Below are 144179 nucleotides of genomic sequence, written 5' to 3'. Positions count from 1 at the left end.
GTGCTGTCAGTTTTCTTGCCTTGTGGGCTTGAGGTGCAACGTGTATTTGAGATGTGAAAGACAGTTTATATCTACATGAGTGCTCTTGGAGGGCGATGTTTGATTTTTTTTTTCTGTCTGTTTGGAGTATTAGTCATATTTGGTGGAGCTCATAGGTAAAGTTTCACCCAAATGTTGACACCTGTCTTTTTTTTTTTTTTTTCCTATGCAACAGTGAGTCACACAGAGCAGTAAGAGAGCTCGTGGGTAAGATGTCATCAAAAGGTTGCCTGTCCTCTCAAGGCGTGCCATCACCTTTACAGCTGTCATGGATTTGTCTGCAGGCCACTGACTTCTGGCATTAGGCTGGAGGTAACCCACTGACTGGCCAAACACAACATCTGCAAACAGGAAGATGAATAAAAAGGTTACTGGTATGCTAAAAGTAATCCAAAACACACACATCTGTGTGACATGCCAGCAGAATAGGTTCGCTGTAAGTACAACAGCAGAAATTGTAGGTAACTAATTGTTCCTTGTAACATAAACTGTCCATTTTGAAGGCTCTCATTTGTCTTTTGCTTTGTTTTTCCACCTGGAAAATGAACTGACTTGAACTGAAAACCTTTGATACTCCTTCACATCAAAAGTCAGATGAACTTTGGCTCCATTTTTCAGAATTATCTAATGGAAACAACATACTGTCTACAGAAGTACAGCACATTGTGTAAATGTCCACCTTCCCACTGTCTGATCCAACAACCCTCTATCCATCCAAGAACATGTGGTACAACCCCCCCTGTTCACAGGACAACATGAGACCCAGAAGGAGTGGACCGGCGCAGGTCCAAGTCACAGAAAACGTCTTCCCACATCTGAGCTTTCTGCCAATGAATGAGGCTTTGTCTGCAGAGGAATGAGATCCATATCTCCCATTTGGCATCGCTCATGTCGTCACTAATCAGAAGCAGATGAGCAGACAAGTTGCGCTTTGCGCTGGGAGTGTGTGCGTTAGGGACTGTGTGCATGTGTGCATGTGTGTGTAGAGCTTAGATGGGTTTTACTGCTGAGCTATGGAACATGACTGGGGTTAAAAACATGGTTTATGCAGAGATCAGAACATACTGATGTAAAACATGCACTCTGTTCTGTACCACATTTTACGACCACTGTCAGCATGTTATTGACAATTTCAGGCATAAGTGGTTGCAGCATGTCGTTACTACTTGTACTCATAATGACAACAGTCAAAATTAGGAGTTTGTGTTGTGAGATGTGCCGAGTTTGAAAGGCATCGATGTATGTGTGAACTGTGAATGAGTGAGTCTGAATAAGAAAGGAGGAACAGTGTGTGGTGCACTGTATAAACAATATAGTAGTACCAGTGTAACGGTTACTTTTTATCTCTTGTTATTATTAGCAATGCCCACAAATGGTTCCATTGAATTAAAATACATGAAAAAATAAAACTAAAGATATCTCGTGGGAGATATTTCCTCTTCAGTGCATCGTAGGCAGCTCTATATGTGAAAAACACAATTACATAAAACAGAGAGTTGTAACAGTTACTATTAACTCAAAACCCAAGGGGTTTATATTCCAGTAAGCAATACTAATGTAAAAAGGTCCAACAAAAGAAGTGCAATAAAAGAGGTCCAAGACGAATGTTCAATGAAAAAGTCCATTAATAGCTCCACTGGGATACATTTACAAAAGCGCACATTAGAGAGGCTGCAAAGCACACTGACCACAAAGCAACCTGTTTGAGCGCCAGCATTCAAGCTAGATGTCAATCAGCCACACCACAGTGTGCTATGAGCTGGCTGGAATTCACTGCATTGCTCGAGGGCACTGCAGTAGGGCTGACGCTCGGAGACACAGGGTCTGAACAACAGAGGAAAAACTGTATCGCCACAAACTCAAGCAAACATATCTCAAATGAGAAAAGTGACGGTAAAGCTAACCTCATCACTCAAAGTGCATTTTCTGGTCGAGTTTACACGCATTAGGCGTGCGCAGTAGTTGTGGCATGGCACATCTGACTCGATCTGTCAAAGGCAAGGTAACAGACATATGGCCAACCTCAAGCTCCTCTGTTGAAAGTAGATGGTTTCCTACCAAAGGGCCTTTTTAAAAGCAACTTTGTGATGTTTCTCAAACCATGCCATTCCCAAACTTCTCATGGCCACATTCACTCTGTACAAAGGATCTCTGTTCGCTCTGGCCTCTCTCAGTATCCCTTTGTGAACTTAGTCGGCAAGTCCTCTGCACTGGAATGCTTGTTCTCAGGGTTAGGAGGTAAAACGCACACAGTGGGACACACAAACACATATGCATACACTTTCCCACATATTTTTCCAAAGGCACCCACATTGGGACATAACTGAAAGCCAAAGACAGGTCACTCTGCTTCCCAAAATGAGAATGTGCCCCCCCCCCCAATTGAGACATGTGGCCCTTGTTGTCATCCTGGTTAACCACGGCTTATAATGTTTCATGATTATTTGAGTCTCGTGGACCTGAATGGAAGAACATTCACTACAGTAACAGGGAGTTTGAGAGAAGGAGGGAATATCTGAGCGAATGACAGGGGATGCAGAAGGAGAGAGAGGAGGCAGAAAAGAGTGAGAGCTTGGGAGCTTCAGACGACCTCTTCACCAGTAGAGACTGTATGAGGGGGATGAATGTAGTCCTTTGTGCTGGGCAGACTGTGGGCTCCAATGTATGTGTGTGTGTGTGTGTGTGTGTGTGTGTGTGTGTGTGTGTGTGTGTGTGTGTGTGTGTGTGTGTGTGTGTGTGTGTGTGTGTGTGTGTGTGTGTGTGTGTGTGCGAAAAAGAAAGAGAGAGCTAGGCGGCCCAGGCTCAGGGCCTACAGATGTCTGGAGCTGCGCCGCTCACCCCCGGCCTCCACAGGCAGCAAGCAGCTGTTGTCAGAGAGAGACAGGCCGCCCCGGAGAGACTGGGAGGGGGCCAATGGGCAGAAAACAAGAAAGAGCCTCTTTCACAGCCTGGTATGTCCTTCTGGATCCCCACACAATGTATCCTTTGAGGACCCAGAAGAATAACATTTAGATTTAAAGTTTTCTCATCCTGGGAAGTTTGGGTCAGCTCGCCCAGTCCTCCCGCTCTCTAAACTGTTGAAGGTTTGGTGCTGAGGTTAGAGTTGAGGCTTGGGGAAGCCTGGCTGGGGTTAGGACCAGAGCTGTGGCTGCAGTCATCAGGCCACGGACTCTGGCAGATACCTCAAGCACCCCTTGACTAATATATACACAGAAATGTCAAAAATGTTGGGAAAAATTCAAGAATTTTGATGATTCAGTGTTGGTCAAGCAAAATGTTCTCAAAATCAAAGTCTCGACCTCATGGTGAGAGAGTAGATGATGGTCCAGACTGTCTTTTGCTAACTGAAATCCACATTAATACAGTCCAGCGTCGATCACTCAGGAGTCCACACACTCTAAACTCCCAGCAGGTGTTTCAGAAATGTGCTCCCAGCACCTGCGGAGTGGAGGGAACTGAGCCACTCTGTGTTTCCACGGCCCTGGAGTCACACAGGGCACAGCACATTACTTACTGTAGTACAGAATGTGCCTTGGCAGTATTGGAGGCAAGTTTGTCGAGATGTTTCCACAGAAGACTAAAGGAAGTAAAATACTGAGGGTAACCAGGGACGAAAGGTTTCCTCTGTGGTCTGCTTTGTCAGCTGGAAGGGAAAGGAAGGAAGGAAGGAAGGAAGGAAGGAAGGAAGGAAGGAAGGAAGGAAGGAAGGAAGGAAGGAAGGAAGGAAGGAAGGAAGGAAGGAAGGAAGGAAGGAAGGAAGGAAGGAAGGAACTTTTTTTTTTCCAGCTGAACTCTGTTCATAAAAATCCACGCCTGTCATAATATTGGAAGTGCTTTAAAATACACAGATTTCACTCACCCGTCCTTGGCGAGGAATGTCTATGTATTGTAATGTGTCTATAAGAATCACAGCAGAAACGCTCCAAATGAATGAGCTGAGCTTGCTCAATTTTATTTATAAAGGCAATATTAATGCTCAGAATTCTCATTTGTAGCTGTATGCAGTCTAGATTTCATCAATTTGATTGTTTTAATGTCAGCTTTGACCCCACTCCGGACCCCCTTTGCAACCCAGTCTAACCATTCTAGTAGAGAAAAGCTCTGAGGAGAGAAATGGGAACCAGCTAAAGGAGGTAATAGCCCAAGTTAAACATATTCATTATGTTCTAAGCAATATTATTATGCATGCAGTCAGACCACTTTATTGTAATGACAGAATTACACAGGCAGCACAGAGGTTAGTGTAGGCAAGTAAAGTCTGTCATAAAGAAACAAAGAAGTTTTAACAAACAGGAAGACAGGGCTGCTCTGACTTTACATCCATCCAAGACGACTTGCCTGTTCCCTGTCCTACATTATTTTTTGTTTAGCATTTAGGGCAGCTGGGCATGGCTGACGTGGCGTAATAGGAAAGGGCAGGGTGGCAAAATAGATCATACAGAGAGCGATGCTCTGCCAAAACAAACATAGGGGAGAGTCGGGAAGTAACGAGGCTGCCTGCCATATATGCCCAGGCCTGACCAAAACATTGGCATGCTGAGGCAGGAGTTAAACCCCATAGATTAAGTTAAATCCAAGTTTGGCTGTAAAGGAGACAAAACTAATTAAGTCTGTCAGACAGAGTTCCAGAAAGTGGGATATGAATGGTAAACTCTGATAAAAATCATTTGATTAGATCTGGCCATTGCAAACGTTATATTCTATGAATGTTAAACAACCATATATCAACCTGTAACACTTCTACAATCCCATCTTGCATGCGAGCAGCATGGTATGACTGAAGACAGGTACCCTTTGGCAAACTGTACTGATTCTGAATTTCAAAATGCAGAATTCATTGCAGAAAATTATATATTTTATTAAAAGAAACTTGAAGTGTCTCATGTTTATTTGCCTAATGATAAGAGTTCAACAGTTACATTAAGCATACAGCAGTCCCCGAGAGAAAAAATACCTGATGTTGCCACACTGCATACGTGACTAATGCCACCCACTGAACAATAAAGATATATATCAGGTGAGTTGAAAAGCCAGAGTAAGAAAATACTATTTGAAGTATGTGTGTGAATAATACTCAAACAAGTATTGTGACTCAGCCCGCTGGTTCTGAGTCACTGTCTCATCAAATTTCAGGGAAATAAGCAGAAGTGGAAGATCTTTATTCAAGTAAAGGTAGCAACAACACACGTAAACAATTTATCTACATAGTATGTAAATCAAGTAAAAGTCCTGCATTCAACTACCTGCATGTACTTCAGTAAGAGTAGTGCAAGCAATACAATTAAATCTAAAAAGTAAAAGAAGTCATGAGTATTTCCTCTTTCATTGCGCTAACAGGTTGATGCTCTAACGTTTAATGTTTAATGCAACTTTAGATTTTGTTCAATCTAACAAAATGCTTTGACTTTGATGCACTTCATCATAACTGAAGTCACAGCTGAGGCACCTCATGTATATATGTACAAATATCAAATGCTTAGACTGAAATAACATCATGAACATGGCAGCTTTTGTGACTTAATAACTTAATACTTACACACATAGTGAAATAACTGCATCTGTCATACAGTGTAGAAATGAGAAAACATTATGCTAAGCTACAAATGCATACAGGAACTCTGATCACACAAGTTACTTAGTAATTATGTGTCTATTTACATTTCTATAACCACACCTCAGTCTGACAAAACAGTGTTGTTACAACTGTGGTGATGCTACAATTCTTCCATGAAACCACTGACCCTGCGCGCTCCATAATGACTGCTTTCCGTGTGAAGTTTGAGGAACTACATGTCATCACATTTGCACAGTCGGCCATGTTTTCTCAGTACTGAACTCAACTGGATTTTAAGATGTATGCAATTTATTCATCCAAATCCAAATGCCTTATCTCGCAATGTTAACGCAAGTGAAAAATTATTTGTGTGACCGCCTTGTGACTCAGGCGCTTCCTTGGCCCATGCTACACCTTTTCACCAAGTTTCACAAAAATCGGACCAACGGTTTTTCCAAAATCCTGCTGACAAACAGACAAAAAAAGCCGACAAACAAACAAGGAGGTAACTAGTGAGATAAGTGGAGAAAATGGAAGAACAATTTTGGTATTTTCCTCTAAAATGTGGGCGATTTCAAAACAGATACACTCAAGTAAAGAACAGGTACCTGAAGCTATTTGACTACTTGATCTAAGTGCATGAAGTTAAGTTCCACCAGTGGAATTAATTCAGGATGGCGTTCATCAACAGCAATCACATCGTACAAATCATCCATCTCACACTTACTGCAGTACTACGTGTCTGCTCACAAGTACAACATGCAACCAGTGAAATAAAGATGGCATAGCAACCATCATATCATGACTCAACAAACATAAGAGTTAAATACCAGTTGTTCACACCCAGTTTCAAACTGGTAATGACAGACACTGGATTCAGGAAGAGGAAAATGTAGAGCAGGAATCACATCAGCAGTGAAAGAGTTATTTTAGGAGGTGAAAGCCAGGGGTGCGCACTACTTTCATTATTTATTTACCTTAATTTGCTGTAGCTATGCTTTCACTGTGCACTTAAAATAGCATTTTATGTAATCTAACCATTTTAGATTAAACATTAAATTCCTGCTTTTGCGTATTTGATGGAGAGTTTTTCTTCCACGCCAAATTCAAAAGTAAGTGTTTTTAACTTCTGACTACACATTGAAGTATTTAAGTAATACAGTTCAGGGGCCCCCCATCACCTTGGGGCCCTGGGTAGTCAGTACCCCTATTTCACTCCATCAATAGACTCTAAATGAAGTCAACCATAGATAAAGTGTGTTAGACAGGCGGCATACATCCCAATCCAAGACGAATGCAAACTTTTTAATTGAACAAATATTGAAGAAAATGTTCTCGGCCTGTACTATCTTCTGTCGGTGAGAAGAGAGGAGTGGTGGACAGAGACGAGAAGGCAAACAGGGAAGAGAAGGAGAGAAGGAAGGAGGAAGAAAGGCTGGAAAATGTGCGAGAGAGACAACAGGAGTGGAACATGGGAAACTAGAATAGCTCAACCGCAAGTAGGCTCTTTGCCTGAAAGAATGTATAAACACACGGCTGAGTTTCTTGGGAAGTCTGGCTGTCCTATGAATGGATTGTTTGTTTGTCAGCCGCTGAAACGATGCGGGGAGCAGCACACGAGAGAGACATTTACAGAGACAGCAAAAACCCAGAGCTTATTGCGGATGAAAGAAGAGCTGCTTCTTACTGCAAAAGCCAAAAACTCCCTCTGGGCTTATAGCACACTGTGCAACACAACCTCTGGCATCCCAAGTGGTCATATCAAAATTGAGCGCGTCACTTAACGTATAGTATTTCTCCCTCTGAAACAAAGGATGGGAGCTTAGAGGAAGGAAAGAAGGGACAGAGAGCGAATGGGCGATGTGGCAGCGGAAAATCCTTCTTCCACAAACCACTGACCAGGCTGGCAGCAGAGCCCAAGGCCCCGTGAGGTAATCAAGGCTGCTCGGGAAAGTAGCTGCCAATAGGGACACTGTTTTTAGACCATGAGAACGAAGACATTTCTGGAACGTGAGACTACTCTGGCTGATCCTCTCTTCTTCAAAATATTACTGGGACGTAAACAAACACAAATACATGATTTGAATATGAACAGATGAAAAAAAAAAACATGAACGTTTTCGCAGTAATCGCAGTGCAACATGAAACCTGACTGATGCTTCACGAGTGTTATTTTCATCCGGCACTTTGCTTGACTTGACAGTAAGCTGGAACTGATGGGCTGAAGCTAGGGACCGTCTCAAAAGTGCACGCAAATGGGCCGAGGGGCCCTGTCCCAATTCTATTTCATCAACATTTCCATCTGGATTCCTTCTCATTACAGTTATGCAATATGATCTGACGAGCTATTATGACCCTGCTTTGTGATTAGTTTTTTTGGTATTTCTTATATAAACTCAGTGGCCACTTTATTAGGCACACCTGTGCAATCTAATGCAACAGCCCAACCATTGCAAAGCTCATCATGTTCAATTTTTGGTGACATTTTCAGAAACGTGTGAACCCAATTATACGTCTATTGTTGAGGTCAATTCAATTCTGTTCTAATTTTCTGTCCTGCCCACACATGAAAGGGTCAGATCGTTAGAAACCTCACAATATAATGCAGTCCAGTATAACACCATCACTGATTCTAATCTGAATGCTATAATTTGATTAACTTCCATGACAGTGTCAACAAAAACTGAACATTGCAGGCGTCATAAAAACAGATTTAATGCAGAACAGTTGTACTGGATTGCATCGCAAGTGTACCTAATAAAGTGTAATGCACTTTATTAGAATTACTGCATTACACCCCTACAAATAACTGTAACTGACCTGAGGGTCCAGACTAGGCTTTAAGGTTACAGTTAGGTTCAGGGTTGAGATTAAGCATTTAATTGCGATGGTTTAAGTTGGGGGCTAGGGAATTAATTGGACCAATGACGGTCAATGTGTGTGTGTGCATGACTGGTGGGAAACACAGCATTTGACAAGTACTTGCAAGTGTCTCCAGGTGTGTGTGCATCTGTGTGTAGTATGTGAGACTAATGTTCCCATTAGGACTCAAATGAAGATGGAATGAGGAATCCAGGCGAGAGGAGGTGGAGGGAGGGAGGTGGAGGGAAGGGAAAGGACCCCTATGGGCTTACCAAACAGCCCAGGAATGCGGTGGTAAAAATGAGTTGGGCTCTCTGGCACAAGATGGCCCGTGTGACTGGGTTTAGATGATGGCCATGACAAAGACTCCTTTCTTGCTGACTTTAATAAGTACAATGCACCATGGAGCCACACACAAGCAACCACTTGTAATAGAAGCAACGGATACACACTGGCATGCACACACATAAGGAACAGACCAAATTTCAATTAAAATACACTTTGACCTTTTCTATATGGGAAGATGACACTGCCTTCAGGTCAATACACAAGATGGTTTAATTCATCTTTCCTCTTTAGGACTCCTCTGAGCACTGTCAGAGTACTGTAGTGAACTGTTAAAGCAGACTGCTCTGGAAAACATAAAACAGAAACAAGTCATCACAGCTCATCACTGCTTAAAAGCAGCCTATCGATGCTTTTCTCACAGAAGAGCAAGACCAGGAGGCAGAAATGATGGATCATGGATGGACAACAGGCCTGAAACTCACAAATAACACATAATGTACATTGGACATGATCATTCTCATATACTGGACCGTGGATCCACCTGACAACATTTAGTCATTCTAAGAAAAGCAATAATGGAAATCTACAGTAACAAAGAGCAAAATCTTTGCTTAATATTATATATTTCCCAGATGTAATTTAGGGTAAGCTCAAAATATATATCTCAAACATAATTAATGATTCGGCCTTTAATTTGGCCATATGAGTGTATTAGTGTCTTACTCTGACACTGTTATCAACATTTGGTGTATAAAATGAATGAATGAATTCAATACTTGATATAGCTTTACATATAACATTGACTTTGTGCAGATACTGCAATTTCAATGTTCTGATTTTGTCTATATGGCTTCCTAGAATTCATAATCAAATTAATGTGTTAGGTTGCGTTTTTTTGCTTACTGACTGACCATTTACTCTTATCTTTGTAAATCTTGTGTGTGCATGCATGAAGCTGCATGCAAAACAGAGATTTTGCTCATTGTTACTGTAGTTTTCTGCTGCCCTGATACTCTTCAATGGATTCCAACTATGATATAACTGCAGCATATGTTACAGAGTCGCTGCCAGACCTAAAATAAGCAAGAATCGGGACCAAGTCATCTGCACCCTAAAAGCTCCTAATGCAAAACATTTTGTCATGATTTTTTGCAGTGGACTGCACTCCCCAGATCAGACCAGATGGTCAAATTCAATATTGTACAAGTCCCCCTCCCCTGGCCAAATCAGCACCACTACCGCACCCATCCCACACCAGTATCCCATATCCCCCACCCTGTCTTGCCACTCCACATCTGGACAGTGGTTTCCGGTGCATTCCACGGGGTCCCATGCCTCTCAATCGCTCTATTCACATCCCCTCACTGCCCTGCGTGACATGCACCTTACATATGTGTGAAAAAAACTCCCAGCCCTCCAAATGTTGTTCCATGTTTTGAAGAGAAAAAGATCTGAAACTCTCAGCAGCTGGCCACCTAATGCACAGGGCACAGACCTGCTATAAGGAGGCTAAAATAGCTTGGTGTACATGACCGGGCGTACTCCCTAATGCGTCCCATCTGGACTGGAAATAAAGTAATACTATTCACTCTTCATAAAGTTCCTACCTGGATCTGTTACAGCTGATTCTGGTGGAGCAGCTGTGGGAGCCTCAGGGTTTTCAGAAGTTTTAAAGAGTTTCTTATTTGAAAAATATGACTATGCAGTGATGTTGGAAACAGTACTCTATTCAGAAAAGCTCTCAGATCTGAACATGTCGAAACTTCAGGCTCTCCATGAGAACTTGGTTCTGCTGGCAGCTTGTGAAGGTTTACAGCCACAATATTTCAGGAATCTTTGAGTCGTTGTAAGTTTTCCTCAGGCAAACTTGTGTAAAAAGGCAAGGAAATGAGATTAGACTGTTATTTCTTGCCTCAGATAGTATGGATGATTTCATGTTTAACTATAAAGAGAACACAACTTGGCTCTTGTTCAAACCATAAAAGTCAGATCTTAATTTCTAAATACAGTGCATACAACAATGAAGTCCTTAGCGTGCCTAAAATCCTGATGGCCTGCTATGATACTGAGGTATCATCAGCTCTGGACAGTTTTCTTCTGCTGCCCATTCAAGACAATAAGATCACATGCTTCTGGACATCGGCCAGAATTGTTCCTTGGCCGGAGATGAGCCACTTCCCATCTCCATCTGATCAGCTTTCACCTCTGCTACCAGTTCAGGTGTTACTCTCTACAATAGTCATCTTGTCCAAACTGTCACCCTTCACATTCCTACACCCGTGTAATCCCAGCTCCACTACATCATAGTGTTACCACAGGTGACGAATATCTCCAGCAGACAGAGTGCTCTTTGTTCCTCGTGTTTGGTTTTCCTTCTTAAAAACATGGGATAGCCAAGAATGGACACAGATGCTGGTGAACTACACGGGGTGGGATTCATTTGGAATTTGAGTCTAAGACAGGTGTACGCTCTTGAGACTGACACCCAGCACCTGTTGAGCACACACTTATCAGCTCATCAGGCTTTGAGATGAAATCCAGTTTGCCAGCAAATGCATTCATCCTTGCGTCATATAAAGAAAACAATCCATACATAATCCATACACCAAAAACAGAGATACGTGCCTGGATCACATTCTACAGGGTGTGGTTTAGAAATCTGTAGGTTATTGTGTCTTTATCATGAGTCCGGAGAGGCGGCTGCAGGAGGGAAAGTGCTATAAATCACTCCAACAAAGGAGTGCTTTGTTCAGCGTATAAGAGACAACCCATCTAGAGTAAATACAGTGTAGACCTCTGAGGCTGAACAACCAATACGTGCACGACTCAGGAGCCTTGTTCCATATTTTAGAGTCTCGTTGATAAGAGACGTGCACACCACTGAGTTTCATACTCTGATCAGAAAATAATGCATGGCCAAGATTTGGCCAGTAGGTGGCATCACCACACAACAGAGGGGGGCTTACAGTTTGTACACGCACACACAGACACACACTCAAAAACACAGAGAGAGAGAGAGAGAGAGAGAGAGAGAGAGAGAGAGAGAGAGAGAGAGAGAGAGAGAGAGAGAGAGAGAGAGAGAGAGAGAGAGGACTTTTCAAATGAGCAGTCATATAAATGCTGCATATTTAGCAACAGGTTGTATTTGTGTTTCTTACACACATTTACTTACACGTGCATCAGCATCACTGTCTCTACCTGAGATTACACTGAGACTTGATAGTTTTAATTGGTTGTATGGAGCAGGAATTAAGGTAAATCAGTAATCTGAATCACTGTGCAGGTAAAGTCAAAGCGTTTATTGTCACATGGATGGTTAAAAACCCTGTACAGTGCAACTCCACCTTTGCTTCCACGCTGAATTCCTTTGAGGTTTGAAAGTGGAAAATATAAAAAAGGAGAAAATAAATGAATAGCAGAAGAGATAAAGACAAAAAAAAGTTTCCAAAGAACACTACAATACAAGTACAATATATAACAGACACATTGAGCATCAGTGGTAAGTTGCCATCAATAGTTTCAGATAGCAGACAGGAAAAATATGTAATAGCCCTTTCACTCTGTCTGAACTGAGTCCTAATCTGTGCCTCTTTAATCATACAACTTCGATCCCTCTTTAGAGACTTCCATCTCTCTCTTGGATGGTGCTCTAATGACTTCTTCAGGTCTGTGTCATCGGAGTCACTGCACCATTGTGCTCTGATAAATCACCCATGGCTGTGCGAGCTCTGAAGCCCCATGCCAGCATCCTGCTTCATTCATGAGCAATTACTCCCTGCAGACCATGCCTCACAACAATGCAGGCCCGGCTCCTCTGAAAGACAGCTGTTGAGAAAGTCCTTATATCTGCAGGTAGGAGAGGCTTCAAAAAGAGAGCGGCTCTGTTCTCAATGCTGGATGTTGAGTTTGGACAACACAAGAGGTACGCTGTCTATAGTGCCCCCTGCTGTGATCTATTGAAAATGTATTTCTTGCTACAGCAGTGCACACTTACATTTGCTATTCTTGCAAATGTCTTGCAGCTGAACATTTAGTTTTATGTCACAATTATTGCTGTCATTCTGCTTGCAAAAGAGACATTTACAGCATCTCCTTTACAAAGATGACTCTGTACGTATCATATCAGTGTTACACCAACCTCAACCAAATAAACTCTCAAGGAAACCCACCAACATTAAATTCAAAGCCATGGTCAGTTAGTTGCTCCCTCCTAACCTCACCTTGTTCTGCACTCCACCTCTGCACCGATGCCTGGTAGAACAGCAGCACCACCACCCATCTGTGCCTTCCTGCTTCACACTTGCCTGCCAAGCCCCAAATCACCAAATTGCTATGTAATTTTCTCAGTGCATATTTGTCGAGTCCCCGTTCAGAAACAGAATGTGACTTCAGAACAAATGTGTGGAGGGTGTCTAAATCATTCCACCTAGTCTGCTTTCAGTTGCGTGAAAAGCAGTTCAGATCCTTTGCAGGCTGCAGACTGACGTAGGTGTGTGAGAGATCATCCCACGTTCATGGGGGCTTCACCGGATCAGTTGGAGATCACAGGCGTCCAACTAGCCTTGCAAAAACATCCCACTCTCCTCTGATGCAGTACCGGAGCTTAAAAACAGACGGGGACCAGTTTGTTGATAATCTTGTAAATCTTTTAGGGCACACTGTGAGCTCTGCGCCCCCAGATACAACAAATCTCCTGGATAGATCTTCAGGCCGTCTGCTGGAAGAAAGGACCAAAAAAATGGACTGAAAGGTGTTACTTGTAATCTTTTACACCTGAAATCAATACTGCCACATCTCGACATGACTAGGGGATATTGCTGTGCTTATCATCAGAGTTACTCCACCTAATAGAGATGGTATCTAGGGAAGAGTTGTTGTGTCATAACCACTTATTTGCGGGTTTATCGACTGACACAACTCGAGCACCAGATGGTAGAAGGTAGAGTAAATGCAGATAGTGGCATTTTGATGGAAGTGTTGTTGTTGTGTGGGCGCTAATCACACATCCCTGCATGTGCAGCCAAACCACATTGATGGTCCATCACTTCTGACATTAGCAAAGTGTAGTCCACAACACGTATGAGATCTCAGATGAACACCTCTTAGATATGAGAAGGGCTGCAGGGAGTCCTTGTCTTCTGTATGACGCAGAGCTCAGCAAATCGCAGAATCACACGGTGCTTCTGACTGCACATGACAATCTATGTGAGAGACAGCTGCATTTGTTCAGCAATAGTGTCTGTGTCTGCTTCTGTGTCTGATTATCCACACTGAATTTGCAAACTTGAAAGAAAGGAAACAACTTTCAGAAGGAGCATACTTCAACAAGATGTAATTGATGTAGGCTTGTGCCATTACAGCCTTGGCAGTCCTCTGAGGATTGATCCAAGTAACTATCCTGAAGCCAAAACCACCATCTGCCTTTCCCCCTTCACATTCCCGTCTCCTATTTGCTTCATTGATCTTAACAATAAAGCCTGGAACACCAAGTGAGACATGTTGATTTTCGAGCAGTCAATTTTTTCAAATTACTCCACAGTCCATTTTGCAGACTTTGTTTTTCAGTGAAACACAAAAGCTAAAGACTGCAGTTAGTGAAGACAGGACTTCATATAATAGCAAGGCACCCACGAGACTTCGCGGCAGGATGGGCTCTTCTGGCTCCATGGGGTGCTCCCACATGGATTTTACATTTTTGTATGTTGAAGCAGGTCTGGAAGAAGAAGTGACTGTAGGAGTGAATGTACAGTAAGTGTGAACTGTGTACATGTGTTAGTACTTTGCGACCTGTCCAAACCAGCCTCTCACCCAGAGCATGCTGGGATTGGTTCCAGCCATTCGCAACCCTGAGCACGATCAGCAAGCACAGAAAATGCAAGTTTTCATTGTATTTTGCATTAGAAACGTGGCTCTATGGATGGCCATGTTGGACTGCCTGCTAGTCCACCACTTTGATCCAGACTTTTAGATGGATTGTCCTTACATTTTGTACAGACATTCATGGTGTCCTATACTGATTTTGGTGATCTAATGAATTTTCCTAGTGTCACGATGAGGTTGACAGTTTGTCTTAACACCTATTGGATGCATTGTCGAAAAACGTTCTTGGGTCTTTTCTTGGGACAAATTTCTTATTTGTCCAATACTTTCTTACTACCCCACCTCACCCAAATCTGTACTTTGTCTTCAGTGCCAATTGGTTAGCACTGGAACACTAAACTACAAAGATTGTCATCAACACACCAGCATTTAAGCATTGTCACTGTGAGTGTGTTTGCATGCCGATGTCAGCATTTAGCAGAGCGCACCATTGTGCCTCAGTGCAGCTCCACTGAGCCGCTAGCATGACTGTAGACTCTTTGTCTTGTTTATCATCCACAGGAAGAATAAAGAGCAGCAGAGGTCAGACCTGTGGTATTCAAAGGAAGTTAACGAGTAGTGTTTCATTTTAATGACCTGTCTTTATATGGCTTCCCTTCTTGCCTGGCATTTGAGTTTAGAGCTAGCCAGGTAATTGCAAAGCTGTCACATACCCACAGACAGAGCACACATTGTCATAGCCATAGCTGGTAGTCACAGTCTCTCCTTTTGTCTTTTATAATGGAATACTCACAATGTATTAAAAATCATCTGGATGAGCATAAAGGTTAAGTCCCGCAGGAACATATCTGAGGGGAATTCATTTGTTCATATCATGGCTGAGAGACTCGCAGTGAAACTAAATGTGATAAGCATGATCCCCAAACAATGTTCCTTCCACTGAGGGAATGTGTGTTATACAGAGATTGCAGGAAAATTACATCTCCGGTCTCACTCCCTGACACCCTCAAGCCCCCTCCCATACTGGACAGATTGCCCAGCATGGCGTCCATTGATAAGACTTACCTGCAGCTCAGCATACAGTAGAGCTCTCTCCTCTCTTTTTAACAGTTTCACTTTCGCAACAGTGCTGGAAAAACAAGTGCATGTTTGAAAGATCTCATTAAAAGAGAATTATCTGCCAAGAATATGAAAAGTTCCTTTGTTTGTTTCTTCAATCCCTTAACCCCTAGCTTATTAGCTTCCTTTACCTTTAAACTGCGAACGCAGGTGCCATATCCCATCTCCCAACAGTACAGAAACAAAGACTACTGCTCGACTCATTTGAGTAAGAGGAAAAGGTGAAATTATATCCAAAGTCAGGGGTATGTGATGCTGCACCAGTTAGACACACGGTTGAACACTGAATCCTCAAACCTGGATTTTAGGTGTTGCAATAATATGTGGCTATGTGGCAGCCCAGTCACTCTGACTCTCCATACATTAATGCATGTATAAAGACCTTGTTATTGTAAAATTATGCATAAAGGGATTAGTATGCCTTCTTATTTTTCCTTTGTATTCCTTGGCTAGTATATAATAATAACACTGAATCCTTATGAGCTGAATAGAAAAATAAATTAAACTTTGTGTTTTACATCAGGTCTGCCTGTACCTGATTACTTCTAGACAGAAACTAGGCTCAGAATATTTGCAACAGATTACGTCAATACGCACAAATGCGTTACAGGAAACAAACTCAGCTCCATTTCACCTCCTCCACCCCCTGCCCACACGCTTCATCACCGAGTAATTATCAGGAAAGCTGGCAAAAAGACATTATACCATGAAGAGGTGAGGATGTCGTTGGCTGGCTGCTATGGAGAGGTAAGGTGACATCCTGGTTCAACTTCAACCTGTTTTATTTGAGTCTCAGCTGAAAAGCATTACACATTATGCTCCTTGTTAGGATGTACAATCATTGCAGATTAATTTGAGCTAGAGGCAAAACATCTGCTGCTGTTAAATAACCAAAAAGTGATGCCCAGAATGAGAGAAAATTCTGATTAAAACAAACAATCATTGTGAATCTGCCTCTGAGCCAGAGGAAGTAACATGCAGAGGAACTGCTATGACTAATTATGATAAACAGAGGCAGTAAGTCAGGATGTTGCACCTCGGCATCTACTCGCTGACACCAGGAAACAACCTCAAAGGTTTCCCCAAAGGAAATTTTACTGACAATATGCATGAACAGGTTTCAAATTCAGCACATTAAAGGCATAAAACATTTGTCATATGCGAGTCTGTGCCTCGAGGGGAACCTGGTCCATGGTGGTTGTCACGTATGATGAATTCATCAGGTTGATTAGATTTTCCTCCAGTATTGCTTTATCTGTTGTCCGCCAATACAGTGTCACCTCTCCGCTGATCATTTTTACTCTACTTCAGGCAATAAAACTCAAGCAAGATTCATTAGGTTGTGGAAGTAGCAGATGACCCGCTCAGGCGATAGAGGGGAAATGCATTTCTGTTTGAAAACCCCCAAAAACAGGTCGACAAGCGCGGTGGCAAGCTGTCTGTGTGGATCTTCCTCCGCTCCTCTCCTCATCTCATATTTGAGCCTGCCATCTATCTATGGTGCGGCCCATTTCACACCAGGCTGGTTTCTTTGCTAAAATTACTTCAAAAACTGAAGAAAAAACAGCAGGCAGCACCTACACTTACACTTCAAATACTTTCACATGTAAAACTGTGGTTTAGTGTACCATCTTCTGATATGTGATGACCCTCTGGCATGGAGAGAAAAAAGTAAAAACAAGACTCACAAAACATCTACAGCCACGCTAGCAGCTCTGTGTGACTGGAGAGTTGTGCTCTGAGCAAAATGTACACTATGCTGAACATTCTCACAGTAACGACTGAAGATAAGATTAAAATCTTTGTTAATCTGACGCCGAGGAAATGAAGTTGTTGCAGCCAGCAAAGTATCAAAAGATAGACAAAAGCAGTAGGATAGAAGGATCAAGATAAAAAAAAAAATAGGATAAAAAAAATCAACTATGTACATTTTGTAGTGTTTGTACTACTGCAAGGTTGAAAAAATAAACAACACCGTAAAAATTGCGCCAGATGTAAAGGATGTGAGCATATATTAGCGTAAGTAACAGTCAGTGGATCAATAAAGTTCTTACAATTGATCTTAAGTAGAGCATGATTGTGTGTGGGAATCCATTTGACACTAATAGAGTCTGGGGATCACGGAAATCCATAGAATTGATCCTCTGAGGACTATGAATGTCCATTAATAGCTAATAGCCATTAGCTAAACCCACATTTAATATGAGAGTTTGTTGAATCAACAGCAAAATTCATGGGCGTATGTGAAAGAATGAGAGGCGTTGAAAGTCAAAGGTCATGGAGGGGGGTCATGACAGACCTCTACCACAAAAGTCAACATGTCCAGATATAGACTGAGATATGATTGATTACCATGCATAAACGCTGATGGCCGGACAAGCATTCCTGCAGGACTTTCTTCTTACAAATGTTCTGAAATTTCCATCACGTCAGCAAGCATGTCCTTTGTTTCTGCTTGGACATCACAAACGTACAATTGCTTCGGGCTGAGTAAAACAAAAAGCAATTACTCCGAAACACTTGGAGGGGAGGCCTGTTGGGAACGTGAGGTCGCAGTGAGGGTGGTACCAAAGAGCATAACATCTATAATGTAACATCTGAGCATACATCTGCTCCCAAGGTGGCAGTCAGTCTGAGCGACTAGCCAGAATTGTGTGTGTGTGAGTGAGTGTGCCGAAAAATGAGTCATTGTTTGCACTTGAGAAAAGCCAGCCAGGGTCTGACATCAAGACATACAAAACATCCTTGGTCCATTGTTAACAAATTCAGATCAATAGGACCAGAAAGTAGAGGCGAGCTGGAGCAAGCGGACAGAGCAGACAAGCCTTCTGACTGTTCTGTGTTTTTTCTTTCTTTTGAAAAAGGAGCCATTAGAGCCTTATTATTGGACGCGGACACAAAGAGTGACTGGCTGAAATACTGCTGGGTTATTATTTTTACTTTTAGTACCTTTTTTTTTCTATGTGTGGTACAGACTGTGCACAATCACATCAGTTAATAGTTTCTCAGACACAGAAAGAAAATGTAAAAAAAAAAAAGAAGAAAGAAATCACCTAATTGGAAGGGAGAAGACAGTCAAAAGGACTATTGTAATGCATTCAAAATGTAAATGTGGTCAATTTTTGCAATTTATTGAAGCAATGGCTTTTAATGGATTTAAAGACTACAGTTAGACACAGCGGCTGCATCGCTCCATGCTTCATGTGGCAGCTTGTGCGGCCCTGTTGCTCTATGACTGACTTGGGTACAGCTCAGTATGTCTACCCCGAGAGGCAGCTGGCTTGACAGGGAGAGAGGGAGGTGAGAAGATTCTGTCGCTCGCCAACTGGTCCGACGTCCTTGTAAAAGAAGCCGACTAATATTGAGTTCTTGAATGTCACGTATGTTGTTGAGTTACCATGGTGATGACCCTGTGATGCCAGGAGACTGCTGAAAGTATGCATGCAGACATTTGCGGTGAAACAGTGTGAAGGCTGGCAGAGAAGCTGGAGGGATACAATGGTGCATCCTGGTGGCTCAGATGGTTAAGACACAGAGTGCAGCAGATCCGTCCATCCAGTGCTTTTCACGGCACACGCTGCTCTCTGCTTCTGCCAGTCCTGCAGTTTACAGCACAACCATCCAGAGACTGTGGCACATCCATTGCATCTGCAATATCAGATCTTGTGTCCCATGACCTTGTGGAAAATAGACTTTCATTTGCTCTTCTGGTAACCAAGTGGAAAAAATGCACAAAGCAGACTTTGTTCCATTATGAATATGACTGACTCCAAATGAAGAAATGTGACTCACTCTTTGAAAATATTGATTTTTCTCTGCTCTCTGATGAGACAGCTCACTTGCCATCAAGCTGTCTTTCAGTCAGGGTTACTGCTGAGAAATGCAGCGTGAGATCTGTGGCTGAGGATTTACTGGCCACAAAGGGAGACTGACAGATGTGTCACCGAGGCTGTTTATGAAAAATAAATGGGGTTGCGCCACAAGCACCTCCGGGCACACCTACAGAAAATGTAATTGGATGGAATTAGTGCTTTAGTTTAGCACAGCAAGAGATTAATAAAGATGCATGAGCTCCATCCATGATGAACATTTATGTAATTACATTAACCGAGCTTTTGGAGCAACCTGCCTGATGAGATGAAGCTCGCAGAATCGGTGACTTTTTAAATCACCTTTACAACCTATTTTAACAGACTTGCTTTAATGTGATGCCGTCTTTTTATTGCTTTTATTCTTTTTACTTGCACTTATTTATGCTGAAGTTTTGCGTTGTGCATTCTTGCGTCATTTGTTTCGTTGTTATAACTTATCTTAATTTTGGCTTCAGTTTGGCCTTGGTCACTTTCCGTTGTTCTATTACCTTCTGAGGATCCTGCTTTGTCTGTCAAAGCACTTTGGAGGATCCAATACAGTCCCCATGCCTTGACCCGCTTTCTTGATCATAAATTAAATCACCACTTTTACATTTTATCATTGGTATGCATTAAAGGTAAGTGCCATATCACCTGAGGCGAAGCCTGTTAGGAACATTCCAGAGGTAAACAGGTTCATTAACAAGCAAGGATAGGGCGAGGTTCACCAGTCTGTGAACACGTGACTGTATAAAGGACATTACAACATGGGTTCAGGAACACTTTATAAATCTATTGCCAGTAAACGCGGTTTGTTTGCAAATGACTGCATTCTGTTTTTATTTATGTTTCACACAGTGTCCCAACTTTTTACTCCTATGAACAACATCTATCTATGAGGCAATAATGTGCAAAGTCTCACACGCACATGCACAGAACCTATGTTGATGTGAGGAGAATAAAGGCTGATCACTTGCATGGTGCCATTCATATAATATCATACCAATCTGCCTGAGTACAAAGCAGGTATCACAGGATATTACCAGGAAATTGCAGACGAGTATCAAGGCTGCTTCTGAATTTCTCTGCATACATTTTGTTAATCTCTCCTTTGGCTGATTCCAAAACACAACTGAGGTGCATTCATTCATTGACATTTCTATGGGCCAGCTGATATTAAGACTGACGAACGCTGCGAACTGCTGAAATGGATTTGTGGGAATCGTTCTAAAGTGATAATTGCATTTCAGCGAGCGAGATGCAGATTTGTTGCAGATGAGATTGCCCCCCAGCTATTATTTAGCAGTCAGTGTCAGCCTATCATATAATATGTGTTAAATAGAGCGGGTGAATGTGCAACATCTGCAGAGAGGACACAGCAACACACATAACACACGTGTACTCAGGCATGTCTGCGCATACAAAACATCTAAATTACACTTTCTGTTGATAATCACATTTGGCTTTTAATGTGATGCCTCCTGATGGGCAAACAGCATGAGAGACCAATTAGCATCTATCTGTTGATAATCAGGAGCTAAAAGCAGTATGTTGGATGTTTGACTTCATCTAACTTAGCCTAAGAGTTAAAAATAAATCGCTAAATACAAATTTTAGTTGATGAATGGGAGGGGAAAAGTGAAGAAAGGAAAATATCCATCCATCCATCCATCCATCCATCCATTTTCTATGCCGCTTATCCCTTTCGGGGTTGCGGGGGGGCCGGAGCCTATCTTGGCTGTCAACGGACGAGAGGTGGGGTACACCCTGGACCGGTCGCCAGCCGATCGCAGGGCACATACACAAACCATTCACACTCACACTCACACCTAGGGGCAATTTAGAGTCACCAGTCAACCTAATGAGCATGTTTTTGGTCTGTGGGAGGAAGCCGGAGTGCCCGGAGAGAACCCACGCATGCACGGGAAGAACATGCAAACCTCACACAGAAAGGTCCGACCTGGGAATCGAACCTGCGACCTTCTTGCTGTGAGGCACGTGCACTACCTGCTGCACCACCGTGCAGCCGAAAGGAAAATATCTCAGGAGGAATTGTTGGAATAGAAGTCCTGCTATGCGTTCTGTGAACTGTGTTTTTAAACAAAGCTGAATCATAAGAGCCTGTTTCAAGATGCAGATTTACTTGAAGTTACCAGGATCATGTAGAGCTCCTCTAACACTTCTTTTATTACTCCCTCTCACAATGCCACTGGGCTCCTATCTATTCATAGAATTCCTTACTCCCAATCATCCAACTTGTACCTAATACCAACCATTCCTCTGACTTTCCTACAGGAGCCAATCATTAATCACCATCCAGATGTGGTGACTGGTCTAGGACAGGACTGCCTAAAGAGGCGCAACCAGATGTTTTTTGTTTTTTTATGAGGTATGCTCTTTAAATATGTAGGATTCCTAATTATTATTTTTCATAATCTCAGCACAAGTTATGCTTTGCACACAAAGCCAGTCAATTAAGAGAACTTGCTGTCCTCGTGCCATGTTCCATCTTAACAATAGAGCACAATAGGTGCTTGCTTTGGCCCATGGTTCACCATTAAGTGTCAGTTTTTGGCCTCCAAGGGAAAAACACCACAGGTGTAGGAGCTCATATTTCCCAGTATATCCCTAACATGACCCCCAGACAAAGTCTGCACCACAAAACAAACTTCCACAGGTCAGTGTTGTTATGTTGCCTATCAATTCACAGCAATACAGTCGTTTGACACCTCGAAGATTAATGTGATCTCAAGGCGATTCCTCCCATATGGATTACTGGGCAGCAAAAAGTAGCTCATCATTAAAGTCAAGCGCTTTACCGGCTTTTCGATGTGCCAGCACAGGGCTCATCCTGCCACCACAGTGAGCAGGCTGGCTTGTCTTTAAGTACACTTAAAACCTCACGATAGGAGATAACTGATTTAATAAAATATACATTTCAAAGACAATAAATACAGTTAGATAGAACAGTGGCTGTGCTGATAGCAGTGGGAGCTGCTGTATCTAACAGTAGAGCCAAATTGTATCTTCAATCTGCCCGGTAACAACGACGTGCATATTATTAACACAGAAAAAAGGAAGAAAAAATGTATTTAAATAGATATTTGAAACATAAAAAATGAAAGGTATTTGAAAGCAGTGGAAAAGTACTATTGACAAAAACTCTCTGCTATGCATCTGAAACACTATTTATCTGTTTGAAAAAGATAATAATTACAGGTAAAAATGAAAAATCAAAATGGTACAATGCTATCGCTGCCACTTTCAAAATCCCTTATCTCTCGCAGCCTGCAAATCAAAGCCCATTGTTAGACCGCAGGCCAACATGTTTCTGTATTTCTGAGATCTGCTGCTCATAAACTGATTGTGGGGGACACAGCTGACTGGAGGCGCTAATAAAAGTGATTCTCATCAAGCCTTCTATCTGTTCTCATAATGAGTGTCAAGAAACACACCGTTAACCCTTCACCTTTCACACGGAGAAAAGAGAAGCTGTCACCATTTCTCTTGCAAACAAAGCCTCGTCTTTGTCGGTCTGGGGCCCATTCAGCACCCAGAGGACCACCGCTGCTTCGGTTTGGGCAATATCCTTCCTTTCTAATGCTCTATGATCTTTGATGTGTGATAACACATCAGGTGTCGGTGCTTCCCGACGCTCTTGCGTTGCTGTAGTTCCGCCAAACACAGATGGTAATCAGCGACGAGCATGAAGCCAACAGGAGAGCAACCAGAGGGAACAATGTGTTTCTGCTGATATCACCGGAGATAAACCAACAATGTAGAACTTTAATATTGGATGCTCCTTACTATATATACACACCGCTAACAGAATGTGCTCTAATATAAGATTATACTGCATGTTCCAGTTGTAACAAACCAGGGTAACACTTTATGTTAAGGGTCACATATTCACCATAAGGTAGTGCTTTATTATCATCCATACTAGCAGCTCATGGGCTCTTTAATGTAACTATAACAGATATAAATAAATATAAAATTCAGTAAGTGTTACTTCATCTAGATAGATAAGAAACAGCATGAATAACATGAAGCTTGAAAAGAGGATGGTATTAGTTATTAGCTGATCATTTAATTTGCTCTGAATACATTTCAGTATGTGCTGGATGGATATAAAATATGTGGCGGCTTCAGTAGTCTTAAAACCAAAAGCAAAAACAAAGAAAAACTTTGGTCTCGCTGATAAAATCACATAAAATCAATTAGTCTAAAAAAGCAAGCGGCACAAACTGGCAGCATAAAGCACATATGTACTTATTAAGAAGCTCGGCTTGTATATCTCCGTCCAATGGGGAAGCATTATAGATAACCCCCTAAAGCTTCAGAGATTGAGCAGCAGCACAAAACCATTAAGAGGAGCAAAGAAAACTCATTTTGCTGTCCCCAACTTATCACGCTGACACATTGAGCCGCAGCCTACGCCATTAATACCTCAAAGTGCAGCCAGGAATGTTTTCATCAAGAACCGGTTTTTCTCTTTAAAGTCACATTCTTTTTTAACCTCTCGCATGTTGTTAGTTTGCAAATAAGTTAATTTCCTCCGTCTATCAAGTAAATCATAGAATGAGGCAATGGATTAATGGTTTGTATAGCTAAGCCTGAAGGAAAAGACAAAATGGAATAATGATGTTGAGATGAAAAGGGGGAAATGGCACGAGACCAGCAGTGGTCCCGGTTTCATGTCATTCTCAGTGGTTGCCACCTGATTCATCAATGGGCCAATATTGTTTTATGGTAGATTTATCAGCATCAGGATTACAGGAGGATTACATTAATATGTCATAGGTTGCTGCTTTATGTGTATTTGACGGTTGTTTTTCTCACTTAATGTTTCATATATTTTGTCACGTTTGGTTGTATTTATGGTTCACAATTCACAATATCTAATTTCCTCTGATGTTTACTGTTACAAATTATCTCAATGTAGTTATTAGCTTTTTCACATCTTCTTTGCAATACATTTGAGAAATCCTGGACAAAAACAAATATCAGCCAATATACTGTAATGTTATGAGACTTTTTACTCTCAAATGTCATTTGTTTTGCTAATACGGCAACCTACTGGGCTGAAACATGAAGAATATGTGCTGAAAGTGCCAAAAACTGCAATTCCTCAAATGGCCACTGGAGGCTGGCCCCATAGAAATCCCCATAGAAACCCATCTTCAAATGACCAACTTTACAGCAGAAATAAAGACGTTTACAACCTGATACAAAAAAAAGGCTTTTACAGTTTCATCACAGCTGTATGGGAGTGAATTTTATTAAGTCTTAAAGATATGCATAATTATGAGCATGGCTGCTTTGAATGACAGCTAGCTGCGAGGTTTCGACAACCAGGCCTCACTCCCATCTCAACTCCACCCACACTCCACCTCTTTGACCATTATTGGATTAGCCAGTAGACTGGGGAAAGTCTACTGGCCGGACAGCATGCACTCTGCATACTTGTGTATAGATAAGTAGATGGTATAAATTCCTCCAGATACCCACTAAGCCTTTGGACTGAAAGGCACAATGTGACAGACACTTCACATTTCCATCTGTCTGCACCACAGGCACATAGCAGCCCAGAGTGCAGTAAGAACAAGCAGTTAGCAACAGAACAAATCTGACCACTATACAAATGTCCCATTTGGGCTCTAATGATTTCAGTCTTTCTCAACAGGTACGTTCCGGATGAGCCCTCTGGCTCCTATTTTCAACTAAACTACAACTGGGGCAGCAGGAGATATTGAGTTTGGTCACACAGAGCACTGAATGAAAAACATCTGCTTGAAATATAGAATTTATCAGGCCATTTGAAAGATGGTAATGAGAATTATAATGGACTCTAGTGAAGACAAGACGTTTGTGTCTAGAAGTGCACTCAAAGTGGGTTTAATTTAGCGAGTTTTATAGCGCTGTGCTTCACATCAAGAGCTAACATTAAATATACTTTTCAATAGACCAAAACTCTATTCCTATTAGACTGCAGAGTCCACGGTGAGTTGTTAAAGCTATAAAATTAAAAGGCTGTCTGCTGACTAAATAGTTTTTTGTTCTACTCGTCTATTACAGATAAGAGGGTGATCAACGGCATATACCGGTTTTGCTGCTTGCACTTCAGTCCAATTGCAAAATGTGACACAATAAAAACCAGAAGACTCTTCATCAAAGAGATCATGATGATGATGATGATTAAAATACATATACACATGTACCATGTTGAGTTTTGACCACTATGCATTCCCATGAGTAACATGGTAATATGTCTGCCATCTGCTGTAACGTGCTGCAAGGTGGAAATGCTCCAAAAAAAAAAAAAAAAAGAGAAAAAGGAGGACGGCAAGGTGATATATACACCTGGTACAGTGAGCAGGAATAAATAAATAATGCAGTCTGAGTCCTTTCTTCTTGTCAGACTAATGAATGTCCCCTTCTATCTTAATTATCTGAAACATCGATCACTGATGGTATACATTAAGTTCCTCTCCCCTGAGGCTCGGCCTGTTTCTGTTTTCTGACGCCGTAATAAACCTCAACACAAACATGGACACAAGCACACTCACACACATGCACAAAATAAATATTTAATAAAAAGGAAGTCTCAGTGAGATTTTTCTCCTGGCAGGGGCAACCTAATTGGAAATAACAATAGTGAGAATTGTCGAGAGATGCCACCGTGGAGGTCACTCAGAATTTCACACAATTCTGCAAAGTAGAGCATCTGTCTGGAGTCTCTTTAACTCTCAAAGCACATAACAGGTTGTGGATGAGTGTGTGATTAAGTTAATATCACCTTAATATGCTTTCAACATGCGCGAGGATGACATTTTTCACCGGCCAAACAGCAATAACGTCAAACTAATGAACTCAATTTTAGTGCCGACCAGCCACTGCAGAATAAACCCCAACCTCAACCACATCTCTTTTCATGCCTAATAAAGCACCGATAAAAAGCAAAACAAAAATATTAAGCAACATTCAGAAGAATTTACCGCTGCTTTTCACCTCAATTCATGTAGATCTGAGGTGGTTTTAGTGTTCTGTGTACAAAGAGAGGTAGAAGCAATCACTTTTCTTTTCAAATGCATCTGAATGGGTCATTGGGTTAATATGAAAACCTCACAGTGTTTGGATTCTTGTTGAAAAGATCAGCAACTGCACATGAAGCCTGGGCTTGGCGGGGGGCAGATCCATTCTGAACGCTACAATCGAGGGGCAGCACAATTTCTGCTCAACGGATAAAAGCGTGAATGGGGCTGTTGCTCTTGTTGTTGAGGGGTAATTGGGATCAGCGGCAGTGGAAGGTCACATAATGAGAGGTTTCATGGAAGCAAGCTTGATTACAAGAACAGGCAGCAGTGGGAAACCAAATGAAACTGGTTTTTGAAGCAGTCATGTTGTGCATAGGTGCTTGCTGTGCTGGCAGCAGCTTCCTGTAATATTTGTTGGCACATTAGCCTTATGCTTTGTAGAACAGCACAGCATGTGTTTTATCTATTTTCAAGCACAAAGAGCAGCAGCTGAGAGACAAACAAAGGCAACCACACAAAGATACGGACGAATCTGTTAGTGCCACTTTCTAATAAGACGCCTCTTATAAAGGGCTTAGTTGTAACTTGTTAATTGCTAAGAAATCATTAGTTAATGCTTTTTAACTCACTTATAAACCATAAACAATGGAAAAATTGGATTGCCAGGTTGTGAGTCTACAGCTATGAATGTCAACAAGTCATTCATCAAGGCTTTCATCTTCAAGTCTGCAGTTGGGCTAATAAGTTGTTAATGGTTTGGGTAACAAACGTTTGCAGCCTTTTTCTACAAATAAGGGGTTTTCACAGCCTGGTAACAACCAAGTTGATCTTATTAATGCCTTATTCCTGATACATACAGCATTAGTAAAGCTATATGTTACAACTAAGAAAATCATTCAGGTGCCTTTTACAAAGAAGTTTGCAGTCAGTGAAGAAAGGAAAAGCAAGAAACCCTTTAAGAAAGACAACCGTGAGTCACAGGAGTTGTGTATTTAGTCAAGTCTAGCCAAGTTTGTATGGAACATAATGAGCACATAGATGGATGGATAATTAAGAAACTTGTAATGATGTGGTTTGAGAAGCTTCTGTGAACATCTTGATATTTATCGTCTAATGTGAAAACTGAGCAAACTTGAATCCACTGTTAATGACAAAAACTCCTCATTTGGGGTGGAGTATTACTTGAGGTGAGCACATCATTAACGCCCCTGGCTATATTTGATTACGCTTCTGACCTTAATGATGAGCCATCTCTGCTATTTATCACCAGCGATTCATCACCCCTGGAGCTCTCCTCCAGCCAGGCTGTGCAAGGACACATTGTGCTAAAAAGTAATAACTAATACCAATATCAGTAACAAAATCAAAGTGGGGTGGGGCGGCATGGTGGAACAGCAGGTAGTGCGCGTGCCTCACAGCAAGAAGGTCGCCGGTTCGATCCCTGGGTCGGACGGGGGCCTTTCTGTGTGAAGTTAGCATGTCCTTCCCATGCATGCGTGGGTTCTCTCCGGGCACCCCGGCTTCCTCCCACAGACCAAAAACATGCTCATAAGGTTAACTGGTAACTCTAAATTGCCCTTAGGTGTGAGTGTGTATGGTTGTATGTCTATATGTGTTGCCCTGCAATCGACTGGCGATTGCCCCCCCCCCCCCCCCCCCCCCCCCCCGCAACCCCAAAAGGGATGGTCGGGTACAGACAGTGGATGGATGGATGGAAAATAAAAGTGGCGTTGTGTTTTTCCCCAAAACATATTTGCTAATGAAAAATAGTTTCACATAGGGAGCTGGAGACATGATCCCCCACAACAGTGCATTTTCATCAAAACTGTGACCACGCCAATTTCAAATACCCATCAATGCCACCGGAGTGCATAACTACATTCAATTAGATAGCACAAAGTAAAATTGATTGTTTCACTGGTGCTGGCTGTGGAGGAAGAATTTCATCATGCTCCAATTTGAGAATGAATTTGCATTCCAAAAAACATGAAGGTCCTCGTCTGACACAAGTCAGTATTTGCTGTAAATTAGTGACCCCTACAGGCAAGATGCAGGAGGAGAATTGTGTGCCACATGAACCTTATGGCACCAATATTAGATTTCTTTTTTTTTTTTTTTTAAGCTGGGAAGCTACATGTGAATAAAATCAGAATGCAATCATTTGCAAATGAACCGTGTTTAATGACAATGGTTTTGCAAGTTTAAGTGTTCCCAGGCTCATGTTATAATTTCCTTTCTACAATCATGCGTTTCACAAAGAAGGGCAGAATCAGTCCTGTTCTTTGCACGACTCTCAGTCCCTTCATCCCATCATGCTATCCCTTGTCTCTCTGAGCCTCTAACAGACTCCATCTTGACCTCCTACTAAAGCATTAGATGCACACAAACCCTTGCAAACCTTCACCACAGCAACTCTCTTGGCCATAAAACAATTTCAATTCCACCGTGAAAATGGTGGGGGGTGATGTCATGCCTGCTGTGACATCTGCAACCCATCAAAATATCAATATATATTTTCTCCTCAGCAGATTTATTCATCTCACTTTGCACGATCTGCCCTGCGCATAAGCTTGCACTCTGGTAAGACACAAAATCCCAGCAATGTTCGTCAGTTTTGTTTTTGTCTTGCACAGCCATATGGCTCGGTGATGACTGCAGTCACTCACCTCCATGTCGCAGCTTTATGGGTCTCATTTACAAAAAAGATTCACGCCACCGCTCAGAGGGTTCAGAGCTGCTGCGATCCACTTATCATCAGGTGCGTTCGGGTACTTTGCTGAAAGTCAGGATCTTTGGAGAAATGACAAGGGTGGGTACACTGAGTCCTAAATTACACTTCAAACCTGCTGTGATTAGTAGTTGCACTGATGTCAAGTCCACACTGACACAGGTAAATGACCCAGTTCTCGGACATTAACCACAAAATCCACGCAACGTGCATGAGAGTTACGCAACACAACCTGCACAACTACAGATGTATTTTTGAAGGTGTACCTCAAGAGCATCATGACCATCTTTGCTCCTGTCAAATAGCTTTCCAGATACTTGCATTGGAGCAGTGAACAGCTGCATTTTTCCAGATACATTCAATGCAAACTGAAATGATCTAAATGGTTGCATGTGAAAAAACATGGCAAAAATTATTTTAGGATTGTCATGACTGGGAGATAAATCCTCCATCTATTCATTGTGGAAGAATCCCAAATCAACCCATTTGAGTTGCATGTTATATACACAACTACAGCGGAGCAATCAAACAAAAGATTAACCACAGGGGATGGAGGGGATGACCTCAACTGTAATCCAAAGGAGCATATTAGGATGAAATGCAGGACAGTATCAAGCTTGTAATGGATATTCTTGGCTTATAAAAAGTAATAGTTTCTGACCTTGGTTAGAGCATGAAAGTTCAGCTACAGTATTTCAAAATTTGCAGAGCATCCTTTGCATTTATCATGACGTGCAGCTTTAAAACAGAATAACAGAGGATGTCATCTCCGCTTCCTCAAGCTGAATATCACAACACTCCTGACAGACACCACCGGACACCGTTTACTCCGGAGACACCGAGGGCTTCTGCACTGTGGCAGACCTAATGAATCTAACAGAGTCACATCTGCTCTCCTCTCTCACTTCACTCTCGTAAGGCCCATCCATCCACATCAGTCCACCTCCACAGAGGCAGGTATGACTGTCACAGAGAGTTAGCTGCAACATAAGCAATGAGCTGCAGATTCTTGCTCTCAGTAGCGTAATGTGACAGTGATTTGAAAGGATGCTTATTGGGTAGCATTTGGTGTGAAAAAAGGAGTGGGCAGACCACTCTCTCATGGATTGTTTTTAGACAGTGTGAGCCACAAAGCAGTCACCACCACACCATACATCTCAGTTTCCTGTGTGGATTTGTCACTATTTGCTCACATTCATGCAAAGCTGTTAGTCACATGCTGCAGCAGCGCTACAGAGATGATTGCAGCGCGCTATATTGTATTTTAATGAGTCATAATTCAGGTGAAAGTAAACAGCATTGTACACTAAACACCATTAGCTATAATGGCTGACAGCTTACAGTCTGTAATCTGTTTTGTTTAATGTAATTCTGGGCTATTTATATTTCATTACTGCACCGTTAACAAATCTCCACCTCAATTACACGGCCTAAAGCCCATGGCATGTTCCAATAGCAACAATGCTCTTGGTTTGTTCACTATTAAAGTTTCATTAAGAGGCAGGAGATGTATTATTGAAACAGGGTTTGTTGCTGCAGCCGGAGGCAGCTGAGCTCTCAATCTCTGACTCTGAGCGTGTATGACAACACCTCTGCTGCTACAGGAAAGCAGCCCTCGCTTTCTTTCTCGCGCTCCCTCTCTCCGTTCGCCATGTTTCTGGCCATCTGTCACAAGCCTTGTGTGTTTTGCGATCTGTGTTGCTAAGCAAACATCAGGGCTCATGGATACAGATTTCAAAAGCCTGAATCCGAAGCTGTTACTGAGCATGTAAATAAACAAATAATTACTTCCTTTAAGAAGTAAACACAGACAAACAGCAATTCCAAGTAAATGAATAAATGAAATTCAGCTGCAGCCTTGATGTGCCAATAAAGGATACATGAAACTCCCACCAGCGAGGTACACGCGAGGCAACGGGTTCATTTCAGTGTTTTCAAGGGAAAAAAGCAAAACAAAGGACACCTCTGCTGGGCCGCCAGAGTGTGCGCACAGCAGAAATGACACCAATTTGGCTGCTGCACATGCACACACAGAAATCCCAAAACAAATATTTAAAGAGCAGGAAAATACTTGCAAAACAGCGAGAACAAGCAGGAGAGACAGACTTTAAAAAGTCTGAGTAAAACGTTACAATACGGCACATGAAAAGGGAAGGCAACGGTCAGATAATGAAGTAAAGATGGCATTTTAGTGTCAGAATATTCAGAAGGAAATGCTGAACATTTAAAGCACTTGGCTGAGGTTGGTTTGTCGCCAAAAGCAAAATGCGACAAATGGAAGCAGACAGATATAGAAGCATGTGACTTCGAGCCTCTGCTTCAGCAATGGTGGCAGGCGAAAACCTGAGGTCCGCGTGGCCCGATGAGACCTTCCTCTAATGAACACATGAAACAAGCATAAATGTCATATTTCTATCATGTATCATCTAATAATGCCAATCATCACGTGCCGATTCATTAATATCGTATCTCCCAGTCTGTTCTGTAGTAACTCATCCTTTATCTACTATACAGTCAAGTCATGTACCTCCAGCAAAACCAGCTGCAGTAACGACTGTTTGGCAGAGCAGCCACGTGTGATGGATTCAGCCATATCTCCCAACAAGGCTAACACCTACTCAGAGGTGACCGTTCTTATATAAAGGAGAAAAGGTTTGCGTGTGTGTGTGTGTTTGAGAGACTGTGGCATTTATGAAGGATGAATATGCACATCCATGGAACTGGAGATAATCCCCGCAGGGCCACAGGACGCACACTGTAAGCACGAATAAAGCCAGTGTTGAAAACAACCCGTCCCAGGGAAACGGACAGACACATGGACAGACAGAGGACAGCAGGTTACTTTTTATTTAATTCTATTAAGCCAGACACTGAAATAAGCCTTCTGCTGTGCTGACTTACTCCTAAGCTCTGCATGTGTATGTGAAACACAATCTACCGAGTTATTATGTGCTTGTGTAACATCAGTGAGGTGCTGTAAGTGACAACAAAGACGGCACCAGCGCCTTTTAATCGGGCCGTTTTCGAGTTAAGAGACCACAATGAAACATAGGGACAAGGCTTTGAGACACTGACAAAGGTAGAATTTCACCCTGATCACGGCCAATTAGGTTTAGAGAGAGACCTGTCCTTTTTTTTTCCATGATGAATCAAGCTGCTGAATGCCTGATGAGTTCAAACCACAGAAGGGACATAAAAGGCTTCACCCAAAATGGTCTGAATCATTACACAACGCAGAAAAGCTAAGAAGCAGCGAGAAAAGAGGGTTTCATTTAAGCGGCAAAATAAAGGCACTTTCAGAAGAGGTGCAGGACGTACGAAATATCCGTCGCTGGTCATTACATCAGGCTGTGCTGAATCTTAGTAAAATTAAATGTGTACAAAACTGTGAGCTGTTTCCTTCACCTGTTTGTGCGTCTCTGTAGCTGAACTGCTTTCACGCAGTTTCACTGAAGCTGATGTGGACGTCATTCCGAGACTGAAGTGCCAATAGGCAGGTTGCATGACAAGTGGAAGAGGCTCGATTCATTCATCAACAGCTGGAGCGAGATGAGGAGAGAAAGACGAGATTTAAGTTGAATTGGTGCTTCAAACACTCTTGACCTACTTCATATGTAATGTCGTACCAGCTACATTGAACTGTTGCCTGAATACCGGTCGTCACATTTCAGAACCGACAGAGAAGCACAAGGCTTCGCAATGGCTGCTGTTGTGCAGGATACACAACACTCAAAGATGGAGCAAATGGATGAATATCATAAAAATATCAGACTGAAGTCCATTTAAAGCTTCTTACAGAGGAAAGAAAGGAGTTTCATGGACCCTGGAAGCACGAGCCTCCACATGAACTCCTCTCTGTGTTTCCTACAAAAATCAGCTTTCACCTCTTCCATTAGTGGCCCTGACTGTTCACGGTGTCTGCATAAAGATGGTGATTTAATACACTCATAAGTAACATTTTCTTTGCAGTTGAGCCAGCTGTGTGTATATGGCCAAAGATGCTGCAACATGAAGCTGAAACATGCAAACATGCCACGCTGCTATTAGCCGGTGAAGCCGACTGGATTAATTAGCTCACACGTTTTAATGAATTTCTTTAATTACAGTATTAAGTTAGGTTTAGAGAAACGCACAGTTGGCCAATCAGATGAGGGCTTTAATCCACAAACACATTTACACACATGCCAAATCAAGATAACACACAAAAAGAGCGCGTCTTGCGTTTATCTAAGCCCACTGGCAGATAGCTTTTAAATGCTAACACGCCTTCATCAAGCATGTGAAATAAATTACAATCAGATGCCCGGAGAGCCACGATGTGATAGTCACTGTTACGACTGCTTTAAGTTAGAATTAACTTCTACAAGCGATCTGAGCGGTGGCAGGTGTTTCAGTTGTAGCTGGTAGATGTGAGGTCTGCGTCGCGCAGATGGCGGCGCATTCTGTTTACACCTCTCCTCGAGAACAGTGCCGCAGCCAGATCCGCCTCCCCTGCCCCAGTCTGAATGCTAATACATTAAGTGTACCACAGCCTCCTTCTCACACACATAAACTACAATACAGATGGCCCTCTGAAGAAAATAGTTCACATAATCTTAAAAAGTCTTTTTTTAAGATTATTTTTACAAATATCTCTGAACCCTGTTGCCTGCTGTTGGTTTGCAATTTTACATCAGTTTATTATGCCATGTGCTCCTCCATCTACATGATATGTATAGATCATACATCACAGCAATCCCATTCTGAGGCTGCATCAGTGATGAATCTATTATTACAATATAATTATTGATTTTGCTATTTAAGCTCAATGGAATTAGTACTGTTATAAAATGATCAGATCTCTAAGCTACAGCCTATGCTTTTGAAAGTAAGGGATGACAACATGAAACTTTATCATGGTTGCTCCACTAGAAGGGCACCCTGAACTTTCCTGTACATTGGGCCACTTTATAACGATCTATCCACCACAGGGGCATTCAAGAGGACGCATTAGCTGCTCTCCACCATAGGGGCAGATTAATCAAGATTTCTTGTCACCACATGACCAGTCTGGTGTCATCAATTTGTTGCTTTAATAATATTTAGCTCTCATGGGCGGAGTTTTGATGTATCGAGGACGCAGGAACAGAAGCGGGGCAGTTCCATATTACTCACTCATTCATTTCCGTGCCACCCGAGGACGATTTATAAATAAAATGCACTCACTTCTTCATTTTCAGCCCAGCAACAGGTGTATTTTTTTAAAGCGGCACACGACATGTTAGTTAGAACAGGATCTTGAAAAGGTCTTTGATTTGTGAGACAATTGTGTGTCAGTCTTAAATGCGTATTCTTTTGCAACTGTAGCATAGTCTGTTTGGGATGTGGATGACGAAGGTGCAGCCGCAGTGCACACATAATGTGATGTTTGGACTCAGCGGAGCTGGAGATCTAAAACAACAAGTGAAATAAACACTATGAACAAAGAGGCTTTTTTTTATCTGCAATCAGTGTTGATTATAAGATTCTGAGTCCTGACGGGGGGCGTATGTTTCCAGACACTACACGGTGAGTCACACACGACCAAGCGAGGTGGATGGTGCCACTCGGGCGGAGACGACCTGAGAAATCTGACCTGACGCCTGCCTCCCTCCATGAGCTATATTATCTATCATCTCCGGGCCTCTGAAAAGAAGAGTGAAAACCAATTTTATTTCGGTTTCATGGGATTAGAAAGCCACACACAGTGGCCAGCAGCTCCACGACTCTATCTTCACTTCACGTGCGACTGTGAAGCAGAAAAGCGTGGCTGCGAGGGGAAAAAAAAGGCTCACCCATAGAATGCAAAGTCAATCCATGATGGAGAACGGGTACACGGAAATGTGGGTTACTGCTCACATGTTTGATGCACATCTTCATATTGCATGATCTGAAGATTCATTCACGCCACGTGTGAGGAAGGGTCTTGAGTTTAGAGGCCTGGAGAAATGAAATGAATTCTGCTGTGAGCTAAAAGGCTGCAGTGCAACATCCTGAAAATGACTTTTTCAATTTTTGATGACTTTCTTTTTACAATACTGCAAAGCAAACAGGTGTTTTCAGGGCATTCCACTCTGTATGTCATTTGTGTTGTTAGCATAAAGGCTGGAAACAAATGGGGGGAGTCACGGAAATTTGTTTATTTCATCTGTACTAAACCAAAGTGCGACAGCAACAACTAAAAGTACAATATTTGCCAATGAAATAAAGCAATATGAAATAAAAAGTACTTCAAATATGTACTTCAGTACAGTAGTTAGTTACTTTAGTGATTCAGTTACTACATTGCTGCTACTGGTTTAAAAGAAACAAACTATTCAAAAGCAAAATCTGTAGCCAAAACAGGAAAAAATGTACAAAAGTTATGATGAATAGTTCATACAAATCATACTCTTTCCATATTTTATTGATGCAAACAAGAAGTTTGCGGTTCACCAGAAATAGAAAGTGGTTATTGTCATGTCTCAGCCACAAGCAGCCATTAATCCTCGAAAGGGGCCGTGAGTCGGACAATGTCACAGCTGAGTGTGAGAAATTTATGCAACTCTGACTGAAGGTTGGCATGAAAAGTGGATGAAATCAATATACTCTACAGCAAGAGGAAAAGAAAATGAGTACTTTAAGGAAAAACAGGCTCACATTCAGTGCTCCATACTGTCACTAACCCTGAAGACATCCTGCAGTAAAGACCCTGAGCTGTCAACCCACGTACATCTAAAGGTTGTGAGCCGGCTGCCAAGCTCAGACGTGGCACTGATCATTAAGTCTGAAAATAGTACTGAGTATTCAAAGGCTTCATTTGCATTTTAATTACTATGTTCTGCTGGAAATAAAATATGTGTATGCATAACCAAAAGGAAAATGAAATTAACATGAAACAAAAAGAAAAAGGCAAAGTGCCAAAACAGACATACGGAGTCCACAAGGCACCAAACAGCACAATAAACAGCCATGCTGTGTAATGCCTCGAGAATAGATGCGATGAAAGAGATTGACTGCCTGCGACTGTTCCAAAAAGGGGAATTAAAGAGAGTTTTGTATTGAACCTGAGAGCTTTAAGAAAGCTTGTGGCACAATCTGCAGCAAACACAATCAATCACACCTAACAGCCTTGAAGCGAGCGGCTCTTTGGCTCTCTGGCAATAGCAAAAAAAAGTGAGCAGCAGCTGTTTTGTCTGCCAGAGAGCAGGTTACCACCGCACCAGGAACTGACCAGCTGTCAGCTATTACACACAAACAGGTGACAAGAGGCGTAAATTCATCTCTCTGCACTCCTAAAGCTGGAGCGAGGGACTTTTACAGAGACAGACAGGTTCACACAATGCTGATTCAGCCTATCACCACCAGGTAAATCTCTTTTTTTAAATCCCGTGTCTGTGGCGACATTCCCGCACTGGTGCACCGGTATAGCCTATGAGCACATCGGCAGTGTTTCTGTAATTACTCTCATTGCCACACGGGGGTGACAAAAGTTCTGCCCAGCAGGTTTAAGTGTTTCTGTTGTGACGATTACATCTGAGCTGCAGCTAAAACTCTCAGGTTAATCGAGGCTGTAGTTTGGGGCGCATGCACATAAATGGCATTTGTGGACCTTTTAAAAACAAAGTAGCATGTATCCACCTTTTTATGATGGTTTACTCTCTTGTCGCTGTAATTTCTAAAGGTTTCAAAATCATCTTAATGAGCATTAAATACCAGCTCAGACCATACCCTCACCTTACCGCTCCTCTAAAGCATTGCCTGGCACACACACCCGCCTCTCCCTTCTCGCCTTCTCCTCAGCGGACAGCATAGCCTCGACGCTCGCAGGCTAATGAAAGTGGTTGCTTATTTATCAATATCAAGTCAGTTTCTCTCATCTCAGAGAAATCTCTCTGGTTTTCATTTTTAGTGTACCCACTTATTTTTATGACTACAGCCCTGATGTTAACGCTTTGTGCATATGGCTACAAACATACCTGTAATGCAGTTTCTGCACTTGCAACGTCATATCTGGAAAATAACAGAAAAACTAAGCTACCTGCCAATGTTTAATTTAATCCACAGACAACATTAATACTGCCAATTAGCCATTTAGCAGTTCTCACAACACGGAAAACACACAGGTAAAAATTTGTACTTCCTCCAACACTCCTTTTGCTACAGTATTCAACTTTACCCACAAATTCAATCACAAAGTCATTTATAATCCAATTTTAGATGAAGCTGTACAACCACAGGGATTAAAGTGTAATTAATTTGGATTTCACACGCAGCTTTGTCAAATGTCACGGGTACGTCTATTGCTGGAAATGTGGAATTAGTTATTAGTATTTACATTCTCTATTAAGACCCCTGATTTGCAGTTAATCTAAACTGATTCTTCATCATTATTCAGACTGTTCGGTCCCAGTTTGGCTACGACCTGCAGTTTCACATCTGCACCTGCTAGAAAGATGAACAGCACAGTATCATACCTGCGGTTCATGAAACCTCAGGGACCTGGCCTAAATGTCACACTCACAGGAACCAGGAGTTCATTTGAGCTCCGTTTCTTTCAGGAATCAACCATGTTCCCAGCACATCTCACACCTACAGGGGTGTGCAAAACAAAAACAGCCACAAAACAAGTGACAGTGACAAGACAATGAGCAAGGTTTTACCAAAAATATCTTAATACAAGGTCCACTCTGCAGCTTTTTGCACAGCATTTAACTGCATCTCACGGTCTTCATTAGATAAGTGGAGACGGCTCAGTTGTCACCAGTGTGGAACTTTGGTCACGTGATGGGAAAGTGGTGGAATATGAGGAGCTGATCGCAACTGCTGCCTGTGTTCAAGGATGGTATTCCTCATCGAAAGAGAAAGAGAATGGACAGAATACTGGTGAAAAAAAAACAAACTAGTAAGTGGACTTCAAATTAATTTCCCAAACCTCTATGGTTGATGATGGACTTTCACGCCAAGGTCAGCTAAATTAGGCTATCATAGATGGAAGGTAGAAATCTTTAGTAATACAGAATATTCATCATGAATCAGTGAACAGCGACTTGACAAAAACTGCATCATGTGAATGTTTTGAGTGACCAGAGTAGTTTGAGTCACAATCTGAGAAGCAAGCAAAGCAAAAATAAAATATATGAGTCAAATGAGATATGAGCAATATCTTAGCAGCACATTCACTGAGCATAAGAGGCCAGTCCCATGAGGCATATTTCTGCCTCTCTTAGTGTGGCTTCTTCAACAGCGACTGGCAAAACATCAACAGTCGACATCCTCCACAATCCCCCGGTCACCACAACATATGGCTGAGTCTCCTAGGACCTGGAGTTAGCCTCAGCGGGCTTTATCACCGCAGCCAGACTCATTTTACGTAAATAAACAGCGATGTGTGAGGAGCGCACACACAGCCGACTGAAAGTCGGCTCAGGCTTCTGACTGTTTTTACTTGATAAGACTCAAAATGAGTGAAGAGCAGCAGAACTGTTGATTGTTGTTTGTGAACTGTGGCCACAGAATAAACACACTTCGGACCGGCTGACAAATTGATATCGAATATTAGACCGTCTCAAACACACTTCCTGTCAAAATAAAATTAGACTTTTCTAAATCAGTGTGCACCATACACCCAGGTGCCAGTTTATTGGGTGCACCTAGCTGAAACTAACGCAGTCTGATACAACAGATGACACATTATCACCTTCATGAAGGTATGATTTATTGCAGGATGGTTGTGCTGTTGCTGCTGAGTGTACTGCAGGTAAACACAGCAGCAATATTCCTGCTTCAATACTTACAAAAAAACTGCCTCTTTCCTCTGATAAATAGCCATACAGGTGTAATAATGCTCTCTGAGGTGGCCTGGTACGCAAAAATTATAAGCTGATCGACTGATTAATCAGCAACTCTTCATTATATAAGATAGTCAGATGAATACTTTTGGGTTTTGAACTGTAAATCAGACAAAACAAGCCATTTGAAGACATCATCTTTGGCTCTGGGAAATTAAAATGGTCACTTTTCACCATTATCGGACATTTCATAAAAAGATTAATTGAGGCAATAATGTGCATATTAATCAATACTGAAAACAATCATTACTTACAGTCCCACAGCAGAGCAAATAAAAAAGTAATAATAGTAAATATCAGGACAACCCATCATATATAATGATTATTATTGGTTGGAAATCGTTATTTTCCATTTCTTTATATGAGAACAATTGTTAGCGTGGTAATGATAGTAGAACCCAGCAAATGAGCTGGACCAGATTTCAATTCAATCTCTAACGACCTTTCAATCCGTGAGGGGTCACCTTGTCGGTACTTCAGTGACGCTGCACTCTGATTGGAGAAAGATGACGGGAAGTGAGACGACGACCATTCAGTCCCAAAACGTGCAAGTTTCATTACAAAGAATTGGAGAGGGGAAAAAATACTGATGGCGCCTCACTTGACAGTAATATCACATGAAGTGGATGGAGGGAGCGCCAACTGAGCCGCCCTTGAGGAAAAACATGAACGTATAGTATCTCCAAAAGAAGGACGACCGCTGCATCTACGGCAGCATGAAAGAGACTCTATGAAAAGTATCTGACAAACGCTGAGACAGACTTTGATCCGTTCAAAAAAATAAATAAATAGAGCAACTCAAAGTCTTGTTTCTCTGCTCTGAATGAATCTGAAAATGAGAAAAGGTTTCCTCAAGGCCACTGGGGAACATAATACCTGCACTCTGTGCTAACATATTGCAGCAATACCTTTCAGAACACCTGGTTAATGTGTTTCTCTCATCATTACAAAAATCTTTATTACCAGCCTTATTCATTGAATACTCTGTCAGCTGCCACAGGCTACCAGTTGTCTGTCAATTTACCCCGGCAGGGTGTATAATCAATGCTTTTAATTCAGGGCCTGAAACATAGGGTTGTTTGGTCAGGCCTAAGTAATTAGGAAGCAAATAAAGCTTCGAGCCCTCTCCTGCATTATATCACCACTATTAGTCGAAGTAAAACAGAACTAATCAACCCAGGGAGTCATCAAGACTTCCCCTCGCAAATCATTCAGTGCCAACATGTATTGACATGCTTGTTTGACTCATACAGAATACTGATAAACAATGCCTGAAGGCTCCTTTTGGTTTGTGTTATCAAAAAGCCTTTTTTAAATCTTCACCTGCCTTTAAATCCCAAGGAGATAAATGAAAACAGCTGTAGTTAAAACATCGATAAATCACTGATGCTTCAGAAGTGCGTTTGATTACCCGCATTGCATTTAACACAAAAACCTAGCCTATGGATCATTGACTTAGCCCTGTAGCAAGATAACTTCTAATAAATCACTGCTTTCCATTCTTAATTTGTTTGATTTCCCCTGTGACCGCTTCGCACGCACCATGCAGGCTTCATGGCAACACACGCAGAGCGAGACAGACTGTCGCTGACTCCCATCGGTCTGCACAATTGTCGCTCTTTGACAGTTAAGATGTGCTAATTTTCCAGTTGTTATTGAATTACTATCTGCCCAAAGAATAATGTGGAATCACTTAATGAATTCTAAGGACAAAGAGAAGCAACAAGCTTCTACTGACTGTATAGTACTTGAGCTGATTCAGTCCCCTGAGCTGCTATGAAATTTCAAAGCGGTTTGGCTGCTTGTAAGCGCGAGTTTGATACAACTGACCTTTTTCTCCACATGAGCTTCAATAGACATGGAGTCATGGCAAGGCTGGAGAGTCATTGCTTGATGGCAAAACATCAATACTGAGCTAATTACTGTCATCAGTGCTGTTTTACTCTGAACCCAAACAAGCGCCCGCCTGTCAACATTGAGGCGAGCTAAATAACGAGATATCTGACATATTCTTGCACTCAAATCAGCTTAATCAGGATGAAACAGACGCTCCTTTTCAAAAGTACTCAACACGCTTCAAGAGAAGCTGACCCTCCTATCAGCGTCTACATAACCTCCTCATCTGTAAACTGGAGTGAGGCTTCTTGGCGGCCCACGCCAATTTTGCCTCCAAATGTGGTATCCTCAGCAACCCTAGCAAGATGACGAGTCGCATGAAGGACCTTTTGACTTTTGAAGCTGCAAAGCAGTTACAGCTAAAGCAGCTGATCCCATACGGCTGGACGAGACTCCCAGAGCTGAATGATCTGACATTTCGTTATCAGATGGCATTTTTTCTAAAAAGCCACCGCAGCTGTCGAGCTCTGACATGCTGTGAATCGATGAAATCTTTGAGCAGAAACGCTCAAATACAAGCAGCCTTGCGCTGTTTGCCTTAACAATGCGGAGCTCAGCTTACACACAAGAGCCACGCAGCAAATCTGTGGTTGCGGCTTAAACATGTGTATATCACATGCGAAGAAGACATGTTTAAGCTGTATAGTACTGCAGGTTGAGAAACATGGAAGATGTGAAATGCCAAAAACTAAACTAAGTCTCTTGTCAGGCCCTTGCTTGCAGTGTAATATTGGCTTTTCTTTTAACTTTCTTTTTGCCACAAGAGTACCATTAGTTGACAGATGCTGCCAAGGGTTTAAGAATACATCTGACAGACACAAAATGCTAAGCAGTTTGTTGTGCCATTAAAACTCTGCAGAAATCTCTCCATATAACAACCTCCTGACAAGCACTGGCTGCTCAAACACACACACACACACACACACACACACACACACACACACACACACACACACACACACACACACACACAGCAATTGTCAAATGCAACTTGGCGTGACAGTCCTTGTAAAGACAAACAACATGATACATCCCAGCTTTCTCTTTACTGTCTAACCCACCTTCACTTCAGATACAGAACTTGAGATGGCATTCGCACACACCAGTGCAAACACCAGTATACCAGTTTGAGGGATAATGAAAATTAGCTTACCTGTAAGAGGCTGGACAACACTCATACCTGCACACAGGGGTGGAGCTGGTGGTGGTGGGGTGGTGAAGGGCTGAAAAACATGGACACGGCCTTATTCACAGCATGCTGAAGAGATGTCTAGTGGACTTGATGCCATAATGATGTCCAGCTTGGAGAAAATCAGGGAAATAGAATGGATGTGGTGCTATTGACTACTATAACCATCACAGGCCTGCACCCCTCCATAGATTGAGTTCCTTGTTTTACCTATGGAGGACAAAACACGCTCAGGTGGAGCGTGTGGGATTTTCACCGCGCCTAATTCGAGCGCTTCTCTGCGTCTCTGCGCTCAGTGCTGCCTCCGACGGCTGGGAGCTAAGGTGAAGATGACGGTGGAGGATGGGGGGTTGCAGTGTAAGCTCGTGGCCACCAGCCGAGTGGGTGGCGTGACTGAACTGGGTCACGGGGCTGCTTCAACTTTGGGATTTACCTCCAACCCAGAAGGCTCACAGCGGTGGGAACGCTGCATAACAAGAAAGGCAATTAGAAAGATAAATTCCCTCCAGGGTCAAAAGTGACATTTCATTTGTGTAACTTCACTAAACAGATCACTGCTCATTATTTTGATGTTTGGCACATTTTGAAATAATTCTTGTGAGCATTTCCTGTTTTTCACAGTACATTTTTATTCAATGAGAAACTTGTGAGAAACGAGTCGAATTTTGCCAAAACACGGAACCAGCGTTTCGGCTGAATTATTGAAAAGAAAAGTTGCATTACGCCTTGATCCCGAAGCGCCCAGAGGAGCTACAGTGTTTCCATACTGACATATGATTTTCCATCTTATCAGTATGTTCAAGAAGCGCTGCGTGTGCGGCTTTGACGCTCAATTAATTTCATGAAGATGCCATCCGAATGTGCGCTCTGTTTAACTTGGCTCCATCTGTCTGCAGGACCGGACACGTGTATCACAGGAGGCAGCCTCTCTTTCGCTCAGAGGTGAGCCTCTCCAGCGCCTCCTCAGCACCGTTCGTGCTCGTCCTTTAACACATCCGCGCTCCCCAGCTGGAGACAGTCACGGCGCGCCATCACACCAAGAGCGCATCGGAGCTTTGAGCAGAGCAGAGCGAAGCAACTGGCGTTTGTTTTACCAACTTGTCCTTTTCTCCACGCATGTAACGCAGGCTGCATTGTCGGATTGTTTAAAGGGGGAAGTCACATTGCAGAGAGATTTTCCTCTTCGACTGAGACGAACTTGAGGAATATTTGAAGATGAAGATGAATCTGTCATAAACACTTTCATCCCTGCAGAAGTGGCGTATTTTACAAATAGTGAGATTAAATCTGGTTGCAGGTAAGATGATACTTTTGTTGACTTCTAGCACAGCTCTGGCTGGTGAATTGGCACAAATGCACATATCAGTAGATGTCCAAAGGTTAATGTGATTATTTCATTCCAATTTACCAAACTGAACATGTTCAATAACATGTCTAAAGCACCACTCACTGCAGTGTGTCCCAGTCTGCAGTTTCACTGTTGACTGCTGAAATGGTGATTCTTGCATGTGTATTGAAACAAATGTGACCACAAAATCCTCAGCTGGCAGAGTTTGCTAACATTGCTAATTAAATTCCTGACTTGACCTCATCCTCTCTTTATTTTCCAAAAGCTGGAGTTACACGACTAACCATGAGCTTGTACTAATTTATTCAGCTGAGTCCACCTCCAACGTTTTCGCTGCTAAAAGCAAAAGTTAGATTCAATTCATGGCCTTGAGCAGTAAAAATAGACAAATGCCTCATGAAAAAAAACTTTTTCATTTCACCAGTTGTTCTCATGGCGAACCACATTCACTTTCTTTTGACTGTGCACAGGATACCTGTTGCACAGTATGCACGATGCCTCAAACACAGCAAGTTAACAGAGCACAAAAGAATATTTCATAACAGTGACGAAATATAAACAGTGATCAGAGACTGAGTGCTTCAAGAGAGCATTGTGTTTTATCCTGGTGGTCTGTTTCTGTAGGAGTAATTAAGCATCATATGTTTATCTTATGCAACACAAATGGAAGATGTTTCTCTCAGTGCTTTTCCAACTGTTACCTTACACAATATTCTGTTCATCCACCTGACTCAGACAGTGCACAAACATGGACAAACAGGCTATATTTTCACTCGGCTGAAACATTTGGTTGCCTATTCACGGAAAAAAAACAAGACTCCAGACATGGTCCGCCCTATCCTGCATCCATGGTGAAAATGATAAACCAGCAGGATAAAAACCTCTTATGTTATTGGCACCAAACTAAGTTGTCAGACCATGTTTGCATCCTGTGTACTGGCAGTGACAAGCACTTCAATCTGACTGTGGTGAGGCTATTGGCAGTGCAGTGATTCCCCTCATTCAATTACTTAGCTTGGGATTAATTTACATCCATGCCCACCCCCTAATAAATTGAAAAAGGGGTGTCAGCAGAGAATTCAGTGTAACCTGTCGCAGCTGATCATATGAAGGGCAAGCATTTCCACAGGGAGAGCTTATGACTGTAGGGTGTGCAGAGTGATTTCCCTCGGTAGCAATTCCTGACCAAGCAAACACACAAGAGACCTCTCAGCCTCAGGTAGAAAGGACTGCCTGAGACCCTCTTTACATGTGCTATCAATCGGGTGTCCTCCCAAGCAAGACGGTTCAATACAAAATGCATAAAATCCTAAGAGAAACTGGAAAAAGTGCATTTTCTTTTTCAAAAAGACATGAGGTACTGTAGCATCTAAAAGAGAAGCCTTTGTTCTGACTGATGGCATGGACTTGTGCTGTAACAGAGACTACTGTGCTGTGTCTCATCGCTCATGTGCACAGTGTTGCAATGCAAAAATGCCATGTGATAGCCATCCATTACATTCAAATCAACTGGTTCAATACAAAAATCCACCCGCAAGTGTCCTGAACAGAGGGAGGAGAGATCACGTACAATATCTGATCAAGATGATGACTATGGATTTCACGTTACTTCATGTGGAAAACATAAAATCCATATCAAAATTCAAGTGGGGTGACTTTTTTATTCTCTGTCAGCTCAACAGAGGACTGTAAAAAATCATTTACAATAAAAAGGTTATTTCAGTATATTTCATATCTGATGTAAGTCTTTATGTGCACAGGTGAGATGCCATAATCCACTGAGACAGTGAGGTATCATGGACTCCTGGATCTTCCCATCGTCCCCTCCGAACCTGTCGGAGCACCTCATGTATGACAGCTTCATGCAGGGCAATGAGTCTGACTTCCATGGGAACTACACAGACCATAGCCTCAACAAAACCAGCACGGTGGTCATCACCTGCATGTACTTTCTGGTTTGCACTGTGGGGCTCTGTGGGAACGCCCTCGTCATCTACGTCATCCTGCGCTACGCCAAGATGAAGACAGTCACCAACATCTACATCCTCAACCTGGCAGTGGCTGACGTGCTCTTCATGCTGGGCCTGCCGTTCATCGCCATCCAGTTGGCGTTGGTCCACTGGCCGTTCGGTCCTGTGCTCTGCAGGGTGGTGATGACTGTCGATTCCCTGAACCAGTTCACATCAATCTTCTGCTTGATGGTCATGAGCATTGACCGCTACCTGGCTGTGGTGCATCCCATTAAGTCCACAAAGTGGCGCAAGCCACGCATGGCCAAGACTATTAACATAGCAGTGTGGGGGGTGTCACTGATGGTTAACCTGCCAATCGTGATCTACAGCGGCATCATCACGAAGCACGACGGCTGCTTCTGCACCATCGTGTGGCCTGAGCCTCAAGAGGCCTACTACACAGCGTTCATGTTCTACACCTTCATCCTGGGCTTCTTCCTGCCCCTCATGGTCATCTGCCTCTGCTACCTGTTCATCATCATTAAGGTGAAGTCCTCAGGCATCCGCGTGGGCTCCTCCAAGAGGAAGCGCTCAGAGAGGAAGGTGACTCGGATGGTGTCCATCGTGGTGGCAGTGTTTGTCTTCTGCTGGCTGCCTTTCTACGTCTTCAACGTCACCTCGGTGACGGGAACCATCAGCACCACTCCCATCTTGAGGAGCACCTTTGCTTTTGTGGTGGTTCTGGGATATGCCAACAGCTGCGCCAACCCCATCCTCTACGCCTTCCTGTCGGAAAACTTCAAGAAGAGTTTCCAGAATGTTTTATGTCTAAAGAAGGTGGGTGGGCTGGATGAGGTTGAGCGCAGCGATAGCCGGCAGGATAAGTCTCGCATGATGAATGACCCCACAGACACCCAAAGTACCCTGCTCAATGGGGACCTTCAGACCAGTATCTGAGAGGAGCAAGGACGTGCACATTAATGTTTTCTTTTTGCTGTTGTGGCTGCATAAAATTGAGTAACCCGTAATTGCTTATGTTTGCCGTTGTTTTTCAGTCCTGTTCCTGGCCAGGACCAGAACTGAAAAACACTGAGCTTGACCAAATTAAATCTCCATATCATCCAAACTTTGATAGGCATACTGAACCTCAGCGGGACATAGAGGTGGGGGGCCCAGAGCTGTATAAAAACAACAACTCGCACATACAAAGCGATGCCCTTCGCCCTTTGTCATTTGACATTGTAGCATCCAAGCTTACCATTGCTGCCACTGTGTGAGGGCTCCGGGTGAGTCTTTTGAAGTTGTGGAAATGATTCATTAGGAGTGGGATGCTGTGTGAATAAAAATCTCCACATATCCTTCCGAACAATGCGCAGCTTGTCACTTTTCATCACGTCACGCAGTAATACCTTACATTGTGTTATCACATAAACCAATCTTAGTTCGCTTCAAGTCCAAGCCACAGTCCCTCAAAATGTCTGTGCACGTCCCTGTAGAGGAAAGTTGTAGGACTCCCCCTTATGGACACACCCTCTCTCTGAATGTAATAACAGTCAGCTCTTATCAACGCATGTAAGGTCACATCCGAGAGGAGAGGACATTATTAAATATTAACCCAAGAGTTCACAGAGGAACATGTACCTTGTTAAAAGAGGACAAAGCAAAACAGAAATTAAAAATAAAAGCATGTGGAACTGCTCTGGTCCTGTACGTGCATTTGGCACACTGTTGGGTTCCCCTGGCTGTAAACAAACCCATTTTAACATAACCAGAAGTTCATACATCTGGTTGCTCTGTGCTGTAAACGAAATATGTCTGACTGTTTGTTCTTTATATTGACTCTGAGGTAAGGTAGAACAGACACGAACGCCCACTGGCAAATGGTCCCCTGGGTGACATGAATTTTCCCTGGAAACCCTGGATTATAGACATAGTTTACAACAGAGGACATGTGCCAAGTTTCCACAGTCATTAATTAAATTAAAAACTTAACAGTGTGTTCATATGCTGTAAACAACATACTGTTGTTAAGACCTGACAACCTTATCGTTCCTCTATTTTTGTTCCAGGTGATTTTTCTTGGAGGCTGGTTTGACTGTAAATAACTGTACAGTAAACAGGCAGAGAGACTGTAAGACTGTAAGTCAGAGGATTTTATATTTAGTGTCATTTAGATATGAAACTCTAAATCTGTGAATAAGACACAGAAGGTAATGAATGTCTGTGCCGTTGATTTTTGTGTCCTGTAAGTACAACAAGTTGGATTCAATGTGTGACTAATTTTAACGTAAATGTGAATAACAGTATTCAGTCAGCGGGCAAATATTTTGTACTGTGTCACTCGCTGCTTCATTATAGTTACATGCATAATCTATATTCCATTAATAGCACTGGTTTGGTCGATGTACCGAGCCAGCCTCTAACCAAAGTGCTGCTAAGATGTATAGAAACTCTACTACAGTGTTGTATAGTATTAATGTCACAGTATGCCTGTTTCTACTGGACTAAATTTCTGTTGAGAGCTGATCTTTGTGATGACTTATTTATCATTATTTATGCAAATCATGTAATAATGTTGCTGTCATTGTTTGCAATTGTTACAGTATCTGCTTTTATCAAAAATGCCGAGTGCATGATTCTAAATTATTCAGTATGAGCGCTGAGTCAGCCTCAACTTGCTCTCATAATATTTAGCAAATTAGTGATTTACTCCACCTAACTGGGTGGAGATTTAAGCAGCAGATGGGTCACTATCCTGGAAGTAGCGCACTGAGATTTAAGTAGTTTTATTGTTATAGTTTTCTGTGTTGTGTTACAGAAAACACTTTGTTAGCTGTCTCTTGTGTCCTTTCTCCTCTGCTTCTCTATTTTCTTTGACTATCCTATAAGGGATTTAGCCTGTCTCATGCTGCCTCCCATTGCAAGCTGCTTGTAAACACTTCGTATGCTGACACCAACCCATCCTCCTCTCATAAGCTGTGGCATTTGGGAGGCCGCATTTCAAGTGTCGTTTCAGTTGCCGGGTATTGGAGACACGTGGATTTGTGAAGGGCTAGAACACTTATCCTCAAGAGGCTCTGGTGTTCCTTTATCATCACCGCTGTGCTGCTCCGGGGGTCCACACTTCACCCTGCCATCCTGTGACTCCTTGTCTGTCGCTGTGGTCAGATTACCATCTATAGAAGTTATTAAACCTTTATCCGACATGTAAAGGTCCCCTCATATGCACCAAAGCCAGTGACAGATTATGACCAATGTGCAAAGAGTGTGTGTTTCATTGATCTCAGCCTGCAAGATGTAATATTGATTGATATTTAAATATTCAACACATACAAAACACTCCAGGCATGTTGTTTTTACTATGTGTATATAACCTCCTCATGTGTTAGTATTGCATAATACACAGATGTGCGCAAACATGCACACTGTGAACCTTCAGCCATGACTAATCAATTTCTATATCCAATCTCTGCCTCTGCAGTATTGCCGAATTTGCTGCCTGGACTGTAACTGAAGACACCTCTAGTGTCCTATATTTCCATAGCAACAGTGACCAAGAGTGTTGGCCCCATGGTTACATTAATTAGCATGATAATGATAATAGAGAGATGGCTCTGAGCATGAATTATGAACGTAGCTCAGATGACTGATGCATTAAGACCGCCATCTACGGAGCTGTGGAAGCAAACACCTGTTAAATTAATCCTGGTTAAAACGTAGTTTGCGTGCTCAGTATCATCTGTTGTCGTCATGATGATTCTGGAGTTTCCTTACAACAATGCTTGTAGTTCATTTTTCATACGTTAAAACTACATTGCAGATTTTCTACTTGTCCTGTCTGTGTTTCAGTGTTTTTATGATCGGCTTTCTTTGAATTGCTCAAATGCTATGTCTCGTGAGCTTTGGAAAACTACAACCGTTAAAGGTTTCACTGTTTCTGTAGAACGTTTGCATCATGTATGTTATGGTTTTTTTGTGCGATTGTACTGAAACATCAAATTCGATGGAGCAAACAAAAGTCGTGTGTAGTTGTGCTGAAACTAAATAAAGTTAGTAATAACTGCAGTTGTGGTGTAATGTTGTGGAATGTCCTTCTCTATGAAAAAATAATGCTAAAAGATAGAAAATAGTTCAATAACAAGGCCAATTAATTAATGAAAAATGTTTTAATTAATAGCAAAATGCTGTGTTTACATTAAATTAAACGTTTGTGTTTTCTACATGACAATTCTTTCCAAAATAATTACAAGTCATCACAAATCACACATGTACAAACTTAACCTTGCCACATGTAATCTTTTTGGTAATATTAATTGATCCTAATTACTGGATGAATGTGCAGCATATCATAACAAAAGTATCAAAACACTTTTTAATGCGAGACTTGCTCATGAAGGTGCACAAATTCCTTTTATTTACATGTTTTCCGTCTGGAATGTGTTCACATGCCTGCATTGCACACAGTCCTGAATGCAGGTTGGATTTTTTTTTTTTTTTTTTTTTCTTTCAGACCTCATCTGAACTTCCCGGGTTGACCACAAAGTGGCACCATAATCAAATGCATGACTAGACCTGCTCCGAGGCCAGAAACACAACACTGAGTTATAGTAAAAAAGTGAGAGTGCATGTTTGCATGTTCCGCTGTATTCAGTCCGTCAGCTCTTGGTAAATATAAAGTCCTGTTTCCTTTGCAGTGCTTTGCTGCTCTACCATGACAGCAACAGAGGGCAGCCAGCTTCCAGCACTGCTCATGGAGCTTGCGCAAGTCAGCGACGCTACAGCCCTTCAAGTCTGGCAGATATATTGTCCTAATGAAGGGAAGTGTGAATGGAGCAATGAGACAAAAGACAGCACATACACATTCCAGTTTTGTTCTGAGTTTAATCACTGAAACGGATAATGAAGCTCTCCTCTTCCTTTTCGTTTCAGCTGCGTCCCTGAATGTCCTTGGGTGGCCTTTACTGCTCCATGATACATCAAATCCATAGTGCGAGCATTACACAAGTCCTTGATTTTACTTTTCAGAAACCCACCGTCGCCCTCTAGCCGAGGTTCTGCAGCAGACCAAAGGATATGCATGTTTGTTTGCAATTACAGAGCAGCTAAACAACCAGGGGGTTGTGGTTTCATGTGGCATTACTTTGTGATAGGTTAGAGCCCTCATCTTATACATGAGTGGATTTTTTTTTTGTTATTTTTTACACACACACAATCAGTGATATTCAAACAAAACAGACCACAACACCCTGATGTGTATGTGCATTATCTAAAGTCCGACTTGACAGCATACTGATTGAACAGAGCGCTGGGTTTGCTGCACTGCGGAGGCAAGACACACCACGAACCACACCGGTCTACACCAGCCGCACAGTTGCCATGGAGAAGATTAACACTGATGGATTCAGAGCCAGGCTGTGGTCGCACAGCGCCCGTACACGTGCGACGTGTTTTACCCTCTATGCATCTCACACAATCGTCCTCCCATCCCCACAAAAATCACGATGGGCACCGGGCCTTGAGGCGTTACTGAGGGCAATTTTTCACATATTATAAGATCATGAGAGCCCAGTTGCATGCAATGTTGTTAAATGGGCTTCTTTTTTTTTCCTTTTTTTTTTATATATTTTTTTTGCACAGAGCATTCAAGGTGTTCAATGAGGAGAGACCACAGCATTGTCGCCTATTATATATAGGACCTCGGGACCCTGGAGCTCACGCATCGAGTCTTCTCTTCAGAATGCCGCACGAAACCCAAAGCTCACATTCAACATACAATTCATAAACAGCAAAAAAAGGTGAGCCAATTTAATCATCACCGCCATTATACCAACGATTCCACAAGAATGAAAGTATAATAATACGTCTAAAAACATTTCCAGTACCGGGACAGCGAAGGACATATGACTGTACTGAAAACTTAAAAAAAAAAAAAAGACAGAACAGTAAACAAAAATTCAATGAGTTGCTAAAAAAAATATATTCCCTGCCCTCAACCAGACTTAAAAATGAAACAATCAACACAGTAAATAATGGAACATGAGCACACTCAGGTCCAAATCTGCTTAGTTTCCATGGCAGCACTTCCCCAGCAAACGGCAAAGGCGGCGTCTCTAAGCTCTCCCATGTTTCCTTTGCTCTTCAAAAATAGATGTTTACTAGATTCATACAGTATTTCATAACTAAAGTCACAAATGATAAGAATCGTAATCATACCTTTAAAAATGTTCTTGCAGAGTTCATAATACGTTGATTCTCTCTCTTTTTTTGCATTCAGTCCCATATGCATATTGACAAACTTGTCTCCGGTCGTGACGAAGTTAAATGCTTGGTCAGTTGAAAAGAGAGCACCATGGGAGAGAAATTGAGGGTGGGTGGGTGTGTGTGTGTGTGTGTGTGTGTGTGTGTGTGTGTGTGTGTGTGTGTGTGAGTGAGAGAGAGAGAGAGGTGAGGGGCAGAATACTGTAAGATAAAAAAAAAAAAATCCAGATGTGCCCAATCCACATGACAGTCGGTCACGCTCAGACTCTGCCCCTGCAGCAGGAAGGGGGGGGGGACGGAGAGAGAGAGCGAGGGGTGTGGGGCCTCTTCCCTCTGCCCGAGCCTGGAACTGACGACGCCCGACTCTTCCTCCTCCTCTCCTCTTCATTCAGTTTTGTCAAGTAGATGCCAAGAAGTAGCTCAGTGCTTGTTTTTTTTTTTTTTTCCTCTTTTGAAAGGTTGCATGATTTCACGCGTCTTTTTATTTTTGTCCTCCGCAGCCGGAGGAGCAGACTGCTAAGTCAAAGAGTTTCAGGTAGGTTTGTGTGTTTGTGTCATCATCCTGTCCCCCAGTCCCTTGACTCTCTCATTAGAATCAGTGGTTCTTCATGGTCAGTGGTCGCAAAGACTACTCGTACTCGAGGAACTGTTTATGGTAGAATAAGAGATACCTGAGGACGAGGGGGGTGAAGAAAAACATGATTCAGATTTCATACTGTTTAACATTTCTGTAAATCTGCTCATGTCTCCTTTCCAGTCTTACCCTTCACTATCGAGTACATCCTTAATGCTGGCCTTGGTGATTATGGCGTCATCACATTTGAACCACTGGTCTTTGTGCTGGCGGATGAAGCTGGTGTAGTGGCCACTCTCTAATGTGCCTTGGTGGTTGACCACCGCAAACAAGGAATACCTGGAAATAAAAGGCAAGAGGGGGTGCGAATTTATTATCCTTCCGCTGTCTGACTTCACTTTAACACACATATCTCACAAAGCTGCATTATTCTCATCACACACGAGTGCCTTAGTCGCTCTTTCACGGTCGTTGTGTATTCGAGGCCGCTGCCACTGCTGCCTCTACTACAAGAAAACCTGTCAATGGTATTAAGACAGTGCAGTAAATTCCCAATAAATGTCCTGGAAAATGAAAGCCATTGTAACTGTCATGGATGAAGAAAACTAAGCAGCTTTTAATAGGCTACAAATTGATTTCATTTGGGGAAGTCACAGCCGGATGCTTCGGGTCATTAGCATGTGCTGCTGTGACAGAGGAGACTTTTCTACTATGATGTCAGTGCTGCTGTGAGGCGACCGTGTTAAATAAATAAATTGGTTTGCTGTGATACGTGTTTTCCAACAGTACTCACTTATTGTCGTTGTTTAATACGTCGACCGACTGTTGATACTGCCCGTTCATTCTGCTCTCTTTACTGCAAGAGACACAGAGAGAAAAAGCAAGCTGTTAATAATTACAAAGATGTTTACATGTGTAAACATGCTACACTGGCACATAAATCCACTAGGTGGCAGAATTATCCTATCTGTGAAAACTGATATCTCTTATGCCACTACCTCTTAATGATCTTTCTGTCTCTGAACAGAGCTGAATGGATGCTACAGCCAGGGGTGGGGCAAGACTGCTGCCGCATGCTCTACTGACACTAGTATAAATTTATAGGGAGAATTTGCTGTTTTGGCATAGATGCAGATGTGCAAAACATAGACACACTGTGAGCACAGTGTTTGTAGTGGATCATACAGTATGCACATGTGTGAATATTAAAAAAAGACAGATAAACAATCCAGTTAAATAAGCTACTACATGTTTTGTTTTGTTTTTTTGCGAAAAGTCAGTTTATTTCTATCTGGGTGTAAACACTAAGGGGACAGGACTCACTATATGGGGCAGAGAAGCTAAGGGGACTGCTGGGTGGAGGCTTACCTGGATGCCATGAAGGGCGTCATATCCAACTCTAGAGGGAAGGAAACATATGTAGTGATCTTCCTCCGCAGTTTAGCAGAGTGCTCAAACCGCTGGGGATGGCCAGAGAGGGAGGATGAGAGAGGAGGGGGGGGAGGGGCAGAAAAATGGCAAGAGAGAGAGTGAGTGGGGGGGAGGGGAGAAGACACATATTTAGAAATAACAGGCGTCATCATTAATACATATGAAACACAACACAGCTAGTGAAAAGTGAAAATGCATGTTTTCCACCCCTGTCACACATTTACGCATTCATAACGAGATAATAACGGGCCCAGATTGATCTGAGACAATCCTCTTTGCTGCCTGCTCCTATGAATATCATAAATACATTATGGGGCCACCAATACTGTTCTGATAAATAAAACATGGACAACAGGAGGACTGTACAAGTCATTAAAATCATAGGTGTCCTGGGACACTGTGTGAAAGGGCTACACAGCAGGAAGCAATGCACCAACAACTGAATTGAATTATGAACACACCTACGCACGAGTGATGTGCCAGACAGCCAAGTCACTGCAAAATCTGAACTTTGCCTCCATCACACACACCGGGCAAAACAAATCATATACCACGGCACATAAATATATCTATATAGTGCGATAGGTAAGGATGCAGTCATGAAAATAACATCAAAATGTAACAGGATCAAACTGTAAAACAATAAAAAAAATCTACATTTCGATGAATGTTTAAGCAGCATCACACAGGCCTGTTTACAAAACACTCGCGCGCACGCCGTGTTGTAGTAAGGACTGACAGAATTAGACGTGTGAACGATAAAAGCTCAGATGAACCCTTAAATAACCAAAATGTCAGTCGGTGGCGAATAATGCAACAAGTGATAATTGGCGTCATGTCGACACTGGGTGACTCACTTTGAGGTGGAAACATGCTACGATGGGGAGCTTCTTCATTGTCAACTGTTTGGTGGACTCCTGGTAACTATGGCAACCGCCGCACTTGATTTTGGCACTGCTTCCTAGATGCTCGGGCCGCGTAAACCTGCAGCGAGAGGGTTGGGATGAAAGAGAGGAAGAGAAGGCGCGTGTGTGAGAGCAGAGGACATGTGTGCAAACAGGAAGTGAAAACCGAGGAAAAGAGGAAGAACGGTTCTATGGTTCTATGTTCCTGGTCTCGCCTTTTGCACCCCGTAGCACCTACTTGTAGCCCTACAGCCGTAGCCTGAAGTGAATCCAGACATGTATGACGGCTTGTGCATCAAGTCTGCCTGCAGAGCTTTGGAGCAGCCGCTCTGTATGTCAGCCCACCCAACCCAGGCAATAGCACCAACCAGTCCTGTACCTTTAAGAGACTTGCTGCAGCAACTAGGGGTGTGTGAGGAGCTGCAGTATAAAAAAAAAAGTAGGAAAGGAGGCGAGAGAAATAGAGGGGGAGGATGAGACGAATACGAGAGGTAGAGAGTGAGGGCACGGGGGAAAAGGAATTAGGTGGAGAGGGGAGGGAATGAAATAAGATAAGGAGAAAGGGAAAAGAAATTGCAAGAATGAAGAGGCAGTAGAGGAGATATGAGAGGTCACACCTGCTCTGCCAAGCAGTGATGGCTGGAGATAACAGGGTTGTTGTGCCCGAGCAGACACCACATGTGACCCCTCGTACAAGTGGAGGGATGAATGAAATTTATTTGAGCACAAATCGTGACTACCTGGATTTATCTACATTGTACCACCTGTGCATATCCCTGGAAACACCCGTTTTCACAATGTCATGTTCAGCCTCTCAATATGTGAGTATTTTGGGTTCCCACAAGACACAAGCTTTTGTGTTGGCTTTTGTTGGGTTGAGTGTGGTGATTTGATGTGAAGGGTGGACACTTTGATTAGCGTGCATCCTTTTGTGAGGCTTGATTTAACAGAACATACAAAAAAAACCATTTTTTTTTTAATGTCAAACTAAACAAAGCCTGGCTGACACCCCTAACGAAATTATAATAATTAAAAAAATAAGTGCACAGAAAGTCACGCTGCCACAAAGTGGAGACTAGGGATACCCCTAAATTTGGAGAGGTGGAGGAAAGTAACAAATCTGTAGAAAGCGGCAGCGCCTCCTTTCATTTCCAAATGTTATAAACGCGATTCAGTTTTAATCTAACAAAGTTTTAACACTATGACTGTTATTGTGCATCAGCATGAAGGAACATGACTAGTAGAAGTACTGCGCCTCTGATTTATACGGTTAAATCTTTTAAATCTAGATGGCTTAGTTGGTAGAGACAGATGTAAAAACAAAGGGAAAAGAAAAACCTGACAGGCAGAAAAAAAAAGACAGCCCGCCTGTTGTCAGCTGAGACCGGAGCTGTACCTGCGTAGGCAGTCTGTGAGTGTGGTGGACCCTGACAGGTGGCTCTCTCCGTTCACTGTGCTGCCATCCCCTCCAGGGCTGAGGGGCCAGAAGGGCGTGGACGAGCCAGGAAGGTCCAGACTGATGTCCCAGAATGGATCTATCGTTGTGGAAACCCCACTAGAGAGAAAGAAAAGAGAGAGAGAGAAACAAAGACAGGGGTTCGATTACTATCATTAATAAATAATGCGTGGTTGTGTGTAGGTTTGTGTGTCACTTACTACGGGTCATGATGAAAGAGTGATGACATTGCTGGCAATGCATGAGCTTAAATTCACACAGCCACTGAAGATTCTCATCATGTTTTTGTTGAAGCCTGCTGAAAGATTGAGTGTGTGCATGTGCATAATATCCACACTGTTCTTCCAGGTCCATTTGCAATTCAATGAAGTGTTACATCAGAGAAAATTGGCTTTACGGAAGGAATTTGTATTATGAGAGCCCGGTGTTGGCGATGGACTGCGGCCTGGGCAAAATGGAGGCTTCTAGTGTAGAATACACAAGCATATATGTGCACAGGGGATGGGCTGCTGCACATTTCCACTGTTGATTAGGTGAGTGGTGGTGCTGTAATACCCGACGGTATCAGCAGGTGGCTATTAAGGAAAGGACGCACACATTTATGATGGTGAGAGGGCAACCCTGCAGTAACCAATATGGTACCATTGGTATTCAAAAAGCCTTGGGTTTGCATTTTCTGTTGGTTCGGGCTTTACCCATATGTAATATCTAGTCAACAGGAGTTTTAAAATTATTAAGGGGCCCAGGTTATGGCAGAATAATACACAAGACAGTATCTCCAGCTCAGCAGTCTCTCTTCTCTGTGGAGGCAGGTAACAGTGCACTGAGCTGGGCTCGGCTCGCCTGTTAGCCCGGGTGAGGTGTTTTGCGGTTCAGTGCAGCGTGCTGGTGTTAATGTGACAGGACAGCTCTAGGGGGCAGGCAGACAACGCTTGGGCTGTACTGCTGTCTAGACAACCCCCCCTTACAGCAGCTCTGCAGGGACCAGGCCTTTAAATAAGAGCAGCGGCGAGGACACAACCAGTGGTTCAGCCACTCCGGTAGGACAGGTGGTGTCCACATCGATCAGCCCAGCGGTGAGAGGCGACTACGGCATCGGAGGACAGAGGGATGATGGATGAATGGGTAAACACAGGAAAAGGGGGAGGAGGGGCGTGAGTGGCGATGTGAGGCTCCATCATCATGAATGGATAGCACACATCTCCGATGGGACTTTATTTTGCCCATTTTTCCTTTGCTTTACACTTTTCCTTTTCCACTATTTAACGGCACAAAGACACAAACTTACTGGCAAACTTGACAGGTAACATCTGATTGCAGGCCCCCAGTGAAGATTTGGTCAATGATGCAGTTACAGTGGTTTGGATTGTTGGCCTTCTTCCCATTGTCGTCTCCTGCGGATCACAAAGAGCAGAAAGTATAAATACACGCACAGATAACACCAACAGCCTCTTTAGCACCTCTGAACGGCTCTGTCTGGCCCTCTCACTTTACCATTCCCCTGCAGCGGAGCCTCCCTCCCACTTCACAGCCCTCTGGATTCTCTACAGCTAATCTCAGCGAGCCTTACTGCAGGGTCTGTGGTCATCTGCTATTACACTGCAGCAGGGCCTATTGACATTCCTCACACTGCTTGCTTCCTGTCCCCTTGGTAACACACCATTGCCTGTCTCCTTCAGCATGTTTCCAGTGCGGTAAGGCACCGTGCTCTGTGGGTAGATCGAAGGTGTAACTCCACAGAGCCAGATCAGAGACAGCGGGTGGTGCAGTCCCAGGCACACTGACACCGCTTCTTGATGCAATCCACCATTTAGTCTGACTTGAATACGGTGCAAACCTGGCCTGACAGAAAACTGAAGGATGCATGTGAAAAAATATATCTTGAGTAAACCTATATATATATATATATAGCTTACTGATGGTGTCCCCTTTGCAGTGCCTGTGCAGTACATCCAACGCTGCGATGAGGAACTCGTGGGCATCTTGCTGCTCGTAGCCCGCGAGGTGACGTGCATGAGTCCACACCAGGTGCAGCAGCCGGAAGGGAATGTGGGGCGAACGGTGGCCCGAGTAGAACTGAGAGCGAGGAAGAAAGATGGGAGAGAAGAGGAAGATGGTGGTTAGCCTATTTTTCCAGGTGCTACTGGGTGCATTATATTCAATCTCCTCCTTGCCAGTCTTATGACTGCATTGCTCACTGTCATCTATAATTCATCGCCGAACCATAACACAAATGTTCTGTCAGTCGAGGTGATTTTCTAACTTTTAACTCCCATCAGACATGAGTGAATTCTCCATGTCACCCAACAGCGCCTGCTCTATCAATGGCGCCTCCATGAAGAGCAGAGGTGTGAGGCACACGGCAGAGAAAACATCGTGGCTGGAGAACAAAATTGTTGCACAGTCTTTTGGTTGCCATGGGAATTCAAGTGAGTGACACCCCAGGTCAGGGTCAGAAGATGTGGGTAAGAAAGTAACAGAGCTGAGCGGAGTGCGAGAGTTAGCGCGGTGCAAACATCTACAATGGAGTTCCAACCGGAGCTCGTTAATGCCAGGGCTCTTGCTTCTCGCAGACGTCGCGCACACCTCACTTTATTCTCCACAGGTCTCCCTGAAATCTGATTGAGCTGTGAGAGGGTAAAAACATGCGGCGCTGACGTCTCTTGAATCCTACAAACTCTGCTCCTTTTTGGCAGTTTGAAGGTGGCTGACAAACGAAAAGACGCTACTAGAGGAGGAGGAAACGGGGGAGAGAGAGAGAGGAAGGAGAGTGATGATCAAAGCGGGCCGTGCCTCTCACCTTCATATCTAAAAAGCTGTGTGTGTGTGTGTGTGTGTGTGTGTGTGTGTGTGTGTGTGTGTGTGTGTGTGTGTGTGTGTGTGTGTGTGTCTGCAGAGTCAGAAGACAGCTTTTTGTGATGATATGGAGGCGGGTTAAAAAAGAAGGAAGGTGGGGGATGGAAGTCAGCAATGAAATTAGAGAGTTGGGGACAAGGCGTGGAGGTAGAAAGGCTTGGGAATGATACTCGGTGTGTGTTAGGGAGTGTTTAAATGAATTTTTCTCGCATGACTGACCCTGAATTTTCTGTCTCAAACACAGCTGAATACTCAATCAATGTCTGCCTCCCTGGGTGATAGAGGTGAGCGATTATCTCCTTTGTGTGTTACGCAGCTGAACGGTTCAGCCAACAGAGACAGGGCAGGGCTCCGTTTGCCTGTTTTTGGAGGGGGAGGAAGGGGGGGTGATGACTCAACTCATTATAGCACCACTTGCCATCTGTGGGCCCATATATACTGGGAAGTGAGAGGGTGTAAGAAGGAAAAAAAAAAAAGCGAGGCAGTGTGGGAGCGAACCAGGCAGAAATTACATAACATTCAGGGCCGATGAGTTTGTTAGATGCAAAATGCTAAACTTCTGTATCAAAGAGCCAGGATAGGATAGAAAGGGCTGTGCAACATAATTCGCTTTGACTGATCAGGTTCAATAAATGTAGAATTACCACATTCTGCTCATTCATTTGGACGTGGCTCTGTACATTCCTTTCAAGCAGGATTTTTCCCTCCTCTCTGCCTCCCTTTTTTGGACTCGACAAAAGAGCGCAACAGTGACTCAGCCCTCTGCAGTGGGTTACACCGCGAGGGAACATTCTGTATGATATGGTTTTAATAAAAAAATTATGGCTCATTCTGAATTTCTCTGTGGGATTCAACCAACCTATGAATCAAGTTCACATGTGCAAAAACCTGTGCATCATACCTCCTGAAAGAGCTGCGACATCTCACACACCAGACAGGAGTTTGATTGCATCTCGCACTTGTGTCTGTCGGAGAGAAAGAAGTCTCGCAGCAGTGGCGTGTGTGTTAGGGCCTGAACAATACAGTTCATGAAACACGTGTTGCCGAGGTTTATTAACCCTCGTAAACCTGCAGGACAAGAAGGAGAGACAAAGGAAAAGTGTGAGAACGACATGAACGGCGATGAGGATTAATCATGATGTGATTCATACTTTTTCTCAGATGGTAACAAAAACGCAGTATGTTATTTCATCCAAGCATATCAGCACTGACCAGACAAAACAAGCACCTGAAGACATCATCTTCAGGCTTCAGGAAATTGAAATGGGCATTTTTACCATTTCTGACATTTTATAAAGCCAAAGAATTAAAGTATTAATAGGAAAAATAATGGAGAGTTTAATTGATAATGTAAATATTTGGTAGTTGCAGCCTTATGAAACCACACATATATCCTGTAATCCGGACATTGCAACATGCCTGTACAGACATTCAACACTGGCACTTTCAGATTCTTTGTGTGTGTGTGTGTGTGCGTGTGTGTGTGTGTGTGTGTGGCTGGAAAGTTAACAACATGGTGTTGGAGCGGGTCTGCCAGCAAAACCATGTGTACCCTGGAGCAGACCCTGAATCTGTGAATGGATTCATTTAGAGTGAAAAAGTACAGTCCTCCAGTGACGGCCAGTAGAACAGGTGAGACACAGCCAGGTCTTGGGTCTAATCCAAATGAGCAAGGTTTGGTTCTGGAAGAGAGTGCTCAGCTAGAGCGCTAACACTTCAGACTGGTCCTGGTGCGCATACACACATAAACACACACAGTCTACTGGCCAATGAGGGCTACCGACCAAGCTCTTGAAACATATAAGGGGGTAAATGATGGCAGAGGGAAAGATAAAAATCAGCTAGAAGTACTGTAAAAAAAAAAAAAAAATCAGAGACACAATAGAGATAGCAGGAAGAAACCAAAGCAACAGATGACTGAGAAAACAGTACAGAAGGAAAACAAGCTGTGGGGAGAGACGGAGACAAATTAAGACCCACTGTGGTGTGCGTCTATCAGAGAGGGAACACTGTGTTCTGCCCCTCGCAGTGCTCTGCCTGTGGGGCTACCCGGTCCTGCTGACCTTGGGTATCACACTTAAATGAAGGAGTGACCCCAAGTACACTTGCACCATACACGGCACATGTTGAGACACACAAACAGCTATAAAGAATCCCCACATCATGCACACACAGTGTCTAGGGATGAAAAGCTGTGCAGCCTGAACAGTGCAGTCTATTGCCCACCTATGGTACAGTTTGTAGTGATTTTCCTCCGCTTTGGATTGTGTCGTAATAATTCTAGCTCCCTCTTGGTCGGCTCCCACGTCGTGTATTTCTCTCCTATGCCTGTGGATACAATGAAACATAAACGTGACGGCACTGAGATACCAGCCGCTTCGAGAGCAGCATTAAGTCCACTGACAGAAAGCAGAATTCTATACCTTGCAATTTCCAGGCTTTCCTCTGTTCCTCTTTGGCAATCTGCTCCATGTCTTTATCGTATATGTAGTCTTGACACACAAAACAATATATTCCACCGTATAATAAGTCTATCGCTGGAAACAGGAGGGAGGGAGAGAGAGGGAGAGAGAGAGAGAGATTGAACCATGATTACAAATAGATTTTTCCACCACAGTAACACACATTGGGTTTTATTTTACGGTCCGACCTCGCTGGCACAGTCAGCCTCAAGACAAGTTCTCCACCCTGCGTTTTCCACTCACCGCAATATGTTTCCATCTCATTGCCTGCGTTGACCAATTATAAGAGAAGTAAGGTGAGCAATGACGGAATGGGTGTATTTGTCTCCACCTGGGCTTTCAACCAACACACCATCCTCTTCCATCCTCCAACTCCACGGCAACAATACCTTGGCTCTGTTGCCGTGACAACCTATTTTTAGCTTCACCGGACATTTTTCTGTTTTTGGTGCTACCCACACTGACAAAGTGAGCTAATATATCATGTAGAAAGCCTGACTGGTGTTTTTTTGTGTGTGCGTGTTCCTTTGTGGTTGCATGTGTGTGAGATAACATAAAGAAAGAGTCATGTCATTTTATTAATTTGAAGAACATAATCATCTTTCTTTTCTCTGGTAAACCATGGTTACATTTTGTGCGCTGAATAGGATGCTCCTGTCTGGACAACAGCAACCAGGTTAAGAGAGAAAAATGAGAGCAACACAAGTAGTGGCGAGAGGCAGCCGATACAGAGTACGAGTGCCGCACAAGGCACGGCCAGGAATTCATAAATCATGCTCACTTGAGTGAAGGAGGAGAGCAAAGAATAAGAGGACAGGGAGGTGCAAGAAAAGCAGGAGGCGTTTAGGTGTCCTTATGATGAGCGAGAGCGAGGAAAAGGGACAGGACGAAGGTACGAAAGGAGTCCCGAAGGGTGGGTTTGTTGGGACAAGGAGATGTAAAAGGAGCCCTGAGAAGGAAGCTTGCTATCAAGCAGACAGGGGAGTTTGAATTAATTTGATTAGAAGTTGAGAAGAACAGAGCGCCGGTGTCAGAGAGGCTCCTGTGGAAAGCTCAAAGCTAATTAACACTGTAGCCGTGCACTTGGGTCGGGCGTGTGTGCGTGTGTGTGTGTGTGTGTGTGTGTGTGTGTGTAAAACCAAACTGTTGAAATGCATTAAATCAATTAAAGCCATTCAGACAACTACCCAGCAACCCTGCCATCTCCCCCGTTTCCGTATTTAGTTGTCGTCGTCAGGGTAATATCAAAATCTTGCTCATTAGTGTCATTGTCTTTTTTTGCATAATTAGCATGTAAGGCTGAAGCCAAGGCTTTCTGGTGGCTGTGGATTAGCGATGTCGACCCCTCCCTTGCTGCTGTACGAAGGGGAGTGTACTAACTTAAATCCATGACATTTGACTGGATAAGGCGCTCCCACCAGAATGGTAATGTGCTGCGGTTAGAGAGAGGTTCAGCTCCCTGTCTGCTCAGAGGAGGAAGCTGCCCAAAGTAATGCTGTAATCCTTCACTGATAATAGCTGATGCTGCAGTGGGCCACAAGGGTGCATGTGAATGCGAGGACTGACGTGATGGGACTGAGCCTTTGGACGCAGGGAACGACAACACACTGAGATTATCAATCATCGTAGCTCTGTTGTGAGATTTCATTTCTATTAGTTAATTCAGATTTGCCCTGGGAAGATTTCTTAAACAGCTGTGAGTGAGTGACTTACCTAAATTGTGCCTCTTGTTTTTCGCGTGCTCGTGGATGTGTTTCTTCGTAAAACAGCCGAAAAAGACGCAGTAGAGACAAGAGTGGAGTCGGTTCAGGTGGGCGCCACACATGTGACAGATGCACGACTTGGCCTGGAGAGAAAGAACCAAGGAAAGGGAGAAAGGGGGTTCAGGGTGGGGGGGATGGAGGGAATGGAGAGTAAAAAAGGAGAGGACAGGTCAGTATGGTGAGAAAATCATCTGCAGCAGGCCAGAGCCCAGAGCAATGAAATAGAGTGGCGTAGGCAGACAGAGTGGAACTCCATGCCAGCTGAATTAGATTTCTATCTTCCAGTCAGTCACACAAACACATCGGAGGACACGGTGCTTGAATAGACCTGACACGAAGACGGGCTAAAGATTCGCTGGGCCTGTTGACAAATCCAGTGCAGTTGAATAACAACATATTTCCACACTGAATCTTTCACTCTCTAACACATGCAGGGCATGATGGGATTTAATGCTTGGCAGGCACACTCGAGAAGGCAAGCAGGATCTGTCTGAAGCACACACTGACAGCGGCTGGTTTGTGTGATTGCTTCGGCTACGACACCCGGAGGTAACCTGGAGAAAATTAACATTAGAATGGCCTGACATCTCCGGCAAACCTGCAAAAGTGAGGCCTCGGGGGGGTGGGGGGGGGGCTGCTCAGGAGCACAGGTGGTTACACTGTATACATGAAAACATTTTACAACAACCCTGAAAGAGGGGAGCCAAGAAAAGGGTTGTTAGTCCGTGAACTGAGAAAAGAGCGAGAAGAAGTGCGGACATGGTAAACGCTGACCAACATTCTGGGAAGAAACATGATACAGATGCTGTGTGTGAGCGCACATATACATGAGTCTTAGTAAGTGCATTATGAAGGCCTGAAGACAGCTGTACATACAGTTATACAGCTGCATGGCTGTGCACAGGCTACTGAACCTGGAGCCTCAACTGTGGTGGAGCAGTCGGAGGCGACACCGTCCAAACATGGACAATAGGATCGTAGCGAGAGTGGTGCCCGGCACAAGCATTTGAAGGTGTGTTAAGGTAGCATGGGGATTTAATTTCACTTCTAATCCTCTTGAAAATGCACAGCATGCAGACTGTATACTAAAACGTCATGAATTGGGTCATTTAAAAAAACAAATCAAAAGAGTGTATTAGTAAACGCAAAATCATTTTGCAGCAATACACTCAATGCTTTCAAGGAACAGTTCTGGTGCTAATGTGACAGAAAGCGCTGCAGAAAAGTAGTCTGCACGCCCACTTTGAGAGGGAGAAATTGAATAAGAGAGGAAAGACTGAGCGATCTAATCAAAGCCTTTCGGGTTGCTGACCTGCTGCAATGACTCACGCACTTACAGAGAGGAGATACAGGGAAAGGAGGTATGAAGCAAAGGTGAAGAGAAGCAAAATGAGAAATAAAATACTGGCTGGAGAGCTCTGCCACTTCTTGGTTTCTGGTACACTATGTGAATTTAGCTCTGAAGACAGAGTCACACACTCCTACACACCGAGCTGAAGCTATTGGACATGAACTCAACGGCCTTGTACTGGATTGTCTGCCTATTGTGGTCTTTTGACTAGAGATACAATAGTATAACCTGACACCATCTGAACAACATTTAAGTGTATTGTTGCAGTGAAATAAAAGAGGTTGAACCAGTCCGTTTCACTTCCTTCTCCCTGGGTGACACATCCCATAGAACAATGGGATGACTACACAACTCAAACTAATATCACTGATGTGGGAATAACTCACGAAATATCTCACTAAATAGCTCGCAGGATGATTCGAACCTTCAGCGTCCAAGGCCACAATGTGTTAGTTTAATCTTATTATGAAGATTTGTTTGGGAGCTTGTGGTTCCCACAACAACCACAACAATGCGAAAATAACAAAGGATTTTCAGTATACTGTGCGCTCTAATACAGTTGTGAGTGGGCATTCAGTATATTAGGATATTGGTCTTAAATGTGCGTAAATGCTTTGTGTTCCAATAAACTGTGTGAATCCAAATGCATTGCCAAAATTAAGTTATGTTTCTATCAGTTACTCCATCAGTATTGGTGTTACATCTTGCTGTGGGAAACAAAGACAATTCAGGAACAATTCCGAAAGTTTTCCATCACTATTGGTTTGCTGGAGCAAATCTTTCCTTTCGAAAAGGTCTACAGCTTGTTGTAAGCACACCTTGTAATAAACTGCTGAGGAACTCCATGTGCATTTCTTGAGATTAAAAAAAAAATCAACACATCAGTTGTACCGGATTTTCCCTGTGAGATAAGAAAATGTTGAGATGGAAGAGATCTCTATCTCCGCATAACTGGGAGAGCTCATCTGTGGGAGTGGGTGGAAATAGTTGGAAATTCTGCACGAGCAGGTGGGTGCGAGATTGAAATAACAGTCCCATGCAGAGTTCGATGCGTATGGACGAGCTGACAGAAGGTACTAAAGTAATCCAATGTTAATTTGCTTGTGTCACGGCATGCAGGGGATATGGGTGGTACACGAAACACCACACATATGCTACTACGCATCGCCACAGAGATAGGCCGCAAAACTCACAGCCAGGCCTGTGTTTTGGCTGGGCATTAGGAGGCGTGGGCTAGATTGTGATGACATTGCAGGAGAGGGGATATTCAGGGTTGCAGACCCTAAGCTCTGTTTTTATTCATATCGGTGTGTGTTAGCCAGTCAGCTCTGAATGGGTGTGTGAGGGACGAGCGGCAGCACCAAATCAGGGAGGGGCGCTTTTCCTAGAGGGACGTATGGTGAGAAGTGAACACTAAGAGCAAGACAGACATCTACAGCAGCTTCATTAAACTTTGAAGGCAGAGCTTGTGTCACTGACATGCTAAGACAAAAGAAGGACACAGAGGAGATAAAAAGTGATAGTGTGAAGCAGGACTTGTTTTTCTTTCCAGAGCCTGAATTAAACCCTACATGTCCTACATTATGTGGAAACACAGGTGAGCTCCACCGAATTCCTGAATATGTGCTTCAGTTGCCTATCCTTCCTGAGCAATGACGTAGTTCATCCTCCACTCTTCCTCCACTGCACCAGAGCCCCAAGTCAAAAACAAGAAACCCTGCCAATGCCACGCCTTGCCCTCCTCCTCACCCTCCCCCTACCTCAACACCCCTTTAGCGGGGCAGAAAATCTATCTCTGCTCCAGCCCTCCCTCAGCTTCTCTGTGCTCTCCCCCTCTCACCAGGGTTCACGGGCCGTCTATTCCTCAGTGTCAGCAGTCCTGCGTCTCTCCGTGCCCACGGCTTTTAATGTTCTATTAGATCAGCTATTGATCAGCCGCTGGCTCATATGACTGGAACAAGTGTCGGACAGGTAGCAAAGCTCACGTTCGCGCTGCACTGGGCTGCGTCTCCCATCTGGGATGCGCTCGTTGAAGCGAGTTAGGCTGAGCTCCATGTCAGGGGAATGACCTGCTAATGTACAGAGCTGTTGATTGACGAAAGAGCAGTCACAGAAAGGCATTAGGCAGATGAATAGATCTCCAATAGATCTTAAATGCGTAGATAAGATAGCATTACATGTTTGTGGGTCTACTGAGTCTGTGAGCGGCTGTCAAGCTAACAATGAGTCACAACAAATACAGGATGAATCCTCAAGTGCTCTAGATGCAGCTGCTGCATACATATAATGATCCATGTCTCACGCTCAGCTACTCTATCTCTCCCTGCATTATTCCTCCCTCAGCATTTAGGTTAATGCATTCATATATTCAAACAGAGCCAGTAATGTGATGAGCTGTAACTGAGCAGGAGAGAGAATGACGACGATTATGATGTGGGCAAAGGTCTGGCTCTACTGAGCACGCTTCTGCTGCTGCAAAGAACAGTCCGGGGAGGGGAGAAAGTCAATACAGAGTGGAGAGTACAGCTATATGAGAGCAGTGACTCACCATGCTGCCTAACGCTCATAAGCCTGAGCATGCTCCCTTTGACACACATGTTCATACATCAAGAAAATCAACAATGGCTGACATGCACGTATGCATAAAAAGACAATTAGATTTTCTCCACAAGTAACACACACACGCATAGACATTTTCTGTGGGGACTCAGACACACATACAGTACACACAGTCCTTTCTGATTCTATATTTAATGTGAACAAGCAGAGGGAGGCTGGGGAAGGAGACTGATGGTGATGCTCCAGAACCGTGCTGCCGACTGACCCCGTGGGGCTGCAGCCTGTCAGTGCCTTGGCAGGATGATGTTGTTACCCTCTCCTCTCCCTCCCTCCCTCCCTCCCTCCCTCACTCCACACTATCTCCACATGACAATGCCTGGCCTGCAAAATGCAGTCTCAGTAAGCAGCCCCAGAGACACACGCAATACGAATCTCACTCTATTCTCTTTTCGCTTCCATCCTCCATCGGCTCATTGTAACCTCTGTTGACAATGCCATGCAGCGTGGTCTCTGTGTGAGAACGTATTCCCACCTCATCCAAATGAATCTGAGCAGAGGGAGAGATGCGGGATTGTCGAGTGTGTAGTTTGGCCTCATACTGTCACACACTGCTATAAGGACATTATAGCTAAACCCTGAGCCACAAGCCAATGGAGACTAGCTTCTTGCCATCTCCAGGAAAAACGACATAAAATGTGGATGGGGTGGAACTAAACAGATATCCAGAGAGTAGCCTTGATGCCAAGATCAAAAATGTCATCCGATGCTTGTCGGTGGAGTTTGAGGAAGTTGTGTAAGTTGATGTATCACATCACTTACAGCACATAGGATGCAAGCGTGATTAAGAGGACTCGATTAGGGAGAGATAGGCTGTTCATTCTTGTTTTCCAGAGATCAGAAGGTGGAGGAGGAAAAAAGGGAAGAGTCTGCGGAAGGGTTTCCCCTCACGAAAATACAGTGAAAATGATGATATTACAGTGTGGAAGAATCATTTGGTTCCAGGAGCATCTACCCTTTTCCACACGCACATGAACAGAGCAGGACTCTTAGAATACACATCAGACACATGTGCTTTGAAAACTGCCACCGAGAGGAGTCATGAATAGTCAAACCCCCTCACACAAGAGCACCAAGCCAATATTTCGTCCATTCATCAGCGTGTAGACTGACCAAGGCTGCAAAAAATAAAATAAAAATCAAGTAAAATACTGACAAACATGTATGGCAAGAGGGAGGATCGTGCAGACGGCAGTGTGTTTGTGTGTGTCTGCACAGATGGTTAACAGTCTAGCTGCAGCTAAACAAAAGGCTGGGTGATCATTTGTCAAACCTTGCAGCTACCAGATGCCCACAACCACACAGCTCCCCTGAAAGAAAACACATGCGCACACACACACAAACAAACATCGAAGAGGGACCGCTGATGTGACTGATGCCCATAGCACAGAGCTTCTGAACGGCCCCCTTGGACTCTCATCAGATCACAAGTTGATTTCTTCTTTATCCCCATAGCACCAATCAGGATCCACAGAGCCCTCAGTGTTACCTCCAGGAAAATCTATGAGCACTACCTACAGAATAGAGGCACAGTGGGGCTATTAGTGCACTACCGAGTCTTTAAAGGAAGTATATATAGCACAGACCTAAGCAATAAATTATCTTGCAAAGGTCTAATGCCACAATCTTCACCTTTTTCACAAGGACAGAGAACCATTTCCACATAAAATGCCAAGTCCCTTGAAAAGCTGTCACTTGGGCCCAAGGTTTTAACAATAGGGAATAATTGAGTGTCCGCACTCGAAGAGATTGATTGCCTCTTGGTTTTGGGCTTGGCCGGCCCCTGGAGAGTGATTGACAGCTCATTAGCCAGATGGTGGTACTAAGGGAGGGCTGGACAGCAGCCTCATTGGCTGGCTCAGGCCATGACCAGCATGCTTTGTAGCAGTGATGTCTTTCCAGAGCCTGTTGGACAGTCAAATGAGAGGGGAGCTGGATGCAGCTTACAAAGAGATGAGCTCCATCAAAACGCTAAGTCATGCTAGTCCTCAGTCTCTCACACACACACATTTTCCATTTTAAAACTAACCCTCTCTTACCAATGCTCATACGCTTACAAGGTCACTGCATATACTATATTAAACAAATGCTTGATTTTTTTTTTTTTGCCATGCTAAAGTATTTTTCATGAGTCTTCTCTCCATTCCTGCTCTGGAGGCAAAGTTTAACACTTACACTTTCCAGCGTCATGCAGCGTCCCACCTACATCGTTTACCACCAATTTCACTTGTGAAATGTGTCTAATGTCACGTTGAATCTTCTTGATCAGGATTGCTCTCAAGTGGAAGACTGCTAAAGCATTAAAAAAAAGACCAAGGTCTCAGTCAATGGCAAAAAAACGGCACCTCTGACCTGAAATAAACAGCAAAGACGAAAGCAATGTGGTAGAGCAAATCCAGCACACTCAGCACAATGATGAAGACTTCAAAGTCCATTACAGCACCTTCGTACTGTTGAATAAGATGCAAATTGTCTATGGGAGGATGGATTCTCTGACACTGAAAAATTGGGGAGGCAATAGCATGCGAAAGGGATACCACAAGGTGACACACACCAGGCCAACAATTACTCTGGGAGGAGGTTGCAGACCTTGTGCCATTTGTTTAGTCTGAGTCACTGAGCCGACTGACAGACAGAAAGCCACATTAGAGAAGACCTGGGAGTGACAGAGAGCACACAGACATGGAAGAAATAAGGCTGGATGGGGGCCAGAAACCAGCATCTGACATCACCAAAACCCGCTGAGTGTTGTCTATGAGGCAGAGAGCTGAGGGAAAAGGACAGGATGGGAGTAGGGAGAAATGAGAGGATTAAAGGCTGGGCGATGAATTTCACAGGATCAAAAAATTCAGATGCAAACCTCTGCGGATAGAAAATTACATTTTGGTATGGCACTTGTACGGCGCAATGAATAGTTTTGTGTAATTTAAAAAATTCTTACAACTACAGCATTATAATTATCAAAAGATTGCACAGCGCAAGCATTTATTTGTGTAAATTTAATGGGATAATCAAGAGGCAAGAAGAATTGTGGGCTGAACTAGGTTTGCAAATAGGAAAAAAAAAGTGAGAGCAAGGAAAACGAGGAAGGAAAAAGCGTGGGAGTGAGCGCAGAAGAGGAACAAGCAAAGGCTACGAAGACGTCGGAGGAATAGATCCTGATGCTACAAACGTATGCTGATGAGTCAGTGAGCAGGCCTGTGATGTGATGGGAGACTGATCTGACAAAGAGATCTGCTCACAGCACAGGAATCAGCCGCTCTCTGGGATTGGCTGTGCCCCAGTGCATATTGCGTGTGTTTGTTTGTATGTGTGTGTGTGTGTGTGTGTGTGTGTGTGTATGTGTGTGTGTGTGTGTGTGTGTGTGTGTGTGTGTGTGTGTGTGTGTGTGTGTGTGTGTGTGTGTGTGTGTGTGTGTGTGTGTGTGTGTGTGTGTGATGTGAAAGAACAGGAGGGAGAAAAGAGTGACAGAAGGAAGTAAATGTGTCATCCTTGAAAATATATCCATTCTTCAAGCAGTGAAATTCCCAGCAACATCTCGCCAGCCACTCCTCTCATCTTCCCTCATCACAGGCACAAACTTGTAAGGGGTTGGGTGGGGTAGGGGTGGGGGTTGTGGTTCCTCTGATCATATATGATTTATCAAAACTAGAGGATTAAAAAAAAAAAAAAAGTTGAGTTAAGTCAGCTCTCTAATCACGACCCTTACCCCTTTAATCAAAGTGACAGCGAATTCTTCAAAGCAGTTATGGCTGTAAAATTCTGCCAACCCCACCCAGCCTGCTTTCATCTCGTCCAATTTCACTCAACAGAAGATAATAGCTCCGGTTTGACTGCGTGGCAGGTTCATGGCTGTAGTGTTTTAGTAGAAGTAAAGCCTCCTCTTACAGATAAATACAGTAAATAGAGTCTATCCTGCTGGATGAAGCAGCACACAAAAATAAATAACCATGACCTTCATGAATATTCACACCACCCCTCCACCACCCTAGCCATTCACAAACTATAAATAATGAATATGAGTGGAATTTGGCCTCAAGAAGAATGCATTCAACGGTTAAAAGCAAGGGCAGGTTTCTATCTATGAGCCGTGCCGACATCCTTCTGTACAATGGTGCTCAGCAATCTGGTGGAACACAAATCTCAATTAAGAGAAGAAACAAAAGAAATCTGTTCACACACTAAGGCTCCGGTGCTGTACTCAAGCAATTGCTCAATAAACATACACGCTCACAATGCCGTATTAATAGATTAAAGTCACAGGGTTCAAAGTCAAGACCTGGGAAGGCAGAGGGGGAGTATATCAGAAAAAGAGTTCCTCCTCTGAAATGGAGCTGATTTTTGTTACATGACACGAACTGACAGTGGGTGCTGGCCCTCTGGCTATGTGGCGTGGCCAATCACAACCTCTCTGCTCACTGACAGCCCTTGACATGTAGCACACCTCGACCAGAAGAGAGTATAATGAAGCTCAGATGCACAAAAGAAAATCTTGATTTCATATCCATTGACATCAAAGAGAAAACTCCATTTCACACTTGTTTATTCTTGCCATCTCCCTGAGTGGGACATCTTTACTACGCTGCTAAATTTGCATTTAATTGGTTCTCTCTGGAGATTTTCTAATTATTTAGATGTAGTTAGTCTTTGTGCATATAGGACAATTAAGACATGCACGCAACAGGACAACAGAATTGAGGCCCGAAGGACTCCACAACAATATCAAATTTGTCACCACGTTAAATCAATAATTATTAGCTGAGACTTGTGTGCCAATTCCAGAGTACCCTCTCTTATAGAGTGTGTTAGTGTAAATCTACATCCTCATCCCAAGCTAATGGGGCATTTCATCTAGGACCAACATGCCAGAAGAATTATCATCCTAATGTTTCCTAATAAAGGATAACAGCTCCCAAGCCACACTGGGCTGTGACGTCATCTCTGCAATCGCCTATCTGTGGCATTCATTCAGCCATTTGTTACCCATGTGGGTTGCAGATTGTGCATGCAGAGCAGGTGACAGATTTTCCACCAATGCTCCTGCACATTGTCTGGGAATTGATTTTAGCCTGAGGTAGAGAGGATGACAGCTTGCAGGTAGGCTGCTGAGGATAGACTGGGGGGGGGGGGGGGGGGGGGGCAGCAATTCAGGATGAAAGGAACTGGCTAATGAAACCAAGTCTGAATACAATGTCTAAACGCATCTTTTCTATCCCTCAGTCTCTGAATGTTAATGTCTCTCAACTTCCCTCAATGCAAAACATGCCTCTTTTACTACCAGTGCCTGCCTTGTATTTGCCACTATTGTAAGAAAAATATGCAGTAAGCAGTGCAGTGATAAGCTCTTGTTTTATCAATCATGCTAATGTTTAGAGTGCCCATCAATGCCACTGTCATCTATTCAAATAAACATTTTCACATAGCAAGGATAGATGCAGCATTTGTGCACAGTAGGTATTTTTGTTCCATGATGTTAAAGCACCAAGTCAAAAACCAAGGCTGCCGCAGCTCAGGAGAATGCAGTGCCTGCCTGTGTACCACTGGAGTAGCACTACACCTGCTCTGCATGTCAGATTAGTTAGGCGGTAAAGAGCCTCAGTGACGGGGGTGTGAGACACAACACTCATACTCCCAAACAGCCATCCTGGAGTGCAATTAGGCAGCAGAGAGAACACTTCATTCAGGAGCCACTGCTGTCTCCTTTCTCTCCGTATCAGTCATTGGTCCAATCAGTGTCCGGGAGCAGATGGGCAGAGCAGAACCTCTAAGTGCACACCTTAACAGATGTTAGACAGCTGTTTAACTAACAAAATAATTCGCACAGCTTTAAAGGATGGATCTCTTGAGCAAAACTGACTCAACAACTGTATTTATTAATGCAACAACATAATCGCTTTCTAGGAACAATCCTTCAGAGCACAGAAAATGCAAAATATATACAGCTGCATTTCTAACATATATGAAAACAGAGGCTTGCCCTTCTGTTTTCACTTGCATCATGGACAGAAACACACCAAGTTATTATATATATCTTATACCACTATCAGATACAGTGCCAACAACAGTGTCAACAACAGAATGGCCTTGTTATGTAAGATTACTTCAAGATTCCAAGGCCACCGGTGGATTGTGACGCAGCGGCATGTGAGGAACTGGGTGCTGCTCATTTGTAATGAAAAAACAAAAACTGCACTGACAGATGACATGGACTGATGGAGGCCAGAGCATATAAAAAATACAATAAAATCAAGTCTGAAACTGCTAATGACAGCTTTAAAGTGTGCAGAAATCTGCTCACGATAGAACAACCTGAATGGTTTCAATAGAAAAAATTGCCTCTGAATGTCATCTAACCTTGACGACTATGACAGCTAGCGGGCTTCAAACGTGGAGGACTGGTATTCATGCACAATGTCACCAAGTGCATGGCATGGTAGAAAAACAGGGAGGAAAAATTTCACCGTACCCCTCGAATATGTCACGGTGTTTCTCTAAACATGGCAGTGACAAAAGGAGCTTTTGTCAGAGGTAAATCTTAGGTGAAAAGCGATGGCTGCTCTTTACACGCTGGCTGTGGAGGACATCAACTTGGCAACAACAGCAGCGATATGAGGTTGGCAGGGATGGTGCTGAGACAGTGAGGCTTTCAAATCGATACAGAAATGGCTACCCCGAAAGTGGCCAAATTTGCAGCAGCCAAACACGCCTTGGTGGTTAAGCAGAACACTGTGAAATGCTTAAGAAGTGAGCAGCCCGTGACCAAGTCTCATTTCCATGACAGACTGACAGGGCTCACGTTGACTGCATTCCTGTCAGCCAGAGTGTGAGAAAGAAACTAGACAGTCCAAATTAACATTCAGAAAATGCTGTTAACATTGTTGCAGCGTCATCCGCGACGCTGCCTGTTAATCTTTTTGGACTGACTGCATTTTCAGATGCTCTTGCACTTTTTAATCATGGCGTAAAGAAGCATTACTAAAGACAATGTGAAAGCTGTGCTCAAACCAAAGCATGTCAACACAACTCTGTATAAACAAAAGGGTCATCGTCCATTTTGCACTAGATATTTGCTTTGACATGCCCGCAATGTAACTGTGCTATGCTTTTGGCTGTGCAGCTCACAGTCTGCCCTCCCACCCAGTAATCTTACTGGCTGTCCAGTGTATCACAGCAGATACAAGGATGGGGCTGAATCCTTCCACCATGTAGGTTTACATCCAATATTCATTCCATTAAATGAAAAGGCACTGATGCACATAGGAAGGTGAGCAAGAGAAGAGAAAGCAAGCCAGCTCTTATTCATCTGAACTAACTACAGTATGTCAGTGTAGATGAGGAGGGGAATAAGCATCAACTCACCAGCTCTGTCCATCCTCCATCACTCTGAAGCACCTATTTTATCAAAACGACATAGAAATGTAGGACATATATAAGAGAAGCACGGATTTCTTGAGAACAGTCAAGCAACCTACAAATTGTTGCTAATCCACAGTGAAACTGAAGCTTCTAGGTTTTTCAAAATGAACATCATGGCACAAAACAAGTTTATGTTGACAGAGAAGGAAGAAAAAAGGTGGAAAAGTGAGAGAAACTGCAACACAGTCCAATGATGACATCACATTGTAGGGAGCTATTCGGAGCTGTGTAGGCCGAGCAGGTGTGGGATGAGCCCAAGAAGAAATTGGCAATAAAGTAATCAGCTGACGTCCCAGTATCCAAACTCGTGAGTGATTGGCCAGTGCAGGGAAAAACACTGGCCTGGCACCTGTGATGCCCACGAGAGAACCGCTAATCTGTGGACCCAGTGTGTGCGTGTGGAGAGACACAATGGGTCCATTTGGTGTGGTGATGTTAGCCCATGGCCACAACTCACCTCAAACCCAAGTTTAGCCATCCGGCTAACTGCTAAGCATCTACCAAACAGAACCGCACAGCTAACATAGCCGACTGACTCACGACAGGAAGGTTGGATAGTCATTGCTTGAGCTGAATACGTTGAAATTAAATGTTGCAGTTAAGACTGCAAAGAAGCAACCAGTCTCCGCAGTTCACCGAGCAGGGTCTTGCTAGCTAACTTACCGGTGATAACCTAGCTGGCTAACCCATTGCTGGTGACACTGCTGCTGCAAGAGTACACTTTCACTAAGACCGTGAATTTGTTCAACCCGTTCAGTGACTGTGCTTCATGTGGGACATCATTTGCACTCCACTTCTGTGTCTGTCTGTGCCACATAACAATTATTTCACTCTTGTTTCTTAAGCTAACGTTACAGTTCCTGTGTTTTTACCTTGCGTCTCCTCGTCTCAGCAGTACCACTCCAAACAAAGCATTGGTATATGACTCGAAGATTTTGTTTCCAATTATCCACCTTATAACCGTTCACATGGGAGCACCCGGCCGGACTCATGACAGACAAAACATTCAGTTTGGGTTTTTAGGTGACAATGAAAAGTCTCCTGGATGATTAACTTAGCTAGCTAGCTAGCTAGCACGAACTGTCTGTCCAGAAATGGTTTCCGTTTGGAAATGGGACAATCGATGTAGTATCCAAAATGCTCCTCGGGCATCTGACAAACACGGTCTTTGATGAACTAGCAACAGATCTGTTCATGTAGTCAACTAACAGAATTATCACTTCACTAAAATTGCTGTTCCCCTTGCTGTTTTGACAGTTGCCTTTTCCTTTAACGTTAGCTCCACTTCCACTCTCACGATTAGTTAGCTTTCTTTCTCTAGTTAGCCTGCTAACATTCAACTACAGCTTCACAAAGCCCGCCCAGCGTACATCGTGATTTGCCAACACAAAGACGTTACGTCACTACGTTGCTTTTAGAGCACGTTTGGTGCGCTTGGTTTATAACTCAGTGTGCACCGTTTAGCTGAATTTGGGGATTTTAACCACGGGATGCATCGATGACGTTGCCTGGACAAAAACACCTCCTGCTCAGGTTAGTTTGAAATGTAAAATCGATCCAAAATATTTCTAATAATGTTTTTTTTAAGGGTGCAAAGCTGTAAATTTTCTGAAGTAACTGTCAACAGTTATTGCCCTAGCTTTATGGCAATCATTGTTGAGGGACAGTTTTGTCAGATTTTTCCTCTTTCTCATGGGTGCAAGTATTTGTCACTCATCACATTTGCAGAAGTGTCATGCATGACTGTATTTGACTGAATGACATCTAGAGTGTGGACTAGATTAATTTGAACATCAGCAAAAAAATTAAAAAGCCCTGTACTTCACTTGATAGTATACTTCGTAAAAGTTCAACCCTTTCAGTATCACTAATTAAAGCCTGCCACCTAGAGGTAATATGGTGTATGTGTGTTGCAATGATAGAAAGCAGACCACACTCAATTTCAAAGCGCGGATGGATGCTCATACAAGCTTTTCTGACCTGACCATGGGGGCCTCACACATCACAATCTATTGGGACCTCATTTCTGTGTTGAATGTAATTATGTACATTTACTCAAGTTCTGCACTTCAGTACAAATCTAAGGTACTTTACTTGAGTATTTCCATTTTATACATTTTATTTTGTCCACTCCTCTACATTTTAGTGGATACTTTGTATTCCACTACAGTGTGACATCTTTGATTAAAAGTCATGTTTCAGAGTAAGATTTTTCATAACTTTCCTGTCCAGTGAAAACCACGTTTCTCCAGAACTGCTGAGTTTGTGATAAATTGAAGGTTTGAGTGCTCCTTTGTGAGTTGAGAAAATTCTCCCTCTTGTGCTAAATAAACTATTTGAAAACACTCTTGGATTAGCTGGAAAACTGTTTGTCACAAAGCTGAAAACAGGGCTGTTTCAGAGCCCATGACACCCTGACTTTTTCAACACATGAGGTTCTTGTAGGACAGCAACACTAAGAACATAATATTATCTTATAGAATATGATGCACTGCTGTAGATTCAACTGCCCAACAGTACGTTAAGTATCTACTGTTAGTGCAACTTTGAACACCTACAGTAGTAAAATGCAATATACACAAGAATGCAGCCATAACCCTAATCCAAAAACACCTGATAGTAAAACACTGACAGGGACAGTTTTACTGATAAGAAGTAAGTTAGGAAGGATGTGGGGAACCATTGCCCCTGGATCATATTGACAATTTACTAACTCAAGCTAAGATTTGGCAAGAACTGTCCTCATCTAGTTTTGTAACTTCCTCTTCCCACAAAAGGAATAAATAAGATGAACTGTTCTACAAATATACACGACATTTTCAGAGTATTTTACATTCTCACTGAATGAAGAGAGTCTAAACTCAACTACTAGGGTCATACTGGAGTGGAAACTTTATTAACACAACCATAATGGAGCATAAAGGTGCTGTGTGGGCTTTAACACAGTTTGCCTCGTGTTGGAAAAGTAACAATAATGAGCCCTCTCCCAGTGCAGATGACATATTTGTACAATAACTTGCTTTTCTTCTTGTTTGTATTATGCTAGTAACTACTACTATGCTAGCAGTATTGGTCAGATTTGGCATTGGATGGGTTTGAAGTAGAAGTAACAGGACAAAATAGTGTATGACATGTAACACCATCTCCAGGGGTGTCCTCAGACATCAGGACTATAATTATAAAATAAAAATAGTGATGCATTAATGTATTATCTGATTTTTTTTTCATTTTTATTTCGCAGCTGATAGGTAGCTGTAATACATCCTAATTTATTTGTTGATTATATTTTGTATCTTAATCTGAAGTAACTAAAGCTTTAAAACAGAAGTAGGAAGAGCTTTAAATTAAAAAAAAAAAAAAAAGCTATATTTTCCTGGAATTACTCAAGAAATGTACAAGTACCTCAACATTGTATTGAAGTACTGTACTTGAGTAAATGTAATATGTTCCTGCACTGATGGTGGAGTTATCCACTAGACCTCCATCTGGGAGGAAGATGAGCCAGAGCGAGCGACTGGCCTGAGTGTATTCTTTATTTTTTATTTTATTATCCCTGCTCCATCACAACTTCATACTGATTACCACCATTACATAGTCTGAACCACAGGCTGGCTTCCAGATATCTCGGTCTGGTTAGCATGATTTAAGACCCAATTTTGGTTTCAACATTTAAAATAAAAGGCTATCAACCCACTTTGTGTACATGTGGAGTTAAGTGTTACTTCCCTTGATTGTTCACTTGGGGGCAGTGCAGGTCTACATATATTCACAGCTCCACTTTGCTGCTCACAGTAAGAAATTTTGAGGTTATTCCTAGCACTGAGCCAGAGCGAGCGCTGTATAATACTAATGCTACACCTAATAATAATTTGTGTCTTCATTGCTTCTCCATCCCTTATGATTTGTTGTTTATATCATTTTTAAATGACAATAAAGTCATTTAGATTTGAATTGTAGACAAGTTTTTCCATTCTCCAGCACAGACTGCTTTTTCCATATCATTTCCATTTCTTATATTTTTTCTGTGCAAATGCATGAATGCTGAGTGTTCTGATGTAATCAGAGTGTGTGTTTTGGGTGTTTGCATTGATACTGGGTGTCTGACATCATCAGGAAAGCAGTATGAAATCATGATTAGGACAGTGTGTATCAGAAGAGACAGTGAATAGATATTATTGTGTATAATAGATTAAAATCAAACTCAGGAAGCCAGATAAGGCTTCTGACCAATACAACAGAGACGTGCATAACAGGACAGTATGTCTCCAACTTTTAAACTTCAGTCAGCTGCTGTATTGACAGAAGAATCAGTGTGTCTTAGATGATTGTGTTTATTATGGACTGAATGTATTTTAAGGATACGGCCTCAGAATACTGGCGGATATCTCACAAAAGATCCCCCTGGCAAGGGAACAGCCTGTTCAAGTTTCATCGTCTTTTTGCATGGAGTCGCTTCACAGTGTGTGTGTGTGTGTGTGTGTGTGTCACTTTTTGGGGACATTTAACGTGTTTACACAGTCACATCGCGGGGACTCACTGTACTTGTGGGGACAGAATGCAGGTCCCCATCATGCAAATCCTTCAATTGCAGGGTGAAGACTTGGGTTAAGGTTAGGGTTCAGTTAAGGTTTGGGTAAGGGTTAGGTTTAGGCAAGTAGTGGTTATGGTTATGGTTATGGTTATGGTAATGGTAAGTCTCCAGTAAATGAACGTAAGTCTATGTAATGTCCCCAAAATTGATGAAAACCTAACACGTGTAAAGAAAAAAATGTCATTGAGCCATAAGCCACAAGCTCGTTACCTTTTGGTGCTTCTATTTTGAAAATCCAATGTATGTCAGAGTTCCCCAGTAAGCTCGTGTTTCCATCTAGTGTTTTTAGTTGCATCATGCATCATGATTTTATTTTGAAACTGCAGCCTGCTCCAGTGTCTCCAGTGACAGTGAACGCCAGTTCCCAGGCTGTGACATGATGTGCAGTATGCATGCAGCAAGCTAAAATATTTGGCACTGATATATATATGTCTCATATATATGTGTGTGAATTTGCAAATATAGCACCATGACGTGCTTTGTGTGTAGGTACATGTGTGCTTGTGTGTTTGTGTGAGTATCACATCCATGAAGAGGCCACCAGCTGCAGTTAACTACTGAGGGACTCCTGGGTCAGACTGGTCACTTACTGGAAATTCACTTAAGACCCAGCAAGCAGTTGAAGAAACTGAATATCACTTAGTAAAAAAAAAAAAAAGAGATCATGTTAGCAAATAACACCTGTGGTTATCTGTGCTAAAGCTACTGTGATACCACAGAGATCAGCGGTCTTACCAAATCACCACCCAAACTCTGTTACTGAAATCACCTAAACTTTGACGTTGTGAGAGAGAGAGTAGACTCTGGTGTGATGTAATTTTGACATCAAAAAGGTAAAGCTAAAAACCAGGACTTTACCAAGGCTCCATGGAACTGAGCATCGGCTTTCTAGGAAATCCAGTTCTCTGGTAGTTATAGTGGTGTCAGAGCCAGTTCTGAGTAAAATGAAGTACATGCAATCATTCAGTTTTGCACAGAATTATCAAACTTGATTGATATTTAATGTAGTTTTGGAGATGAAGCAGGAGGAGGATGCAAGGCACTGACTGTGCAAAGCACAACTCACGCACAGGCACGCTGCACATGGAGGTTTACCCTGTTCCTCTTTATCCAGTTCCCACACACATTTGATTTCACGACCAAACTACCCCAAATATGCATGACTGGGAAGCATTGTTTGTGAGTCTAAATGCGGCTTAGGAGAGAAAAATGATCAGCAGCTGACTGGCTATGTTCTTTTTGATACACTTAAGGGCAGTTTGTAAAAGTTCCTTCCCAAGACACTCAGGACTCACATGATGAGAAAACAACTCATGGAAATGCAGAGGTCAATCTGACTGTGACCACCCCACTCAGTATTTATTAGATTTAATGAACTCACAGTATCTAATCGAGAAAAGTTTATCTTGTCAGAAAAATGGCAGCTTTAATGGCATTCAGCTTCCTTGCCCATCGTTCATTTGAAGAAGCCTGCTAAGATTAGACCACAGATTGGCAGACAGGATATCTGCATCCTGCCAGCTCTCTGCCAGGGAGGTGACACATCTGGTGGAAGCTGTGAGTGGCCCTTTCACGTCATTGCAGAGGTCGGAGTCGGGTGAGGAAAGCCACTTGGGGAGTGCTGTGCAGGGGTTCAACTGGAAGTGGCCTGTCATCTAGAACTCCCTTGTTAGTCATAAAGCACAAGTTTACTCTTCATCTCTGGAGTTCAAACATGATTATTTATAGGAGCTGGAATTTATACAAACCACTGGACCTTCAGCCTCTCTCACAGATCGCACTCCTGCTTGACATCATCTAATGTCAAGTGTTCTTCACTTTAAAAAAAAAAAGTGTTTTATTGATAGTTTGTTGAAATTAATCGACGCATAGAAGGATTAGACTAATTTCTTCAGAGAAGTATTTCTCATAACAGATAACGTCATGCAGGCTTCTTGTGGAAGCCTGCGCTTTCTTAAAAACCCAGGAGCCAGTTCAGACGCAGACTCGAAACAAAAGACACTCATTTACCGTGCACAGCTTTATGAATGGCTTACAAGGACGCTGTGCAGAAGAAAGACACAATAGAAATAGAAATAATTCATTAAATGGTACCTCAATATAAATAGAAATTGGGGAGGATAAATGCTGCATATCTCACGGAGCATAATGGTGCACATTAAACTTCAGTCAAACTTATACAAGGAAAAATATTATTGTGCCTTCCTCCACCTATTGTTGCTGAGATGAAGGAAGGATATGAGAACTGCAGGAGCTCCAGGGAGCGTGAATAGAAGGCTCGTGTCGACTGAATGACTGAAAGAACTCATAGAAGCTCTATGAAAGAATCATTGTTTCTTTAATAGTCATAATTACTTGCAGAGTGACTGCAGGAGAAGTGAGGAAAGGTAACGTCTGGAACACACAGGACATATATAGGACAAGATCTACATTTACACATTAATATTTTGCCAATATATGTGCCAAGAATGATGGTTTATCTTTTCTAAAGTAGAGTCATTGGTCATTTCTCATATGTACATTAGCAGCTGTCACCATCTGTGACAAAGGAAAGAAATTCATAGATATTTGTCTCTAAAAATACTTAAAAATATTGAAGTTTAATTTTCTATTTTAAGTCATATATCATGAAGACAGCTAATTGGACAGGTTCTTTACTGCGGTGATTGAAATATTAAGTGGACGTTAAAAGAAAAAACTAACACACAATCAAAACCTTTAACCTCATTTATGCTTTTATCATCCTCATATCATCACTCCCATTACATTTCTGAATGAAACATTGCTTGAATGTCGTGAACAGCAGCCCACTAAAGGATCATAATTTCTCAGAGAGATAACTCTAAGTATAAACTGACACTGTAATTCAATCCACTACTTTATTGCCTTGTCAACAAAGCTGACAGCAACAAGATAATGAGGTTTTATTGTTTTCCTTTTTTTTTTTTTATTAGTAAAATAGTTTGCTGACTAATTAGTTTCCCTTTAAAAGGATCAAAGAGACAACACAGTCAGTCGCTCAAAGAGATACTGGTGATTGTGACCGATAGGCCAGTAGGTAAACAAGCTCCTTCCTGTCTTGTGGCCAAGCTGGAAATGGGTCAAAGTAACTCAGAATAAATCAGGATGAATCAAAAGTCACAATGAAATGAACTCTCATGCACACATACTAATGTTATCTTACTCAGGCCGGAAGTATGACTACTATTACTATTGTCCCACAATTCATTTTACTCTATGACACAGCTGTTATGTTCTAATATCATTCAAATTATAGTAACAATGTGCCTGATATTCAAGTCAAATATGTTCAATTGTTTGCGTGGGATGAGACTGCTGGGTCATGGATTGGCCTATTTTTCACAACTGTGAGGTGCCAGAACTTGTGTCCCCGTGTCCCAAATGATAAAACACTCCTGATCCATAATGCCTTGCAAACTCAAATCTGGGTCACACATAGCACCTCTGTAAGTATAAGCAATATGTAATGGTCAAGGTCATCCTGGAAAATGAGTGCCTGGTGAGATTACAATGCAGTACGAGATGTGACCAAAGAAAATGTTCAATAAGCCTCACATCTAAATGAAGACTCATTGAAGCTACTCTTAATTAGGTCCTTGTCGGCTGTGTCACGGCAGTTGTCTCTCTGCTGTGGTTGCTAATGAGACTTTGTCCCTGCAGTGTTTACCAGGTGTGTGCAATGTGTGTGAGGGGATTAACTGCTGAATCTCTCCTTTGATGCAAACATATGTGAAAATATATAGGTCAGTGAAGGTTATGGAAGATCAAGAGATAGAATCAAAAGACCGTAAAATTACAACTACAGCAGAGAGGGGCGACCATGCCGCTATTTGCATGTTTTAAAAAGACAATCTTCCTCTGATACTTTTAGGTGAGTTAACTACATTGTAAACGCAGAATGTAATCTGTGATGCTGCCACGCTGCTCATCATGGGTGCCTACATAATCCCTCCTTATGCAGGCAGAAGATAAGCAAGTCAATCAACACTACACATGGCCATTACCAATATTAACTCACTCTGACTTATCAGTGGTCAAACACTATGTGAGCCCATTGCGAAACCATTTAAAATGCCAGGCTACTGAGGCTTACGACCGGCACTAAGAGGATGGAGACCTATGAGTGATTGAGGCCCTGATATCACAGGAATATGGGTCAATGAAAAAAGGTTTTTCATTTGCAGAGCCTAAGTAGCAATGTGTGTATCTCATTTGTATTGCAGTGGTACCCATTTCAAAGAGAGAATGCATCTGCACATGTTACCAGCTACGTTTGAGAGGCAGTAAGCTGTTGCTCAGAAATACAGTACAGTGAAAGTAATGATGGCTACCCCTGTCCATATATTGTTAGGTTTTCCCTTTCATGCCATATCAGTGATCTCATTTTAACACAGACAAGGAAGAGGGGAACCCAGATAGAAACGCGTGACCTGAATACAACTCTTCACTGATGCACAGCATTGTCACGCACACTAATGATTACACAGGTTGCCATGTTTCACTCTACACACACACTAGAGGTAATGTCACACTTGTAGACATAGTAGGGTGAATATAGGTATAAGTGCTTATATGGTTGCTTGAAGCATTCATTCACGGCCATCGCAGGTCAGAGGTGTTTGTTCTCTGTATCGATAGATTGGCTGTGGCCTATTTGGAGGGAAATATAGGCTATCGTGGGATTCATTCAAAAGAGAGCTCATTTAGGCTGTATTGTTAGCTAAAGTTACATAAAGAACAGGATAACTAAAACCTAGAAATTCACCTTTGGCTTCTCACACAATGGCCCCATAAAAGGCAGAACATTTTCGCCATCCAGCCCCCCATCTGAATATACTATGGTCAGACTTGTGAATCCTATGATTGGGAAAAAGGGAAGCAAAAAGTGTGAAACTTGAGGCAATATTACCAAAATCCTCTCAGTTTAGGCCATCTGAGCAGCTCCTGGGATCATCACATTTAGACACAGCACTTTTGTTTCCTTGAAATTTTTAATGTCCTTGCATTCATAATACAAAAAAGAAAACAAGAAAGGCTGCAACATTTCATGCCACAACTTACTGAAGCATTTATTTGTTAAAATATTTATGTATGCATATAAGAACTTGGGATCGTTCAGTTTTTCAATACACTTTTGGGATAAAAAAAATTATCACATTTGGAGTTACGTGGTTTTCACCAGACAGGAAGGATATGAGAAACTGTAATCTTGAAAGTAACTCATAAATAAAGCTGTCAGACATATGTAGTGGAGAAAACAGTACAATAGTTTCCTCTGAGATTTTGTGGTGTATAGGCATAAAGTTTCATAAATTGGAAATACTCAAGTAAAGTAAAGTCACTTGTAAATTATGTTTGAGTAAGTACTCACCAAAGGGAGGGTTTCTAAGTGCTGACCACGCAGGGTACCCAGACATTTGCTTCTGGCCCTTTTCCTTTTTTGTTACTTTGAAACTCTAAAAGACAAAAATAAAAAAGTTATCTTGCTTGTAATATTAAAGAAACATGTCAACTTACTTACTCACTTAGCTATTCACAGAAACAGAAATTTGGCCCAAGGGTGCCCAAACTATAAATAAATAAACGCTTGGACATTTTGGGATTTTTTTATATCATATTTCAAAAACCAACGAATTACGTCACCGCGCGACGTATGACGTAAACTTTCTGCGCCGCGAAGCAGGAAGAGTGATGGCGGTGGCTCAAGCAAAGATAGAGAAGGAGGGCGACGATTGCTCTTTGCTGCCTTTAGTTCATGATATTATCAAATGGTAAGATTACCGACAGGTTTGTTTGTGTTACATGTTTACTCACGGCTCCGTAGACACCTCTTTTACTCGTAAACAATCGTTTTGGCGAAGTTGCTAAGTTGCTTGTTGTTAGCTAAAGCTAACATTAACGCTAGCTAGGCTAACTGAGAAAAGGTAAATGTCCAAAACGACATAATGGTAACATCATGGAAATAACGTTTTGCCTTATTCACCATACTCTCTTTAAGCATGGACAAAGACAGCCAGGATGTCCACCAAGAACTGGCCAAGCTGAAGGCAAAGATCCAGGAGGCTCGGGAGCAGATATCCAACATGCCCGGGATAGACAGCAGTCCGCTGGAGCAGCAGCAGCAGCTGGCCACGCTGCGGGAGCAGGTCCGCACCAAGAACCAGCTGCTGCAGAAATACAAAAGCCTGTGCATGTTTGACGTGCCAAAGGCATCCTGAAACTGAAGACTGGGTTAATGCACTGACTGGAGGAAGCACACCGACAGTCCAAATGCGGGAAGAACTTACTTTCATCCTCGCCTATGGAACACAAACGTGGGATTAATGAATACTGGATGGACGTTTTGACGAACAAAGACTTATTTTTCCTCAGTTGCGTCGCATTGCAAGATGTGTTTGAACGTCAGGCAATGCCCTCTTTTTCTCTTAGTTTTTTGCGTTGCGAAAATGTAAACTTGGCTCAGTAGTATTTGTATGTAATGTAGTTTTTCAGTGTTTCGTTTTCTTATTCCATGATATCTCTATTTTGTAATAAAATTAATTGATCCAGAAGTGATGAGCTTAAAGGCTTTTTAAAACTAGCTTACTAGTGGCACACACTCATTTAAGCCTGTGGTATTGATCCTGACTTCAGCATCTTTGTACTGTCAATGTGGAAAGTGATCATTCATTTAGCTTGTTGCTTTTAGACTTGAAGACAAGATTTATTCAGAATGATTCAATAATGGTATACATGTATCCACATTTACCAGCTAGTAACAAAAGGCTGAAATAGTGATCAGTTATACTTAAGTGAAAGTGCTGTAGGCAGTATGTTTAGGGCTCCTGATGGACCTTCAGGTCAGTGTGTTTCAGATTTAACAAAATTTTCCTGCCTGCACATGAAGTGACAGTATGAGTTATCAGACGACATATGATGTATTTAGGCAAATGCAGGACATTTCCCAGGAGGGGGAAACTGCTGAATGAAATGTGCAGAAGTGATTCATGTCCCTTCTGTGTTGTGCTTTAAAAAAAGAGAAGAGGGAGACAGACTATGAAAGTAACAAGTGGTTTTATTTTCTCTTTTATGGAAAAGTTGACACAGACATAATAAATACACATTCAGAATCTAATTTGTTCATGATGCAACAACTATTCAAGTTCCACCAAGTTTTGAAAAAAAAAAAAAAAACCCAAAACGCTTAATGTAAACATTTCTTTCTCAAGTGCCATTCAAACTAATGTAGAGGCAGATTTTACAGCATTTTCAGAGCATCTACTGCATCACTACAGGGGCACCGATGAGCTTATGAGCTGCCACTTGCTCCATGTGTCTCAGCGCAGTTTGGGTCACAATGTGTCACTGTCGCCTCAGAGTCTACAGTGTTTGGGCTCTTTGTGCAGAGCGGCTGGCCTCCTCCTCTTCATCAGCTCCGGAGTGTCTCAGAGAAAGTCTTATGCGTGCAGGCAAAGAAAGTGTCAACATATGATGCAGCCTTTCTCTTTGGTCTGGCTGCCTCCCACGGCTTTCTCCTTTATGTACATCAAGTCACTGTGCACGCTGGGTCTCCGCGCAAACGGCGCCACAATCCCGTACGCGTTCCCATCTTTGCACTTCCTGTTTCTGAGGGACTTTCTGTGAAGAACTTCGCAGTACTGCAGGGAAACTTTGCAGTGCCGGTCGGGGCTCATTTCGTTGGGCAGCTTAGCCATGGTAAAGAGAGTCTGAAACATTTGGTCCACGTTGGTGTTCTTCTTTGCTGAGATTTCGAAGTAGGCGCAGTGCTCGTCTGCACCAACCAGCTGCTCGATCTCATCCTCCTGCACCTCACGATAAAAGTCCTTGTCACACTTGTTGCCGCAGATGACCAGCGGGACGTCCACGTTCTCCTTGGTTTTGTTTCGCAGGCAAGACTTGGTCTCATAAATCTGGCGCTTCAGGCGCTGCACCTCCTGGAAGGAGTCTCTGTTATCCAGACTAAATACCAAGATGAACACATCACCTGAAAGACACGAGAGGAGACAGGTTCAATGCCAAATAATAATAACATCATTTTAATGAGCTCTGCAGACAGCCAAACTGCTGTTGGTTTTGACAAGTTTTAAAGCTCAACTCACCGGTAAGAATTGAAAGCCTCCTCATTGCAGGGAAGGGATGATTTCCAGATGTGTCCAAAATGTCCAGCTGGTAGACGTCTCCCTTGATGCTGTAGAATTTCCTATGAAAGTCCTCAATGGTGGGCGTGTACTGGTCGTCAAACCTCTCGTTCAGAAACCGAGAGATGATGGATGTCTTCCCAACTTTAGTGGAGCCCAGGATCACCATCCTGTGGCAGTTCTTGGCCGGTATGTCGAACTCATTCTCGGATGGTGACATTTTCTTAATCATGCTTGCAGCGGTTGCACCCGAAGGTCGATGGCGCTGTAGCAACAGATGGTTTAAAGTACTCTCCAGTGATGTGAGGGGGTCTAACCTCGCTGTCCGTCTGGAGCCAGTGGAGGAGCGAGCTGAGGATTTATGGGGGAAGTTTGCCGCGCCTCCCCGATGCGTCATGCGTCACGCTCCAGCTCGGGGAGCTGGATCAAGACCCGAAATTATAATGTTACTATGGCTATATTATGTGCGTCAGCCCTGTCTAGCCCTCATCTACAGAAAACGGGACAGAAGTGAGCTCATTTTCAAGCAGAATTCTCAACTGTTTAAACATTTCACCACACGTTCGTGCGTAATTACCACAAATGAACTGTCCATGCGATAGTGGCATTTGAAATGCTTTAAATCTGAAAATGACAGGCACAGTATTCGGGGGGACTGTGTGATTCATATTAAACCAAAAGGTGTTTTTTTTTTGTCGCTGCACAGAACAGGCACTTTTTTGCAACAGTCAAATTGCCTGCGAACATTGGTTTCATCTGAATCCTCAATCACCAGCAATTAACAGGCTGCTCCGCGGGGCGCGCAGCTGGAATAAGTGAGGTTAGGAGGACGGAGGGGGCGCGGCGGCACACACAAGCGCACGAGCCATGTGAAAGAGGAAAAGTGTGCTTTTTGCTTTTAGAATCCAATTTTATGTGTCGCTCAAAAGCCAAGGCTCATGGATATGTACGTTCATCATTGTGTGTCATTCAGTTTCACCATGTGTATGTATCCTTGTCAGATTTAAAATGTTTTTATTTCCTCTTATCTGTTTTATTTGCTACTGTCCTCTATCACTTTTTGCTAACTTTTAATCCATTTTAGTGCTTTTATTTTTAAATTTTTCATCATTTCTAAATTCTCATGTGTATAACTCTAAAAAATTGTGTTACTCTCGGTATGTGTTTTATTATCAGTTTGTCTGTAATGCTCTTTGAAATGGCCTCACCTGTATGAAAGGTGCTACACAAATAGTTTGATTTGATATCAGATAAGGTTGTACGGTTACTCTAACCATTATGCTGCATCTCTCAGTCCTCATCAGTAGTAGAAGGAGAGCTGAGAGTCTCATATAACTGGCAAAAAGAACACAGTTTCCTTTATTTAAGGGAAAAAGATCATTTGGATTAAAATCTGTTTTTCAACAGCAATTGCCAAAAGGACATCATAAAATCATTGTTAGAACACCAAAGAACACAAACAGGCTATGACAACGGTCTCATGAGAACGGAAACAGTATCCAGTTAAGATGAATAAACAGGGATGAGTTTCCAAATCTAAAACACAACACAGTTAAAGCACGACATCTAGAAGCAGTGCTACTGTCCAGATCCTTTAAAATCTTTCAGGTTAATGAAGATATTTAATGGATTTATCCACCTGCAAAAGCAAAAACCCAGATTTTCTGCTCAGTTAGAATAAACATTAGATCATTGTGAGAGCAAGCAACAGTGAATATAATGTCACAAACCTACAACTGAATAACAGCTGGGTGTGACTGGTGCCTGCAAGGCATCCAATCCAATTTGTATTGACTTCCTCATATGTGTTAATTGAAGTACCCCACAGACAGTCTAAAGATAGAGCCCGCTATTTGTGACTCAATCGCAGCTTATCCACTTTGCCACCTTAACCACTTATTACCTTTTACTTACACTTATCACCTGTGAATCCGTGGAGGGAGAGAAAATTACTCCTAAAAGAGAAAGTCTTCGTGAATAATGCGTCACTCGTGTCAGCATCCATTGTAACAGCTATTGTGTATGATCTCTTTTTCTTGATGTATTGTTTTTGCCCTTGTTTCATATTACTTCTTGCATTTGCTGTTGTTTTATCAAGCCTGTTTTGTTTTTTATGTGTACTTTATGAATAACAGTTAATAGATACATACATAGATAATATCCATCAGATATCCTTTTGAAGGGCAGATAAAGATCATAAGCCAAACCGCACACTTTGACATTGAACATTTTAGAAAGACTATAACCTGCCCTTTAAGGACTTTCCATTTGAATTAAGATGTCCTGTGCCATTTAATGCCATTTTAACAGCAGTGGTGCTGTCGGTGTGTCAAGATTCCCTGAGTTTACAAATCTGCATCATCACTGGATTAAGCTGAAGCAACACGGCTGTCAGCAAGGTTCAGAAGGTTGACATTTAAATTATTCATTGCTCCCTCCGTCCCTTCTTATCTATTCCCATCTATGCTCTAACTATGCTTGAAATACAAATAAAACCCCAAGACATTTTGCACGATAGCCACAACAGGCCTAAGAAAAACGTAGTCATAAGTCTTGGTATTTACCTTGATTCCATGTACAACCTAACACTTGCCAACACCGATGACCTTTTTTAGCCCTCTGTGGGGCATTGGGGATGAAATCAGATAGGTGTACTTAAGCCAGGTCGTTCAAAGCTTGAGCGATGGGTTTGTGTAACCAGGGTGGAGTGGACCAGTGCTGCACCTTTGGCTATTGGTCAGTAACTAAGCCAGTGTGTTCCCAGTGCTGCGTATAACGGGACACGTGCAGAAGGGCTTGTTCTGCAAGGCACTGCCATATATTGTCTGCAGAAAAACATGATGGAGGGAATATGATATATATTCTCGCCCTTAGGGAAAGACTCGCTGTGCATTTTAGATAGCTGTCATCAAGAGCTCTCTGTATCTAGCATATGCCCAGAGAGGTTATGCATAGTGCATGAGCAGCGCATTTAAAAATAATCAAAAATCAGCTTCAGAAAAAAAAAAATCACACGGCTGATTTAAAAGCATGAGTTTTCGATTCAAATGGACATTTGACAAATGATCCCATTTCTTGGTAACAGCTGAGGTAGAATAAGTCATGGCAAGAACTTAGCCAACACAGTTTCTTTATTTGTTTTGTCAGAGAAAGAGAAACATCAGCTTTTTCACCCAGTTGAACCTCAATGACAAACACACAGACCTTGGCTGCTCACCTGAGAATCAGCCCAGGGCCAGTCCCAGAAGGAAACACAAACATACAGTCCAGTCTAATGTATCTCTCAGGCACACTCTCTTTGTCTGTGGACAGCTTGACTCTTAAGTCTTTAGTCTTGAACCATGTTTCTGTCCCTCTTCACAGCCTGTTCTGTTACATGGCTGGACCTCGACACATGCACTGTCCTGGCAACGTGGCCCTCAAGCAGAGTAAACACACCAGCTGCAGCCCACTCAGGCCATGGCCAATCATACGCATTAGACTAATTTCCTTCTCAGCCATGTTTGCCTTCATCAATTAGTAAAGAGAACAAAAAAGACTGGAAAAAAAGATGTTGTGGCCCTCTGTGAGGACACAGTGCTTCACAGCTGATGTGAAAACAAAATTGCGCTTTTTGATCGGGTGAAGAGTAAATCTACATGTTGTTTCAATTTTTCAAAACACCAAAGGCATGTTTTATTACGGAGGAACCAATTGTGTTAAAAAAAAGGAAATTGGAGCAGTGAAAATAACATAAAAGCTGAGGAAGCAGCCGAGGCAGACTGTGGAAAGCCGTCTCAGAGTGTTTTGTTGACGGGAGCTACAGAGATTTATTTTCTTTTCAAAGTGTTTTGTGATTTGATTTTATTTTCAATTTTCTGAATGAAGCATTACGTGGCCGAAGGAGAAACAGGCTGACTGAAAGCAGTGATTATTTATTGTTACAACCCTGATTCCAAAAAGTTGGGATGCTGTGTAGAACTTAAATTAAGCAGAATGTGATAACTTGCTCTTCCTTTTTTGACATATGCTCAATTGAATGTTAATTAGTGATACAGTGCTTTTGCCTGAACACAGCAGGGGCGAAGCCCCTGCTGTGTTCAGTGCAAAGCACTGAACCACTATTGTTCTTCTGCGTGTTTCTTCTTCTTAATTAGTGATACAGTGCTGAGCACTGAACACAGCAGGGGCGAAGCCCCTGCTGTGTTCAGTGCGAAGCACTGAACACTATTGTTCTTCTGTGCGCTTCTTCTTCTTCTTCTTATTATTTTTTTTAATATTATTCCTCTTCCGTACTTTTTTCGGTTCGCTACTAGTCAAAAACGATAGCGAGCACCCAGGCGAATTATATATCAAAACGTGCGGCTCGATCGGACTCGGTCTGCTATTATTTTTCTCTACAGAATACGCGTTTTTCGCGTCGTAAGACGCGAAAAACGCAAAACGTCGTCCCCACGGCAACCGCTGGATTTTCAATGGGTGTGTATTGCGCGGAATGTTCGCGCTAGAGTGGAGGGGATTAACTGCCAGAGTGGAGAGACGCTCTGAAAATTGTCTGAAACTTTCGTCTTTCCACGCTCCTCCAAGGCACAAATTTCGCTCTACGCGCGTGAAAATTTCCAGGGTTGTAGTGCCGCTTGCGCTGATTCTCACAATGTGCCTGGATAAATGATAGAACTCACGGTTTTTGAGTTCTCAGCCTCTGAGCGAGGAGAGCGTCTCTGACCTCGCCCATAAGGTCCAATACAAATCAAAAACAGGAGAGACAGAAGTCAGACATTTTTTAACTCGCTGTAAAATCCGCTTTTTTGAGCCCAGCGGAAAAAGAAAGTGATCATCTTGTAGAGCAAAGCCTTGTGGCTCTCACGGTGAAAAAATTTTGGCAATAGGAGTTTCGGTGTAGGCGTGAGAAGCGTTTGTTCGAGAGGTACGCAGAGGCCAAATTCAGACGTTTCTCAGGCTCGTCTCATGCGTTTCCCATAAGAAATGAATGGGACGAGCCGAAAAATGCAAAAAAATCTCCCCCTTTTTCAAAGGGCTACTGCTCCGGCATACTTTCACGTAGAGATGCCATTCCAACTTTAAAACGTAGACACAAATCTCGTCTATTGGTGTCTTAAATCTCGTTTTGATAGGTCATGTAGTTTTTGATCAGTCGCCGTTCAATGACCGTGACCGTTTTTGGGAAAAATTGTGACTTTATAATGAGTGTGTATTGCACGGAATGTTGTGTTAGAGTGGAGGGGTTTAACTGCCAGAGTGGAGAGAAGCTCTGAAAATTGCCTGAAACTTTCGTCTTTCAATGCTCCTCCAAAGCACAAATTTCGATCTACGTGCGTCAAAATTTCCAGAGTTGTAGTGCCGCTTGTGCTGATTCTCACGATGTGCCTGGCTAAGCGATAGGACTTACGGTTTTTGAGTTATGATCCTCTGAGCGAGGAGAGTACCTCTGACCTCGCCCATAAGGTCCAATACAAATCAAAAACAGGAGAAACAGAAACCAACCATGTTTTTAACTCGCTGTAAAATGTACAATTTTGACCCCAGCGAAAAAACAAAGTGATCAGCGTGTACAGCAAAGCCTTGTGGCTCTGATGGTGAAAAAATTTCGGCAATAGGACTTTCGGTCTTCGTGTGAGAAGCGTTTGTTCGAGGAGTGCGCAGAGGCCAAATTCAGACATTTCTGTGTCTGCTCCTCATTGACTCCAATCAAATGCATGTGTGTCTGCACCTGTGTCTGAGTGGGTGACATCATGGATCAGGCCACCTCAAGTTTCCATGGCAACCTCTGAGCCTGATTGCCTCTCCCATACACACACATATGTAGCTTTAGCTGCAGCTGTGCAGCTCAGTCAAATGATCAGTTCTCCATTAAGCTCTGTAGTGACATGCTAACCAGCCACAGCCAAGTTACCTACTGGTGAGTTGTATATGTTAGTGATGTAATGAGTGATGTTGGGCTCTTAGCATTAGCCACAATGCTAACATGCTAATGCTAACATGAGGTCCTATGAACTTGGTGGTGCGTGGAGGTTTGACTAGTGATGTCGGGTTGTTGTGCTAACATGCTAATGTTAGCATGCTAATGCTAACATGCTAACATGCGTTAAAATGAATGTACATTGCGTTCTAATGGTGGTTCAGAGGTTTTTAATGTGTTATTTGACATGCTAATGTTAGCATGCTAATGCTAACATGCTAACATGCGTTAAAATGATGGGGAAAGGCATTCTAATGGCGTTTGAGACCTTCTCAATGTGTTTTCTGACATGCTAATGTCAGCTAAGCATTGTCGCCGATGCTGAAATTGGGTCCTATGAACGGGTTGGACTTGTCATTTCGGGTTGCCGTGCTCATTTGCTAGCGCTAGCCGCGTGCCCCGGCGTTTGGCACACGGCCCGGCGTTTGCGCACTGTATCACTCTCCAAATTTCCCGCCGAGGGGAATTTGTCTAGTATTATTTTTCCTCTTCCGTACCTTTTTTCGGTTCGCTACTAGTCATAAACGATAGGCAGCACCCAGGCAAATTATATATCAAAACGTGCGGCTCGATCGGGAATCGATGGCTATTATTTTTCTCTACAGAATACGCGTTTTTCGCGTCGTAAGACGCGAAAAACGCAAAACGTCGTCCCCACGGCAACCGCTGGATTTTCAATGGGTGTGTATTGCGCGGAATGTTCGCGCTAGAGTGGAGGGGATTAACTGCCAGAGTGGAGAGACGCTCTGAAAATTGTCTGAAACTTTCGTCTTTCCACGCTCCTCCAAGGCACAAATGTCGCTCTACGCGCGTGAAAATTTCCAGGGTTGTAGTGCCGCTTGCGCTGATTCTCACAATGTGCCTGGCTAAACGATAGAACTCACGGTTTTTGAGTTCTCAGCCTCTGAGCGAGGAGAGCGCCTCTGACCTGGCCCATAAGGTCCAATACAAATCAAAAACAGGAGAGACAGAAACCGACCGTTTTTTAACTCGCTGTAAAATCCGCTTTTTTGAGCCCAGCGGAAAAAGAAAGTGATCAGCGTGTACAGCAAAGCCTTGTGGCTCTGACGGTGAAAAAATTTTGGCAATAGGACTTTCGGTCTTCGTGTGAGAAGCGTTTGTTCGAGGGGTGCGCAGAGGCCAAATTCAGACGTTTCTCAGGCTCGTCTCATGCGTTTCCCATAAGAAATGAATGGGACGAGCCGAAAAATGCAAAAAAATCTCCCCCTTTTTCAAAGGGCTACTGCTCCGGCATACTTTCACCTAGAGACGCCATTCCAACTTTAAAACGTAGACACAAATCTCGTCTATTGGTGTCTTAAATCTCGTTTTGATAGGTCATGTAGTTTTTGATCAGTCGCCGTTCAATGACCGTGACCGTTTTTGGGAAAAATTGTGACTTTATAATGAGTGTGTATTGCACGGAATGTTGTGTTAGAGTGGAGGGGTTTAACTGCCAGAGTGGAGAGAAGCTCTGAAAATTGCCTGAAACTTTCGTCTTTCAACGCTCCTCCAAAGCACAAATTTCGCTCCACGTGCGTCAAAATTTCCAGAGTTGTAGTGCCACTTGTGCTGATTCTCACGATGTGCCTGGCTAAGCGATAGGACTTACGGTTTTTGAGTTATGATCCTCTGAGCGAGGAGAGTACCTCTGACCTCGCCCATAAGGTCCAATACAAATCAAAAACAGGAGAAACAGAAACCAACCATGTTTTTAACTCGCTGTAAAATCCGCAATTTTGACCCCAGCGAAAAAACAAAGTGATCAGCGTGTACAGCAAAGCCTTGTGGCTCTGACGGTGAAAAAATTTTGGCAATAGGACTTTCGGTCTTCGTGTGAGAAGCGTTTGTTCGAGGGGTGCGCAGAGGCGAAATTCAGACATTTCTGTGTCTGCTCCTCATTGACTCCAATCAAATGCATGTGTGTCCGCACCTGTGTCTGAGTGGGTGACATCATGGATCAGGCCACCTCAAGTTTCCATGGCAACCTCTGAGCCTAATTGCCTCTCCCACACACACACATATGTAGCTTGAGCTGCAGCTGTGCAGCTCAGTCAAATGATCAGTTCTCCATTAAGCTCTGTAGTGACATGCTAACCAGCCACAGCCAAGCTACCTACTGGTGAGTTGTATGTGTTGGTGATGTAATGAGTGATGTTGGCCTGTTAGCGTTAGCCACAATGCTAACATGCTAATGCTAACATGAGGTCCTATGAACTTGTTGGTGCCTAGAGGTATACCTGTTGATGTCGGTTTGGCGTGCTAACATGCTAATGTTAGCATGCTAATGCTAATATGCTAACATACGTTAAAATGAATGTTCATCGCATTCTAATGGGGGTTCAGAGGTTTTTAATGTGATATTTGACATGCTAATTTTAGCATGCTAATGCTAACATGCTAACCTTGGCTAAAATGATTGGTAAGGCATTATAATGATGTTTGAGACCTTCTCAATGTGTTTTTTGATATGCTAATGTTAGCTTTGCGTTGTGTTTTTAGTACTGGACACTGACCTCTGTCAGCAACACGGCCCGGCGTTTGCGCACTGTATCACTCTCCAAATTTCCCGCCGAGGGGAATTTGTCTAGTTAATGTTTGACCTCATCATTTTCACTGATTTTTGTAAAAGTGTGAAAGTGAAAGCTTGTGAAAGTTGTGGAATGCTCCAAAAACACCTGTTTGGAACGTTCCACAGGTAAACAGGTTCATTGGTAACAGGTGATTGTATCATGAAAGGGGCATCCTGGAAAGGCTCAGTCGTTCACAAGCAAGGATGGAGCGAGGTTCACCACTTTGTGAACACATGATTGTATAAAGGATGTTACTACAGCATCCAAAATGCTTTGGAATCGGGGTTGTAAAACACGTATCCTAGAAATCTGACAGCAGACAGTGCAGTGACATTTTTGCCATCACGCCATCGCCTCTGCTCCTTGTGATGGCATGTCACACATGAACAGCCACCTGTGCCTAACATGCGTAACACATAAGCAGTGAGAAATCTAATTTACAGCGGAGGAGAGCATATGTGCCTGTGTGCGTAAGAGCGTTTGTATGTGTGCGTGCGTGAGTGTGTTGGTGGAGATATGTTGAGCTGATCCACGTTGACTCGCATGGCTTTAGGCTTCTGGGGTTGTTTTTGGCCCATGCCGCAGAAGCACTATTTAGATGTCAGTGTATCTGCAGCTATTTGCCCTTACAGCAAGGCCAAGAAAGTCTGCTGGGTTTACATATTCAGCAGAATATTTGTTCTAACACATGAACAGGCCATGTGACTGTGAGAGTGCAAAAACTCTGCATGCTCCCAAAATTGCTTTCAGATATTACAGCGAAATTATTTGCAAAACAGTTTCTACATGACTCATTTCAATGAGTCAGTGTTCATACACGGCACATTTGGCTTGAAAGCTTGAAAAAATGAATATTTTTTGAATGATATTGAATTGTGTTTTCTGTTAACTGATTCTGCAATCCTTGCATGCATACTTGGCACAATCTTAAAGAAATTTGTGCGGTTGAAACCACATTTGGTGATTTGGACATACAGTGCACGTATCATGTCCAAATTTCCCCTATTGGTGGCGCTAATTAAACATTACAAATTTAAATGGACAGAGCTAAATTTTTGGCACTTTTTTTGCATGGAAGTTTGCACAAATGATTGTTGTGAAAAGCACAAAAACTCTTAGAAGGATTTTTTTGGAATTCTTCAGAAATATCATATTGACAATCCCATCTATCAGTGTGTGACTTCTGGTGCAGATTGAGACCTAGATGCAGATTAATTTTATTTGTATTGCTATATGGTCACAAAGGAGTTGCTGCACATCCCAACCATATGCATCAGCAAAAATCAAACATAGGCTTCACCTGATTCAGCACAGGTGTGGGCCCTAATTACATCAGATGCATACATGCTGACATATGGTTGGACTTGCAGGTGCCTTTGTCTTTGTACTATTTTTTGAAATATGCCTTAGAAGTTTGTGCAGCCTTAAGGGAGGTTTGTGCTCTATGAGGATTTTCTCGTTAGATATTGTGCATTGTTCCTTTGTATGAATGGTAAACTGTGACAAAAAATTAGTCCATCACATTCATTTGTTTTGTTCCTGTCCTTCTGTTCAAAATCTGTCACCTCACAAGATGACAGCTTCCAGAACCCCAACAAATTTGCTGTTTTTGTGTCCATGTAACCTGTTTACATGCCAATCTTTGCTTGCAACTAAATACAAAAATGCAAAAAAGCCAATTTTACCAGCCTGGTTCAAAGCAATGGTAAGAGACTATGTGTGTAATAATGACATAGTTGGTCTGCAAGTCTGTTCGGCTGTGTTTATTGGAAAAATCAAGGAAAGAAAAATGTGAGAAGTTACATTTTTTAACAATTAATTTAAGGTGTGAAGTTTGTCTCTTTGAAATCACTGCTGCTCAGCTTAATTTGGTGAGATAAAATCTGCCCCTATGGAGAGATAAAGCTTGATGCATTCAGTCCTCGTGGTGCAGGAGAGGCCACCGGGTCTTGCATGCTGCGGGCAGGAGGGGTCATTCTGTGTATACATGGCGTGAGACTTTGGGCCATTGCATGTCAGACTGGGCCATCTTGCAGAGAAACTGTTGAATGAAGCATGAGCCTGCTGTTTCCAATACAAAAGCGTCAGGTTTCAGAGCCAATCAGAATCCTGGCCTCGGTTCAGCTTTAGTTTGCTGGCCACCTGCATGTTTTGATAAACCAGCAATCTGTCAGCTGTGCTGTTATCTATGACATGCGACCTGATGTCGGGCTCCTTGCATGACGTACAACATGAGGTTGTAAATATGAGAAACAAAACATCACTCTGTTCGACTCAATGGCAGACATGTACAAGTAGGGTAAGACCTGTGTTTTTAGTATTGAATGCTCCTGATCTGTTTTAGAGAGCATATCAGGCTCCAGTCTCATTTCATTCTGAGGGAAGCAAAACCAGAAAATCATAAGGTTTCAATGTAATTTTAGAATTTAGAGAGATGATGACTCTCAGACACAACAGCTTAGAACTATCAGCAGTGAATCCTCAGCTTCTTTCTGTGAGTTATCAGAGACGATTTGACGCTGGTTGATAACCTCGCATGCACCGAACAGACGGCAGTTCAGAGGGTTCTCCTTGTCTGACCTGCCTGAGCTGGGATTCTTCTGAACAGGTGGTTATTTTCCTAATGGACTGAAGAGCAGTGAATTCACAGACCAACACATCTGATTATTTGCACCTGGAGACCTGAAGTCACCTTACAGAGGGAGGTCAGTCAGATCAATATACATGTTTCCTGAGACAACCTGAAGGGCAGGCTAATCCCCAACACTAACAACCAGCATGAAAGCCTCCCCTCTGCTCCACGGGGCCTTTCAGTTTACAGTTTTAGAAAACTTTTGTCATATAATTACATTAATTACTCACATCAATTTCCTGAAGACATACCCTAACCATAACCTCTATTTATCTAACCTTAACCCCTTACTCAAACTTAACCCAAGGCTTCAGGCTTAGTAAAATCAAACGATTTTTACGTTTTGTCCCCATAAGGGAGGCAAGTCCCCACAAAGCAACAAGGTAAAATCAATCAATAATTTGTTAAATTTGCTGTTTTATTTTCCAAAATGAAAATTACTTTGTAATATTGATGCCTGTACAACAGTGGTTGTAATGTGTGTGTTCAGAACATGGTAGGGTCTTGGAATATAATGACATTATTAGTGATTATGTACCTGCCAATGAATATTGCTAAAGATTTAACATTACTTATAGCTGCTGAATAGCCTGTGCTGATGCATTATGTGATGAAGTAACTGATATAGTATTATAGATATCTAAATGTATTTCCATTACCTCCAACACGACCCAGATGACCAAAACTTAGCTCAAGCATGAAGCTTCAGAGTGTGTATGAGTTTCAAAATCAACCACCAACCATCAATAAACTGAAACATCTCAATATCTATCTATAGTATAGATAATGTTCATGTTTTTATCCAGTCATAATGAAACTTCATTTAAAAAGGTTCTAACTTCAGTAACCTCTGTAACTCTCTTTAATTTTGTTGTGTTCTGTCAAATCTGCAATTGTTTCTTCGCAGCTTCCTCTTGGATGTGTTTACCATCTGGCACCTGGTCCCTATGTTGTTATTGGCTGGGGGCTACACACCCACTGCCCAAAGGGTGCAGCCCAGAAATGTCTCAAACACAGCAAAATAACAAAATGCACACAGAATGGCACAAACCACTGCCACAAACATCTGGTGGGCCATACGTGATGATTAAGATGTATTATTTTTGTATGAGTCTGTGCTTTGTTTTTTAGGGAAATCCCATTCATTCTGCCTTTAAATAAAGCGTTCACTCAGGTTAATCATTCTGTGAACTGTGAGAGGTTCTCCCCCAAATTAGGCTTCAGCTCATACTTACCTGTATCTGTGGAAGTGGTGTGAAAACAAGGGTGAAATAAGGCCACTTAGGTAACACACAGGGAAATTTTCATGTGAACACCCAGCCTGTTATCCAGAGCTGTATGGTACAGATGTAACATAAGATGATTTGCTTCTTGAGAGTCTGCAGACAAAGGAGCTCACTGAAAAGCACTTTTGGAAAATTAGCCATGTGGGCGTTTCACTGTTTCCATGAGGCATTCTGTGGACTTGTATCAGGGGTAATAGTCAATTCCAAACCGGTGCTACTTCACAGAGCAGTGGAGTTGGTAAATGTGACTACCACTGAGTGATCTTATAAATGCTTAACCTTAGACGTCAGTGTGCTGCTGCCCTTTGCAGCACTGTTTACGTAACTCTAATAGCTTCACGCAGAGACCAAAAAGAGAGGGAGGGAGGGAGGAAGAAAGGAAAGAGAAAAAAGTGGCAAGTCTTTGGTGAGGATTGATATATTTAATTTAACCTCAAACACATGTTCTCACACCTTTAAGACCAAAGACTAATAACATCAGTTGACCCTCCCTGCAGGCAGTTATGTCTCGCCAACCCAACCCCCAAACAAATATTACATAAACTTCTCAGCAGGCACCTGGGCTGGTGTGTGAAACACCGACCAAACAGTACCTGGCCTGTGTGTAAAATTGAATCAAGCTATGAGTCACGTATTCTCCACAACAATGTAGGAGTGATGCAGTTTGTTTAAAGACGTTTTTGCATGAATCTAATTTTCAGCAAATTCTAGTTGTGCTGACTGCAATGACGCCTATATAATACTCAAAATTCTCTCCCTGCATCACGTCTGCATGACAGATTTCATCGCGCTTTAATGCACACCTGGTCATGACTAATCCCACTAAAAGCCTTCTCGTCTCCCCCTGAATCCAACAAGCATTTTTTAATATGAAGAGTGATATTTTTAAACAATTTTTTGATTCATCCCGCTGCAAGTTTTGACATCATGATTATTACAGCAATTTTCACATTCACCCCTTGTGTGTGAGAGAGTATCTGTCCCGGTGCTGCGGCTCATAGGATTTCATAACACAAGATGAGCCACAGTAAATCATATGCATGCCCACATCACACACACAAACTGCCCATTTTCTCTGTTTTTGTTTACATCCACACTGTGTAACCAGCGTCGGTTCTGACTCAGTGTGACGCCAATCCCGCCAACTGCTGGGACGGTTAGCGCTCAGTGGTCAGCACGGACATTCCTACTGTTCCACTAACAAGGCTTATATGCACGTTCTCTTCAAATAATTACATAGGCAGCATGCACAGCCATGCTTCGTGTGCTGGTACAGTGGTCTTCAAGTTGGACACGATAGCCCTCTGATGTGCGTGTGTGTCTTTGAGCTGATATGCTTTGACAATTTTTTGGACTTTGATCAAATATGTAAACAGGAAGCTATCACATGGACCACAAACCACACATAAATACGACTAGAGACACACACACATCATACAAATAGGCATTTTCAGAGACCCTGCTTGGGGATTTTTGTATCTTAGTTTACAATGTGTTGCTCAAATTGCAAACACGAGACTGTACGGGGTTGTACATCAAAATCAATGTACAAACTAATGAACCTTAAATTATTCAGGCCCCTTAGCACTGGTGCGAGAGGCTTTAGGGCTTTCTTCATATGCAGAGAGGTTTTTTTTTGTTTATTTTGCTAAATAGCTTATATAGAGTATGGATCACAGAAGAGCCAAGAACATTTTTAACTATTTTATTCTGGCTGCAAGTGCACACATCCGAATATCTTTCGATGTTTACTATTAAACCTCTCACCACCTTGATGGCATTAAGGCAACAAGACCATGCAACATATTCATATCATCACTCATCCAATCCTGATTCCAAAAAAGAAAAAAATCCTTTTTGACATACACTCAATTGAAAATAGTACAAAGACAATATAGTTAATGTTTGACCTCATCTCACCTCATCTGCTTATTCTGAGTTTGATGCAGCGACGTGGTTCAAACAAGTTGGGACAGGAGCAACAGAAGGCTGGGAAAGTTGTGGAATGCTCCAAAAACACCCGTTTGGAACATTCCACAGGTAAACAGGTTGATTGGTAACAGGTGATAGCATCATGACTGGGTATGAAAGGTGCATCATCGAAAGGCTCAGTCATTCACAAGCAAGGATGGAGCGAGGTTCACCACTTTGTGAACACATGATTGTATGAAGGATATTACTACATGAGCTCAGGAACACTTCATAAAACCGCTGCGGGTAAATAATTGGTTTGCAAATTCTGTTTCGATTTATTTATTTCACAGAGGAATTGGAGTATTACTTTATGTAGCACGGAAGAAGCACATGTTAGCGTGTATATGTGTGAAACAAGGGTCAAATCCAACATAGCTCTCTTGTAACAAGCTGTCACAAAAATCTAGCATTTGAAGAGGAAATCTCCAATAAAATCAGTGTTAGAAATGTCTCACCATTACATCATTTGGCAGAAGCCTAACATTTTCACCATTAAAGACTGTCAGTGGCTGCTGATGGTAGCCAGCCAATTAGTCCACAGCGAGAAAAGCTTGTCTCCTGCTGTTCGCAGCCAGACTCTTCACCTTTGTACCTTCCTTTGAACCAGCAGCAGTGGAAGGGCTCTGATGAGGCAGTACTGCTCCCTCACCCGATTCAGTCTTTTCCCCCTTTTGGCCTCTGGGTCACCTTAGTATACCTGGTTTGCGATGCTAAACCTCAATTGTTGAATATAAAGTAGAGTAAATAGTGGGTTAAAATTTGTCGGCTGCAATCACTCAAATCAGCGCATCCGCCTCTTCCCCTGTGTGAGTGCAGCTGCTGCATTAATCTGTTTGATTTACCTTCATGCACAAGGTCAGCAGCCCTATAAGAAGAAGAAGAAAGTTACTGAAAATGTCACTGAGAAGAGATGGTCAGGTGACATACTGTAACTGGAACAAAAGTCCACCCAGTAGCAACATTAACAATCTGGAAAACTGAAGTGGGGGAACAGTCTTCTATTTATAGTGAGGAGTGAATGACTGAACTAAGAGCTGCTGTGCAGAAAGATGGCAATTGGTCATGTGATTAATGGCAGACGCCTGAGGGGGGATGAGACAGCACAGGTGTACCCACAACAAATACTGGAACATGATAAAGATAACATTTATTGCGGGATATTAACCATTTTAACACAGTTTAAACGGAGGTGCTGAAGGTCTAAGAATAGAACAAACAAATGACACATGGTGGACTTGGGGCCAAATGGGGTCCTGGGGCAGTTGACTTCTTTTGTAGATGGTGCTCGAGACTTGCTTGTGGGTGAGGTGCAGCAGGAAAAGCACAGGTGTTTCTGATCACATTAACAAAGCCATTGTGTCCCAGTAAGCCGTGACAGTGAGGCGGCACACACAACACCAGGACTCTGAAACTGAAGCAGCTAAATGGAATTCATCCTTCATTCATTTTATTATTTACACCTGAGGTTTCCTTACTGCTGCATGTCAAAATACATTCTGAGCGAAAGGCTTATGCTATGAGGCAGCAGACAAAGGAGGAGAATTACTAATTGTACCCACCTAATGATGCTTGTTAACAGAGGTTATAGGTGGCTTCGTACCTTATCTGCAACCCTGATTCCTGAATGTGCAGTAAATAAGTAAAAGCTTGTACGCAAAGAAGTGAAAAAATAGAGCTCAGTCGCTGAGCAATCTGACTGATGTGTTCTGACATGTCTTCAGTATCATTTTGACAATAGAAAGACATAGTCATGGGTGGGCAGACGTGATAGGAATAGACCATGTACTGTGGTTTCTGTTGTAAACGTTGCATTTATGATCACATGCACTTTATTATGTGGCCAGGGTTGATTGAGTACAGAGGTTTTCAGGATCACAGAGTTCACAGAGTTACTGTTTCCATGAAATAGCCTGACTGGGTGAATTCAGGTAAAAATCTTAATGGCTGTAACTGCACATAAATGCACTCCAATTATAAATAAGAACTTTCAACCTCTTTTCCTGGAGTCCGCTTTTTATAAGTGACACGTTGCTCCACAGCTGGGGATTTCATTCGTCTTTGCGCACTAAGCTGGTGGGCTAGTTGATTCACAAGCTGCTGTTTCACCTCCTCATATTTTGCCTGAAATACCAATAGGCCAGACTGGTGTTGAGTGCAGGATGCTGAAAGAAGCAGAGGATAAGAGTGAGAGGCAGTGAGCTAAGTGATAAGAAGACAAGGTCTCTCTGCCTGTATGACTCTCTGCCCTTCTGCTGGCACCTACTTCACTCAGTGTGCTGATAAATGCAAGGACAACTCAGTGTAAACACAAACGCACGAGAGTACGGGTGACTTGGCTAGGTTAGGAAGGAGTCAAAATTGTCAAATGTTCCACGTGGAAGTGACCAAAATAGAATTTCCTCTCATGTTCCTGTTGCTAAAAATGGCTGGCTGTAATGTCTGTAGGTTCTTGGACCATGTGACAAGATGAGAGAACACAAGGCCATGTCCCACAGTCTGTGTGTCACTGACTAGCTGGAACTCTTGGGCCCAAAACAGCCATTAACAGCAGCGGGTGCACACGGTGAGCTGGCTAAATGACAGACTGGGTCAATACTGGCTGCCTGTTAGCTTAGCCACTGCACCAAGCTAATTATGTATAATTGACCCCGACTGGTCTGAGTGCATTAGTGTCTCAGGGTCCACCATGGCTGCAGGGACTAACCATATGGAGGATTTGATGTTCAGTAATGTGAGAATGGACGCGGGGGTGAACAGGTGCAGTAATATACAGCTGATGTACATAACACACGCAACAACTGTATGAGCTCATTCACACATGCAAATACTGAACCGTAGTGCCCTCTTTACCTGAGCTCTGACCTCAACCTACAAGCCACCTCATCTCACTCTGCGTCATGGCAAATTTAGTGTCCAGAGCATCCATCATATTTTAATTTGACTGGCTATGTTTATGGATCGGGATAATGATCAACATCCCCAATGAACAACTCTGTGCACCCAGTGCTTGTCTGACCTCAGGCAACCGGGCTACTTAAGCCTTACTAAGAACAAAGTGTACTGGTGTGTATCTGACTCCACTGTGTATCACCTGGGAATATCTTGCTGTTGCTGCCAAGAGGATTTAATTGCTTTGAAAAATTCAAGTGTTCCAAGTTCTTGGTAGTGAAGATCTGCAGGCATCGATTAAACCACGGTTTCTCAACCATCTTATTTTGCAGTGTTATCATGAACCCAACCGATTGTCAGCAGCTTGACAACAACTTTAAAAATGCAGCAAGAATATATCAATAACAAAGCAAACTTACTGGAGTGGAACCAGTGCCGGCTTTTTATTCATCACCTCTGGGAAAGCAGTCTGGTGAAAATAAGATCTTATTTTGATTCTTGTGATTCACCGTCATTTGAAGAAACAGACAAGGACAAAACCTTGTTTCGATTTTCTGGGCCTTGTGGAATATTCAATCACATATAATGCGGCCAGTGACATGAGTGGGGAGCTGAATATCTTGGAGGCCATATGGACCAAGTTTAGTGTTCTGAAAAAAACTGATGCATTCCTCCCATTTACAAATATATGAGGTATTCAATAACTTTAAATAGGGTTAGCAGGGTCAGGGTCAGGGTCAGGGTTAGGTTTAGGGTTAGGGTTAGGGTTAGATAAGGGCATTAGGGTAGGGTTAGAGCTGGGTTGTAACTTGTATACTTATTTCACTGAGCAGATTTCCTGAAGTTAATATCTCTTTTTCTCTTTGCACATTCAGGTCAACAATCACTTTCGACAAACATAATCCATTTTTATAAGGCATTAGTCAAGAACTGTAAAGCAGTAGGTGACTTTTATCGGCCACCATCATGTTGAATCTGACTTGTGTTTCTCTCAAAGTACATTCTTGCTTCTGTCACAATTTCAGTTATGAAATAGAAGTTATGCAACCCACAGCATAAGGACTTTTAGCATATGCTGCTAATTAGCACTAAGGACCTTCTGAAACAGACTGTCACTTACTGATGCCAATCTGCTTATTTTGCTCAACAACTGAACTGCTTGCACAATCCCCCTGTCACTGCTTCGACTGTCTCACTGAGCTTCAGTTCCTTGTCTTATTTATTTACTTTTTTCAATTGGAATGTTCTTACACACACACACACACACACACAAAAAAAACATTTTTCACGGCAAACTTTTTCACACCATGTATTCTGCAGAATTACACAATGTTCTCCCTCTGCCTCAAGCACACTGGACAGTGACGGACAGCCAGGTAATGTAAGACAGATGGTGACTTTTGAATAATCCGGTGTTGCCTCACTGTGTCGAGTGTGGCCACATTGTTGATGTATATGCCCCCTCAAACTAAATCCAGACCCTGTTCACAAACGTAATGGTTTAATGACATCTGTTGGGTCACTTATCATGTGTCAGATGTATTGAACTAGAGAAGAGGTGGAGAGAATTTGCGTTTCTTAGGGTTGCTTAGTAGCGCCGGTAAAAGCAAATTTTGGATTAGATGAAAGGATGTAGAGGCAGTGACAGAGAGTGTGTTTGATGTCACACTTTAATGTGATTAGTGTGGTCATCCTGTAATGGGTTATGAAGACTGGCTGTATCCACTTTTTCATTTTTCATGCATTTCCTTGGAGCCTTTGAAGAGTCCGTAACATTTTGTTCGCCTGTTAGCAACACGGTGAAAAGAAAATTATATGTGTATTCATACAAGAACCGCCTCTAATGCTAAATTGTTCTCCAAAATTGAATAGGATTTTCAGCAAGCATGATAAAATCATTTTTGTCTTGTGCTGGCTGCACAAGTGAATGCTCTTTGTTGGTGTGTGTGCCATTAATATATCTCTTTTGAGGGTGGATAGGGTATGTCTGCTTGTGTACTTACTGTACCCATGCATTCACAGCTTTGCAGCATAATGTATCAACACACAGTGTGCTGTATATTGCTGTGTTCCTAGCTTAGCTCTCACAGTTTGTTACTTTGACCCTGAGTGGAAACTATTTCCAGGGACTGTCTGTACTCTGCGAATACAGGGACACATTAGAAATGAAGACAACCTATTACAAAGAAAATTAACAGCAGTTGCAGTTTAGACCTGCAAACAGTGTTGTGCAAGTTCACACTTCACAAGAGTTCACTCAGAGTTCAGTTCACAAAGATGAAACTGAACTTAGTCACAGTTATTTCCTCCGTTTTTATTTTTATTCTTAATGAGCTGCAAAGGCAGATCTCTCGAAATGTAGTCTAGTAAGTTACAAGTGATATTTATATCACAGTTTTTTGTGCCAATTTTTCAAACTGAAACAACAAATCTGACGCCTCTGTTGGCAAACGGCATCATTTGCTGTGCACCGTTACAAATCACTGTTGAAAAAATGATGTGACAACACTACGGTTAATGTTTGGTTAAGTTTAGACTAAAAAAACCCAATGCTGACTTGTACGAAATGGGGAATGAAGAGCGGTCTCCCAGGTTAAAGTCAGGCTTTGTCACTGTTAAAACATCCTCCGACTTCCTCCTTTGCTCACATTGTTGTTACTACAGCAGCTAGAGGACTTTGTCACCGGTGAGTAAGCAGATGACATTTTGCATTTTGATGCTGCGTCACCGTTTGGAGGACAGTCTCATGTTTCTTTTTTTTCTTTTTTTCTTTTTTTTTTAATGTATTTGTATTTGTAAGTATGACCCATATGTTGTTCAGATACTACCCGGCTGTTTGAGTCATTGTTTAGCGAAGAGACCAGAATTAATGATTAAATTCAACAATTGAATTCAACAGCATGACGCAAATCAATTTTATGTCATTAAAATATTCGTTTTTGCAAACGGATTCATAATTTATTTCCTCTCTGTATCTATGATGTTTAGAGGCCATATAGTTAAGCCTTTTCAGGCACATGACCATAATAAAAAGCCAGCCTTAATATCAATACTGGTTAAAACAAGAGTTGGTCAGGAAGACACACAGTGTGAACTCTGTTTTTGTCCCCTCAGTATTAGGCATGTGGGCAGCAAACTCCTAAATTTATATTAAAAGAAATGTCTTTTTTATCATTTCTATCTGAATTATGTTTGAATATCTGATTTTTGTGAGTGATACACATACTGCATGTACACTTACAGTCATTCATTCACAGTATTCATGTATAAAAACATGACATGATAAATACAAACAATTGTAACAGTCTACCTAGTGCCCATATCTGATGCATGTGACAAAGTTATAATGTGTTCTTTTACATACATACAAGATGTACCATAACAATTAGCAGCCTGCTTTTATAATGAGTTGCAATTATGCACCATACATGTAATGAGACCCTGTTTTAATCGGCATAATGACAATGCATGTCATTATGCCGATTAAAACAACCCTGCAGATCAGATCATGTGAGTGTTCAAATTTTACAATTTTATAAGAATTTAAATAGACTTTCTACATCCTGTGTCTGAACAGAAATTTGGGTGAATGTGCACACCAGGATTTTCTTTTTCTAAATACATCTACCAGGAAAAGACAAAAGAAAAAAACAACCAACCAAACAAACAAACAAACAAAAAAAACAGTAAACTTGTCACCTCCCATTAGTATATCTGTTAACGGTAGTTATTCCTGTCGTGGGTTCTCATTTTGTCCCATTCACATTATGAAACAACGCTCGCTGTCCAAGCTATTTATATGAGCAAGAACACAACATTTTGGTGTTGTTATTAACATTAACAAGGACTAAGCAGGACAATGCAGTGGCTGGAACATACGCAGGAAGAAGATATCCCTGAACACAGAGTTTCAGCCACGACGGCGGCAGCAGCTGGGAGGGAGGGCCGTTATCTAAGACATGTACTCCCTCAGCACAGCTAGAGGCAAGGCACACCTGCCCTTGTATAGACCTCCGTTGGTGCATTTGTTATTGTTGGACCCAGTGACCCATAACAACTGAATATAGAAAACTTCACTAAAGTGTAAGAGGATTAGTTGCAGTTGTATGCATATCCTTGATTAAACCCACAAACGTTGTGCGCACCATGCTTCGCCTCCCTGTTACAAAAGCTTGACTGGTGCAGAAAGAATGTTTAACTCAGCTGCAAACAGCTGGCTGGATTTACTCTTATTCCAATAAAAACATGACAGGAGAACTAGTTTATTTTTAGTGCAACGTATATCTGCGTCACTGCTTGCAGGTGTCTGTCGAAGCTGATGAAGCATGAGGAGAAGAAATCTCTATATGCACGAACGTCTGCCTGCTCATTAAACTTTTACCAAAACCTGAATGAGCTGAACACGAGCCTCCTTGTGCAAGTGTGTAACAAGGTTAAGCTGAAAACAGAATGTAAAATTATGCGCTGCTGTCTGAAAATCTGTTCATCTGGATTTCAATTAATTCAGTTTTATTTGTATAGCGCCATCTCACAACAGAAGTTGTCTCAGGGCACTTTCCATATAGAGCTGGTACGGGCTGAGCTCTTTTATCTACAGAGACCCAACAATTCCCTCATGAGCAAGGATCAATCCGGAACCACCTCTTGTCTTAATTATTCAGCTGATTATTTACTATCTGTGAAGCTCTCAGAGGATGAAACAGTTTCAGTCTCATGTAAACTACAGTCACCTTGACCATGGCACTCTGTTCTTTCAAGAGGATGTGGACTAAAGCAGAGAAAGACACGAACAAATGAGAGAACTGCTGACTTTCATAAGCTTGATGGCCGTACCAAAAGTCCTTCATGCTAAGGCCATCGCACTAAAAGCACAATTGAAAGAGCAAAACATTATCCAAGGTGCTTAGCATGACCTGGACCAAAAGTAGAGAACCTGTAGAGTAAAAGGTTAGCAGGAGAGGACGGCTAGATCTGGCTCGCTAATACACACGCACACGCACACACACACACGCACACACACACACACACACACACACACACACACACACACACACACACACACACACACACACACACACACACACACACACACACACACACACACACACACACAATGGACAAGCTGTTCTCTCTCCTCGCCCAGCAGGCCAAACACAGCTTGACCTGTGTGTGTGTGTGCTCGCGCTCCTGTTGTGCACATCTTTACACCTTGCTGATTCAAACGCTGTTTCAGAGATCCTTATCAGAACAGCTGAGCCACACACACACACACACACACACACACACACACACACACACACACACACACACACACACACACACACACACACACACACAGACCATACACATACTGTTCTTGCTTGCATTTAGCCCGGGCAGAATCTCTTTTTCCATTATTTAGACAAAAAGGGAAAACTGTGATCTCTCGTCCTCTCGCCACTGAGGACACCCTCCTCCCTGGACTGCACAGTCAGATCTCTTTTAATCCCCGCCAACAATATGCAAGGACAGGTAGCATCTTGAACGATGTTGTTTCAGATGATGAAACCGTACGTCTGCGTATGAGAACATGCTATTCCTCTGCTTCGGTGTCAAATATATTACCTAATCCTGTGGAAGTGTAGATGAGTTAGTGGTGGGTGGCATGGAATAGAGACACATCTCTGTTCAGAACATACACAGCCATTGTTCCCTCTTACGGCTGAACTTCATTTGTTATATATGTATACTTTATATGTTATATATGTATAGTTCATTATGAGTGAACAGCTTTCTGATGACATGTGAAGCTGTTTATGGTCTTGTGGTGAAATGCCAAATAATTACACAGTAGAAGTTTTACAGCAAATGGCTTTTTAAAACATAACTACCAAAGAATGTGTTAATCATAAAGGGGGCATAACAGATTAACTTGTGCCGTCATTCTATGGTTATGCTGAATGATGAATGTTGTCAGCTGAGCTGCAAAACAAGCGCAGCCATTATGCTCATTGATTGCATAGTTCTAATGAATAGTATTGGACATTTTGAAATGTCTTGTTTTGGAAGTACGAAGAATGCCACCACCGCTGCTGCTGCTGCTGCTGCTGCTGCTGCTGCTGCTGCTGCTGCTGCTGCTGCTGCTGCTGCCGCCGATCTATTATGCACACAGTTCAACATAATTCAACATAATGCTTGTCATGACCTAAGATAGGCTGTCTGTCTACAAGAACTGTGTGTGTTTATTGATTGGTGTAGCAAGTATGCACTAATAACAATGCAAGGTCATCTGACAACTATGGAAACTGGGGTCAGCCACGTTGCTTTATGTAGCTGTTGCTGTTTGCCACAGTGGAGGTATTAAAAGTATTAAAAGTAAAAGTACTCATTAGGCAGAATGGCCCAGAATAAAAAAAGCATAGCACATGGCTTTAATGTTGCAGCCAGTAAAGGTGGAGGTAATGTTGATCTACTACTGTGAAGCTTGTGAGTTTCCTCCTCAATATCGATAAAGTTTCATCTTATCTTAAGCTAAAATCAGAATTTATTTGTTTATTATATATATTTTTTTTTATGAATCTGAATCTCAAAGTACCTTCTAATTAAAGTCAAATAAATGTAATGAAATACAATATTTGGCTCTGTACTGTACATTTGCGCCTATCCATTCTCACCCTGTAGCAATTACATGTGGTTAGAGTGCTGGTGCCCGTGAATCATCGCCATCCCAAAGTGGAGAAATATGGAACCAGAGGACAGACCCTGTGGCAGGTGGGTGCTTCACAACACACACACAGAGTAAAACACACTGTCGAGCCCATGAAAGCAATATTGTAACCAGCCTACTGAGCTGCTGACGTCGATTCTGTTCTCCAGCTCACACACAGGGACACGTGCCTGGGACTCATTGAGACATCCACTTGGAGATACACTTGGACACACTGACACACACTCATCGCTTATGCACACACATGCACTCATAATGACCATCGCTGACATACATAAGCGACATGAAAACGCAGCAGCTTAATGAGATTTATGAATTTGTCAGTGTTGTGAGTGATTTAATCACATAAATTAGCAATCCAGAAATAAAGCCGGTGTTATCAAGTAATCATGTTCGGCCATTGTTGAAGCATTAGTGGCTAATTTGGAAAGACATGTAAAATCCTCCACCCACTGAGCTCAGGATGTTTTCAATGCACAAGACATGTGGCTGCTTCTAATGATGGATGAATATGCAACAGCCGTACTTTCTTTTTCATAAAGAATCAGAATGAGGGGGAAATGCTTTCAGAAGGGTCCATGGATGCAGGTGTTGTAAGTGTAAGTATCAGACATGTGCAAGACAAGGACCAAGAGTGGACCGAGAGCCTTCCTAATTACAATGTAAAAGACATGCTGTGAGAGTGAGTGCAGCACATTCTCAGACTTTGTCCAAACACTTGTGACTGGACTTTTTTGGACAGACAAAACAGAAGCAAATTAAGAAAACACAGGACACATGCACACACACTCTTCTGGGACATGCTTGTTGTTGCCATGGTTTGAGATTTTGGTTGTGATGTGAGTATTAGAACCACATTATGTCTACATCTGTTCCACAGAATATTCATGAACTCAGAGAAAGTACACATCTAACATTACTCACCAGTGGAAGAGGCCCAGCGTAAATTTTTGGCATGACTGAATGTCATTCCTTTCCCCAGGTGAGCGTAGCTTTAAATTGGCTTATTTCCCTGTTACACTGTTGCCATAGCAATTGCTGGAGAGTGTTGTGTGTCTGCAGGGTTCACACAATAATGTTACACCTGATAATTTGCCATCAGCTCCTAAATTGCACATGCAGAATGTGTCTCGTTCCAGACTTCTGAGCGATATGTTTGAGACCCTCTGGCTTATGCGTTTGTGTTGTGTGTATTTGCAGCACATTTGTCTGTTTGGTTGTGGGTTTATCCTGTTTGTTAGGCAGCAAGATATCTCAAGTAAGGCCACGAGCGAAGTGATTTAATAGTAGTTTTTGGTGTGATTTCACATCTGCATGTAAATCCTAGAAATGTGCAGGGGCAAGCACAATCACTCATGAAGATTATGAGCTGTTTATATTATTTATATTTATTTATATTATGTACAGCAAACTGGGATCAGCATATGCATTGTGTCAATGTGGTGCAGATGAAATGAGACAACTCTATATGTGGCAAATTCAGAGGACTGAATTACTTCACACCTGGACTTGCTTTACCATGGTGTCACAACTGGTCCATGCACTATAGGTGGAAACAACACGAATGATTAAATCTAAACATGCAATCCAAGGCCACATGGCAAAAGCACTGTTGTTACTGGGACCTGGAGGTGTGCACCAATCAAAATCCACAGCTTGTTTTTTTTTTTTTTTTTTTATTGAAGGCCTGCCATATGGCCGTTGAGAGCCTGCCAGTTTAGATCTTGATCTTCGCACTCTGCCTGCTTGGTGGCCTTGGTGATGCTTTACAAATCGTGTTTTGTATTTCTTTGAGTCATCATTGGCAGTGCGTTGATGTGTCCGTCTGTTTCTGTTTAACTGAAGGGAAGGCCGAGAAAAGGCAAAGAAAACCCCCAACAATGAAAAGGTTCATGCTCTCCACCAATAACCATGTTTGGTTTTAATATTCTAATTTTACCCTCTGATACAAAGTCAGTAGTCGCAGGTGTGGTGGCTGTCCTGGTGTGCACCAACACACATTATCAGGGGTATTCCCAGAGGATGTCTCACAACTGGGAAGGTTCATGGCTTTTATCCTCTAATACATCTATTAATTTTCACATTTATCCTTCTGTCCATGTTATAAACTACTTTTTGTACTTTTTTAAAGGCCATAGAGTCACTTGAGCTTCTTATGACACTGTGTATCATGTCTGAATGTGCTGAATCAATTTACTGATATGCATAAGTAAAACACTGACGCCATTCAGAGGGGGTTTTGTAAAGATGATGCTGTGTTAACAAGGATTTGAAAACATTCTGCGGTTCACCCTGGCCCAACTATATCACTAAAAAGACTCCTGCCTTGCTTTACATCTGCAGCAGCAGCCATACCTCGTATTTTGCCATACGATTCAAAGAGAAGTCCCTCCTAACTGGCCTCTGTCCCACTATCATCTCTCACTTGATAGGTTTTCATATAAAAATTTTCTTTCAACCACCTTCCCTGAAAACTGATACCTGGAATAGATTGTTTCCTGTTAAACTTCAGTTATCAAAAGTGATTCTAATACCACATGTGATTTCTCCTGGTGCTATGCTCAAGGTCTGTGTATCATCTAACTATCCCTGTCAGACTGAAGCCCCTCCAGATGAAGCCTAATTAGACACGTTGGTGGGAGGAGATATGTGGACCTGGAGACTGATATGAAAAATCTAGCCTGCTGTCATGGAGCAAATTACCTCAATCACACTTTCTCCTGCTGTGTGTCCACACCTTTTCTCATTAAAGAACTTTGAGGCTATTTATACAGCAGCTGCTTCACATGTAGCCATGGCTGAACTTAAACAGACGACTAATGCACTATGGGGGGAGCTTCGCAAATTGAGCAGGATCTTCAACTGTGTCGGATGTATTCAAACGTATCTAGATGAGGTTCAGGGTCTTTGTTTTTGAAAAGTCTTGAGAAATATTCAGATTTCAAGACGCAGGTGTGTTTAAATCACATTACATGGTCACAGAGCCTGATATAATATGTTTGACAGACTCTGCCTGTTAGTTTTTATGGAAGCCCGGAGGGGACTTTATTAAAATGACAATGCAGACATGAGAATGAAAATGTAATTCCATGATAGCATTATCATCAGATTTTACTGTTGATCATGCAATATTCCGATGCAATGTGTAATACTTATGTTCAATAATTTGGATTTATTGGTTGTATTTGTTACATTTTTTATTGGTTTTATCTGTTTTATTTATTTATTAATTATTCATCTCATCTTGTTTTGTTTCTTTCTTTTATAAAGTCTGCTTTTGATGAGCACCAGTGTCCACATCTCATTTCAGGTGATCTCATATCACCTAAATCATCAACAAAAACAAATATCATGAGCGGTGCCATTGGGAATATTTGTTGATGACCTGAAAACCTAACTGAGCAGCAGTTTATTGTAATCTTAATTATCTGGTTCCCTATTATCTCTTCTACGGGAAACGAGAAGGATTTTAAAGCAGCAGCCAATGGAACAAAAAATATTCCACTCACACATCCAACTTGACAGCTGTGATGGAAAGTTGCCTCTCTTAGTAATTAACTTTTCCATCACATGTCAAAGATGACAGCTGAGAAAGAACAGTAGCCCTTACCTGGAAATCCTCCCACCTGCACTATGATGGTTTGAGAGTTGTCGGCAGAGAACAGGAAACGAAGATGAATGATTAAAGTAAAGCAGCAGGGGATGAGGAATTGTTGGAGATGTTTCTACAAGCTGTTTACAGGGCCAACAGTTTATGGTTACATAACTGCAAATGACACATTTATAGACAGGTTTAAATTAGTTCTTTAATTAACTGGATGGAAACAGGAAACACAGTCAATAACAAGGACACCACTTGGGGCAGTGGAATCAAGCTGAAAATTTACACATGCATCAGATACAGAGCAGCATTGTATTCATTTCTGGCCACCTGATGAAGTTCAATATTCACTCTTCTCTTAGCTCTGCTCTTAGTGTTTGTTTGAGGGAAATATCTTCCTCTTTAGTGGCTAAATCCTCCACTATGTTCATCAGCCAGTTGCTAACTGTGTCTGCTGTTTGGTGCAGAGCAAGGCAAGAACCCTGGAGTGGGTTTTTTTGGGCTTTGCTGTGGCTGAAAATGAAGCTATGAAAGCAGTGAAAGTGAACCAAATCAGTTTAGTAACGAGCTGGACAACCAGAACAATGAGGTGAAAAATGCTAAACAGAAAAAAAAGATGGTCTGCCATTTTAAATACAAAACTGTGGTAGTCTTCTCTCTGTGATTTTACCTCATTTTCCTGTCGGAAATTCCACCGTTGTTAATCTGGGGAGCATGGGTGTCTGACATCACCAATCCCAACTGTAGCCACCTAAAATATTGCCTGGAATCAAATTCTTTTCGTCTCCATCTTTTTCAACATTTTTTTGTGTGTTGCATAATGAACTTTCCACGAGCTCGGCTGAACCTCTGTTAGCAAAGTGCTAAGGTACCAAAGCTGCTATAGGGGCTCTCCTGTTCATCACAAGCACGTGCGCCTGCTCATCTCAGTGACATACTAATGCAGTGAAACTCAAAAATCAATCCCGATCGAAGACACACTCAGTACTGTACATGCAGAGCACGTCAACACGTGCGTCCATTCACAACTGTCTGCATACACTGACGCGCGCTTACACAAAAACATAGGAGTGCAAGTAGGTGGACCCAGGTGGGTCAAGTCACTAGCTCAGGCAGTCACTAAACAACAGGTACAGCTGTGTCACATGAGGAAACAGATAGGACACGTGCAGAGCCGCTGATCATCACAGGACTGCAAACCAAAGGAGGTTTGTGTGCATTCAGCAGTGTGTTTCTGTCTCACTCAAATCACCTAATTAGTCTATGTCTGTGAGTGTGTGCATCCCTGTCACATTTGCAGCATCTACTATATGTCCAATGTCCAATAATCAAGGTTTGCCTTCGTGTATTAGATTACATGACTTAATTAGAGTCAGATAAGTCTACGGCACATACCCCGCCATTTGGTCAAATTCACTGAAACATACTATGAATCATATTCCGAGTGAAGCTGCTCGTTTAATGGAAACCTTCAGACTGAGACTTGCTGATTAATGGGATTTGAAAATGGACTACTGACAAAGTCCTCTCAATGTCACGGAACTGACAGCAGTCAGGGGAAAAAGAGATGGCTGGTGAGGTGGGAGTAAATAATCAAAGTCCTAATCAGACTTGCACGTGCCAGGAAGGTGTTAATACACGTGCATACCATTTTAAAGGCATCACGTGCCAAACAGAGAACACTGAGGTTAGAAGTAAGACTTTTGTTGGCTTAAACAAAACCCACCACTGCTTTTGCATGTTTTCCACCAATAGCTGCAAACAGCGTGCACTTTACATTATATCGAATTTCTAAAGTATGCAATAAATTTGAAGATGGATTTATTTACTTCCAGGTGGCAGTTATTTTTCCAACCCCCCCCCCCCCCAAAAAAAAACAAAAAACAGAAAAATCTAATTTGTAAACATACAATGTGTTGGTTGGAGTGCCGATCTGGAGCAACTTTCACATCTCCCATCCTGATTTTCAGCATAGTGATCATGCTTATGCTTAAGTATATGGATATAATTTGTAACACCTAATCAAGCCAAACAAAAAAAAAAAGGCTCTTCAGATGAAACATGACTCGGAAAACTGGACCCCATTTTCCTTTTTTATGGGGGGTACCTTTTCCCTCATATGCCAATTCTGTTGCAGTTTTATAATGCAGTTTTGTGACTCTGTTAAACATTTTTTTAGCCTCTCAAATCCAAAAACAATAAAAACTAAATGAAGTTGGGTGGACCAAGCCGTTACCGTTCCAGGCAGTTGTAAACGTAATTACCTGTAGGCTGCTGTTAAGCTTGTATTTCTCTCCATTTAGTGTAAACAGGTGGATTCCTTGCTGGCCAAGACATAAAGCCACATTGTTTGCCCTACCCTCCATTACGCACTTGAAACCATTAGCATTTTTCTTCCTGCATCATCAGAGCACACAAACCATCCTACACACAGTGCCCTGCTCTGGCACCTGTTTGCGTCTGGCAGAACACACTGATTCAAAACACCTCATTGTGGTCATTTTGCTGCGGCATTAAAAGGAAATGAATTATTCTCCAGCACAGAACTTTTTTTTTACCCCCCCCGTCCTTTGAGGTCAGTCTAGTGCAAAGACTGATGCAACTATCGACTGTGTCTCCTTTCTAAGAGTGCTGTCTGCTGCTGTCTGAGTCCTTTTTGAGATGCCAGGGTCTTCTGAAAGCAAAAACAGCACTCCCCACATTTCAGTGGGGAGAACAGTGTCGCCACAGGCATCATTAGACATTTAAAGCATTAATTGCAAACATACAAGTCCAGTGCTGAAACTGGGAATTTCTTATTAGGCACCAGAGTGCTATGAGCTCAGTTTAATTGTGTTGGTGTCACTCAAAGTGATTCTCTCTCTGTACACGCTAACTCTGTTTTTGGCTTGCAGCTACAGGCATTGGGTCACAGGTAATGCTTTTTGTAGTGAGTGTAACTTAATTTAAAAGAACTCTAGAGAGAGAAAATAGAACACTGGAAATGTGGTTGTGACAAAAGATAAGGAGCACATGGAGAAAAACAAACTGTCTCAGCCAGCTGTGCATACGCCCTGCTCAGCTGAATACCACATCTAACAGGAGGAGCTGCTGTAATTCCTGTCTATGAGTCAGATGCACACATCTGGGGGGAGAAATTTCTGCTATTTTTGTACGTATGTAACCTCCATGTGTAAATACCATTAAAATTTAAATGAATATGTGTAATGTTCAGAGCAAACATATTATTATTTTTATGATTTCAGTGTGTTGTACTTGTTGCTAAACTAACCCAGTTTCTAACATTAATTACAACTTGAACACAGATTGACGAAACATTAAAGGAACAGCTTTCTTCATCTAAGAATAGCGAAGGTGAGAGTGACTTTAAAAGTGTTCCCGTGGGTAAAGGTCACACTCATTCTCAGTGATGTCTTGGAACTTCATTTCCAAAGTAGTACTTAAAGTTATTCAAGGAAACATGGGTCAGAACTGTTATGACTTGTGTGCGACCTTCACTCATTTGTTGGCAGCTTATAGATCAATCACTGTTGACTTTGCACGAGTAAATCAAAGTTTTAAAGGATGAAGGATCAGGAATATAGTTAAATAAAAACAGGCAGTCCAAAGCAGTAAAAGGCTTTTAAAATATTTTTTGTCACTCGTTGCTAATTGGACAATAAGAGATGGGCAACTGGTCAAACGCATGCTTATCCCTTAATTATGTAAACTGATGGATTTGTAGCTCTTTCTAACTTACCAGTCAAAGACCTGGATGAAACAAACTAAATACAATATGTGCATAACACAGACGTGTCAAGCAGGACTGATTTTCAGGATGATTAGCAGTCGAGTGGAGTACTGATTATGCCTGTGTCACATCTCACATGTCCATTCAGTACAAGTCATTTATTCAGAAAATTAAACTGCAATAATGTCGGCTGCTTCTTTTTTCACTGGTGTTCGAGCATCAGGTGTCTGTCAGTCACCGTGACTCACTTTGCTTGAGGCTCAAGCAACACCAATAAAACTGCTGAAGTAGAACCCTCAATGTCTTCCTGTCGCTTGCAGAAATATATATATATATATAAATATATAAAATGACTCACTTCTCTGTAACAGGTGCCCTCTGTCTGAGAAAAAAAAACAGAAAAAGGCAGTAAGGATGCATCAGAGATTTTAGCTGAGCGGTATAAAGGGCACAGTGATGTATTAGGCACAAAAACTAATGCTCATCATCATCATCATTTCTTTCTTGCTTCTCAGTAGTGTGTAAATGACCTGCATCCATTAGCCCTCACAAACACTCTTCTGGCCAGCCGCATCGTGCATGCATAAATTTAATACACAGTTTGCATTCTGCTGCTTTAACATCAAGGGTAACAGTGATGCTAATGCTATGTTGAGACCCTTCACCCTCTGTGAGATTCTCCCAGTTGATTGATTGATGATTGATGGGTTGAAGCCTATTTATGTATCCCATATGTTGATATATAATTATGATAAACCTCTCTCCTGCATCACTTGTGACCTCTCTACGAGCCTGAGTCTTTGCTTGTCGGTGTCTTTGCAAGAATTAAGCTCAAACATTTTGCATTTTCCCCAGAGGATTTGTGATGTGCTGCGTTCAGCTGTGTTTTGGAGGTCCCTCCTCAGTTAAGACAAAAAGCTGTAATTGCTCAGCAGCATTGTATCAACATGCCATCTAGTGGGCCTTGTGAGCGTTAGCTGCAGGTTTAAAGGGAATGTCAGCTGATTAATGACTGAGATCTAAATACGGAATAAATTAGTTATAATCTTTATTTATTTATTTATTTTTTGGCTACATCATATTTTCACCCAAGACACTGAGTTCAGAAATGAAATTTTAGAATTTTTGATGAAAGTGAAATATTATGTTTGAGGCAGTTTACCTAATTTGATATTTAGAATTGAGTTCAAATCAGGCTGCACGGTGCGCAGCAGGTAGTGCGCGTGCCTCACAGCAAGAGGGTCGCAGGTTCGATTCCCAGGTCGGGCCTTTCTGTGTGAAGTTTGCATGTTCTTCCCATGCATGCGTGGGTTCTCTCCGGGCACTCCGGCTTCCTCCCACAGACCAAAAACATGCTCATTAGGTTGATTGGTGACTCTAAATTGCCCCTAGGTGTGAGTGTGAGTGTGAATGGTGTTTGTATGTGCCCTGCGATCGGCTGGCGACCGGTCCAGGGTGTACCCCGCCTCTCGACCGTTGACAGCCGAGATAGGCTCCGGCCCCCCCGCGACCCCGAAAGGGATAAGCGGCATAGAAAATGGATGGATGGATGGAGTTCAAATCACCTACAATGAGATGCACAACTTTTTTCAGTTGTGTATGGCGGACACTGCCGTGGATGGTTGGACTACTCATATATACTGTATGTAGTATATATATATATATATATATATATATATATATATATATATATATATATATATATATATATATATATGTGTGTGTGTGTGTGTGTGTGTGTGTGTGTGTGTGTGTGTGTGTGTGTGTGTGTGTGTGTGTGTGTGTGTGTATATATATATATATATGTGTGTGTGTGTGTGTGTGTGTGTGTATGTATATAAAACATGATTACTCTCCTTTTTGCACAATTTAATGTTATGCATCAGCCAGGTCCACATGTGCCCATAATGCTTAACTTTCTCTGAGCCCATAAGGGCAGCTGGAGTTTGAACAGCAGTGTGTTGCTCTCAGCTTCAAGAGTGTGAGAGCATGTGTGTCTGCATGTGTCCAAACCGCAGGAGGCTGCAGTCACATGTTGATTAACGGTTTTTGAGCATCTTGGATTCTCTTGACATTCATGTGAAGGTCACTCATGTTCTGCTTCATTCAGGATCTCTTCCAGACAAAAGCAGACACTGGCAAATTGGGCATCTTCACTGATGTCCAAAAGGCAGCTGGGGTGAATGTGTGGGAGGGTCTGGACGCGGAAGAGTTTTTTAAGCTGACATTTTTAGAATAAATTCCTTTTATCTTCATGCTTAAATATTAAACATGATAAAACACTTAGCATATTTGTACCTTCTTGTGTTTCTCTGTATTTAACTCCACTTTAACTATCAGCACATTATAATTAAGCTACACCAACTGTCGGTTACTTGCTCACAATTAAACACATCAAATAATTCTAACAAGAGCTTGTAAAAAGACGCAGTCATCACAGACAGCTGCTGCATTGGGTTCTGTTGTTTTCTTTCACCTGGGGCTGCAGTGTGTTGCATTTCGAACTCTGACATAACCGTATTATTACGTAAGTGTTGTATGGTTTCCCTGAAACCACAAAGAAACACAAAAATGCAGTGAATTCCACCGTAACTGCATCATGTCTCAGTTTGGGTTATGCTCTCAGTTTGACTGTAGCAGCTATTAACCCTTACGCCCACACCTCCAGAGACTCCATCTAATTCATTTGTGTTCAATCAAGTCCCAGTGCTGCTCAATCGATTTATTTTCAGCAATGTTCTGGTGTCAAAATGTTCAAATAACTGAAAAGATATTGACGACATTCAATTATGAACACGTGCAGGACAAGTGCATGAATCTTTTTGGCTCATAAAAACATCGCTGTCTCTCACTGATACACGTGTGTGGAAGAGCTTCACAATCCAGACAAGCTCAACAATCCTAATGATTGCAATTTAATGAATCCATCCATCCATCCATCCATCCATCCATCCATCCATCCATCCATCCATCCATCCATCCATCCATCCATCCATCCATCCATCCATCCATCCACGGAGACCAGCCCATAAACAAACCAATGAATACATTCATTGGTTTGTTTATGGGCTGGTCAATTTTCAGATTTGGGGCTATTTTATTTCCGTAACATGTCCTCTTTCAGTCATTTATGCAAATTAGCACATATTTAATGGTTAATGGATCTTTTGCACATTTGAACATATAACTGTAATACGTCTTTGCAATCGTTGACTTTGCATGCAGATTGCTGGCAAATACTCACATTTCTGCATCCTGTGCTTGTCTCCATGACAACAGGGACTCAGATGGTATACAGTGGCCCAAGAGCTGAATGAGATCATCTCTGTTTCCCATGCTTTTCTCTCCTCCCTTTTCATCCTTCTGCTTCCTCTTCCTCCTTCTTCCCTCAGACAATGATACTGAGAATATAACCTCTCCATGGCAGGGACACATAGGGCATGAACTGGTTTTCATAACACCAGCATTGGGTTTGCATCTGTGGCCAGTGCATGGACAGTAGAGTCCACTTTACTGATTAATGTAATTAATGTAATGTAATGTAAATATAAGTAATAAGTAAAAAGGTAAGATGAATGATGTTTGATCTTATTCTACATAAGATAAAATAAAGTAATGGTGAGTAAAAGCGTTAAATAATGCACAGACTCCAGATGGGTTAGGCATGTGTGTATATGCACGCATACACTTGTTCGTTCTCAGTTAATTGTCCTTCCTTTTTCTTGCTGCAGTTGTGAATTCTTCTTCTTGTGAAGTTTCACCCCACTGCCTAATAACAGCCATCTGCTCTGCATTATTATGGAGCAACCACATTAACGTCTGCATTTGTGACTCAGCATATCAGCCTCTCTCCACAGCAAACCGATTTGGCTTAATTCATTTCCTCGTCTGAAATGGCATTAATAAAATATGCCCATGATTTCGGAAATGTAATCTCAGTTTGCTTTATGGGAGTAATGGACATGCCTCATTGTTTTATTTGGATTCATGTCTATATTTGGCCCACATTTATATTGGCGCGTGCTTCAGGACTGAATGCTGACTACGCGTAAATATATCAGAGGAAAAGCTCATTAAACCAAAGTGGATGTATATTACAAAGCCAAATTGTTGCAGCTTTAATGTGGAGAGATTTGTTTTTCTTACCTATTTTGTGTAAGAACTTGAATTCCAAAGGCAATCCTGCCTTATCTAAATATTCATCAAGGCCATGGAGAATGTTTCTCTATATAGTGACTGGTAAATGGATGCATTGTCTTCTGATCTGACACATTTACACAAAACCGCTGTTGTAGAAGTAAACAGCTATCTAACTCATTCAGTGTTTCCTACTCAGTAGTTATAATGGTTTATCCTCTACACGCCCGCTGGCTGTTGATTACCACACAGACTCATAATAATCCCCTGATTCTATTATCTCCACAAAATGCCAGCTCTTCCTCTACACAATCCATCTCGTATCAAATTAACCTACTTTTCAATATCCAGAGGTAATGTACAATCACAGTGACAGAGGAAGTTGGCCAGCAGCATTGTGTGTTTATGAAGGTGGTTTTCCACCATAATCCTGCTTTACTGAGTGGGAACAGAGCCTTTGCACGTGTAAATGCCTGCCTAACAGCCTAACGCCAGGGCTGAAAAACAGGACTGTTGAATAGATATGAGAGTGGTTCATTGAGCTTGCCAATTTGCCATTTTCAGTTGTCCTAATTTAACCACAGTGGTGGGTGACGTGCAAGCGAAGAGATTATAAAAGTGATATAAAAACAGCAGTGTGGTCAATATGGTCAAACAGATTTTTATATCTTGTAGTTTGTATGTAGCCAAAAATGACAAAAAGTGGCTAATTTGGTAAATTGTCAGCCAGGGAGTTGTTTTCATCTTACATTTCCACAAATGGATGTTTTAACCATGCAACTGTTTCAACACTTTATTTTGAAGTTAAACCTATATATGAATTGATTTTTTTAGTCAGCGGGGAAACACAAGAAGACATAAAGCTGTTGTGGCAAATGTGTTGGCTAACAGTTACTTATTTAGCTACACATCCAGCACAAATGGAGCGACATTACCATTAATTTGGCCACCTGATGAATGTCTGTTCATTATTCAATCTCCTTTCTGGGTTCTGGATAATTCCTTCAAACACCCTAAAAACACAACATTCATATCATGTTAATCCATTGGTGGAAAGATTTGGAAGTAATTAGGCGCCACTGGAAGGAAAATAATTTCCCATTGTTAAAAGCCAGTTTACTGTAAACTAGAAAACAACATCACATGCACATCAGTCAATCCAGTTAATATTAGGAATGCCATCTGGTGTCACATTGTACCTTGTTGAGGGCTTTAGCGTTGCTTTAATTTCCCCACTGAAGAGAAAATGCCTTCAAATGAATTGTAGTTAAACTGGATTGCCTTTTGGAATGAAACATAAATTGCAAAAGTGAATAACAATGTGCAATTAAGACAGGCTGTCTGCTTCCACAGTGGCCCACTGTGTTTAATTAAGCATCAGCCGTTGCTGCTGATAATTTACAGAGCCCAGGATTCAAATACAAACACAACATTCACGCTCTTCTCGGGAACATATAGACTGCAGTCATTTGCATATTTCTACTGTGAGTGGTTTTGATTTGGTAAGTGGGTCAAACAATACACTGTAAGTATGTGTGATAAACATGGTGCTGCCTCCACCTATTATTATAATGCTGTCTTTCACATAATGTCACTTGTCGACACTTGCTTTTATTTCTATTGAGCCTCTGTTCTAAAGTTGCTCCAATGATTGGCTGATGTTTCAGAAGCCATGTACCAGAATTGACTGAGGAGGCACCCTGCTTTTGCTTTTAACACACCACCAGTAATCTTGACAAGAATGTGCTTTTAAATAGACTAAACCTCTTCTTTATCATCCATTAAATAACAGGTAGTTTTTGATTTGTTGCTTTTGCATTCCTTTGGATTTGTTAAAGCTGCTCTGATTATCTATGTGTGTCAAGTCAGGTGCAAAAGGGTTTTCAGCTGGTTGTTGGTAACATGGCGTTGAAACATACATAAATTTAAACCCATTCAAGAAACTTCCTTGTTTTGCTGCAGTCAGGTGCACAGAAAAGCCTCCAAAGTAAGCTGAGTTTATGGAAGGAAATAAGGCGAGTTGTGTGTAACGCGTTCTTCTCAACACTGGGTGGAGCAGTGGATCCCAGGATGAAAATGAGTTGATTTGAAGTGCTGCAGTGCCATCTTGTGGTGAACTCCTCAATGTGTTTCCACATAAAGTCCCCTGAATGACACAGCTCTGCTCGATAGAAATACATTCATCATTTACACTTTTCAGCATACTTTTATGAGTATTTTTGTCAGTGTTAAGCCACAAATTTACAACTGAGATGAGTTACAGCTTTGATTTATATGTTTACAAGTGTCATATTACCCAGCTGTGACTGGTTTCGTGTGGTAACTGGGAGAACAGGTGGAACTTGGCCTCTTCTTAGCTGAACTCTCCTTTTCCAGAGCAGCTTAAACCACCTCTTATATTTTGCAGGAAAAAAAGTGAAGATGACACACAAGTTCCCTGCCTTGCAAGCTGCAAGTTAATCATTTCTTCTGTTTGATTCCTTTCCCCCCTGCCCAGAGAGGAAGTGTGTGTGCGGGAGGTGAGGTGTAAGAGATACACTGGATGTTGTGAGTTTAGCTGTTACAAAAGGTCCTGCCCTGAGTGGGTTGGGATGATGAGAAATCTGGGAAATGGGATGAAGCACGTGGAGCCTCAGCGCATCTAATTTTAGTATGTTTTAGATCATACAAAAATGTTTTAACTACTTGAGGAGATCTTTGGAGGGATTGTGTTTGAGATTATGTTGCTACTCATGACTTGGAGGTCCGTGCAAGGAAAGGGGTTGAGCCTCAGCTGTTGTTGTGAACTGAGGACCCGGGTGACCGGACAGCTTTGCATCTGTTAGTCGACAGATGCAAAGTTAATACTGTGCTGAGCAGTTGTCCTGTGTTTGGCCACTGAGTGTTATTACACAATGAAAGTGAGGGCAGGGGTGTGTGTCCTTTAGGTGCCCTGCACATATGTACATATGCACATGTACATGTAGTCACAAACAACAGACAAAGAGAGAGCCTTTGTGTTGGATGATTTTACTGCTTGAGTCTAAAATCAAATGAAGAGTACGTGCAGCATGCAAACATACCACCAGAGCAGAGCGACTGAAATTAGATTTGTATTGCCAGGTAATTGTATTAACTTTGAATATGATATTAAACAGGCATGTGACATGCATGCACCTTCTCATCCTCTGAGATGCTATTTGATGTTGTTACATGACAGTGGGTTGTATTTTGACAGTGATCAACTGTTGGCAAATATTTCTGGGGAAACCCCCTGCACCACCCCGCCTTGTTTTGCTCGTCAAATCGGCTGCAGAAGACCAGGGACAAGAGAGAGGCAGGCGGGAGAGAAATTGTGATGAAAAGCAAGTGATACCTTTGTCTCAGTGTTGCCAACCTGCCATGTGATGAAAGATCATGAGTGATGTTGGGAAAGTCCCTGCACGGCAAATGACCAAAGGTTCCTCTTTACTTCTGAGGAAATCAGCATCACATTTTTGATGAAGATTTTGTTACATTCATTTTGTTATTTTTTTCATCTTGGGATGGGGAAGTCCTCTGGGCAGCGAGGGGGAGTGGGCTTCAGGATGCAGAGGGAGTCTAGAATTGTGGCCGATTGAAAGCTTTTCTGGACCCGGTTCAAGAAGTGCTGACGAAGCAAGACTAAACATCGTGAACCACAGTTGAAAGATTTGCACATGTGTCGACTCCCCCTCCACTCCTGCCACCCTGGGATTAGTCCCATCCTGGGAGAGCAGCTACTTTTACATGTATGCAGGCAAGTATGCGCGCACACACACACACACACACACACACACTTTACATGCATATGCACACTATAACGGGAGAGAAGGAAGGAAAGCAAAGCTGAGAATGAGAGGAAAGTGTCAAGAATGATGGGAAAATGAGAAATAAGAAACACTGAATTCCTGAGTAACCGCAAGCTGCAGCATAAATAAAGACAGCTACCCAGATGTAGTGGAATGAGGCATGCAGGCCCAAACATCAGTTGTACATATAGTCTGAATTTGGACATGTGATAAAACAATAAAAGACAATATTCAACAAGTAAAAAGCTTTTTTTTTAATGCGTTGGGGTGACTTCCAGAGTTTGTTGGTCAACAGATGATTCACTCAGGTGATATTCAATAGGACTGCTGCTCTTTAACTTTATCTAAATTTAGATTTTAAACACACACCAGACAGTACTGAAGACATATAGCCGCTCAACTCTCTGCTCTACCTCTCTTAATTTGACTTGTGTGTGCCATTAAGCACAATGGAGACCCCAGTTCTGGCATTCCTGTATCCAGTGCTGCTATTATTTATGATATTAGTTGCATCTGTATTTGATGAGTTTAAATGCTGTCTGAAACACTGTCAAAATCAGAGAGGTCTAGTGTATTTTTCAATTTGGGGATGCATAGACACCAAGAATCCCTACTGCAAGGAATCTTTGAATTCAAATAGCTATTCACACCTACATTTGGAGTCATATCTTTCACTATTCTGAGCCTTGTGGATGAGATGTTGTTACTGGCGAAGTGGAAAGTCAGTCACTTTTCTTTTGTACTGTACATATTACGATGATGATTGAAGGGAGTTCATGTTCCATGAAATAGCTTGACAAAATCTTGAAATATTCTGGCGTACAGAAGAAGAAAACTTGGAATGGCTGTTTAATTTTGATGTGTTTGCCAAATCTGTCTCAAAAAGCCTGGAAAAGAAGGCCAGATAGATGATTGAATTTGTGTTTATTCTGATTTTTTCCAGTACTACATAGTTTTTCTATTCCTGGACTTTTTGAAAATGTGTATGCTGCACTCTGGCTCTGGCTTGTGTAAATTTATGGTGTCTTGTAAACTCATGCGGGCTGGCCACAGCTATATGCGTGATACAACAATAAAAATTTTATTCACTCATAGAATTTTAAAAACTTGCTTTATCCACAAGTGCCTTTAAATTATTTGTCCACTCCAGTGATTTATCTGTTATTTTGCAGATTTTTTGACCTCCAGTAACCTTCACCAGTTAGCCGGCCCATCTGGTTGCCCTGTGCCGTCCCCCGTCGCCCCCACCCGCCCCCCACCACCCCTTCAGCAATGAGAGCACCTCTTCTCAGGGATATCACACCGCAAAGCACTGAAAGGTCTGTTTTATTAAAAAAAGCCATCCTCCCAAACTACAGATCACTTTCACATTTGATCATATAATCCCTGCACACCATCCTACCCCACTTCAACACTGCCAGGGAGCGAAATGTTAGCTACCTGACTAGCTGTGTGTGTGGGTGTGTGTTTGTGTGTGTCTTCCCTGTGCATACCTCTTGTACAGAATCACTGGCACACACATTTAATGTGGCAGAAAAGCCATAATGATGGCTCTAACTCAATATAAATAGATCCAAATCAGCACAAAGTTAAACAGTAGCTGCCCAAAGGACAAACTTAAAGAAGAGTTTCCTTCTAATCAGATCATAAAAATTGTGGAGAAATAACTGAAGTTCTGCTGTCAGATGATTGCAGTCTGCATGTCTGAAATAACAACATGAAATCCAACATTTTCTTGTCCAGTGGAAAGCTTTACCATTTCCCCTCCAGCCCACTCCTCCTCCATGAAACCATAAAAACAGTAAAGCAGCACCAGGGGCAGTCCAGCACCGGGTCCCCTGCCTAGCCGAGGGGTCAAAGTTCAAGCTCATTAGCTGTTACAGTGAATAGTCTGTGTAGCTGGCACAAGTTTGCAACGTCACCCTGAATGCAGCCTTGCAGCTTCTCTCCGTCCTTCTGTCTCACGTGTTTGTCACAGGCCTTTAAAATTTGACTCCATACTCCATAACCACGTGACATCACAGCTCTGTCACTAAGACAAATGGTGAATTTCAGCTTTTTTCTTTCACTGACGAGTGATGCAGCTTGCTGGGTTGCAACATGCGACTGGAAGTGGGTTGCAGGATGACTTGGACAAAGGAGCATCGGGGGGGGGAGAAAAGCAGGTCCCTTCTTTTTGACTCTTGGCTGAAGAACTGAGGAGAGACTTGTAAGGGAGACTTTTATCTGTGGTCATGAGGGAATTTTAGCATCCAGCATGTAATACATCAGACACGAGATTTAAATTGTTTTATTGAATCTTTTTGTTGAGTGCCTTTTTTTTTCTGAACACACATCCAGTAAGCTGCTTAATGACTGTTTAAACAGGCAGACATTTGATCTCCGGTTTGTGTTGATTTTGAACCCACACCAGGCCGTTTATTTTTTGGGGTTCTGGCTGTGGGTGAACTTACTGAGTGCTAGCATAATGCTTATTCCTGGCCCTCCTGAAAAGTCAACATAGCGCTGTCAAACATCGTTGTTGTTTCTCTGTGAAATATCATGAATATAATTGTCACTGAGCACCGACTGTTGTCATGTTGATCCTTGACGTGGGAGAAAATAATGGAGCAGGACCAAGCCAAACATTACCTTAAGGAACACAGAGAAGAGAAAGGAGGATAGGAAACCACAGACTCCAGTCTTACTCCACTCTTGGCTGTCTGTGGTCAAGATTGACCCTCCCAGACACAAACACCACCTTTGACCATTTACCTACACTGAGTCATCCCCTCCATTCTGCGTCATTCACATCACAGAACACCAAGTTTGGCAGCCAGCTCGCCGCACCTTTCACCTTCTATCTAACAGCTCTTATTTTCATTCATTCAAATCATCATCAGCTGGTCCAGATATACCTGGCCGCACCCATTTGCATTTAGCGCCATTTAGCCACTGCAGTCAAATCAAACTGCTGCTCCCCAGATCAGCTGTGACACTTACCAAACACTGTCCCAATGCGCTGAAGCAACATTTCAGGGCCTATGCGTCCCCCTCTCCCTCCTTGTCTGTGAGAGCAAGGGACGGTCAGGGACCCGGTCTCGGGTTAGAGGCGCCAGAGCATTGTGCAGCGGGTGACCTCCGCAACCACGTTGAGGTTTGCTGCTCTCACCATAGCTCAGCCGTAATGAACTCAGCCGACCACTAAAAGGCTATGGCTTTCTCTCACTACCCTTGCTCGATCACAGCTCCCCAGCCTCTCTGTGAGGCCGCATGTCCCAGGAAAGGGGGGGTCTAGCTGTGACAGGAGAAGGGGGAAGGTGAAAGCCAGCATCATGGTTGCTTTGCCTCTATTTGTTGTGGTCCTGTTGAGACTGCAGCTGATCAAGTTCTTGGGTTTGGTGTTGAGTGTAAAATATTGATAGCCTTGTGCTGCATGAGAGGAAACAGCAGGGAGGAGAGAAGCAGATCCATATATGTTTGGTGCCCATTCGCAGTTCTCTGACTGCTATAATTCAGGCTTTATACTAATTCTGTGCAGTTGTGCAAATGCAAATGCAAAAAAAAAAAAAAAAAGAGTGAAAACTGAAAAAAAAAATGAGTGAATGAATTCTTGAAAGATTTGTTGCTAAATGCTCTAACACATTTCATTACAACTGCAAAGTGAGAAACCTGTTAGGAGATCATAGCTGGTAATACAGCATGGAGCTCATTTCAAAGCCAAAGCAGGGAGCATGAGTGTTTCGCAGTGTCTGGACTGTGATAAGGTGAGAGAGGGCTGTGTAAATGCCCCCTGAGCATCTCGCTTTTTAGGTCCTCTGTGGCCCACAAACACACACACATGCACGTACACGCACAGACACACTCAGCTGGGCACATTACATAGACTTACATTAATTTCACATAGTCAAATCAATTTGACTAGTCCTTAACCTGACCTGAACCCAAGTCAAAAAATTTATGATTGACGTTACGGAGACTTGCATTTTGTCCCCATAAAGAAGATGAGTCCCCACAATGTGACTGTGTAAATAGATTTATGTCCCCACAATGTGAGTTCTACACATCTACATGCACGCACACACCCATACACACACACATGCACACACCTCCCCCATATTGTTTTATTCTTTGACAATAGATTCAGTTACATAATGAACCCCATCCATATCAAAGGCTGGACCAGGGATAGACTGGCGTTGCTCCAAGCCCTCCAGAACAGCCCAAAACCACATGGGAGAACAAACTCTTCCCCATTTTTTCCCCTCTGCCCTGCTCTTTGTCACACCACAAAAGATATCAAGTGTGAGAGGACGGACATGTGTTGCTGATCATATGCGTATTACACAAATACAGCAATGGTCACCTAATATGTTGCGGTGTGCTGTCCGTCTTAGCGTGGCCCAGAAACCAGAGAAAGTGTGGCATCACAGACATGCTTGTAAAATGCATTCCTCATGGCACTACAGCGTATAGACTTGAGGTGGTGAGTAAAGAAAATCCGACTGCAGCCTAAACACCACGTATATGCACGAGCAGGGTAAATGGGTTTTGATGGGCTCTGCTTCCTTTTTTTTTTTTTTTTTTTTTTGTCTGAATCGCCATGTTGCGCTGGGCGACAAAATTTGGTGCTCCCACAGAGTGCACTCACACACAGCTCTGCCAACACTGAGCTACATTTAAAACTCTGGTCCTGCTGTCCCTACAGCTCTCTCTGCCAAAGCAACTCTGCAAACAAGAGAAATAAGGGAGAGATCATTTTCTTTCTCCTCTTTTTCTCTACCTGAAACGCTTGCAGGCTTCTGCCCGTTTCCTCCTCACCCTCTTTGTTCCTCTCCCTCTTCCTCTCTCTTCCCTTGCTTCGTCTCTATCTCTACCTCTGTGCATCAGTAGTACGAAAATTTAGTGGCAAATGTTCCTCCCACACTTCACATTCCAGGGTCTTACAGGATCCCACATGCTGGTGGCTCAGTCTCTCTCTCTCCTCTGTCTCATCGGTGGCAGAGGAGTGTAACTTGTGTGGGTGCTGGGGGCTGAGGGGCAGGGTAACAATGTGAGTGTCTGTGTGTGGGGGCAGTAATATACTAATTCATCATACTTAATTACATTGGCCAGAAGACAGATTCCCTCATTGACATAACAATTTTGAATTAATGATTGTGGGTCTCAAGCCCCTGCTTCACTCCGTGTCACTTTAAATTACAGCGAGATGTAATTAATGTCTGTATTAATTCTTGATGGCTTCTTATTCACAACGACCAGGAGGCTTTCACACAGGCAGAACTCAGCTGAAAAGCTCCACTTCTTTCATTTCAAAGGGGACAGAAAAATATTATGTTAGCCACTGTCAATCATCAGAATTCTTTCCAGTGTGACCAAAACACGGGACAGTAAACTCACTCTGTGACGAGCAGGGAGACAGGAAGTGTGAAGGGAAAAAGGTTGAGATGAGAGAACTTGAAGTAAAGATGGAGAAAGTACATGACGATGGAAACATGCCACAGTTCAACAAAAGCAGAAAGCTGTGACAATGAAAACACAGCCATAGTTACTAATCAACAAGTCTTAAAGCTGTGGAAAGAAGATGAGCAGCTATGCTGCCACCCCATTCACAATTGAGATGTGCCAAGAAAAAGTGAAAAGGAGAGAACAAATGAAAAAAGAAAGTGAAAGACTGTGGACAACTGTTCAGAGAACAGAACATGACCAGATGTCAAATTGTTGCCATGTTTTTTCAATTTTAAAATTTAGAAATTTAAATTAAAAAAATAAATAAAGATAAAAATTGGAACACTGCACCTGTGGTGACTGTTTGTCTTCAACACCATCACTATCACCATCTCACAGTGCCGATAAACCCCACTTTTGGTAAAATAATATTTATTTATTTATCTAAAAAATAATAATATTCAACCTTTGCCTTTATACTGACTTATACTATTAAAAATGGGATTTTTACCAAATGCGAAATTTATAATGAGCACCAGAAAGTTTCATTAATCAGGAGAGTAGGAAAAGTAACCTGACACTCTGACTTTCCATGGCGTAACAATCCCTCCCCATCTGGCACAGGTTGAAACAGACACTGAGAATTATTTGCAAATCATTTTAGACCCAGGTCTGATTATCTTTTCAGTAAACAACCATAATCAGGCAGATTTACTTCAAAATGGATTTTTTTTTTAATGCCTGAAGAACCAGATTTTTGTTTTGAATAATATCTTAATTCAATGAACCCATTCTCTATTGATTTACCATGAAATATTTCAATCCTTAAAGTACAAACAAACTGCAACTTTATTGACATTTCAGACAAAATGGTTGGTTTGGCTTCAAGCTGTAGACACTTTGATTAGAGCTCTTTTTCCTCCTCAAATATTTTACTTTCTGTTTAAGTTTCTAAACTGGCCGAAACTGGCAGGAACTGATTCATGCACAGTAAGTAATTCTGGCCAATCATAGGTGACCTGAGCAGAGCCAGCATCAATTTAGTGGCATTTCGAGAGCTGGAGCTCTGGCATGCTTCTTCCCTGCCTTCTCCTCTGTGCGGGCCCATCCACAAGGAATTGAGGAAGTCAGTGTTGGTTCTGTCTGCCACCTTGTTTTGCTTGGCCTGGTCATGCCAGCAAACACAGGAGACACCAATAATAAAGCAGACTTCTTTATTTAGTGGGAAGAACAGGGAGACAAGGCAACAAAAAAAAAAGAAAAAAGAAAAGGCTCAGGAAGTCATTTACTTGGGCGGAGCGGCTAAAATTTAGTGTTTGCTTTGGAAGCGGTGTGAGATACTGAAGCAAACAAGTGGGTCAAACAGCTTTTTTTAAAAAGAAAATTTCAAATTTCACACTGGAATAAACAAATTGAAAAGTGTTTAAGCCGTCACTCAGTCATATGAGAATAATGAATGAATTTCAATCGTGGTGTTGGCAACATACAGAAATAAAATGCCATCGGTGATGAGACATGAGATGAAGATTCAGAGAATGTAAAAGAGACTCAGTGCATCACAAGGACTCAGGCTGGGCAGATTCAGCGACGGGCAATAACCGTGCTTTATGTCCACTTCATTTCCCTTGCAAATCAGCCTCACATTCTCAGAGTTTTCACAGTTCCCAGCTCCCTCTTTTTCCCTGAAACATGCCCTGAGTCAGCCAGGCTCATTAAACAGGATGAGACTATTACCAGGCGAGTTATCCTGCTCCAAACAATGGGATGTGGTCAGGTGGTGGAAGCACCAGTTCCACTGGGTTCATTTCGCTTCCCCCTCATGTCCTCCGGGTCCAAGACCACGACTCCCACTTCGACCAATAACGCCCTTCCTCCATCAACAATAACTGTGACAGCTGGAATGCAGCACAACCTCAGTGCGGCAGTGTTAAAATTACTGTAAATTATATTTCATTTCCAATTTCTGCATGCATCCGATTGTGGAGTAGCAGAGTTTTCGTGTGTGAGCATCTCCTGTAGATGTACTGTGTTACAGTGCTCTGAGTTTGTACCCGATGTGAGACTATGTCCATAAACATGCAGTTCTTCAAGGACCAAGTTGCAACTGCAGCATAAAAAATCATTCATTCATTCAATCACTGACTTACATCAGCACAGTATACTGAATGAAGGAATGAAGGCTCCTCATTCCACTTCATTTTTTTTTCAAGCTATTTACAGTAGGGCTTTCAAGAGGCCCAATCAGAAACTGTGGACAAGTTCCAGGGAAACAGGACCCAAGCACCCTGAAGAGCCTTTTTGCCTCACTTTTATTCACTCCTGTTCTTTCTCAAGAGTTCCTCCTGAAAGTATTTGGCAAACACTGGTGAAAAAAAAAGACTTTGAGGGAAGAAAAACAACAAGTCGTTCTTGAGCCACCCACACCCCATCTGCTGTGGTATTATCTTCTTTTATTATCTACAGATTATGTGCGCTGATATGATTTCTACAGTTTGGTCTGGTGGTCATTGTGGTCGTTCTTGTTGTTTTTTTTTTTTTGTTTGTGGAGCGCTGCGATATGAGACAGCAAGAAGTGGGGGGGGGGGATCCTCCCCCATGTGCATCTAATCGTCCATTCAGGACCCTCTTAATGGCTTGTCAGTTCCCCTTGCCCTTCCATTTTCTGTCCAATTAATTCCTTTCTAGCTCTCCGGATAAAGGGACACAATGGGGCCCCTCCACAGCATAATGAATCATTAAAATTCAGCAGCGCGGCCCTGGCACTTGGCTTCTCCCTGGGCTGGTTAGGGACGGCTGCTTGGCATGCATGCCAGGGCCAACTTGAGCATTCTACCCACTGGACCAGAGTAGATGGGCTCTCTCCTCATTCCTCTCTCGTCAGTGGTTTAACGAAAAAAAATCTGAACTTTACTCTTTTGGTAGACACGTCTATCGTGTCAACTTGAGGACCTGTAAGGTCAGAAGGTTCTGGGAGTGGCACCAGAAATGGTGTTCAGATTTAGTGCAATGTGTGCGCACCACCTGTGTATTTCTGAAAAAACGGGCTAGATGAAAAGCGTATGCACTTCACAGGAAAAGAATAATTTAACATGCATTTTGTTTTTGCCATGACAGAGTTTGACAGACTTGCACGTCCACTCGGTTCAAGCGACATCCAATTAAATTTACTGTGGAGGTTTAATTACTGTCACTTTGGGAAACTGTTCAGAGGGATGAGAGCTGAGAATAATTCCCTAAATGTCTCACTGCTGTCCCTTCACAGCTGTAGCTCACAGGACAGATGTTTGACAAGAAGGCTAATATGAACAGCTGGTATCCAGCACAAAGACAAACCCATAACCCAAACTCTTTTTTTTTTGTTTCTCCACAAATTGTTTCCAAACATATTCAAGAACAAACAAGTCGAAACTAAATCTGGATACGAATAAGAATGACAAGGACAAAATATCAAGAAAAAAGTATCTTTTATTTTTAAAAAATGGCCAGCGAATGGGTTAGCTGTGCATGTGTGAATGAAACTCTAGTTAATAGGACAACAATAATTTTCACAGCCTTTCTCAAAAATTATACACCAGAATAATATACAAAACACGGTTCTGTGGACAAAACTTGGAGCTTGACGCTCCGTATGTTTCTCATACAGCATCTCACAGAACATTACAAACCAAGGCTGTAAGGAATGATATCAAATTAAGGATATAATCAGGTTAACTGTCGCAGTTTCTGGTGTGGATTACTGATTGTGTGCTGCCTGAAGTTTGTTAATAATTCAATTTCATACTGAAATACTGACAATAAGCATTAGAAGGCACAAAAAACATTTTGCGTGAGACTGCCGCAGTGAGTTGGCACTTGATGGCTGATGAGATAAATACGGGCAAATACTCACACACTTAATTTCCTCCTCAAACGCCAAAAGCTCTTCTTTGAGTATCGGAGAAAGTTTAGAGATCGTTTTCAGAAAACACTTGTTTAAGTATCATTTGGTGCGTATTATGTCATGGGATATGTATCTCTTTCTCAAGGAAATGGCTCACACATACAGAAGCACTTTATCTCCCTGACACACACACACACACATGGATGCATGTACGTACACACATCCGTGTGTTGTCCATCCACGTATACAGGAGGTCCAGCTGACATGTCACTCAGAGTGTGTGGTGTTATTTTACCCCATTTCCTTTAACCCTAGATCATGACTAATCGCAATTTGCCAAGCATAGCTTTCAGACACCTGTTCTGTCCTGTGCGAGTCTGTTGGTCCAGCTCTGTTTGCTTGCAACTCGGAATGGAGATGGTACCGGAAAAACTGGTCTTCAACGGAATGATATCGCAATTATTGTACTTGTACTGTCCTCCACTTCATTTACCTTATTTTCATTAAAAGCCAAACAGTACTGTAAATAACCAAACCCACATTACATGTGTTTATCTATTTAAGAACAAAAAAAGAGAAACCAATAATGCATGAACATAAATACATATAAGACTTTTATGCCAAAATGACACTATAAGATTCATATGAGCCATTTAGTTAAGACTGATCCACTGATGCAAATGGCCAAATGTGCTGCAATGTAGCTCTGGCCATTAATGTAAATTTTACTGCAAATTCACATAATTGGTCCCGACTCCAACGTATCTGCTTCTCCATCTGCTTCACAACAGAATTGAGCCAAAGCGTTTCTCTCCTACACAACTCAGTGACAGGCCTTTGCTTTACCTCAAGTGTGCACAACACGTGCAATCTTAAATTGGAAAGATGGGGGGATGTACAGGATGTAGGCGTAGGCGACATTTCCTCATGGAGGAGTTTGGCTCACCAACAACACAATTTGTCTTTGTGTAAAAAGTCTGTACAAGTGTGTTTTCATCGCAACGATATAACTTTATATAAAATCAGCAGGCACTTTTTCTTTTGTTTGTTTCATGTACAAATGGCCACAGGTAGCCTACTAGCCCCTTCACACACTTCTCCCCCTGCTCCTTACTTCCTTCATTAGTAGTGCATCAATCTGAATGAGTCTCTGGTGCGAACTGACACTGTTTCTTGTCCTTAAGGCCGAGACAGCGTGGTGTAGACGGGCTGGTCCCAGCTGGAGGCGGTGGGGCTGTGGGCAGGAGCCATGGACAGGCTGTTGAGGATGGGGCTGCCGTAGGGCCGCCTGGATGAGTGGAAGTAAGGGTACTGGTAGAGGCTAGAAGGGTAGCCAGAGTAAGGGTTGTAATAGTTGGAGCTCTGGATGTCAGTATAGTCACACTGAGAGCTGGAGAAAGACGCTGCGGCCGAGGCAGCTGACGCGGCTGAGGTGACGCAGGCCTGGCTGCTGTAGGAGCCGTAATCGGAGTGTGAGGGCGACCTGTGGGAGTGCTCGCTGTAGTGACTGGGGCTCAGTTGCTCCGTTTTAATATGGAGCCGGTGTTGGCCCACCTCGCCGGCGGAGGGAGAGGAGGAGGACATGGTGCTCTTGCGGCTCCATGCTGACCCGTTGGCGCCTGCGTGGCTGTATGAGGAAGTGTAAGAGCTGCCAGGTGCTGGGGGCTGCCCGTGGCTGTGGTCTGAAGGCAGGGTGGAGGTGCCCGAGGCGTGGCCATTGAGCGGGAGGTACTGGTCAAACTCGTGCACATCGAAGGTCTCCATGTTGCTGATGACATCAGTGCTGAGCTCAGAGATGTCTACGTTGCTGAAGTCGATGTTTTGCCTGCTGCTGTCAACAAGACGACGGCCTTCATGTTTCAGATCCTGCTTCACCCCATGGTGCAGGTCTGTTTTGGGAGTAGTGGGCGGTGTAGGGGGACCGTGGGGCTGCCCTAAAAAGAAAATAACATCAGAAATAAAGCGTGAGGGTTTGGCACTGCGAATACAAAATGATTTGAACAACTTACAATAGCATAAACTGTTAAAATCCTAAAATAAAACTTTTCTTGTATTAATTTGACAACATGCCTGCATGTTCAGGATGGTGGTGTCCATCAGTAATCCCCGCCAGTCCTCCCATCCCTGGTTCTGCTTTATACATGTGATGTGCCAGTTCTGCTCCCGAGTCTGAGTCGCTCTGGCCTGGTTTCACATTCTTTCGTCGCCGGGGCTGGTACTTGTAGTCTGGATGATCTTTCTTGTGCTGAACCCGAAGCCTCTCTGCTTCCTCCACAAACGGCCTCTTCTCACTTTCTGAGAGCAAACTATGGTTGGAAAAAATATAAAAATCTTAAATTAATGCAGCCAAACTAAAGAACAATAAAAAGATAAAATTGTTAGATGAGCCAAGTTACTTTTAGAGCTTTTATTTATTGTCAAGAGGTTATGAGAAAATTAGAATTTTTCTTCCTTAATTTCTTCTGAATCATTTACATTCAAAGCCAAAACTTAGTGAAATTTTGCAAAATTTCTATTTCTATATAATTGCCAAAGCTGTTAACTTAAAATATCATTTAAGAAATGAGTGACTCATGAGTGCCCAAACTACCACTCAGTGTCCTCATATACCTTATTATCTCTTTTACAAATATTTATCCCTGCAATTTCTCTCTCATATAAATAAAATGTTTCTTTACCGCCACAGTTTCCCCAGAGTCTTGCTCAGTTCGGCATTGTGCAGGTGTGGATACTGGTCCGCCAGCTTTCTGCGGGCCGCTTGCGCCCAAACCATGAACGCGTTCATGGGTCTCTTGACGTGAGGTTTACTCTTCAGAGATCCGTTCCCTCTCACGGGCATGGGCACCAAGGACCAGTCGTATCCTTTGAGGACCTGAGAGACGGCGTCCCGTATGCAAGCTGGGAACCGGTCGTCATCCTCGGAGTCCAGTTTCTTGCCCAAACCGGTGAGCATTGATCCTTGGCCGTCGGAGCCTGTCGGTGAGGACGGAGCGTCGGAGTCGGACTCGTCCTGGGACATTGAGCTATTTGTGCCGGATGGACTGCACGGCTGGTCGCTGACACACTTGTCATGCTCCTCTGTCATTTTCAACATTATTTATTCAGCCCCTTGGGGATGAAAATCCGAAAATGTATTCTTCAATTAAGATCAGAAATTAAATGTAACCACTGAATTCAAGCGCGCAGCAGAGTGGCCAGTGCGCCTTTTACGCACGGTGCGCCACAGTAAATTCCTTTTACAGTTTCAGTCAGCGCGAGTCCGGTGTTTTCCCTCTGTTCCCCTGTTTGTTTGTCTTCGTTAGGCTTGTTTTCCTAGGCTGTCATGGGAGGTGCAGTCGTGAAAGTTGTGGTCCACAATGTGAGCTGAGGAGCTACACGTTACAGCAACTTGAGTTGGAGTTTTAAAATCGTCACTCCACCCTCCGCCTGGGATTGGCTGGAACAAATCACCGCTTCCCCTCCATTGGTTCAGGCTCTTACGCGAGCTTCTTAATTATAATAATATCCCTTTTTTTTCATTGGTGGTACAGTTCTGTTTGCACAGGTTGTATGACAAATATTTTATTATGCTGCTAAGAAATGTAATGAATTCAGAAGTCACTCATATCTAAATATAAGATAGATTTCAAAATTAATACACCAAATGAAAACATCTGTGATCTCTGAATGTAAGCATAAATCAACACCCAAATTAAAAATAACATTTGGTAATATGATAATTGCAATGCTAATAATGGCTGTTGCATTGTATATTGTTACTTTCCTGTTGATGTACAGGATTTTACTTCTTTAGAAGATATCTTGATAAATAATGAAGTTTTTAGCGTCAAAGAATAGTTAAGACATAATAAATATGTCAGAAGCTACCGATCGATATGTTTAGGAAAAAAAATATCTTTTCTTACTGGGAGGAAGATTGCAGCTCAACATCTGACTCTGGATCCAAGTGAACTGGATCTGAACAAGAATCGATCACCAAAACAAACATATGCGGAGGTTAAAATGAAGATTGTTATTCAGGCTTTTATTCCCTCGGGTAACAGAGAACAGTGTGAAGTATTAACATGCACAAATATTGTATGCTTTTGCTAATTTGGTCAAAGAAGAAAAAGCAAATGCCCCAAGAAACTAATTTGCAGCAGGGCTGCAAATTGCCACAGAGACAGAGACTCCCTCTACTTAGAACTCATGTCTGTGTTTCTTTCATATTCAGTAATTGCTTGTAATAATCATTCATCAGTTGTTTTTTAGGCAAGTTCAATGTGTGATTTTTAGCCTGCAATATCTGATCTAAGCTAATGATCATGACTCTGAAACCAAATAGCCTCACTCTTGAACCAACTCATGTCCAAAACGTGCGTTTGCTTTGATAACAAAAGCCTCCAGGCTCACAGGCCAGTGTCAGCCTAATCATAGCTTTTTGATAAAAATTACACATTCAGAAGAGGGGCTTGTCCCAGCAGTCTGCTTGTGATCCATAAGTCACTTCTCAGCACCAGTGAAGCCGACTTTTTATGATGCTGAACATATAAAGAGCTAAAGAGATAAGCGGGTAGATTGAATCGCAGCCTTTGTTAAAGGTGTCGTTGTATTCAGGTATTGTGGGGTGATTTTTATCACCGGCCTCCCTGTGAAAAGACAAGGTATGTCTGTGCTGGATGGCAGTTTGCTTTGTTCGATGCACACTGCAGGTGGCTACGGGAAGGAGAGGCTCTGTAATGTGGACATAATAGAAACTGTGGCTTTTACAAACAGCACCGAGCTCAGCGAATGAAAGGTAACGGCTTGTACAGTAAGGTAAGAAGTTTTCATTGTCATTGCAAGCTTGAGAAGCCGAGGGTCTTGCTGGTGAATTTGCATTAAATATTTTTGCATTTGATGTCTGGAAGGATTGTGTGTCTGCCTGTATATAAACATGTTACACAATTATTTTTTTTCTTTTATACCTTTTGGATAAATGAAAATGAAAGTGCTCCTTTGGTCGGCCCCAAACTGCCTTTCTCTCTAACAGCTGCTGTCAAAGCAGCCGGTCGGGTCAAGTTCAGTGCATGTGTGTGTGTGTGTGTGTGTGTGTGTGTGTGTGTGAACAGACAGACAGGACAGCGGCTAGTTGTCAAACATGAATGACTCTGGCTTCGTTCTCGTCCCGCTCCACACATGGAAAAGTATTTACTGCGTGTGTGTGTGTGTGTGTGTGTGTGTGTGTGTATGCAGATATGTAGAATTGAGCTTTTTCAGGGCTCAAACGTGCAAACTTTTTTTACAAGTTTATCTAAATAGAAAAATTTGTAACATTTTGCGATATTAGACTTTATATTTGCCGTCTGTCTCACATGTTGTTCTCACAGGATTAACCATGTTCACCTGACACGCGGGTAGTGTTAATTAAAATAATGAACCTTTGCTGCAACACGCAAGGCATTCTTGTCACTTACACATGAATTAAATAGATTTTCTTATTAGGGAAACATCCCCTTTGAATTTGTAATTAAATCTGTGTGTGTGTGTGTGTGTGTGTGTGTGTGTGTGTGTGTCACATGTAATGCTGGAAGTCCCTGTTCCCAATCACCATAGAACCTGAATCAACTGTTCTTGGCACAAGTCTCGCCAGTAAATTTCATGGAAATCCTTTCGTCAGGGTTGAGGTATTCTGCCGACAGACAGACAAACAAACAGGCGAATCGATATTCATCAAACCAGTGTGTCAGAGTTCAAACAGCGCTGCATTTGGTTTGTATTTATTGGAAAAAAACAAACAATGCACATTTGAACATGATTTTAATAGCTGCAGGTTGATCTTTGGAAAAACAAAGTCGGCCACTTAAACACAGTATTAAAAGGAGGCCAAAATCTCCACGGTTGATTCATTTACTCCAAACCAGTCACCCCGTCTCAGCTGGAAAAACGCTGAAGATGAACCAGGATGAGCCCAACATGAGTGACAGCTGCCGTCAAGCCCTACGAAGCCGTGAGACAGTCTCGGTTTCTGGATACAGAGAAGGAGACAGACTTAAAACAGGCTCCAGCCTTCCCCCCGTCATGCCTCCCTGTATTGTGGGGAGAAACTCTGGCCAGAGTTTGTGGGCTCTGGGCTCTTGATTAGAAAAGGAAGGAGCAACAGAGGAGAGGTAACCGCGCATGAACCTTAAGTGTCCTGAAGAATGAAAGGAAGGTTTTAATTTTCCTATTTTTTGCAAGATGCATCAGAAAGAAACGACCAGGGTAAAGATTTTTTTTTCTGGGCCTTAGCACAGCATGTTAGCCTATTTCTCCTGGGCCCTAAGTCACTTCAACCCCACATGTAAATTATACTCTCTGGCTTCTAATGTGCATACAAAATTAAATTACACAGTCACCCACAGGAATCCTGCCCCCTTTGGTCTCTGCTTCTGTGTTTTAATACACTTAGGCACATTTCTTCACTCAAGCCAAGTCACTGGACAGAGTATGTTGTGTAGCTAAATTGCCATAAATTGCCACACCATTGCACAGTATAGAAAAGAGTTAGGATGTTAGGATGATGTGAACCTGATGAAGAGTTCATGAAGGTCATGGAGTTCATAAAAAATACAAAGTTAGATAAATGTCTGTCATGCATCCAACAAAATATTGCATGCGAATCACGTATTTAATATTTAAATCTCCATTTTTCTGCATGATGTAAGAATTCGGCACCACAAGAATCCTGGTAGAATTTATGCTAAATTTTCCACATGAGGAACAACTAACGCGGGTCTCTGCAGCCACCACATCACTCTAACCCTAACCCAAACAGAAGGCCTTCATTCTGTTAAATAATCTCACTGATTGCACATTGAGTCAGTGTAAACTTGCTGAACTGTGGAGACTGGCATGTCCTCCCTCTCACCCAGACGATCCCGACCACTGGCTAACCACATGTGGAACAAACTCCTGGGCTGCTAACAAGCCATATTTCACCCCTGCACCACATCAACCCCACCACTTCTATCTTTGGTTTCACACACTCAGAAAGAAGGTAATTAGTGCAAAATTTACAGTTGCAGCAAATGCAACTGGAAGGCAACAAGTCGCAGGCAGAATATCGCTAACTAGAAAATCCTCTATTTTACATCCACTGTGAATTTATAGCTGCTGATGTTGTTACATCTTCAGGTGGAAATATTCAGAGGATTTTCCAGCCAGATTCACACACATTAAAGTGAATTCTCAGTGATGGATGTACCTACTCCTCCTTGCTGTTCCATCTCTACTCATCCCACCCCCTCTTGGAAGTGGGATGGTGGATGTTTTCCATTTTGGTCTGTGGCCAAATGTATTTTCCAGGTTTTCTACTTAGTGAGGTCGAGGACCTGGGGATGTTTGACTCCACTGGTTCTAATCACAGTCCAACCCCCATGACAGCTGCTGTGTGTTAGGACCTCCCATTGACCCCTGACCCTGCACTATCCTAAATTCATTCTATTAAAACACCGTAATGAGGGGTTTACTGGACCAATTGCAGGTTTTATTTAAACCTATTAGTGGACACAGAGAGGTGGAGGGGAGGGGTTGCACTGTGAGGAGGGAAGGAAGGGAGTTTTGAATAGATTGAAGGGGGAGTGTTTGAAACTGAAGGAAACAATTAGTCCAAAACGTCTCAGGGTGTGTTTGGCCTTCGGCCACACTCGTTTTTAATGTCAGGAGTATAAAAAGAGCTCAAGTGTTTCCAGATTAGTTGCTGTGCTTTCTCCCTGACACATAACTGTTTTGTAAGGCAGCGGTTTTGCATGTGATAGTTCTGTACGTTCATATGTGCTGGAGATTATGGACAGACAAGTTTTCGAAGCTGCTGTAGTAGCAGGTCAGGAAGTCAACGTTAAGTCATCCTCTAGTTTCCCCAAGGCTTGCCTCTAAGTATTTGATCTGCTACATGTCAGAAGGTATCTTGATTGTGTAGGGACTCCAATGAGTACACACTTTATGTGTACATTTGAGAAATGCATAACGGTTTAAGCTGCTAACACAAATGTTGAACATTGCTAAAGGTAAAGCTCGGGGTTGACTGTTGGAGTGCAGATCAGTGAACTTCCATTTGATCTTCCATTTGCAGGGAAAATGTCCATTCCTGCTTATTGTCTTCTGACACGACAGCGTAAATGCTAAGACGTTCAGCGGGGATGACACTTCCCATGGTGTATCTTGTCCCAGAGTTGTCCCCAGAGAAGCGTGGGTGTATGTGGGTTCTT

At 42.5% G+C, this 144179-nt stretch overlaps 5 protein-coding genes across 6 annotated transcripts; 2 read left to right on the top strand and 3 right to left on the bottom strand.

Annotated features, from left to right (window-relative positions):
* The first annotated feature begins 45375 nt into the window (after nt 1-45375).
* LOC139343426 (somatostatin receptor type 2-like) lies at nt 45376-46853 on the top strand. The gene has a single exon (XM_070981082.1). It carries the CDS (start codon nt 45376-45378, stop codon nt 46486-46488), a length of 1113 nt encoding a protein of 370 aa, XP_070837183.1. The 3' UTR covers nt 46489-46853.
* A 4928-nt stretch (nt 46854-51781) lies between these two features.
* LOC139343382 (ubiquitin carboxyl-terminal hydrolase 22-like) lies at nt 51782-75989 on the bottom strand. 2 transcript variants are annotated; one of them, XM_070981012.1, is made up of 14 exons: nt 75492-75989; nt 74563-74595; nt 63187-63319; nt 61435-61548; nt 61238-61339; nt 59913-60079; nt 58072-58231; nt 57444-57549; nt 56096-56254; nt 54652-54778; nt 53732-53823; nt 53157-53219; nt 52553-52702; nt 51782-52460 (listed from the first exon to the last, which is right to left on the bottom strand). In XM_070981012.1, the coding sequence occupies exons 1-14, from the start codon at nt 75609-75611 to the stop codon at nt 52418-52420; spliced, it is 1569 nt and encodes a 522-aa protein (XP_070837113.1). In that variant the 5' UTR covers nt 75612-75989; the 3' UTR covers nt 51782-52417. The 2 variants fall into 2 exon arrangements, with proteins under 2 accessions (XP_070837113.1, XP_070837114.1); XM_070981013.1 differs by lacking the exon at nt 74563-74595 and having other exon boundaries at nt 75492-75978.
* An 8908-nt stretch (nt 75990-84897) lies between these two features.
* On the top strand, nt 84898-86388 carry med9 (mediator complex subunit 9). The gene is made up of 2 exons (XM_070981370.1): nt 84898-85002; nt 85230-86388. Exons 1-2 carry the CDS (start codon nt 84923-84925, stop codon nt 85447-85449), a joined length of 300 nt encoding a protein of 99 aa, XP_070837471.1. The 5' UTR covers nt 84898-84922; the 3' UTR covers nt 85450-86388.
* Nucleotides 86267-87694, bottom strand: LOC139343623 (dexamethasone-induced Ras-related protein 1-like). Its single transcript, XM_070981369.1, has 2 exons — nt 87331-87694; nt 86267-87215 (listed from the first exon to the last, which is right to left on the bottom strand). The coding sequence occupies exons 1-2, from the start codon at nt 87599-87601 to the stop codon at nt 86692-86694; spliced, it is 795 nt and encodes a 264-aa protein (XP_070837470.1). The 5' UTR covers nt 87602-87694; the 3' UTR covers nt 86267-86691.
* A 47843-nt stretch (nt 87695-135537) lies between these two features.
* Nucleotides 135538-139337, bottom strand: LOC139343332 (transcription factor Sox-8). The gene is made up of 3 exons (XM_070980913.1): nt 138651-139337; nt 138043-138278; nt 135538-137906 (listed from the first exon to the last, which is right to left on the bottom strand). Exons 1-3 carry the CDS (start codon nt 139064-139066, stop codon nt 137152-137154), a joined length of 1407 nt encoding a protein of 468 aa, XP_070837014.1. The 5' UTR covers nt 139067-139337; the 3' UTR covers nt 135538-137151.
* Between the last annotated feature and the right edge of the window lie 4842 nt (nt 139338-144179).

The sequence above is a fragment of the Chaetodon trifascialis genome, chromosome 15 (genome assembly GCF_039877785.1).
Source record: "Chaetodon trifascialis isolate fChaTrf1 chromosome 15, fChaTrf1.hap1, whole genome shotgun sequence".
Taxonomy (NCBI): domain Eukaryota; kingdom Metazoa; phylum Chordata; class Actinopteri; order Chaetodontiformes; family Chaetodontidae; genus Chaetodon; species Chaetodon trifascialis.
This window is presented reverse-complemented; position numbering and strand designations above follow the sequence as displayed.

Coding starts and splice junctions, on each gene's coding strand:
- LOC139343623 (XM_070981369.1), bottom strand. CDS start 87,601: ATGATTAAGAAAATGTCACCATCCGAGAATGAGTTCGACATACCGGCC. Junction 87,216..87,330: donor GAGGCTTTCAATTCTTACCG/GTGAGTTGAGCT, acceptor CGTGTCTTTCAG/GTGATGTGTTCATCTTGGTA.
- LOC139343332 (XM_070980913.1), bottom strand. CDS start 139,066: ATGTTGAAAATGACAGAGGAGCATGACAAGTGTGTCAGCGACCAGCCG. Junction 138,279..138,650: donor ACTCTGGGGAAACTGTGGCG/GTAAAGAAACAT, acceptor TTCCAACCATAG/TTTGCTCTCAGAAAGTGAGA. Junction 137,907..138,042: donor CCACCATCCTGAACATGCAG/GCATGTTGTCAA, acceptor TTTTCTTTTTAG/GGCAGCCCCACGGTCCCCCT.
- LOC139343382 (XM_070981012.1), bottom strand. CDS start 75,611: ATGAGTCCGGCCGGGTGCTCCCATGTGAACGGTTATAAGGTGGATAAT. Junction 61,340..61,434: donor GAAAGCCTGGAAATTGCAAG/GTATAGAATTCT, acceptor TTGTATCCACAG/GCATAGGAGAGAAATACACG. Junction 60,080..61,237: donor CACTACAAACTGTACCATAG/GTGGGCAATAGA, acceptor CTTGTCCTGCAG/GTTTACGAGGGTTAATAAAC.
- LOC139343426 (XM_070981082.1), top strand. CDS start 45,376: ATGGACTCCTGGATCTTCCCATCGTCCCCTCCGAACCTGTCGGAGCAC.
- med9 (XM_070981370.1), top strand. CDS start 84,923: ATGGCGGTGGCTCAAGCAAAGATAGAGAAGGAGGGCGACGATTGCTCT. Junction 85,003..85,229: donor GTTCATGATATTATCAAATG/GTAAGATTACCG, acceptor ACTCTCTTTAAG/CATGGACAAAGACAGCCAGG.